This window comes from Felis catus, chromosome D1, assembly GCF_018350175.1.
Source record: "Felis catus isolate Fca126 chromosome D1, F.catus_Fca126_mat1.0, whole genome shotgun sequence".
Classification (NCBI taxonomy): Eukaryota; Metazoa; Chordata; class Mammalia; order Carnivora; family Felidae; genus Felis; species Felis catus.
The window spans coordinates 20928633-21045128 of record NC_058377.1 but is presented as its reverse complement, the minus strand read 5'-3'; the positions used below and the strand labels follow the sequence as shown (position 1 = coordinate 21045128).

Genomic DNA, 116496 nt, shown 5'->3' with positions numbered 1-116496 from the left:
AATTTTAAAAAGGGTAAAGATAGCAAATTTTATCCAGTGTGTAGTTTACCACAATTGAAAACTACATTTGCTTATCCTTTTTTCACATTTCCTGTGGTTTTTGAGTTTGCTAGTTCTCTCCCTTGTCTTGGAACTACATACACTTCTGAACCCTCTCAAATCACAGTCTGATTGTTTAACATCTCAGTTTGGTGTGGGCAGAGAAGACATGTAGCCTAAGTTGTCCTTCAGGGGATGTGCCTGTAGTCACTATTCCCTGAGTCCTTAACCCTTACCTAGCACTATGCAATTGCTTTATATACATTCTCTACCTTATCTACGTTAAGAATGCGGAGACCATTTCACAGAAGATGAAACAAGGTTTAGGGATGTCAGGTAAGTTTCCCTAAGTCACACAGTTTGCTTGTGGATAAAACTAGGATTCTAGCTCACATCCTCACACAGCTGTACACAATCTAGCAATTTTGCAGAAACTGGGAAAATAAATGTTTGACCTTGTACACACACACACACATCCCCCCAAAAATCTTACTCTTGCTTTTTTCCTTTTAATATTTCTGATGTATGAGAGCTACCCCACATCATTTCTTATTCCTGTCTTCAAGCCCCCCGAAAATCCACCTGTGACTTCAAGCCACCTGTGACTCTTTCTTTTATTTTCCATAAGTCACGCTGTGCCTTTTCTTTCATGAATCTTTCTTTCCTAGCTTCTCTAGCCCTCCCCTTACCCAATACACTGGTTTTATAAAACAAAGGCTCAGGGAATATGACAAAGGCTTCCATATAGCAGATGGAAGCAACAAACAGATTGTGAATACTTACACCTTATTTTTTTATCTTCATATAAATTATCTGTGTGTAAATGGATGACAGAGTGTTCACCCAAGTATTAAAAATGGGTAATCCAATTTTGAGTTATTTCCACTTTCTTCTTTATGCTTCTGCATCACTCTCATGATTTTTCAATGAGATTGTGACATTTATTTTTTAAAAGAGCTATTTTCAAGAGAAAACAGTTAAAAAAAAAAGACCTCATTATGGGATCAAGGGAGGTTAATTATTCAAGCCAGAAATTTTAAGGGAAAAAAAAAGAACAATTACTTTTGAGGAAAAACTAGACATTCATTTCTAAAACCAATGGTGTAATGTGTATTATGTTGTTTATAAATTGTGCCCCAACTAATTTGTAATAAAATGTTCTAATCCCATAGAGTGTGGTTCTATTTTTCTCATCCTCATTAGTTACTATCCTCTGTTGATTCTAATCTTCTGAGTGTTCCCAGAAGATACCTATGGCTGGGGCGGGGGGGGGGGGGGTGCTTTACCTGATGATGATCAGAATCAAAGTCTGGTTCTCAGGGTACATTCAGGTACAGGCAAAAAATGAAGTTCTGTTCTAACATCATCAGATTAGGCTAAAGCAGGGCATTAATCCACATACGTTCTCAGTAGCATCTCTCTGACTTTGTGACTGGCTTTTCTCCTTTTTTCCTGACCAAGTATCTCAAATTCTGTAGTGCAAGGATCTTCCTTATTTATCTTCCTCGGTGTATTCTAGCTCCCTCTGACAGCTAGAACTATCTCTTCTTATTCCCTCTCTCCCATAATATACTCAAATGTAATGCTGCTGAAGACCCTCTTTGGGTTTTTGTTTTTAATGTTTTATTTATTTTTTGAGATAGAGAGAATGTGAGGTGGGGGAGGCAGAGAAAGAGGAGGGCAGAGGATCTGAAGCAGGCTCCATGCTGACAGGTTGACAGCAGCAAGCCCCACTGGGGGCTCGAACTCATGAACCGTGAGATCACTACCTCAGCTGAAGTCTGATCTTAGCATTTCTTAAAGCTCCTCATAGAGAGACCATTATCTTTACAGTGACCGGCTGGGCCCTGAGTAATTGCTGTTTGGCTTCTCAAGCTTTACTTCACAATTATTTTCCTCTTTCCTTGAGTTCTTCAAATGGGCTGTGTCCCCCTTCCAAAGCTTTTGCACATGCTCTATCCTGGCCTCCACCATGCTGTGCCTTCCCCTTCCTGCACTCTTACTCGCTCTTCAGGTGGAAGATCAGATAACATTTTCCCAGGGACATCCATCTGGACCTTCAGGGAACAGTACCTAGCTACAAATCATGATGTGCACACCCATTTACTGATAGGAAGGAGGGACATGGGTGAACACAAACACTCTCCTTTAGAATTTTTCAACCCAATTGAACTTTTCTTCCTAGAATTTGCCACCTTAAATATTTATAACTTATATGTATGATTGTTTGATTAATGCCTTTCTTCTTTTACTAGACCGTAAGCTCTTTGAGGGCAGAGACCAAGGCCAATTCCTGTTCACCAGAACATAGCGATTTTAGCACATCATGGCAGCTGCTTCTTAATTTTTCAGGAGTGAATAAATGACTTCATTGAAACTTCTAATTTTTTTACATGGCTTTCTTTCCTCTGTCAACCCTTTCTTGTCTCTGCTTCTTATTTAGTTTAGATTTTTTTTACTATTATTTTTGCTTGCTTTTTTTTTCATTGTAGAGAAAGAGCACACAAGCGGTGGAGAGGGGCAAAGGGAGAGAGAGAGAGTCTTTCTTATTTTAATGTTTGTTTGTTTGTTTGTTTGTTTTGAGAGAGAGAGCATACAAGTGGAGGAGAGGCAGAGAGAGAGAGAGAAAGAGAATCCCAAGTAGACTCCACACTGCCGGGGCAGAGGCGGACACTGGGCTTGAGAACCATGAGATCAAGACCTGAGCCAAAATCAAGAGTTGGATGCTTACTGGACTGAGCCACCAAGGTGCCCCAATGAGATGAAGAAGTTCTAGAAATGTATTGTACAGCATAATGACTATAATTAACAATCCTGTATTGAATACTTGAAATTTGCTAAGATGTAGGTTTTAAATGTTCTTGCCACAAACAGAAAGCAAGAAAGAGAAAAGAAAGAAAGAAAGAAAGAAGAAAGAAAGAAAGAAAGAAAGAAAGAAAGAAAGAAAGAAAGAAAAGAGAGAGAGAAAAGAGGAAAGGAAGAAAGAGGTGATGGATATGTTGATTAGCTTTGTGGTGATCATTTTACAATGTATATGTACATCAAAACATCCAATCATACAACTTAAATATATACAGTTTTTATTTGTCAATTGCAGCTCAGTGAAGATTTTTTTTAAAAAAAAGAATGACTGACCCTTGTGTTCATAGCAGCTTTATTTACATTAACCAAGATATGGAAGCAACCCAAGTGTCCATTAATAAATAAATGGGTAAAGAAGATGTGAGATACACACACACACACGTGCGCGCACACACACAAATGGAATATTACTCAGCCATAAAAAAGAGTGAAATCTTGCTATTTGCAATGACATGGATGGAGCTAGAGAATATAATGCTAAGTGAAATAAGCCAGTCAGAGAAATACAAGTACCATATGATCTCACTCATATGTGGAATTTAAGAAAAAAATAAACAAGAAAAGGGAAAAAATAAGAGAGAGAGACAAATCAAGGAACAGACTCTTAACTGTAGAGAACACACTGATGTTTACCAGAGGGGAGGTGGGTGGAGAGATGGGTTAAATTGGTAATGGAGATTAAAGAGGACACTTGCGATGAACACAGGGTGATGTACAGAAGTGCTGAATTACTATACTGTACACCTGAAACTAACTGGATTCAAATAAAAATTTAAAAAACAAAAAACAAAACAAACAAAGACTGAATGAAAGCTGCCTTTACAGGTTCAGTCTCAATGCCAAAAATTAATGTTTCCGTTATTTATTGCTACCCAAAATACAACCACTAAACTTAGTGACTTAAATGACAATTTATTATTATAAAAACCAAACCATTTGCTTAACAATGCAGATAAAAATAACTTGCAATTGTACCTTTGTTGCTTATGATAATTCTGGAACATCTTTGCAGTTTCTGGAGGAAAGTGTAAACAAAAATAAGAAAATTTTCAGAGTTATTTTATTAAAGTCTACCCTACTGAGATCTCATCACTGTCCTGTAATAAGTATCATAGCTGAAAACGGCTGACCTTTTGGGAACATAGACCATTTGTATTTTCACTGTGACCATGATATTAATGTAGCACATGTCACCTTAATTCTAAATCAGGTTGGATAATTCTAAATCATGGACTAAAGATGGTCCATGACACATATCTTCCCTGAATAAATTGTTACCAGACCAAGGTAAATGTAACGGTATTTCACTTTCTACTCAAAAGTGTATTTATCATCTTTTTTATTTGTACAGACTATTTTGTCTTCAAAACATTAAAGACAAGAACAAATAAAATGGTAGAATTATGAACTTTTACATCCTTTTATCATGTGGAACAAAAACATTAAGTTTACTTTTTATATCAAAATTCCAGAGGTGTAGTAGATCTACCTAAACACTCCTTAAACACTGAAATTTCTATGGCCAAAAGTCCTAGAGAATAGGCCAAATCCCAGTTCCTTTCAAAATTTGTGTATTTATTTTGAGAGACAGAAAGAGAGAGCAGAGGAGAGGCAGAGAGAGAGAGAGAGAGAGAGAGAGAGAGAGAGAGAGAGAGAGAATTCCAAGCAGGCTCTGCACTATCAGTGCAGACAGAGCCTGACGTGGGGCTTAATCTCATGAACCATGAAGGGCTAGTATCCAAAATCTATAAAGAGCTCACCAAACTCCACACCAAAAAAACAAATAATCCAGTGAAGAAATGGGCAGAAAACATGAACAGACACTTCACTGTGGCACATGAACAGACTCTTGCCCTGTTGGTGGGAATGCAAATTGGTACAGCCACTCTGGAAAACAGTGTGGAGGTTCCTCAGAAAATTAAAAATAGACCTATCCCATGACCCAGCAATAGCACTGCTAGGAATTTACCCAAGGGATACAGGAGTGATGACGCATAGGGGCACTTGTACCCCAATGTTTATAGCAACACTCTCAACAATAGCCAAATTATGGAAAGAGCCTAAATGTCCATCAACTGATGAATGGATAAAGAAATTGTGGTTTATATACACAATGGAGTACTACGTGGCAATGAGAAAGAATGAAATATGGCCTTTTGTAGCAACATGGATGGAAGTGGAGAGTGTTATGCTAAGTGAAGTAAGCCATACAGAGAAAGACAGATACCATATGTTTTCACTCTTAGGTGCATCCTGAGAAACTTAACATAAACCCATGGGGGAGGGGAAGGGAAAAAAAAAAAAAGAGGTCAGAGTGGGAGAGAGCCAAAGCATAAGAGACTCTTAAAAACTGAGAACAAACTGAGGGTTGATGGGGGGAGGCGGGGGGAGGGAGGGGAGGGTGGGTGATGGGTATTGAGGAGGGCAGCTTTTGGGATAAGCACTGGGTGTTTTATGGAAACCAATTTGACAATAAATTTCAATTAATTAATTAATTAATTAATTAAAAAATCTCATGAACCATGAGGTTGTGACTTGAGCCGAAACCAAGAGTCGGACACTTAACTGACTGAGCCACCCCGGTGCCCCCCAGTTCCTTTCAGAGTAAGCTCCATGAGTTGTTCTTGGATCTTCATTTTCTTCATCTATAGAAGACTTCATCAGAGTTTTATGAGGTTAAAATAAGACTCTTTGCCTCTCAGACTCTTAAGTATTTTGAGCAGAGGGGCTATGTGTAGCCACCCCTTCCCTGACCTTTCTGGCTCTCCTGGCAAATAATGGATGCCCTTCCTGTCATAATTGGTAATTGTTGGAACAAATGAATCCATGTATGCACAAATAAGCAAATGAATGAGTGCATTTAACAAAGAATTTGATAAGCCATCCCCCGTCCCCCCCCCAAAAAAATATTCTTAAGTACACAAGGAATTTAACTTGGAAGCTTAAACAGATGCCAAGTGATATAAGACAGATGCTTCCAGTAATAGCTGAACTTTCTCTTGGCCTCTTACATTCTTCTTCCCCCTTTTTCCTGGCAATAAGCTTTTCCGCTACCCTTTGGAGAACTGCCCAATTCCACTGTACCCTGTACCGTGACCACAGAGCTAGGCGTGTGACCCAACCAAGAAAATCAGACTTGAATCTGGAGCTGAGGCACGTGGAAGCAAAAGGCAGCTGAGGCTGAGTCATCTGGTGGCGGTGCCCCGTGACTGCTCCAAAATTCTTACTGCTGTGGGCCCCGGAGCTGCCCTAGTTCCCAACCTTCCGTGAGCTACATTTTTTACTCATTTGTTTAATGAGTAAAACAGGAACAGGAATGCTACCCCAGTTCCTGTTGCATTCAATAAGTCAATCCTATCAAGCAGTGCAGTAAAATAACAGAATTTGTGTATTAAAATAACACATACATATAAAAGAGTAGTAAATACATAAATATGCATACAAAATATGTGATATTGGCACCAAATGAATTTAATTATTATTCCACTGAAGTATATTTTACAACAGAAATCATAAAAGATTTCCTCTTTAATCACTTTTCTTCCCTCCCCACCCCCTCTCTCTCATTTCTAAGGTCCAATTAGACCAAGTAATTAACTGCTCTCTTACTCAATAGGATCCCTGACTTGGGGGGTTAATACCCAAAGGAAGACAAAGGTATTTAAAATCTCCTGTGTTTGGGAATGATCACAGTTTCTGGAGTCAGAGAGGAAATTTCTGTGAGGGAGTTAAAGTGCATTTAGATTTGTGACATTCTATTAAAAAGTGACTGAAAAGAGAAGAATTCAGGATAGCCACCTGCAGACTACAGAAAGATGGGAATTTAGCAGGAGAGGGCTCTTTCCTTCTGCTGGAGAAGGAAAGGAAAACAGCATTCAATAGAACCAGCCAGTTTTGTTCCCTGTTTGCCATGTAAGTGCCCAAAGTTTGCCCTTCACTTCTCTTATTTTAGATCTCACTGTCTCCTTCCCTTCACAATCATCAAAAAAAAATTTTTTTTAAAGTGATTGATAGATAGATAAAGATCTTAGGGAATAGCATTCATGAGTTGATCTATAATTTAAGGATATCACTGTATTGGAAAAGTTAAAACAAGTTGAAAAGATATAAGTTGTTTTTTTTTTAACATGGAAGTTGGAGAGGAACCTCTACTACCCCTGTGTCTTCTACTGCCATGAAACCAGGCTATTGCTTAGCTTGGGTCTGGTTAGATGAGATAGACTTTGGAGACTGAAATGGAGGCTACCAGTTACTCGATTGCTCTAAAATCCAGAGGATGTGAACCCCGTTAAACATAATCTTTTGTTCATTAAGAGCTATCTCAGACCCTTCTTTTGGGGAGTTTCCCATTGTTGACCTTATACCTAGGGAGACCATGTAAGAAAGACTCTGTATCTTTTGCATGTATGGCTTATAAATGATTTTGGGGAGAGTTAATGTAACCAGATTGTCTTAGATCAATGTAAGAACCTTGAATTGGACCTTGTTTGTCATAAAAACATTGAGCCTTCATATTTGTCCTTTTAGAATCGCAAAGTAGCACCGGTATCAATGCAATTTAGTAGTGTGCATAAAGAATGGAAGATAGGAGACCGGTCATGTCAGGCTCCTTGGTGATATTGTAATAAGGGGCACCTTTTTTTTTTTTTTAACGTTTTATTTATTTTTGAGACAGAGAGAGACAGAGCATGAATGGGCAGGGGCAGAGAGAGAGGGAGACACAGAATCAGAAGCAGGCTCCAGGCTCTGAGCCATCAGCCCAGAGCCCGACGCCGGGCTCGAACTCACAGACCGCGAGATCGTGACCTGAGCTGAAGTCAGACGCTTAAGGGACTGAGCCACCCCGGCGCCCCAAGGGGCACCTTTAAATAGAAACTGCACTGCAGAGAGATGCCCAGTTTGGAGAGAAGCGAGCAGATGAAGACAATTCTAGCACTACTCTTCTAGACCATTGGGCTCCTTTTCCAGTTCACTGACTTACACACAGCTCATTTATATACATATTAAATTTAACCACAGATTTCTTTCCACAGACACCCAAGAGTTAATTCTTCCATAAAAATGAGAAATCACACAACGGTAACTGAATTCATCCTGCTTGGAATCCCGGAGACAGAGGGCCTAGAGACTGTCCTTTTTTTCCTGTTCTTGTCATTATATTTGTGTACTCTCTTGGGAAATGTGCTCATCCTCACAGCTATCATCTCCTCCTCTCGGCTTCACACTCCTATGTATTTTTTCTTGGGAAATCTCTCCATGTTTGACCTGGGCTTCTCTTCAACCACTGTTCCCAAGATGCTGTTATACCTTTCAGGGCAGAGTCGGGGTATCTCTTTTCAGGGCTGTGTGTCCCAGGTCTTCTTCTACCACTTCCTGGGCTGCACTGAGTGTTTCCTGTACACAGTGATGGCCTATGACCGCTTTGTTGCCATATGTTATCCTTTGAGATACATGGTCATCATGAACCGCAGGGTCTGCTCCATCTTGGCCACAGGGACCTGGACGGGTGGCTGTGTTCACGCCATTATTCTAACCTCCCTCACTTTCCAGTTGCCCTACTGTGACTCTAACCAGGTGGGCTACTACTTCTGTGACATACCTGCCGTCTTACCTCTGGCCTGTGGTGATAGAGCTCTAGCCCAGAGGGTTGGTTTTACAAATGTTGGTCTTTTGTCTCTCGTTTGCTTTTTTCTCATCCTTGTTTCCTACACTCGCATTGGGATCTCCATATCAAAAATTCGCTCGGCAGAGGGCAGGCAAAGAGCCTTCTCCACCTGCAGTGCCCACCTCACTGCAATTCTTTGTGCTTATGGACCGGTAATCATCATCTACCTACAGCCCAATCCCAGCGCCTTGCTTGGCGCAATAATTCAGATAGTGAACAATCTTGTTACCCCCACGCTGAACCCACTAATCTACAGCCTGAGGAATAAGGATGTAAAATCAGCCCTTTGGAATATATTTCACAAGAGAGGCTTCTCTGTGAAGAATAAATGAGAAAATCTAACGCTTTGCTGGGCAAAGTTTGATTCTCCATTTCTTAGAACAAATTCTCATTTTCAGCTTCCAAGATATTGAAATTAAATGTACTCTGAATTGACCTACCACTTAACCTCACTAGATTTTTAAATACATTGTATGTCTGTTTTCATGTTTCCTCTGTTTTATAATGAAAGATAATAAATAGAGCCACTTAGCAGACATTGAACTGATTCTTATGCTGCATGAATTCTCTCCCAACCACCATCCTTCCTAAAGCATTTCTTAGTTGTTTAAATCTCCGAAAGTTTCTTTCTCATAGTATCAGTTAAAATCATGTTCATAAAAATCTAGGGGCACCTGGGTGGCTCAGTCAGTTGAGCTTCGGACTTCAGCTCAGGTTATGATCTCACGGTTTGTGGGTTCGAGCCCCGCGTCAGGCTCTGTACTGACAGCTCGGAGCCTGGGAGCCTGCTTCTGATTCTGTGACCCCTTCGTCCCTGCCCCTCCCCCACTCACGCTCTCTCTCTCTCTCTCTCTCTCTCTCTCTCTCAAAAATAAACATTAAAAAAATTTTTAATTGTGTTCATAAAAATCTAGAGAGAAGGGAGAATGGAAAAAATTCAAGAAAGTCCAGATTAATGTAGAATATCAGAACTCAATACCCTTTCTTTTTGTAGAGTATAGCCTCCAATTTTCTGCCAATCAACGCCAAAACTCACGCTAAATTGGGTAACGTTTAAAGTAATATCTTTCTCATGTGTAGTCAAGTGTAGTTACAAGGTTTTTCTAGTGTACACATTCCTTCAGGATCTGGCCACTCTTCTTGCATTATTAGCTGTCCGGAAGACTATGAACTTGAATCATTTATTAGCTCCTGAAAGAATCAGCTTTAGTTTTGTAACAGATAGTATAAAACAAGCAACCCAATCAAGTTTAAATATGTTACTTCGTGTTTTCTCCAAAACAAGGAATACTGATTTATCTTTGTCTCTTATAGAAAGCCCATGTTAGAATTTTCACTCAGATTCAGGTGGCAGTAATAAGTTTTCCTCTCTGTTGAAAAGAACATATTTCTTCTTTTCTCATAATAAGATCAATGTAACTTGTTTTGACACCTTTAATCTCTATGTTTTCTCACGTTAAGGAAAAAGCAGGTAAATTTTGTTTATAGAAACAGTGTTCAATTTTGTAACTAACGTATTCTTGTCTTGATTTTGTTTTTTCTTTGTGTATTTTACATACCAATTGTTTATGGCTTTTCTTGTACGTCACCTTAAATCCTTTTTGGAAGGAAGCAGAGAATAAATAATGCACTGAAACAGAAAGAGAGAAAGAGAGGAAGAAAGAAAAGAAAAGAAAAGAAAAGAAAGAAAGAAAGAAAGAAAGAAAGAAAGAAAGAAAGAAGCAGGGAGGGAAGGAGGGAGAGAGGAAGGGAGGTAAGGGAGGGAGGGAGGGAGGGAGGAGGGAAGGGACAGAGGGAGGAAAGGGATGGAAGAAGAAAAAGAAAGCAAGCAGTATTTTAGGAGTAAAACAATATTTTTCATAATGCAATGATTCTTTTCTTCCTTTCCTTACCTACAGTTCCTGTCTATCAGCAGGTAATTGAAAACAAGTTCCCCAGATAGAAACTATAACCATCACACTGGGTGTGGAATGAGCTATTAGAAAATATTAAACGGGCTCCAGTGACAGATGCCAATCACCAATGCTTTATGGTTTGCTGTATAGAAACCTCTAATGTGAGGTTGTAATTATACCTTACAAGCAGTGAAGTAGTCACTCTGGCTAAAAATCCAAAGGACACTAATCCAGTTTCAAGCAAGCTTTGTTACACTGAAGGCATTTCCAGATGAGCAACAATTGATCTGAAATAATAAGCATGTCAAATGTTAAAGGATAAAAGGTAAACAACGGCTCGATTTTCCCTTATCTTTTTAATATAAACGTCTCCAAAGTTAATAACTTCTATTATAGCAAGGTTGCTATCATCTTAAATATTCTGTTAACTGGGAAACACGAGAGCTACCCCCAACTCTTTAAGCCCTGACCATGATGTCGTCAGCCTTCTTCATACCCATTCGCCTCTTTCTTTCTCCAGGCTTCAAGGATTCATACTCATTGCTTCCCATCTTCCCAAATGTAAACACCCTCACTTTCTTGCGTGAAATTCCCCTTTGGCAGGCAAGGGCTCAAATAGGTATATGTTTTACAATTTCCACCCTTATGCTCTTATTTTATTTTATTTTTTAAACGTTTATATATTTTTGAGAGAGAGAGAGAGAGTGCGAGCGGGAAAGGGTCAGAGAGAGAGGGAGACACAAAATCCGAAGCAGGCTCCAGGTTCTGAGCTGTCAGCACAGAGCCCCATGCAGGGCTCGAACTCATGAACCATGAGATCATGACTTGAGCCCAACTTGGACGCTTAACCGACTGAGCCACTCAGGAGCCCCAATCCACTCTTATGCTCTTTAAACTCACACACACAGACACACACACACACACACACACACACACACACACTCTCTCACACACATTGTTTTAAGCACTTTATCACTTTTACTGGGAAGAAACACGTGACAATACTAAAAGATAATAAACACTTGTTTATTTATAATGGCTGAGTTTTTCCATAATGTGCATTAACATTTAATTCCAGCCAGTCCTGAATCTCTTCTCTCTTCCAATTTGTTCACCTTGAAGGGCCAGGTTTATAGGCTAAAGGCCTGGTTTCAGAAGTTTCTTTGGCAGGACCAAAAGTAGACTCCAGCCCTTCTGATTTGCAGGTCAGCTTCTTTCTGTGTCACAAATTTATAAATGCTAACCGAGAAATCTATAGGTGACCTTGATGCTTCAGAACCTTGGTTCATTTCCAGACAAGAAGTCGTCACCACAATAAAAATACTAAATAAAAATAATCTGTCATTTTGTTGCAAGAGGACATCTCTATTGAATCTGAAATTTTATTTCTCCTAACACAAAGCGTAGAAAAGCTTTGGAACATGAAACAAATTATACTACAGGGGTGTCTGGGTGGCTTAGTTGGTTAAGCGTCTGAGTTGGGCTCTGGTCGCAATCTCACAGTTCATGGGTTTGAGCCCCGCATCGGCCTCTGGGCAGCTCAGAGCCTTGGAGCCTGCTTCAGATTCTGTGTCCCCCTCTCTCTGCCCCTCCTACTTGTACTCTCTCTCTCTCAAAAATAAGTATTTTTTTCTATTAAAAAAATAGAAGGATCTATCGGTGAATCCTTCCTCAGGATATGGCAACCTAATATTATAATAAACCTTCCAGTAAGATATTTCTCACAATTGAATATTAAGTCCACGTTCACAGTGTGTGGGCTCCGGGCAACCCCCACAGGCTGACTGGCATTCTGACAGAGCTAACATGAAGATTTACTCCCTTTGCTTGTATTTCTCTGTCTACCCTCCTACTCCCTAGAACCACTAGCTTTTGTTTCGAGTAGCAACTGGGTTGAAGTTATATCATGTACTAGGTCCTGGGAATATTATTTTGCTTGGCATATTACTATATGGCTAGGAATGTGCTTTTGTTTTTAATATTTCAAATGCTGGGCTGGTCTTGTGAAAATGACAGATTTCCATGTGGGAAAACAGAAATTAATTGAGAGCCTCAGGGTAGGCCGATTCAAATTGGGAAGTATCAAGGGAGCCTCACCCCATTCCATCAAAACAGAACCCGGAAATAAGCCACAGGAGGAGGAACCACGACCCCAAACCTTCAAATAAGATGGATATGAAACTGTGGAGGGAAGAATTTTGTACGCTTAATTCTTTGCATTTTAACACACAACAAAAGCGTGTTTCATATTTATATTTTAATTTCTTTCTGAAATTTTAATAAGAAGATTCATATTCAGAACCGATACTCGTATGCAGGTTAATTTTGCTGGCATTATATTATTTGGCACAGCGTGAACACTGTTATCAGTGCTCCCTTTACAGCTTCTTCTGCTAAGCTATATTGAAAAACGTGGCTACACATAATTTATGACAAGAGATAAATTAGAGAATGCATTGTTGGCCGACGGTGTAGCGTGTCCTTGATGTTAAATAAATTTATGTTCTGTTCTGAAGAGGCCAGCAGGAGAGTCCGCAGGAGGATCCAGGCAGATCCCTATAGGTTGCCGGGCAACGTAGGTGTCCTGCCTGCCCTCAGCAGAAGAGGGAGGGCAAACCAAGATGCCGTTTTTGCTAAGGTTTTAGAGGGAGAAAGACAGACTATTCTCTTGCATTCACAATCTAGCTTTACTATTAATAAGACCAACATTTTGTTTTGACCCTCAAACGTATCCTTAGATTTACTCATCAATTGTAGCACTCAGACATGAGGAAGTAGACAGATGCTTGATTAGGCTCCCTCAATATATATATTATTAGATCATTCTCTCCTCAGGTTGTTGCAATACTTCATACAGCCCAAGCTGCTTAGAGATGAATTCATGAATTTATGAAATATGGTTCAACAACTATCTACAATTCTAGCCTCAGCCTCATATGTATAAAGAAGCATCATGCTTTCCAAGCGCCTGCCAAGCTAAGCTTTATACTGAGCGCAAGACAAAGAAAGTAATTCTTTATCAGTCATAGAGTCTTTTTTTAATATAATTTTTCTTAAGCTTGTTTCTTTTGAGAAAGAGAGAGAGACAGAGTGTGAGCAGGGGAGGGGCAGAGAGATGGGGGACAGAGAATCTGAAGCAGGCTCAGCAGAGATCCTGATGTGGGGCTTGAACTCACAAACCGTGAGATCATGACCTGCACTTAAGTTGGATGCTTCACCGACTGAGCCACCCGGGCGCCCTGATCATCAGAACCTCTTTAAGTGATTAAATAGTACACAAGAGAAATTAGCAGCTCCCCTGCCTCCCTCCCATCTTTTGAGTGATGACCTTACCACATACACCCAAATCCCCAAGTCACAGAGAGCACACCTTTACTTTTTCATACTCTCACTAGGAATCGCCCACAAAGTTCCACTACTCAATTTCTTAACTATTTTCCCCCTAGTTATCATCCTCTCTCCTTCCTAATTACCACCACCTCTTTTCACACCCCCATCGCACCCTGATGACCTCCCACATGGAATCCTGAACACCACGCTAACCTGAGTCCAGCCTCCTGTCCATGCTGATCCATATTCCCCTTTTAGAACTCTATCAGATCACATCATTCATGGACAGCGCTCCAGAGCCTGCCATGTGAAGTATAGACTTTATAGCACATCATGTGAGGCCCGTCCCAGCCTGATTCTCCCACAGAACTTTCTATTTGCATGGCCATGTGTGGAACGGAGTCGTGGTTTTCTCGAACACATCATACTGCGGGTCCAGGAATGTTTGACGAACCACCACTAACCTCTTCAACCTAGACTTCTCTCAGATGGTTATCTCTTCCATGACGCCAACTTGGAGATTCCTCCTCTGTTCGTGTAGATTGTATGCACTTTCACTGACAGGCTTCCTTCAGCAGCGTGCTTTAGCGATGGTGAGAAATACAGGCTTGGGTTGAATTCCCACACTTCCTGTGGGACACTAGGCTTATTACGTTTTCTGGGCTTTAGTTTCTTCCCGTTCGGCTGTGAGTAATGACACCCCCCTCATGTGGACATTGGCAAGATTAGATAACATTCTAAGCACCTATTCATAATCCTGGCTCGTAGAACTAACACAGTAGTTTTTAATTAGTTTTTCACCTTCCTTCTCCTTCTCACCTAAGTTGTAAGGTTCCTTGATGCAACTGTAAATCTAAGGCACCTAGCACAATGCTTTCACATATGGATACTCAGTAAATGTTCAGTAATGAAATATGTCATTAATAAATACACTTACAAACCAGAGTCAATTAACAAACATTTATTGATTAACTATGATATTCAAAGAATTAATTTGTGTGCTTCCAAAGATCCAAAGCAACTTAAAATAAGCCTCAGACAAACAAGAAAGAATACAAAAAATGATCCATCCGTGTCATATTATGCCACACACAAACTATATGGCTCTGACAGCCGCGGTCATCTTTAATTAAAACTGGTTTTACAAGCAATTTGTTATCGGTTTTCACCCCAGAATTAAGTGTTTTATTATTACCAAAGTCTATAATAAAGAACTACTTAGTCAATCTTTTCATAGTAAGACTAAGAAAAACATCTCAAAGGAAGATCAAAACCAAGTATATTTAAATTTTCATAGATTAGGAGAGATTGGTTTCTTTCCCATCAAAATAAGTAGAAACCGGGATATCTATCAAAATCGGGATCAGATGTTTTGTGAGAGACCTTCTGCTTTGTGGACCTTACAAGTGACACTTCCCACCACCCCACGTTTTATTGGAGACAGTGTTCTTGTCTCTTCCATCAGCTTTGATACTCCTATGTAATAAATGAGATGACTTTAGAGGTAGGATTTAAGAAAAGCATCTTGTCCTTATGTGACGATTTTTTAATTATTCTTAGAGAAGGGCCCGTAGTTTTAATGAAACCAGATAAGCACAGAGATGAGATCAGTGCTGGAGAGGAGGCAGGAGCTAATAGACTGGGCTGACCTGGGGCGGCAAAAGGAGGGAGAATGGGGAAGAATGCTATTTGTCGGTTTTATGAAGATTTAGAAGATGAAAATGGATGGAAAAATGAATCCAAGACTATTCAGAGCTTCCCTTTTAGAAAAGTGCTACTAAAGATTTCCTGAAATTATATTATATTATATTATATTATATTATATTATATTATATTATATTATATATTTATATTAAGCAAAACTTTTTTCATTGATATTCTTCTGTTGACTCTTCTCTAAAATGCAAACTCACTGGGTGCCTGGGTGGCTTAGTCAGTTCAGTGTCCCATTCTTGGTTTCAGCTCAGGTCTTGATTTCACGGGTTCATGGGTTTGAGCCCCATATGGAGCTCCATGCTAACAGCAGAGAGCCTGTTTGGAATTCCCTCTCTCTCTGTCTCTCTCTCACTCTCTGTCTCTCTGCTCACTCTCTCTCTCTCAAAAGAAAATAAACTTAGAATATATATATATATTAAAATATATAAATAAATGAATAAATGAATAAATAAATAAATAAATAAATAAATAAATAAATAAAATGCAAACTCTCACAGTGAAGTTTGAGTTTATCCTAGTGGGCATCGCTAAGGGCTGGCAAGTGCATTTTATTATCCTGCTTCTATCATTTTAATTATGTATCCCCTCGGAAAATGTTATATTCTGAGTTATTGTTCGCTCCTTTTGACTTCACACCGCCCTCTTTCCTTGGCCTTGAAAAATGTCTCTAGTGTTTGACATAAGTTTGTTTTCTTTTTTTTTTTTTTAACGTTTATTCATTTTTGAGAGACAGAACATGAGCAGGGAAGGGATAGAGAGGGGGAGACACAGAATCCCAAGCAGGCTCCAGGTTCCGAGCTGTCGGCACAGAGCCTGGCCCGGGCCTTGAACTCACGAACTGCGAGATCCTGACCTGAACCGAAGTCGGACACTCAACCGACTGAGCCACCCAGGCACCCCGACATGAGTTTGTTTTCAAACGATTGCCTTGCCTTTCGAGCAGAGACAGGTCATCCGTTTCAGAGGTTCTGTGGCCTAATCTTTCTCTTCTTGGGTACTGACACTTTCCTGTCCCCAGTGATGCAGTGCCACCAGTTTGCTGCCACTGGTCATCAACTACAATGTATAATCACCATGCGGCACAAGCTGTATATACTACCTGTCACAGGGACCTGGGTGGAAGGCTGGTTACGTGTAAATCTCCTCACTCTTCACCCTACAGTTAACCTAATCCAGTGCCAAACAGGTGGGCTACCATTGCCGGAACATTCCGAAAGTTAACCTGGGACCCGTGCAAACAAGCCTAGAGGGTAGGCTTTATTAATGTTGGTCTTTTTCCTCTCTCTCTCTCTCTCTCTCTCCTGTTTCCATTATTCTTATATTTGCAGTGGAATTGTAATACCAAAAATTATCTCCGCAGAGAAGCCTTCTCAGCCCGCATTGCCCACCAAACCGCAATTCTTTGTGGCCGTGGACAAAAGCCCAGAACCAGAGCCTTCCTCTATTCCGTGATTTGGCCACTGAATTTGTGTGACCATCCTGTTGAGCTCCCTGATCTCTAGCCTGAGAAACAAAAGTGTGAAACAAGTTCCGAATAAAACAGTTAAAAGACAAACTTTATTCATAAAAAAAAGAACAATGATTTCAGGAGTAGATTCCTTAATGCCCCTTACCCATTTAGCCCATGCCCCCCCACACACAACCACTACAGCAACCCTCTGTTTGTTCCCTATATTTAAGAAAGAGTCTTTATGTTTTGTCCCCCTCCCTGTTTTTATATTATTTTTGCTTCCCTTACCTTAGGTTCATCTGTTTTGTATCTTAAATTTCTCATATGAGTGAAGTCATATGATATTTGTCTTTCTGATTATTTTCGCGTAGCATAATACCCTCTCGTTCTATCCACATAGTTGCAAATGGAAAAAAAGAACTTCTAGAGGAATCTTTATTCTTTTCTTAGCCACTTTAAAGGACCTGTGGTTTAACTAGTGCTATGTCTTTCTAAATCCTATTCTTCTAAAACCTTCCTAAATCCTATTATGCAGTGTGGATAGTTACTGGAACTTGTGCTTTAAAAGTAATGCAGCTCATTATGAGAATCTCACATATTCAGTTGCTATCCATTATTTGATGTCCCCAAACTAAACAATTTTCTATTCTTTTCTCATTTCTGTGGAGAAAGCAGGAAAGGAGACAATGTCACTGCAAACCATTCACTAAATTGCGTATCTCCCTTATTTCAGAACATTGGTTTTTAAACTTTTTTTAGAAGACATCACTAAAAATTAAATATTTTCCAATTCCTATATACGAAACAAAAATAGATGATTCTTTTTTCTATATAAAGCCACACTTATCTAGAAAATAGCTTACCTCAATTGGCACAAAAGGGTAGTATCTCAATATGTTCAGGTGGGTGAGAATTATACTATCTCCTATCCAGTTCTTTATCTATTAAAAAGAGCAAAATTCAAGGACTCTTGATTGTTGAAAGTAAATTATATTTTCACACACACTAACTCTATTACTGAAATAATTTAGCCACTGATGCCTGCGAATTTAATCATGTACTTTCCAAGCAGGCAGTATGAGGCAATTGAAAATTGTATGACTCATTCTTAAGCCTGTTGCTGATTTTTATGAAAACAGGGAGGCAGAACTAAAATGGGAAATGTAGGGAAAAAATTGCTGGTGTTCCACCTAATAAAGCAAAATGTTAAGATCATTCTGAAAGAGACAATCTTGCAAGTTGTCACAGTTTAAAAATATATATTCCTTCTCTCTCATCACAATAGAATACATTGAGCCCGAAAATTAATGTTTTCACACGGGAGGTTTGTCAGGCTTGAATTCAACAGTTCGTTTATAGACATCGAGATAAGCAAAGAGAAATATTTGAAACAGGTGCGAGACAGTAATGCTGGAGGTGGGGTGATGGCGGTTAGGTAAGAATTAGGCTTGTAGACATTTGGTTACTAGTTAGATGACAGAGCAGAAAAATTTTCAGAAGGATGGGGATCTGAAGGGACTGAAGCAAGATTGCAAAGTGGGAGCATCCAAAAAGAGGTGACCCCTCTGCAAAGGGTTTTCTTCGGTGAATGTCCCTTGTCCTATGAAAACACTAATCTTGAAGTGTAGGTTTCTACGCTGTAAATCTTTTAAATGTCTGCCATAGCTTCACAACTCGGTGGTGGGGGGGGGGGGGGGGGAGGAATACCATAAAGAATAAGGAGAAGAAACGAGAAGTGTGGCCTGCCCCACTGGAAGGAGGGTGCTTCCCGGCTGGACTCTCCAACTCGCCTCCAGACCCAGAGGTGAAAATGGGTCACACTCACGAAAAGAACAACATTGACTGATCATACATGAGGCACGTTTCTAAAGCTGCCTGCTTCTTTGCAGTGCGTCTCACAGAGACCAGAAGCTGGCTATTGAGATTCTCCATTGCAGAATATAATTCATGTGATCCAGCTGCAGGGAAACTGAGGGCAGGAGTCCACGTGACTAACAAGAGATGCTACGTAAGGAATGCTCATACATGTTGCCTCACCTCTTACATACACGCACAGCCCACACAGTGGTGGGGCCCGGAAGCCGTGCCTGGGGTATTTTGTGAATTCTCACTAGGAATGCTGTGCTTCCTCTCCTGCATCAGTGTCGAAAGCCAGATGAGCTCGGTCCTGTTAGTTTATCAGATTATAAAGTCCTTGAAGCTCTACGGGTGGCAGCTCATTCGCATTCTCTCCTCCGTGGATACCCAAGTTGGAAGAGAAACAGTCTCTCTAGGGACTCTGTCCAAGAGTGGCAGGTGTTGAAATGATCAGACGCCACCACAGAGCTCAGAAGCTGCAGGAAGGACACATAGTCCAGGGGGACGACTGAGACGAGATACTAGGAAGAGTCTCCCCTTGCTGGTACGTCCTGATGATCCAACAAGAGAGAGGGGAAGTTGATGCACAGGCTGAGCTGTGGGCTAAAGAACTCAGAGCTACAACACAGTGAAAGAACTTCAAGATTACACTTTCGGTGCCCTTACCCCTCCCTTTTTTCTCTTCTTAGCCCCCCAGTCAAAAGACTCAGTGGAGTTCCTCAGTGGAAACAAGGTCGCTTCCACTGAAGGAAGAGTAAAGGACCAGATGCCATCAAGGACAGCTATTGTGTCGACAGTAGCAATTCACCAAAGAACTCTTAACTATTATAGCAAAGTCTATATAGGAACAAGATAACCAGAGAGATGGTCAGAAGTGAATATTTACCTAATCATAAGTGACAAAAGTCCTCAGAGATAAATGATAATCTGATGGGAAGTGAGATAATCATGTCAAATGGTGCAGGCTGATTTGACATGCAGGTCCATTTCCTCTTATCTCTTGGGGACACACACCAGATTATCTCACAGTGGTGTGATGGAGCACAGTTGTGACGTTTTCCAGCACATGCCCTCGGAGGCCCACACTGGCCTCCCACTCATTAGTACTGTCTTGTACCCACTTCTTTATACTGATATTACTTACTATACATCTCCTTTAAATCAGTTAAAAGCCCTATAGAATCAACCTGCTGTCCACTTTTATTCCCAACTTTCACTCTTCACTTTTTCCCATCTGGGTTTTATTCCCGTTAGGCAGAGAATGTGAAAAGACACAAATTCCCCCAGTGTAGTTATGTTCCAGTGAGTCATGGGCACTACTTTCTTTTAATTCCAGGGTCATTACAGGGCGTTGAAAAAGCAGAAGTATCAAAAGCTTCTTAAGTTATAATGTAAAAAAAGAAAAAAAAGAAAATTAAATCTTGGGCATCTGACTCTAGAAAAGTTAGTATATACTGAAACTTTGATCTCTTTCTCTAAACACAAAAAAATTATGGAAAAATACAATAAAGAATTGCAGATGAAGGGCACCTGGGTGGCTCAGTCAGTTAAGCATCTGACTTCAGCTCAGGTCATGACCTCATTGTTCTTGAGTTGGAATCCCACATCAAGCTCTTTGCTCTCAACACAGAGCATGCTTTGGATCTTCTCTCTCCCTCTCTCTCTCTCTCTGCCTCTGCCCACTCATGCTACACTCCCCCAAAAATTAAAAAAAAAAAAAAAACTGCAGGTGAAAACAAGTAAGAAGAATTCTCTAGGAACGAAAAATTGAAAATGTTCAGCCAGGACACCCATAGCACCCATCTGAGGCTGGGGGCCAGAGCTCCTCTGCCCAAATTAGGCTCAGACCAGAGCTGTACAACCCAAGCCAGCTCTAGGCCAGAGCCACACCCACAAAATAATCACCACCCAGTGGGGACTCACAGCCATGAACTGTTTTATAAGAGTTTACATCAACTACTCAAGGAAACCAGTACGCTGAAAAACATATAAAAAAACTTAAAACTCAGAATAAGTTATAGGTTAGGAAATTTTAAAATGAGACATTTAAAATAATTTAAAATATAAGTATAAAAGAGACAATTAAAGTGATACTATTTATTATAGGGGCGCCTGGGTGGCTTAGTCGGTTGAGCGTCCGACTTCGGCTCGGTCATGATCTCCCAGTTCTTGGGTTCGAGCCCCACGTCCGGCTCTGTGCTGACAGCTCAGAGCCTGGAGGCTGCTTCAGATTCTATGTCTCCCTCTCTCTCTGCCCCTCCCCGGCTCACGCTCCATCTCTCTGTCTCTCAAAAATAAATAAATGTTAAAATAAATAAATAAATAGATAAGGAAATAAATAAAGTGATAGTATTATAATGACATAAGAACAAGAAATTGAGATAAGGCCAAGAAAAGTTATGAAAAGAAACCAGTAGAAATCTTATGTAAATAATATTATTGAATTAAAAAATTCAATACGATCTATGTCTGAATAGCAGACAAAAGAGAATAAATTGCTGAACCAAAAGATTTAACTCTGAAAATCACCCAGAACGCAGCACACACACAAAAATTCTTTTAACAGAAGACACAAAATTGATAATTTTTAGGATTTTTCTCTCAGAGGTTATTTTCTGGCTTTTTCTGAAAGTCTATAATTAGTTATATTATTGTTCACCATCCTTTGATTCCTACTTTACATCCTTCCCTGGAAGTCTTTTTTTTGGTTTTAATCATTTTTTCACTTTTGAGTATATATTTAGAGTTCATTGAACTTCCTTCCCTTTAATCTAGCTTTATCTAGTGGGCTCAGTAGATTCCAGCCACATTAGGTGAGAACAATTACTAGAAGATTCATTCAAGAGGACTTGCTTTTTAAAAAAAAAAAAAACTACATAATTTTTAATGGTAATATGCTAATGATGCGTTAGTAAAGAAACCCCCCCCAATATTTTTTATCCATTAAAAATCTCATTACCCGTTAAGAACCACTGATAATAATTTGGTGGACACCTTTCCACCAAACACACATATATAAGCCCACATAGATACAAATTTACACAAGTGACATAATATTGTAGTTATTACTTTGTACTCTAATTTTCCTATTCCCTGAACATTTTCCACATCAATAAATATAGATAACCATCTCAATTAAAGTAGCGACCAAAAAAATCCATGTTACAGCCTCAGAATGCACTTCACCTACAGGTGGAAATATTGTTTCTTAAGTGTTCACTATCATAACTATCATGTTTTATTTATTTATTTATTTATTTTGGGGGAGGGGGAAGGACAGAGAAAGAGGAGGAGGAGGAGGAGAGAGAGAGAGAGAGAGAGAGAGAGAGAATCCCAAGCAGGCTCCACACTGTCAGTGCAGAGCCTGATGCAAGGCTCAAAGCCACAAACCACGTGGTCATGACCCAAGACGAAATCAAGGGTTGGACACTTAACTGACTGAGCCACCCAGATGCCCCTAAACTGTCATGTTTAATCCTTTCACTTACTTCATAAGGCCATTTCACCCATACCCATATAATCACATGGGTGGTACCAGTCACCGAACCCAGTTAAGGCCTCTGTACAAACATTTCAGATGTAGGGAGCAGGCATGGAGATGTACTGGCTTTGCTATCACCTGGGACAAGCCTTGTATGTTAAGTTCCCTTACAATCTGGAGTGGGCAGGCTCTTCCTTCTCTCTCCCAGTTTCAGATTACACCAGGAAGTTTCTGAGGTTTTGAACTAAGAAGAGGAAAACAATTCTGCCCAAAAATACAATTTTCAAATAGTGATACTTTCAAAAAAATACAAATTTATGTTTAAGTACTATAACTCATGCCAGCAATTCTCAACCAAAGTAACCAAGTAGGAAACCATTTTAGGCAGCAAAGGTTACATTTCAGAGGACATAGAACAATTTCCCCAGTACAAGTGGGTGTCCTAAAATTTCCCATTATTAAAGGAACATTTACCGGGGTAAATTTATTTTTAAAAAAATCAAAGACAGAGAAATATGACACTACACATTCTCTCAAGACTCAGAATTTTGTGAATGTTTTCATTTATCGTTTTATCAGAAGGGACTTTGCAATACCCAACAGTATCTATTGCTATACGTTGATCAAAGAATGGTGATAATATCCTGTAGCTAAGAAATTCCCTGGATTGTTTCCTTTTGCTGAAACTAAAACTTGGTAACATGTTACCACCACACAATTTCTAGGCTAAAATTAGTCCCTGGGGCTTCTTGATAAAGGAGATGCAGCCTCTTTCTATGATAAAGGAAATGTCCAATTCCCTTCCTCCTTTGGTGGCTAATGGGGGGAATAACGAAGTTATGGGCTAAGGCAGGTGTGAGCATTAGCATCACAGTATTTCTTTTGCATTCTGTAAATGCAGTGTGGGGTCTTGTAAGCTTTGCCAGCCATAATCCCGTTAAGGGTTTCTCTCTTCTTACCTAAATTACTTCTGTGGCACACAGAACAATGCACATAGTGGCACCAACATGTAAAAATGATAGTGATTTGAAGCTGCTTCTCTAGAAAGAGATTTATACATGGTGGTATTATCTGAAAACCATTTTGCTTCCCAGGCCTCTCTCACATGGTACTAATCATCATTTCAACCATTCTTCATCCTCTCAGCTCAGTTCCAGGATCTTTATTGCTGCTCAGTGCAAAATGAACCTAGCTTATCGATGTCCCAATGGTGCCATCTGCCGACCGATCAGGGCATTTCACCTGGATTCAGAGGTCAATCTCCAAGGCAGGATTCAAAAAATCAAATTCCTTCATTTAATTTTTCTGCATGATGCACCATCTACTCTGAATAGAACTTAAATCAGTTTATTAAGTGGAAATGCAGAACATGAGGAATGAGTATTATGTAGGAATCTACAATCAGTAGAAAGAAATGGTACTAGAATTATTTTATACCCTGAAATATTTGATAACATTTTTACAAGCTTTTTGTTAGTATAATAATCAGTTCCTCCTTTCTTCTTATGCAAAATCATGAAGATATATCATCTTGGCACACTGTGGAAGTATTCCATCCTTTTTACCTCTTCTCTAGACTTATCACATGTAACTATGTCTGATAGGTGATTCTTCTTTTTTTTTTTTAATGTTTATCTTTATTTTTGAGACAGAGACAGAGCATGAGCGGGGAAGAGGCAGAGAGAGAGGGAGACACAGAATCCGAAGCAGGCTCCAGGCTCTCAGCTGTCAGCACAGAGCCCAATGTGGGGCTCAAACTTGTCAACTGTGAGATCATGACCTGAGCTGAAGTCGGATGCTCAACTCCAGGCGCCCCTGATAGGTGATTCTTCTTTGTGTTGATTGTCAAGACAGCTCCGTGATTTTAAATAATATCCAGATAGCAGTCTCTGAATTAGCCTTTACTAATTTCCTATAAGGTATTTATGAAAAATCAGAAATCAAAAAAATTCCTAAGAAGACCGAAAAGGTTTTGCAGAACAGGAGTAATGAACTAAAGAAGTTCAAACCTGACTTTGTGGGTAGGTTTTTGATAATAAATTTATTGGGCTTTTTTTTTCTATCACATTAGCTGCAACATTTAAAAATTGGTAAGCTTCACATACATACCTGCATTTCTGGGTTACTTGAGCAATCAGAGGCAATTAACAATTAACTTAATTACCAACATGTCAACAAACTTAATTACCAACATGTCAACTAACACAGCTGGTTTTTGGTTTCCTGTGGAATTTTAAGATGAAACAAATACAAATTCCCCTGAAAGAAAGAATCTTCTTTCCGTTAGTACAGGAAATGTAAGTAACATTCTAAAGAAGGTTTTTGCAGAAGACAATAGGAAGAGTTAAGGAAGAGGTCAGTAGTGCATGGAGAATCACTGCGGAGGAAGCATAGCACAGTTTGACTACACGAACAAGGTACGGAACTTATGGGTGGAGCTAGGGGAGAGCTTGCCTGTATGATGATTCGGAATAACTCGGATGAGAGTCATGGTAGGATTGAAGGGACCCAAGGCTTTATGCAGATGCAAACTAGTGGTAGTGGAGGCTTGGTACAACTAGGAGAAAATAGCCCATCTGTGAAGGACTGAAGTTAAGAGAAGCTAATACTATGTATTATACTATATACTAAATAGTAAGTAGTATACTATTTAGTATACTAAATACTATGAGTTTTCAAATACCATTGCCTTAAGAAAACACATTTGCTTTTATATACAGTATCTGGTTTTGTTTATGATTATTTTTTAAAGGAAGCAAATAAGACATTTTTATGGAGTTGCTAAAGAGTGAGAAATGGTTGAGATTCCAATTTATCTCATAAGTGAAATTTACAAATTGAGAGAGGGTAGCTAACTCAACTTACAACATGTGACTCCTCCAATGTCATTTCAATCAAAATGGATCAACCATTTATAGCGAGTTTAATTTGTTTATTGTGTTTAATTCATTGGTAAGTAGATGCAATCAAAACACAAATAATGCAAAAATATTATTTTATTAAAGAAACAGATTAAGGAGGGGTTTTTTTTTCATTTTATTCGAGTGAACACACATATCTGTATATATACATCTATAAAATCTAGTAATGTGCTCAGGAAGGCTTTCTAAATATTAATAAGAAGCTTTCTATACTCTGCCATAGAAATTCACAAGTTCCCCCACCAAAACCAATATGGAATAAGTCCAAAATTGTTAAGACAGGCAGTATAAGTAACAACTGTAAGTCCAAAACCAGTATGGAAGGGGTGCCTGGGTGGCTCAGTGAGTTGAGTGTCGGACTTCAGCTCAGGTCATGATCTCACAGTTCACAAGTTCAAGCCCCAGGCTCTGTACTTACAGCTTCAGATTCTGTGTCTCCCTCTCTACCTGCCCCTCCCCGACTCGTGCTCTGTGTCTCTCTGTCTCAAAAATAAATAAATGTTAAATATGTATATATATGTGTATATATAGAATAAGTCCAGGAAGATGAAGTACATTTTATAATAACATGTTTCCATTTGGGGCGGTTATGAGTTGACCTGGTGCCACACTACCCACATCTTATACATTATCTCCTAATTAAAATCCACAGAAGGATATTCAAAACTTGAAATCATGCCAGAAATCAATAATATAAAATAATTTTAGGAAAAAAAATCTCAGAATCTGGGGAAATTGCCCAATAGTAGGAATACAGATAGGTATTATTTGGAACAGCAAAAAAAGAAAATTAGAGAGAGATTGGAAATCATGACCTATCCATGAACTGACCTCTAATAAAAACAAAAAAAAAATTAGGTTCAAGAATAAGAAAGAATGAGGAAGAGTAAGCCTGGAGTCTGGTCCCAAATCCATCACTTTCTGACTCTGACTATGCCATCTTCCCATATATGCTCTCCTCCATCAATTCTCCTTTCTACAGCCCTTGGCAAATAGCAATTTCTCCACGCAACATAGCCGGAGAACTGCAATTAGAGGGAGAAAGGAGGCAGTTCCTTGGGCATGTGGACAAATAAGGAGAAAACTCTGTAATGCGCTGTAGGTGACAAAAGTGAGAGACACAAGGTCTCTAGTAAGAGGAGTCAAGGGAGTGCCAAGTTTAGATGAAGAGAAACTTGATTAAGATTTTTTGTAAAAGTAAGAAAAATTCCCACTCACAAATCCAATGGTAAAATTTAAAGGCTTTTCCCCTCTTCAATTACAATCTGAGTATTAATAATTTCTATGCCCCAAGTTACATATTATCATAACTTTGTGTGCTATAGCCCTTAAAGAGTACAGTATCCGAAAATATTAAAACAAAAACAAATTGTGAAGTTTAAAAAAATCTAATGCTTAAATTGGTTTTAAAATTTCAGTACAGTGCAAGCCTGTTTTTGATGCTGGTATATATGGACAATGACCAACTTGATCATGTTAGAATATAAAAATATCTTTTTTTTTTTTTAATTTTTTTTTTCAACGTTTATTTATTTTTGGGACAGAGAGAGACAGAGCATGAACGGGGGAGGGGCAGAGAGAGAGGGAGACACAGAATCAGAAACAGGCTCCAGGCTCTGAGCCATCAGCCCAGAGCCTGACGCGGGGCTCGAACTCCCGGAACGCGAGATCGTGACCTGGCTGAAGTCGGACGCTTAACCGACTGCGCCACCCAGGTGCCCAAAAATATCTTTAATCAAGTCCAAAATGTAAAAAAGTATCACTCATTTTTTTTCTAACAACTAAGGTATAAAACAATAATTTAAAAAGCAAAGTTTTAAAAATTCTACAGCTCTTGGAGCATCTGGGTGGCTCAGCTGGTTAAGTGTCTGACTTTTGGTTTTGGCTCAGGTCATGATCTCACAGTTCATGAGTTCACGAGCCCTGCATCAGACTCAGTGTTGAGAACGTGGGGCCTGCTTAGGATTCTCTCTCTCCCTCTCTTTGCCCCTCCCTGGCTCACGTGTGTGCTCTCTCTCTCTCTCTCTCTTTTCTCTCTCAAAACAAATAAACTTAAAAAAAAATCTACAGCTCTTTATAGTTAACCATGTGGGTGAAAACATCATACATATACTTACAATTTTATACAAAACAAGAGAAAAGACCCAAATTTTTAAAAAAAGACAGGTATTAATGATATTGGAATCAACGAGTAACCAAGATACAACATAGCATCTTCCACCTCAAAACCAAATGTCAAGATAGCTAATAAATGGATTTAAAAGTTTTTCTTTCAGGAAGTAACTGAATAAAAGGCAAACTTTTGGCAAATCTATTAATGTAGACAGTGAGAAAGTGCAAAATAAATAACAGTAGATTGAGCATGGGAATATAATAACAGATACAAAGAAAAAAGTCGAGGTAGTTATTCTGATGAATTAATCCCAAATTAATCCCTGGAGTGTGCTTGTTAAAAATAGGGATTTCTGGTCCTCTCTTCAGACTTTATGAATCACAATCTCTAGAGGATGAAACAGAGGAACTGTATTTTAAAATTGCAATCTCTAATCCCAGACTCAAGGTGATTTAAACTAGCTAAAGTGTGAAAGTCACTGACTTAAATAAAACAAAAATTTTCAGTAGGAAAGTATTCATCAAAAGAACAACTCAAGGGAAAAATCGAAAATCAGAATAAATTGATGGTTATGAAAAAAAGAAAAGCATTTTTTAAGAATTGCTTATAAAAATCACATTACAGCTAGAAGACATTATAGACTATTTGAAGAAACAGATAATCCTCCTGTGTTCTCTTTTCCAGAGCACAAAAATTTAATCAGTATGTTTATCTGATTTATTTTATAAAGGTAACAGATGGAACTAAAAACTGATTTTAAAAACATGCCACCAAATCCATAATTCAAATAGATGTGAATCTCTGAATAAAGTTCAAATGAGTGAATTTTAAGCAAATACTAAAACACACAATATCAATGACTAGTTTATTCTAAAAGTCCACAGATTAATATTGGGAATGCATTAAATATTAAATAACAAGACAACAGGTTAGGTATCATAAAGTTAAACAGAAATTAAATTCCCAATTTTTAATCAAGTAAGTTCCAGGTAGAATAATGAGTTTATTGTTTAAAGTGGATGAAAGACCTAAATGGAAGACAAAAAAAAAAAAAAATCAAAATCTGAAAGGAGAAACAGGCTGCAACCTCTTTTGCCACAGCAACTTCTTTTTTTTTTTTTTAAGATTTTTTAATGTTTTTTTTTTAATTTATTTTTGACAGAGAGAGAGAGAGACAGAGACAGAGCATGAGCAGGGGAGGGGCAGAGAGAGACAGAAACACGGAATTCGAAGCAGGCTCCAGGCTCTGAGCTGTCGGCACAGAGCCTGCTTGGGATGCTCTCTCTCTCTCTGTCTCTCTCTCTCTCTCTCCCTCCCCCCCCACCCCACTCATGCTTCTCTCTCAAAATAAATAAATAAACATTTTAAAATAATGTGTTTATTACAGTGAAGGTCCTTGTCAATGGAGAGCCTTCTTTTTCCTAAAAAATAGGAATACCAAGTTACTGGTCACCATGGTGTGTAAAGCATTTTTAAAGTATTTTGAACAATATTCACCAAAATCCGTTTTTTAAAGTGCTGTTCCATTCATTTCAAGGGTGCCATTTCAATTTATTTCACAGTGCCAGCTAGGAGGAGTGATAGTGTTCAAGTGAGCCAAGTTCAGGAACAGAAATTGAATAATATATAATAATATATTTGATGCGTCTTGTCTCCAGGTAAGTGCTATGGGTTTCCATTTTTGCAGATTTTTCTCTTTTTCTTTCTTCCCTGGTCTTGATACTTTTGTCTAGAACTAGTTTTCACAATCTGTTCTATTTTCATTCAAAGTCTTTGTCCCAATCATGTATTGGGTATTTGTTCCATGTCTGTCTTCTCCAATATGTTTTGTACTCCATAAAGACAGAGACAGTATCTATCTTCCTCACTACTCCATCCCCTTTGGATAGCACTATATAAATACATAAATAGTAAACTGCAAATACATATTTGATGTTACCCTAAAAGCTGTCCTTCTGACTTAATTGTATTCTAGGTTAGTCACTGATTAAAATGTTAAATAGTAACCTACAAATCATGTAACTATCTGAAATGATGATGTAAGAACACTTATAATTTGTATTTCTTAATGACAAGTGAATAATTTAAGCAAGAAGAGCTATCTGCTGGTAGAAGAAAGGGATCACTGTGGAATGGGGTGTTTGGAGAAAGTATTATGGAAATGGTTGAGGATGAACAAAAACCCAAAAGACACACGGTTCTCATAAAGGTAGAAAGGATTATAGCGGATGCTCTAAATCAAGAAGACCATGCAAAGAAGTATGTAGTGCGGGATATGTCTTTAGCATATGAAGTAATTCTAAATGAAGAATTACAACAGGAAAAAAAAATTAAATATGGTGGACATATACCTGCGATGGAGTAGTTAGAAATACATTGATAAATTTTTTGACATTCTCTTCAAAAGGTGGAGCCTAATTACTGTCCCTCTGAGTGTGGGCTAAATGTAGTGACTCACTTCTAGCAGAAAGAAAATAAAAGTAGGAATGATGGTACATGACTTTGGAGACTTGGTCATAAAAGGCATTGCCTCTTCCTGTTTAGACTCTCTCTTGGATCACTCACTTTGGTAGAAGCCAGTTGCCATTTTGTGAAGACATGTAGGGACTATATGTAGCAGAAGCCCAGGTAGTGATTGAGGACTGAGGCCTCCTGCCAACAGCAATGTAATGAGCCATCTTGGAAGCATATCCCCCAGCCCCAATCATGCCTTCAAGTGACTGCTGCCCTGGCCAACATTGTGACTTACAAACTCATGATAGATCCCAAGCCAAGACTGGGCACCTAAGCTACTCCAGGACTCTTGCCCCTCAGAAACTGTGTGAGACAATAAATGTTTTAAACTGCTAAATTTCAGAGTGATCTGTGGTACCATAATACAAACAAACGCAATAGCACAGGTTGTGCCGGAGATTCAAGAACATTCAAATGAGGTAAATAAGGTGACCCTTGAATGATAAACTAGTGATATTAGCAACCATTATACTAAATCAACTAGTTGTACGTAAATGCTTGATTTATATCATAGGCAGGTAGATGTTCCCACAAACAGTTTTTCCTTTTACTCTTTTTATAGGTAATTTAGTGGATACTCTGTTCTGATCCCATCTGACACCAGTCAGGTATACAGTTTTAAGTTAATCAGTCAGTGACTGACTGACTGAATGGATATTACTATAGAGTGAAAAGAGTTGAGGTATTTATCTTCCCATCATTTCTTATTTCTACTTATGTCACCCAGAGTGCTTCCCTTATTATGGCCAATGTCTCACTATTTTACTATTCTGCAGTTAATACCTTCGTGCCTCAGTTTTCTCATATATAATTTAGGAGAGTAATTATATCTGCCAAATAGAGATGCTGTTCATATTATATTCGTTAATATGTGCAAAATATTATACGTTAATGTGCAAAATATTAGAACAGTAAGTGGTATATAAAAAACAAGATATAAGGATAACTATGACTGTACAGAAATTTATGGTTTTTCACTTCTTCTTATAAGGCAGTAAAAGTCTAGTTCTAGATCCAAATTCCCTTGTGTGAATACTTTTCTGACCATAGTTTCTTTGTCTATAAAAGAAGGATATCACAGTATCCACCCATTAGGATTTTGTGAATTAACTTAGCCAACACATGGAAAGTACTTATAACACCATCATACACATAGTAAGATTTTAAATGTTAGCTATTGTTTTAGGTGTTTGAGTGGATGACTCTGAACCGAATTGATAATTGCCCTGAAATTCATTTGATTAAATGTTGAAATTTAAATGTTGAAAGATAAATAATAAATATTGTTACTGGTTCAATTTTAATTAATTGCAGATATATTCTATTGTTTTAGATACACTATATTTTTAAGAAACAGAAAACATAAAAAAAAAGAAACAGAAAACATATACAGTGTATAGAGAATTCTGGCTCAAAACTGCTCTCCTCTACAAATTTAAAGGACTCCATTCTCTTATCTTGTAAGAATAGATTCATGACCAGCTTCTCGCTTGAGATATAATGAGTCAAGTCCAATGCCAGCCTTCTCTGAGGGCCAAAGGAATAAAGCTCCAGATGGAATTATTTTCCAATGGGAAGATACGATAAAAGCCCATGTTATAAACTAAGTTTACACTTAAATTTAGCAAACTGTGCAATCTTATGTTTTAATTTATAATGTGTCGACCATAAAACCTAGTTTTGTTGAATGGCCAGAGAGAGACTGTGATAGAATAGAGTGAGGCATACATTTTGGAAGGAAGGGAGGGAGCAGAGAAGGAAAGGAGGAAGCAAGAAAGGGAGGAAGGGGTGAGGACGCAGGGATGGAAGACAGTCCATAGCCTCTAAAAACTTGAAGCTTTATGGTAACTGGTCAAACTAGAGTTCCAACAAGGACAGATTGTTCCCGGTGGAAAAGATACATTGTTTTGGCAAACTAAAAAAAGAAAAGGCAGGGGCACCTGGGTGGCTCAGTTGGTTAAGCTGCAACCCTTAATTTTGGATCAGGTCATGATCCTTCGGTTTGTGAGTTCAAGCCCCACGTCGGGCTTGCACTGACAGTGCAGAGCCTGCTTGGGATTCTCTCTCTCTGTCCCTCCCCCATTCTCTTTATTTCTCTGTCTCAAAATAAATAAATAAACTTTTTTTTTAAGTTTTTTTTTTTTTTTTAAGAGAAAAGCCTGGGTTAATCTGGAAAGTTTCCATGTGGGACTGAAGTAGAGGCTCAGCTGACCCCTACATGTTGGCCGTCAGGACTCCTGAGAAACGACTGGTAGTAACTTTGCCCAGCTCGCTATTTGGCAAGAGTCTGGTTCTCCGAGTAGTGGATCTGAAGCAACTCCCCAAAGAATTTCAGAGAGGAATTTCCCCTCTACCTTCTTTCTATCCCAGAAATGTGGACCACTTGAGTGAATACTTGCCTCAAGGCCAATTTCACATCCTTGTTTCTCAAGGTGTAAATCAAAGGGTTAAGAGAAGGAGTGACAATGTTATTTAACACCTGAATAACAGAATCTAGCCAGGGGCTGGAAGCGGGCCTGAGATAGATGAGCATCACTGGACCGTAAAACAAGAAGATTGATATCAGGTGGGCACTGCAGGTGGAAAAAGCTCGGCGCCTGCCTGCAGAGGTGCCGATTTTCAGTATGGAAATGACGATGTGGCCGTAGGAAGTAAGGATAAGGAAAAAGCATGTCAGAGTCACAACATCCACGTTAGTAAAACTCACGGTCTGGGCTAGAGAGGTGTCTGCACAGGCCAGCGGCAGCAGCCCTGGGATATCACAGAAGAAATTATCCACCTCATTGGGGCCACAGAAGGGTAACTTAAAGACCAGAAACGTGAGGATACTTCCATGTAGACAGCCGCCCAGCCAAGTGCCCAACATCAAGCCGGTACGCACCCTGTGGCTCATGATGACTGTGTATCGCAAAGGGTGACAAATAGCCACGAAGCGGTCATAGGCCATCACCGTGTACAGGAAGCACTCAGTGCCACCCAGGAAGTGGTAGAAGAAGAGCTGGCAGGCACAGCCCTGGTAAGAGATGGTCCGGCTTGGCCCCGTTAGGTAGAGCATCATTTTGGGGGAACTCACTGAAGGGAAAAATATGTCAAACACAGACAGGTTTCCCAGGAAGAAATACATGGGGGTGTGCAGGTTAGAGGAAACCAGAATGGTGAGGAAGATGAGCAGGTTCCCCAGCAAGGTGAAGAGGTAGAAGGCCAGAAAGAGGACAAACAGCATATTCTCCAGCCCTTCAGTATTTGGAATTCCCAACAGGGTGAACTCCGTCACAGAAGTGTAGTTCTGCATGTTTGTGCCTCGGGGGGTCCTGGAAAAGTACAGTGGTAATCGTGATGTGAGACCACAAATAACTGTGAAAATCTCTTCCTAATAGAACTCTTTCTGAGGTGGTGGCTACAAGCAAAGGGAGGTCAAAAAGGGAAAGGAGACCCACGCTAAATCTGGCCTTGGAGCTAAGTCATATGTCACATTTGGCCTCAGTTTTTTCATATATTAGATTAAGTAGCAGAATAATTTATCTTTATAAACCGCTCGCAGGAATCAACTCTTTCTAAATTTATTTATTTATACAGAGAGAGAGAGAGAGAGAGAGAGAGAGAGAGAGAGAATCCCAACCAGGCTCTTTGCTGTAAGCCTGGAGTCTGACATGGGGCTCACACCCATGAACCATGAGATCATGACCTGAGCCAAAATCAAGAGTCAGACACTCAATGGACTGAGCCACCCAGGAATCAGCTCTTACTCCCATTTTTATATAGTTTCTCCCAATCTGATTTGTTGTCATACAAACTGGCATGTTTCAGAATCCTCTTCTCCATGGAAAATTTGTCATCAGATGACAATCTCATTTTAATATCAGGATGTCATAATTAGTTGGTGGTAAATAGGCCAAACTGTGCATAATTGTGGTAAATAGGCCAAATATATGCACATAAAAATGTGAATCTACATAGAAATGATACACACTTGCCTATTATTACTTTCCACAACACTCTTTCCATTCTCCACTGTTTATATTCAAGGAAAAGGTATACAATTCATATTTATTACTTACCCACACACATACAAAAATTGGACTGAATCTAGAAGAAGGCATTAGGTAACAGAAGATAATAGAAATAACTACTTCATCTCACTAGAAATGTATCTCTCTACAGCTAGACTTTATTTCTATACTACAGATCTCACAAATTTAAATTTCAATGACATTAATATCATTTAGCTTTATTAATTAATGTCAGTAGACAAACCTTTAAAAAAAAACCCCTCAGTTATATTTTCAAAAGGACAGTATCTCCTGTTCACTCTGTCCCATTTTATGTTAGGCTTCCATATCTGTCATTGGATATAACTGATTTCCCTCTGTGATCAATACTTGTTCATAGAAGATAATCTGATAAGTTTATACCAGTTTATAAATTGCTGATCTGTTACTGTTTCCTACATTATTTCCATTTCACAAGGATCAAGTCTTATGTTATGGATAAAAATCTCAGTAAGTAGAATTTCTGGAAAGATTAGAGAAGTAGAGGAAACAGGACCTCTTCAGACCATTCTTGAAATCAATCTTTGTAGCCAGGACCCTGTAGAAAGCTTGTCCTGCTCCAAATGCTTGAATGGGTTTTTATTCCAGCAAAAATAAAGAGACAAAAAGACTCTTTTGCAGCCCAGAGTGCAATTTAAACATTGAGCTTGGGCCATGGCAATCAATCTAATCTCACAAACATTCATTTTTTATCAACATGCTAGACATATACAGATAAATAAAATAAAGTATTCTCCCTGTGAAAGTTCATCTAGAGTTATATAAAATTGGTTTATAACCCTCACTCTACCTCTACCACTTGCTAATGCTGGGGTCATAAGCAATTTACTTAACATCTCTGGGCCTCATCTCCTGCAAAAGAGTAATGAATCATAATATTGTCTGCCTTATAAGGTCTTTGTGAGGATTGAATGACATAATGAGCATGAAATGTTTAGCTCAGTGCTTGGCACTTAGTGGTAAATGTTCAATATTAGTTTCATCCATGTAAGACTGTGATAGTGTAGGTGATACTATGGTAATAACAAAAGCAGATGTGATGAATATATAAAGTGGGCTTAAAAAAGGATCTGTGAGAGGGGCGCCTGGGTGGCTCAGTCGTTGAGTGTCTGACTTCAGCTCAGGTCATGATCTCGTGGTTTGTGAGTTCGAGCCCCGCGTCGGGCTCTGTGCTGACAGCTCAGAGTCTGCAGCCTGCTTCGGATTCTGTGTCTTGCTCTCTCTCTGCCCCTCCCCTGCTCATGCTCTGTCTCTCTCTGTCTCAAAAGTAAATAAAACGTTAAAAAAAAATTAAAAAAAAAAGGATCTGTGAGATTTCAAAAAGCAGAGAAAACATAAATATAGTCAACTGATCTTTGAAAAAGGAGCAAAGGCAATACAATGGAGAAAAGGTGGTCTTTTAAACGAATGTATCTGGAACAAGAGGGCATCCATATGCAAAACAAATAAATCTAGACACAGACTTTATATCCTTGACAAAAATTAACTCAAAATGAACCACGGACATGAATGTGAAACGCAGAACTATTAAATTCTTAGAAGATAACATAGGAGAAAATCTGGATGACCTTGGGTGTGTACCTTTTAGATACAAAACCAAAGGTACCACCCATGAAAGAAAATGAGGATAAGCTGAACTTTCATTATCATTTTTTAAAAGTCTGTTTTGCAAAAGGGCACTGTCAAGATAATGAGAAGAGTAGCCACAGACTGGGAGAAAATATTTTACAAAAGACACATCTGATAAAGGGTCAACATCCGAATTGTATAAAGGACCGTTAAAAATCAAAAATAAGAAAACCAACAACCCAATTATTAATTGGGGCAAAGACCTTAATAGATGCCTCATCAAAGAAGAGGTACAGATGTCAAATGAGCATATGAAAAGGTGTTTTGCATCATATGCCATCAGGGGAATGCAGATTAAAACAACAATGAGATATTACTACAAACCTATTAGAATGTCCAGAATCCAAAATAGTGGCAACACCCAATACTGGTAAGAATGTGAAGCAACAGGAACTTTCCCTCATTTCTGGCAGACATGTAAACTGGTGCAGCCACTTTAGAAGACGGTTTGGCAGTTTTTTACAAAACGAAATGTACTCAGGGCTCCTGGGTAGCTCAGTCAGTTGAGCATCCAACTTCGGCTCAGGTCATGATCTCATGGCTCGTGGGTTCAAGTCCCATGTTGGGCTCTGTGCTGACTGCTCGGAGCCTGGAGGCTGCTTTGGTTTCTGTGTCTCCTTCTCTCTCTCTGTTCCTCCCCCACTTGCATTCTGTCTCTCTTTCTCTCTCAAATATTAATAAAAGATCTTTAAAAATTAAAAAAAAAAACCCTAAATTTACTCTTACCATATGATCCAGTAGTCATTCTCATTGGTATTTATTCAAAGGAGTTGAAAATGTATGTCTACACAAAACCCTGCACATGGTTGTTTCTAGAAGCTTTAGTCATAATTGCCAAAACTTGGAAACAGCTAAGATGTCCTTCAGTAGGTGAATGAGTAAATAAATAATGCTATATCCAGAATTGGAATATTATTCACCACTAAAAAGAAATGAGCTATCAAGCCATGTAAAGATACGGAGGAATCTGGGGCGCCTGGTTGGCTCAGTGAGTTAAGCACCCCACTCTTGATTTAGGCTCAGGGCATGGTCTCGCAGTTCATGAGATGGATCCCCGCATCGGGCTCCATGCTGACAGTGCAGAGCCTGCTGGAGATCCTCTCTCTCCCTCTCTCTCTTCCCTTCCCTTGCTCATTTGCATGCAAGCTCTCTCTCTCTCTCTCCCTCTCTCAAAATAAATAAGATAAGCTTCAAAAGAAGATATGGAGGAATCTTAAATGCATATTACTAAGTGGAAGAATCCAATCTGAAAAGGCTACATACTGTATAATTCCAATTATGTGACATTCTGGAGACAGTAAAAAAAAGTCTGTGGTCACCAGGGTTTGAGGACAGGGAAGGGATGAACAGGTAGAGCACAGATTTTTAGGGCAGTGAAAATACTCTGTGTGATACTATAATGGTGGATAGATGTCATTATATATTTTCAAAACCCATGGAATGTACAGAACTGAGTGTGGACCCCAGTGTAAACTAGGGGCTTTGAGTAATCAAGATGTGTCACTATAAAGGTTTATCACTTCACAAATGTACCACCTGGTGGGGAATGTTTGATAATCGAGCAGGCTGTACATGTGCAGGGGACTGTGGTAGATGGAAAATCTCTGTATTTTCTATGCAGCTGTGCTGTGAACCTAAATTTCCTCTAAAAAAATAAAGTCTTTCTAGGGGCGCCTAGGTGGCTCAGTCGGTTGAGCATCCGACTTGAGCTCAGGTCATGATCTCATAGCTCGTGAGTTCGAGCCCCATGTCGGGCTCTGCGCTGACAGCTCGGAGCCTGGAGCCTGCTTCAGATTCTGTGTCTCCCTCTCTGTCTGCCCCTAACCCACTCGCATTCTGTCTCTGTCTCTCTCAAAAAAAAAAAAAAAATTAAAAAAAAATTTTTAAATAGTGTCTTTCTTTAAAAAAGAAAAGAGAGAGACACCCAGATCAGGAAAATGCTATTTTCATTAGATCCACAACAGAGTATTATGTAAATATACTGGCAAAATTAAAAGATCTCTCTATAGGCTGGAAGTGCATAAATTCTCCCTTTAATCTGAACCTTTCTGTTTCTAGATCAGCAACCAAATTCACAAAGATATCTGGTCCAAGCTTTGCCCTAGGCAAAAGTGTAAATTTCACAAATTACCTTATATCCACTTTCAAAATGCTTCTCAGTCCTCCCCTGCAATCCGCACTCAATGCCTCCTCTCCATCCAAACCTATTCTCAAGAAAGAATGTGACATCAGTCCAAAAAAAAATTTCTAAGGATAGATGTTGCATAATCATAAAGTCATTTGGAAAAGTACTGAATTCCCATCACAGAAGATTTTTAAGCAGAATCTATAGGCTCATCTCTTAGGGAAATTAACAGAGGAATTATTCTCCTGCTGCAAAGAAGGCAGACAACATGTTTTCTTCCAACTTGAAATTCTACAATTTTATATTATTAGCTTTTGATAAATTTTGTGTTGCACTATCACCACATTTGCATTTTAAGCCTTCGTCTTAAATGAAGGAATGAAAATATGCCTGTTGAAGGAAGTTCTCTTATCGATAAAAGAGTGGGCTGATATTGATAAGCTGTTGCAAGTGGAGATAATTTCTGATTTTTATACTCTCTGTAAAGCAGAATTCACAAAGATTCTATCCCCTTCAATATCCCACCGTCCCTCCACACACCATTCTCTGCCTTCTCCCCTTCATTTCTTTCAGTGCAGACTTACTAATGGGTCATTGAACTCAGCCACATATAAGAATTTTCTTAAGTTCCGCGATTCTCCTTCTTCAGTTGAGCAGGGGAAATGACCGGGACAAATACAGAGTAGAAATAAGACACAGAATGGAAAGAGTCATAAAAGAAGAACATCTGTTAAATAGAAGCAGGTAAAGTTTTAGACACATGCCAGCTGATGGAAAACCCATCTAACATGATAGAGACGTTTTTCTGGCCTCTAGGCAAGAAGAATGTGTTCCTAAAGCTAAAATTCTATTTTAGCATAAGATGCCTTGAACCCAAGACACATAGATTCCACGCTCAGCCCTGCTATGCAGTCTGGTCCTGAAATTTCTGGATTTATATTTGCAAACGGGAGAGTTCCTTTTGAGACAGTATCTCCAGTGGCCCACTACTCAGACGTACTGAGCATGAATGAGCAAAGGGAATAATTAGGGCCTTCGTCTCTTTCCTCATGCCTCTCTCCCATCACAAATCTCATTATTTCATAATAACATATATTCATTGTAAAAGTAGCATTGCAACCTTATACGCCACTTGGTCAATATTCAAAAAAGCAAGACAATACACCGTACTTCCTCTACCTTAACATTAGCAATGTTAACAGTTTAGTGTTTTCTTTCCAATCACTGAACCACGTGGTTAGGGTATAGTTTTCTTAAGTTTATTCATTGATTATTTCTGAGAGAGAGAGAGAGTGAGTGTGTACACAAGCGGGGGAAGGTCAGAGAGAAAGAAAGAGACACAGAATCTGAAGCGGGCTCCAGGCTCTGAGCTGCCAGCACAGAGCCCGACACGGGGCTCAAGCCTGTGAACCCCGAGATCATGACCTGAGCTGAAGTTGGACGCTTAACTGCCTGAGCCACCCAGGCACCCTGGTTATGGTATATTTTTAACTGCTTCCAATCATACCACATATGCAGTGTTGCAAGTCTACCTTTTAATTTCTATTTTTAAATTAACAGTTTTCCTTATACTTCCTAAAACAAGTAAAGCAGGTAGGCAGGTAGATAGGTATACATACAAGGTACACTGTGATGAAACTCTGAGTTCATATGGTTATCTATACTTGAGACCTTATTAAAACTAAGCTTACCTAGGGCACCTGGGTGGCTCAGTCAGTTCAATGTCTGAGTCTTGACTTCAGCTCAGGTCATAATCTCAGGGTTCGTGAGCTCATGTCGGGTTCTGGGCTGACAACAGGAAGCCTGCTTGGGATTCTCTCTCTCTCTCGTCTCTCTCTCTGCCTCTCCCCCGCTCATGCTCTGTCTCTCAAAATGAATAAATAAACTTTTTACCAAAATAAGCTTACCTAAATAGAAATGCTGTAAAAATTATGAATATTACGTTTTTTTAAGATTATTGTCAAATTATGTACTTTGTTGGCAGTAGTGTTTAGGAGAGCCAGGTTTACCAGCACTACATAATAACGTTTTCAAAAGTTGTAAAGATTATTTCGTAAGCAACTGACAACCAACTATTTTTTAATATTCATTTCCAGTAACTCTTAAGGCTTAACATGTTTACAAGCTGTCTATTTATGATTTTTCCTTAAAGCAACTGAAACAATGTGTTGATGTAAGGTTAGACAAATAGACAAATGGAATAAAAGAGAAAACACGAAAACATACTTCCTGGATATATGGATAACTGACGTTAAGTCAAAGGTGATACAGAAGATCATGCAGAAATTTTTTTTCAATAAATTATGCAACTCGATCAATAAGGAAAAGATAAATTTAATCTCTTACCACATACCGTATACAAAATCAATTCCAGGGTTTCATAAATTCAAATTTGTAAGGCAAACAGTGCAACTTGTCAAGTTAAATTGGGGAAAGTATTTCTGACCCAGATATAGAAACCAGTAACAACAAAGTAAACATTGATAATTTTTGTTACTTTCAAATTGAAAATAACATTAAAAGACTAACAAAGAAAACCAAAAAGAAAAAGTGAAAGTCAGAGATGTTATTTACAGCACATATTACTAATAAGGACTCAGATTCAAAAATATGTAAAGAACTCCTAGAATACGTATTTTATTATTTTATTTTACTTTATTTCACTTTATTTCTAGTAAGTATATTGTAAAAGTAAGCAATCCAATATTAAAGCAGGCAAATGACTTGACCAGTTTTCACCAAAGAAGAAATGCAAATAGCCAATAAACAACAGCAAAAAATCTGCTCCATCCCTTGAAGAAATAAGGAAATGAAATTTTAAGTTGCAATGAAATTTGCTTAAAGTAAGTGTCAAAATCATCAATTACTGGAACTTTCACATTACATGAAGGGAGTATAAATTTATAGAACCAAAAAAATTTATAGAACCACTTTAGAAAATAGTTTATCATTTTCATGTAAGGTGAGAGATATTTTCCTCATAAGACAGAGAGTTCTCTATAGAAATCCATACACATGTAGATCAAAATAATGTATGAGTATTCAAGGCAGAATTTTTTCAATAGCTAAAATGCGAACACACAAATGCCTACCAAAAGTATGCTTTACAATGGAATAATACACATCAATATAAGGAATGAATTTACAGTGATGTATATCTATATGTACATGTCACTGGAACACAATTTTAAATAATAGAAAATGGGCATTAAATAGTAGTACATGGTTCCACAAATATAAATTTTAAAAAGGCAAAGTTATTGTCTAGTTAACATCAAAATTAATAAGAAATCAGAATTACTATAGATGTCATAATAGTTGAGTGGGAGAGGGCTGGCTTCAAGGAAAGGTCTGTGAAGGCTTCAAGGTTGCTGGCAACATTTAACTTCTTAACTTGGACGGTGGTAACGTACGTGTTTGCTTGACAATAAACTTTAACTGTACATTTATGCTTATGCACTTTTATCTATATAAGTTATATTTCACAGCACAAGCAAATGAGTAAATTAGAAATTAAATACAATTTTAAAATTTTATGCGATTTTAAGTAAATTAAAAATAAAAACAGTTTAATTAGAGGTTTTTCATTCTGGCCTGTGATATGATAACAGGAACAGGGTTTATTCTCCCACCATAAATATAGAACTTGACCAAAAAATATACACATGGATATTTTCATCTATTGGACAACAGGCAGCACAAGACTGTAATCTCTGACAGAGGAAACATAAATGTGAGCACTTATGCTGGGAGGCACGTTCTGGACCATGATATGAAAAGAGATACTCTTGCTGAATACCAATTTGTCTTTCAGAAAATTGAAGAACTAAGATGTCCTATACATTCTAGCATTAACCTTGATACAAAAACTAGTCAAAGACATTGCAAGAACAGAGCTACTGATTAATATCCTTTAGAAACACAGATGCAAAACTTCTTAACAAAATTTTACCAAATCAGGTCCTTTATATATGAAAAATAACTATACCTCATGATCAGGTGGGGTTGATTCCAGGAATGTAGGTTTGGTTTAACATTAAAATTCAAGCAATATATTTCACCATATTAACAAACTGAAAAAGGAAAGCTATAGTATCATCACAATAGATGCAGAAAATGCATTTGACAAATCCCCAAATGCATCCCAGATAAAAACTGCAGCAAATTAGGAATGGAAGGGTCAACCTATTAAAGAGAAAAACAAAAACAAAAAATTACAAAAAACCTTACACCTACCATCATACTTAATTTTTAAAAAGCAACATCTTCTGCCTAAAATCAGGACCAAGACAAGGAAGTCCACACTCACCATTTCTCTTCAACATTATATTAGTTTCTAGAGGTAAGAAAAAGAAATAAAAGTCATCCAGATTATAAAGAAGAAGTAAACTATCTATATGTGTAGACAACATGATCATCTATCTATATAAAAAATCTGATGGAATATCTAAAAAAGCTATAAGAGCAAATGAATGAGTTTAGGCAAGTTGTAGGATATAACTATTATAAAAAATCAATTGTATTCCTACTTAGTCACAATGAATAATTACCATTTAAATTAACATCAAGAAGGAGCGCCTGGGTGACTTTCGACTTTGACTCAGGTCAAGATCTCACAGTTCATGAATTCGAGCCCCGCATCAGGCTCTGTGCTGACAGCTCAGAGCCTGGAGCCTGCTTTGGATTCTGTGTCTCCCTCTCTCTCTGCCTCTCTCCCACTCGTGCTCTATCTCTCTCTGTCTCTCAAAAATGAATAAACTTTTTTTTAAATGTTAAATAGTGTCAAAATAAAAAATAGTGGTAAATCTGACAAAAGATGTGCTAGAACCTGAACATGGAAATTATACAACATTATTGAGAAAAAAGAGATACCCAGTATTCGTGGTCAGATATTGCTAAGATGCCAATTCCCCCAAACTGATGTATAGATTCAATGCAATTCTAATGACACTGTCAGTGGGCCTTTTTGGTATGATTCTAAAATTTACACAGGCATATAAAAGACCTTGAATAACAAAAACAATTTTTTAGGAACAATGACTTTGGAGAAGTGGTCCATTGGTAGCACAAGTTCAGGCCCAATGATGAACTTGTGTTTGTCACAAGGGCATGGGGCTCCGCCCTTCTCTAGTCTTTGTTAAAATATTACCAGAAGTCCCAAGAATGTGGGACCAAGAATGGGTGGCCTTAGCTTGCCTTTACCCGTGTGCAAACAACCACCAGCGCAGAATTCTTGATGGTTTCAAGTTCTGGCTCATTCATCACCTAGAACGCCACTGGGTTTTAGTGAAATAAAAGGCTAAAAAACTAAATCACTCCTTTCTTGTTCCTGAAGAGGATGAAAGTTAGCAAATGTCGTTATCTCCTGAAGGAAAAAGGGACAGAGGAAGTTGTGCAGTATTCTTAACACACTTCGCGAAGTAATCCCTGAACACTAGCTGGGCGACAATAGGGGTTTGGGCCAAAGTGCTAATATAGGAGAGAAACTTAATGGGTGTCTACTTTTGGAAAGGAAAAGAAAATTCCTATGTTATGAAGATGACATGAGTGTGTATCTATATAATCAAAGAGAACAAAATGGAAGTTAATAGCTTTCGTAAGAGTATATAAAAGAAATTGGGTAGGAGTTTAAATTACCAAAATTGTTATCATGTATTTTATAGCAGCATTTTGAAATATATGAACTGGAGTTAAATTGCAAATAATTCTTGAAGTAGCCATTCAAGACAGCGTTATGATTTTACCTTGATTATACATATACGCCTCGTTCTAAATGGATAGCCCACGTGAGAAAATTGTGTACTATGAGAGGCTAATTGATAGAAATATTAACGTGGGGAGCTTCAATTCCTCAAAATCCATCCTATAGAGTCATGCAGGTGAACATTTCTCTCAGAGAAAGGCTAGTAAGGCTACAATTTTCTTTCCCCCAAACCAACAGTGCTGTGGGCTTCTGCTGTGTTAGATCAGGTTTTGTTGGTTTCACAAAGCCCTTTTCCTGATAACTAAGACACACATGAATTCTAGAAGAAAAGTGTATTTTCCCTCTCTTGAGTTATATTAATTCAAGATTAAAAAAAAACCACTTTCACAGAAAATGTGAATATATTCTAAGAAGGTACAAAGGCAGGAGTCCCTGAAAAGAGAGAAAATCTCTGAATCAGACAAGGTGAGGTAGCATCATCCATTCTGGACTAGAAACCTGCACAGCCTGCCAAGCCATGGAGGGAGAAAGTTTAAATAGTAAGATGTTTATCTAGTGTGAGTAGTACTCAGATCATCCCTGGAGCAAACTCCGGAGCTCCTGTTCATACTGGTCATAATGACTAGAAAGTAAAAAATTCATCAAGGAGACTACGAGCCTCACCAAAGAATTGTCTCTTTGGGGACTAAAGCCCATATTTTCTACCTTTGACTTTAAGGAAGAAATCAGAGAAAAGAACAAAACAGAACATTCCCAGGGCAAAGAATTCTCACACCCAGAGTGTCATTGTTATTTACTTTGGAAATTAATTTTGAGCAAAATAAAATGCTTTCTGGAATGGTGGCCCGTCATATATAAAACCAACTTCCAGGAATTTGGAAAAGAATTCTGAGTGTTTAGCATAATGGGGAAGCATTATCTTCATCCATGAGGACTCAAGGGTGAAGGCAGTATCTCCTGAGATATCAAATCAATTTTAAGCTCTGTTGTTTAAAATGTTTGTTTCTCTGGCTTGTTTTTTGTGGTTTCACATATGCAAGAAGAAGAAGTATCCTACTCATCAAAGACTGAGAGTTTTAATGTTGAATTTTGCCTCATGATCCAAACCTTAGCTGTAAATTGGTAAGCAGCAAAAACTGGCAAAACTTAGCGCTTTCCATCATTGGGAATTGTGGGGTGATTATGACGTATTTATGTTTATCATTTTGTTTTTCTTCTTCAGCTTTGGCTTATATTGACTAGTCATGGCTGCCAGGCCAACTTTGCACAGTTTTATAAAACACTCAAAATTTTATAAAATCACAGTCAATAAAGGGCTTTCTCTGTAAACCTTAGCATTACAACTCTGAGTTGAAACAATAGAAAATTCTGTTTTTATCATATACACCAAAATAGAAACACATTGCTGACATGACTCTATATACCAGAAGCACCTTAGAAATCAGTAAAGATTTCTACCTTTTCTACCAGAGAGTCTCAGGTGTCCAACCAGATTTCTCTTCATTTCTTCATGACTACTTGTTTTCTCTTTGAATATATAATTTGGAAGACCTTCAGACCATGAAAGAAAGAAAGAAAGAAAGAAAGAAAGAAAGAAAGAAGAAGGAAGGGAGGGAGGAATAAAGGGGAAGGAAGGAAGGAAGGAAGGAAGGAAGGAAGGAAGGAAGTTACAGTCTGAGCCCTGGAATAATAGAAATCCTAGAAATAATAAAAATGATTTCAGACTACATATTTTCCTTTATTTTTCAAAGAGCATTGGTGTCTGTTTTATAGTGAGTATCAACATTCAGTTCTGGAACTCAAACCTCAAACATGCCATTTGGTCCTCCTAAGTAAGCAGATCTAATTCTTCATGGGAAGCTCAAAATATATTCTGAGATGACTTGATTACAATTCAGAAGGAGGATGATTGCCTAGAGAGAGATATAATAAAAATTTATAAATAGAAATAAATATAGGATAAGAGGAGGTGAGGAAAGTGATAGTACTCTGACCATTACTGACTGCATTAGTTTGGTGTCAGATTTCACATATGATGAGGGGAGTATGATCATGGTTTACTGTAGGACAGATGAACCTGGTTCACTGAGATGCTAAATCCTAGGAGTTCTTCCCTAACACATCAGCTGGCTGCTGACCAGGGAGTTTTAGGAAAGCATCTTTCTCAGCCATTATGGATGAAGCTTTCTTTATAAATGTATATTTATAGTGGAAATTCTCTGATCAAAGAGACTGAATCTGTATATATGGCAGTGTGTGGTTGTGTGTGTGTGTGTCTTTTGTGGGGGTGTGGGGTAGGGGGATGGTTAGAGAGAAAAAAAGAAAGAGAGATGCTTGGATAAAGGCTCATCCATGGGAGAGCGTGCCAAAGTTGCTGGTTTGGGTATAACTTTTCTAATTCTACAGAAAACAATACCCAATTTACCCCTCTTTTCTATTTGGTTGATTTGGGTAAAGTAATAAGGAAGTGGATAACCCCCCTCAAAGCCCCACCTAAAGCAAAAATGTCATGTAACATTTACATGACAATTTACATCTTGTGTTTCCATTCAGTGAAAACAAAGTTGCCACAATGTGATCTCAGTAAATGTTGAACTTGCTTTGCTTTTGGTAGGGACAGAGCTCCATATAGGAGAAGAAATGAGAAACATGAGCGTAGTGACAACGTTCATCCTCACGGGTCTTCCCCATGCACCAGCACTGGACATCCCCCTCTTGGGAATCTTCTTGGTGATTTATGTACTCACTGTGGTGGGGAACCTCCTCATCCTGCTGGTGATCACGGTGGATTCCCACCTCCACACTCCCATGTACTATTTCCTGGCCAACTTGTCCTTCATCGACATGTGGTTCTCCACCGTCACTGTGCCCAAAATGCTGATGACCTTGGTCTCCCCGGGAGGCGGGGCCATCTCCTTTCACAGCTGTGTGGCCCAGCTCTACTCCTTTCACTTCCTGGGGAGCACCGAGTGTTTCCTCTACACAGTCATGTCCTACGACCGCTACCTGGCCATCAGTCAGCCGCTCAGGTATGCCAGCCTGATGGGTGGGAGAGCGTGTGCCCTCCTGGCCGCCACCACGTGGCTCAGCGGCTCTCTGCACTCTGCTGTCCAGACCACACTGACCTTCCGCTTGCCCTACTGTGGGCCCAGCCAGATCCAGCATTATTTCTGTGACGCTCCTCCTATCCTCAGACTGGCCTGTGCAGACACGTCCATGAACGAGAGGGTGATCTTCGTCAACATCGGAGTAGTGGCCTTGAGCTGCTTTCTCCTGATAGTGCTGTCCTATGTGTCCATCGTCTGTTCCATCCTGAAGATCCGCACCTCCGAGGGGAGATGCAGAGCCTTTCAGACCTGTACCTCCCACTGCATTGTGGTCCTTTGTTTCTTTGTTCCCTGTGTTTTTGTTTACCTGAGGCCAGGCTCCAAGGATGCTGTGGACAGGATTGTGGCAGTTTTCTACACTGTGCTGACTCCCCTTCTAAACCCTGTGGTGTACACCCTGAGGAACAAGGAAGTGAAGAAAGCTCTGTTCAAGGTGAGAAGTAAGTCAGTATTCACCGAATAATGAAGAAAGGCCAGATATGACTGGCTCCTTTTTTATTTATTTTTTTAATATTTATGTATTTATTTTGAAAGAGAGAGAGAGAGCATGCACGCAAGAGAGGAGCAGAGAGGGAGGGAGAGAATCCGAAGCAAGCTTCATACTGTCAGTGCAGAGCCCGAAGTGGGGCTCAATCTCACAAACAGTGAGATCATGACCTGAGCCCAATGAAGAGTCCGTCACTTAACTGGTGCCCCCAGATGCCCTCTTTTTTATTTATTTAGAATTAAATTAAACCACCAACATGAACATTACACTTGTAAAGACTGTTTCAATTATTCGATCTTAATTTTTTAATTAAAATTTAATGCAGTTTAATATTTCTTTCTACATTATTTGCCAGAATCCCAGTATAAACAGCCATTTAATGATGATAATCTGGCAGGAATGATGATTGCTTATTCTTCTCTTTCATGTTCTACAAAGTAGATTATCAGAAAAGTAGTTTACTTCCATCCCCTGTACAAATATTTTCCAGAATTGGTCTCCAGGATAATTCACTTACATTTTATTTTGTGCAATTTAAATCAAAGCTTACTAAAGATCCCTTTTTTCCATTTTTAAACCTTTATATTGAGAAATAATCACATATAATATTTCCAATTCATTAATATAGTATATATATGATGAAATTTTTACATTACAAAAGATCACACCAAAAATACTTAATCCTTAATAATGGCTTTATTTATATTTATGAGTTAACTAAAACTGTATAACTCTTTAATTTCTTCACTTTGAGTGATTTTTTAAAGTAAACATTTGTCTACTTATGCAATCCATGCACTATTTGTACTGAATCGGTCATGGATACAACTACCTAGATTTTTGTTCTGTATTTACAGAGTTACTGTCTTTTCTCTTAAATGCAAAGCTTCTATTTTTAGCAATCTTAAAATTATTTCTGAGAGTAAACAGGGGACAGATAACAAATATGTGAAAAATAAGAAAATAATCTTAGAGACACAAGGATACTACCAAAGAATATTGAGAGTACCTCCCAGTTTTAAAAGCAGACCCTAGGTGGTACTTCCCATGTAGTTATGTTGTCTTTAGTTCACATTTGTTTGGCTTAAAGTGTACAATGGACTTTGGACACCATCTGGGAGCTAAGACTTGAGCCATGAAGCTTGAAAGCAGTCATTCAAACATACACCTCAATTGATAGCATGAATCAATTTTTCAGAAAATAAATCCTTCATTCAAATGTCACATGAATCCTGTTAATGCCAACACTGCCTGGCATACCAAGAAGGGAAGAAGAGAAAACTGATAGGCAGCTGTTAGAACTAGGGATCACTTCTGAGACTCCTCAGACTTGGGGCACCTGTCTTCCAGAGACGCTTTAGCAAGACAGCCCATCTGTGCTCGTTTGTATATCTGGTTCCAAATAAGCTACACGTCCATGCTGAGAAGAAAACCATACTATCTATAAAGGCATGACCTATATAAACCAATGCAAGAGGTTGATTACTAGTGTTCATTCCAATAAACCAGACCGATATGGCCTATTCTACAGCCCTACTAAATTTGCAAAGGAGAAAACTGACGACGAGTTAGATCAAAATTCCTCAGCCACTGGGTTCACTTGGATGCTTTCCAGTTTCTTATAATTCCTACTATTTCACTTAACTCACAATAGCACAAATGTTATAAGACATTTACTGAGCGCTATGTGTGTCTGTATTGATGAAGGCCATCATCCAGTGAGAGAGAAATTCTAACAAGTGTAGCATCATCCAGGGAACAGTGTCCTAAATATAATGGGTGTTTAAGAAAAGACCCATTAATAGTTTTCACTTGGAAATATGATGAAAGATTTAAAATTCTATAATATGTAGTAAACACAAGCATGTTGAAAGTGATTTAAATGTTTAATGATTTATAAGATAAATATCAGCATCATTTTTTAGCTGAAATTGTTATTGAAATAATTGTAGAATCACGTAAGTTGTATGAAATAATATGAAGAGATCGGTTGTATAACTTTGCTCAGTTTCCCCCAATGGCAACAATTTGTACAACTATAGCATAGTATCACAACCAGGATACTGACATTGATTTAATCCACAGATCTCATTCGCATTTTCCCAGTTTCATTTGTACGTGTGTCTGTGTGTGTGAGTACATGTGTGCTAATAGCATACAGTTATAACACCTGAGTAGTTTTGAGTGTCTACGACCACAGTAAAGATACCAAACAGTTCCAAGACTGTAAGGATGTCTCATGTGAGGAATTTTAGCTAATATAAAAATTGACCACTGAATAAAGTTACCAAGTGTTAGTAGTCTAATGGTTAGAGGGTTGGATAAAACAAATTTAAAACAAACTTTTTTATGTTCTTTTTTTCTCTTTCCTGCTTGAATCTACCTACTTATCCATTCAACATGTAAATATGTGTTAAGTGGCAATTGTGTGCTATGTTCCATGAGCACCAAGATTAGACAGACACATACCTCCTTTTCAAGGAGCGTATAGTCCCAACATAAGAGAATCATGGGTCCGGGGGGGGGGGGCGGGAGGTGTCTGGGTGGGTCAGTTGGTTAAGCGTCCAACTCTTGGTTTCGACTGAGGTAATGATCTCACAGTGTGTGAGTTCAAGCCTCCCTTTGGGCCCTGTGCTGATGGTGTGGAGCCTGCTTAGGATTCTCTCTCTCTCCCTCTCTCTCTATGCCCCTCCCTTGCTCTCTCTCAAAATAAATAAATAAATCAACTTTAAAAAATAATAAACTAAAAGAAGCATAGGGGCATAAGAAGAGGAGTCAGAAAATTTAGACAAAGTCATTTAGAGGAACTCATACACAACCTAGGAAAAAGGAATTTTCATTTTGCAAATTTTGGAAAGGTATTGAAATACAACAGATGCAACAGTAATGTGATAGCATTTACACTTAGAGATTATAATTAGTAGCAACATGGAAGATAGTTTGCAGGAAGGCAGGCTTTAGGGGAGAAGGATCAACTAAAGAGGCTTTTCAACTGTATCTCAGAAAAGAAAGAAAAACATATTCCTGACAATCCAGGTCAGGCAGAAGCAGCAGTAATCGAGAGTGGTGCAGTGGATGGCAAATGGTAACTAATTGTGTGAGGAGGTCAAGTCGATGGAGAAGTTAGGATGCTTTGGAAGTTGTGACATAACACAGTAGAGGAAGTAATAAAAGTGCGTTCTGAGGGTAGAATGAAAAAGTCTAATTTTGGAAGTATTTGGGTTAAGTACCTGACAAAGTTTCAGGTAAAACTATCTGGTTGACAGTGTAGTTGAAGGTAAAGCCTACAAGATTAAGTAAGTAGAAGGGTTGTTCACTACATTCTGTGGTTTGTTCTGGCCTTAAACATCCATTCCCTAAATGTGGAGAAGGAACCGCCTCCCATTCAATGGGCAACATAAGGAGGGGCCAGATCAGGAAAGGGTAACCGCCACCTTTCTTACTTTTCCAAAGCAAACCCAAGAAAGATAGCCTGGGAGACCTGTACAAATCTGTTGTTGAAGCTTACAGAGTTATCTCACACAATAATACCCAAAGACCTTTGTAGAGATTGTAAATTTAAAGAGAACTGGAGATAGTACTTACAAGAACAGCTGCTTCTTGATGGCATGGTCCTGGGAGATACCAGAGGATAAAGGGCCAAACTGTGTTCTTCCAGTTCCCAAATGCTATTGAACTATTCTGCTATGGAAATTACATTTACATCGCATCAAGAGCATATTTGAAGGAGATTAGAAAGAAATGAAGTCAAAAGCTGTAATTTGAATCAGGAAGGGGGAGCTGGAAGGTTTGCGGGATGAAGGTGTACATAGTAGGCACATAGTGCACATAGTAGCCACAGAAACATACAACCTGTGTGTTTAAAGGTATAGTGATAAGCATTGTAAATCATAGTAATCTAGAGCATGCACAATTGGCATAAGTATTGACATACAGATCAACGGAGAAGAAAAGGACTCCAGACCCATACATATCACTCAGTTGATTTTTTTAAACACTTTTTAATTTAAATTCTAGGTAGTTAATATACAATGCAATATTGATTTCAGGAGTAGAATTCAGTGATTCATCACTTACGTACAACACCCAGCGCTCATCACATCAAGTGCCCTCCTTAATACCCATCATTCCTCTAGCCCATCTCCCACCCACCTCCCTCCATCAACCCCCCAGTTTGTTCTCTATCATTAAGAGTCTCTTGTGGTTTATTTCCCTCTTTTCTTTTCCCCCCACCTTTCCCACACGTTCATCTGTTTTGTTTCTTAAATTTCACATATGAGCAAAATCATATAGTATCTATCTTTCTCTGATTGATTTATTTTGCTTGTTATGATACATTCCAGATCCATCCACATTGTTGCAAATGGCAAGATTCCATTCATTCTTTTTGATGGCTGAGTAATAGTCCAGTAATATTCCATTGTGTGTGTGTGTGTGTATATACACACACACATACATATATATATATATATATATATATATATATATATATACACACACACACATACATACATATATATGTATATACACCACATCTCCTTTTCCATTCATCAGTTGATGGACATTTGGGCTCTTTCCATAGTTTGGCTATTGTTGATAATGCTGCTATAAACATTGGGGTGCATGTGCCCCTTCAAATCTGTATTTTTGTATCCTTCAGATAAATTCCTAGTAGTGCAATTGCTGGGTCATAGGGTAGTTCTAATTTTAGTTTTTTTTGAGGACGCTCCATACTGTTCTTCAGAGTGGCTGCACCAGTGTGCATTCCCACCCGCAGTGCAAGACATTCTCCTTTCTCTGCATCCTCACCAACACCTGTAGTTTCTTGTGATACTCAACATCCCTCACCATAAGGGAAATACAAATCAAAATCATGATGAGATACAACCTTACATCTGTCAGAATGGCTAAATTAACATCACTCAGTTGACCTTAAATCAAATCTGCCAAAACACTTAAAAAGGGATAAAGTAGTGCTTTCAACAAATGATGCTATCTACCCATCAACAAATACTGACCTTTGAATACTACTTTCCTGTATATACAACAGTTATCTTAAATTGGATTATTAGCTTTAATGTAAATGCTACAACTATTACATTTGTAGGGCAAAAATCATGAGAAAACCTTTGTAAATATGAAGCACTTACAAATTTCTTAGAAAAGACATAAGAGCATGCACCATAAAAGTAAATAAAAATTAGATTTATTAAAATTAAATAAAAACTGTGTTCTCCAGATGATATTAAAAGGGCATGAGTAGGCAAGATACACACTGATATGCATATTAGTAATGCATATGTCAAAGAAAAAATTTATATCCAAAATGTGTAAAGATATCTCACAAATCAATTAGCAAAAACAAATAACCCAATGAGAAACAGGCATAAGATTCAGCCACACACTTTGCAGATGAAATACGTGAGTGGCCAATAGAAAGATGAAAAAGTACTCAACATTATTAATCAGCAGTGATATCTAAATTAAACCATAATAAGATACTACCACACTTAATCAAATGGATCAATTTTTTAAAAACCTGACAATGTCAAATATCAGTAATGCTAGTGGATATATAAAATGATATAATCAGTTTGCAGAACAATCAGTTTCTTAAGGTATTAAACATCCACTTGTAATTTGACTTGCCTTTTTACTTAGCAATTCCACAATCTGATGGGTTTTTTTGTTTTTTTTTTACTCTTTTTTTTTATTGGTTTATTTTTTTTTAATTTTTTTTCAACGTTTTTTTATTTATTTTTGGGACAGAGAGAGACAGAGCATGAACGGGGGAGGGGCAGAGAGAGAGAGAGGGAGACACAGAATCGGAAACAGGCTCCAAGCCATCAGCCCAGAGCCTGACGCGGGGCTCGAACTCACGGACCGCGAGATCGTGACCTGGCTGAAGTCGGACGCTTAATCGACTGTGCCACCCAGGCGCCCCCACAATCTGATGTTTGCTCAAGAGAATTGAAAACTTATGTCCACACAAATACTTGAAAATGAATCTATATAGCATTTTTATAAATAATATGCCCAAACTGGAAGCAAAACAAATGTTAAACAATAGGTGATAAATTGTGACATATTTACACAATAGACTACCATTCAGCAAGGAATGAATTATTAATAGGCACAAACACACCAATGAGTGAGGAAAAGAAGGATGAGCGGAAGAAGCCAGTCACAAAAGTGTATGTACCATACGATTACATTGTAGGAAACTCAAAAAAACAGATCTAACCTGTAGTGAGAGAAAGCAAGTCAATTGGTCTCAGGTTGGAATAACAGAAAGGACACAGGTATTCAACTGTGGTGATGGGAAGGTTTTTACCTTGATTGTGGAAGTAACCAACGTTTGTTAAAACATCAAACTGGGGGCCTAAAATGGATACATTTGACATATGCAAATTATACCTTTATATCATTTTTTTTTCCAAAGCAGTCAAGGAGAAAAGTTAAATTACAAATTAAAAACAAAAAAGAGGAACCATTATTTCTACGCAGCCACGACAAAGTAGCTGTCAGACTTAAGCTCCCTCTGTAAGGAGTATGAACTGCATAAAATATAACCGTGCACTATAAAAATTACTGAAGGAAATTCCAAAATTGAATAAAATGATACCAGATCAAAGTATAAGAAGGAATAAAAAACACTGGAAAGGGAAAATATAAGTAAATATAAAACACTGTTGACTATTTAAAGCACCATAATAATACAAATCAATTAATTAATAAACCACCAATAATAATGTCCTGTAAGGCCTATAATATATTTAGAAATAAAATATAGGACAAAATATAAAATAAATAAAATAAATAAAAATTTATATTTTATAAAAAATATAAAAGATGCTACATGGAATCAAATGACTGTAAGGGACTTGGGTTATATAGGATGTGGTAAAAGTGCTAATTCAAGTAAATTAAAAAATTAAATATTATATTAAATATCATAAAAAGATAATAGAAAAAGAAAATACTTAAATAACAAAAAAGCAAATAAAATAATGAAAAAACTTGATTAATACATTAAATACTTTGATTAATACAAAGGAAGACAGAAAAAGTATAGGAATAAAGAAAAAAGAATTTAAGGTATGAACTGAAAACAAGTAGCAAAATGTTCGACTAAAACCTAAGTATATCAGTAATTACAGAAACAGTAACCCCGGCAAATAAAATAAAAATATCACAGACAGCTTTAAAATTCTTAATCATATCTAGTTCATAAGAAACTGCAATGGAAATTTAAACAATGGAAATTAAAAAATGGAAAGCAACAGAGTAGGAAAAAAAGGATATTTTTTAAAATTTTTATTAAATGTAGTCGACATACAATATTAGTTTTAAGTGATTGGACAATGATCTGCATTAGGAAATGCTCACCAGGGTAAGTTGAGTCACCATCTGTCACTATACAAAATTATGCATATGCTCTACTTCTAATCCCCATGACTTACTATTTTATAACTGGAAGTTTTTACTTCTTTATCCCCTTCACCTACTTTGCTCATCCCCGCACTCCCCAGCTGCCCGCCCCCCACTCTGACACCACCAGCTTGTTCTCTATTTGAGCCTGTTTGCTATTGGTAGAGCCTGTTTCTGTTTTACTGTTTGGTTTGTGCTGTTTGTTTTGTTTTTTAGATTTCACACATAAGTGAAATCGCCTGTTATTTGTCTTTCTCTGTCTGACTTGTATCACTTAGCATAATACCCTTTAGGTCCATCCATGTTGTCACGAATACAAGATTTCATTCATTTTGTGGCTGAGTATGAAGGGAATTTTATAAAGATAAAAGAGTCAATTTAACAGGAAAATATTAAAAATCCCAAATTCTTATGAACTTGGCAAAAGAGCTTCAAAATATAGGTCTTGTGAAAATTGCTATTAGTAAGTTATTCTTCAATGAAATAATATTTTAACAGCTGACTGAGCCTCAGCAATGATACAAATCAACAAATATTGAAATAAACTGCCAAGACTGCAAAGAAGTGGCTGGGAAGAGGTGAGGAGGTAACAATCAAGAATTATATGCTAATAAATACAGAGAACAAACTGATAGTTGCCAGAGGGGCTGGGGGGGTGGGTGAAGTTGATGAAGGGGAATGGGAGGTGAGGGCTTCCAGGGATGGAATGAGGAAGTCAGGGGATGAAATGTGCAACATAGGAAATATAGTGAGTGTGATATTGTAATAGCCTGTGTGATGACAGATGGTAGCTACACTTATGGTGAGCAGAGCATAATGTGTAAACCTACAGAATCACTAGGTTGTACACCTGAAACCAATACAACATTGTGTATCAACTGTATTTCAATAAAAAATAAACATAATTGAATGCTAAGCAATTATCAAGAATGAGTGTGAAATACCAAACTCCACACCCGAAAACCAAATAACCCAGTGAAGAAATGGGCAGGAAACATGAACAGACACTTCTCTAAAGAAGACATCTGGATGGCCAACAGGCACATGAAAAGATGCTCAACGTCGCTCCTCATCAGGGAAATACAAATCAAAACCACACTCAGATATCACCTCACGCTAGTCAGAGTGGCCAAAATGAATAAATCAGGAGACTACAGATGCTGGAGAGGATGTGGAGAAACGGGAACCCTCTTGCACTGTTGGTGGGAATGCAAATTGGTGCAGCCACTCTGGAAAACAGTGTGGAGGTTCCTCAAAAAATTAAAAATAGACCTACCCTATGACCCAGCAATAGCACTACTAGGAATTTACCCAAGGGATACAGGAGTGCTGACACATAGGGGCACTTGTACCGCAATGTTTATAGCAGCACTCTCAACAATAGCCAAATTATGGAAAGAGCCTAAATGTCAATCAACTGATGAATGGATAAAGAAATCGTGGTTTATATACACAATGGAATACTACGTGGCAATGAGAAAGAATGAAATATGGCCCTTTGTAGCAACGTGGATGGAACTGGAGAGCGTGATGCTAAGTGAAATAAGCCATACAGAGAAAGACAGATACCATATGGTTTCACTCTTATGTGGATCCTGAGAAACTTAACAGAAACCCATGGGGGAGGGGAAGGGAAAAAAAGAGGTTAGAGTGGGAGAGAGCCAAAGCCTAAGAGACTGTTAAAAACTGAGAACAAACTGAGGGTTGATGGGGGGTGGGAGGGAGGGAAGGGTGGGTGATGGGTATTGAGGAGGGCACCTTTTGGGATGAGCACTGGGTGTTTAATGGAAACCAATTTGACAATAAATTTCGTATATTGAAAAAAAAAGAATGAGTGTGAAATAATGATACTTGGAGACATTAAGAAATGGAAAGTTTTTACCACTACTAGAACCATAAGTAACTTAAAAATATACAACACAATAATAACTTACCCTGAAAGGACTATTTGAGATATAGGAAGGAATAGAAAGCTTGTATTATTCATACACTGTATGTAGTAATTATTATGAGTTGTGTGGTTGAAGCAAGCTTTTGTTACCTGTACACGTAATTTTCTTTATTTTCACCTGGTAATTCAATCTACTACCTAATCTGTGTTAGATGCCATGTAGTTTACTGTAGCACCTCATATATACTTTAGGACACTGTAAGATTCATTTGTTTACTTATGTGTTGCCCATTGGACTCTGGAGTTCTGGAGCACAGATTCTGTCTTAACACTGTATTCCCTGCGCCTTAAATATAGAAGTCACTTAAATTGTCGAAGGACTTATGGCATTGATTAATTATTTGAAAAAGCATGACTGAATGAACAAGTATCAGCATAGGAATAATTTTAAAAAGTCACCTGGGGCACCCGGCTGGCTCAGTTGGTTAAGCATCTGACTTCTGCTCAGGTCAAAATCTTGTGTTTCATGAGTTCGAGCCCCACATCGGGTTCCACACTGACAGTGTGGAGCCTCTCTCTCTCTGCCCCTCCCCTACTCGTGCTTTTCTCTCTCTCTCTCTCTCAAAATTAATTAATTGATTTATTGATTAAAAAGTCACTCTCTCTCTCTCTCAAAATTAATTAATTGATTTATTGATTAAAAAGTCACCCTGTTTATTCCAGATTTGAGCAAGATTCTTTCTATATTAGTTATTTACTTCTTCCAACTGAGCTGCTACTTCTATAATAGAGACCATGTTCAACTACCAGTAAACTCAGAAAATATAGCTTCAAGGAATCAATCAGACAAATCATGCTATTACCAAACAATATTTTAAAAATTCAGGTTAGCAGTGCAATGGCATCACTAAGAATGAGCCTCAATACACAAGTTCAATACTGCAGAGCTGCTATTTTGAGGAAAAACCTAAGAGGATACATCAGAATGTGGGTCAATGTGATGAGAAATTTGCTCAGATTTCATTATTCGTTATGTGGAATGCAAACACCAATTTTCCAGTATTTTATTCTTTTTTTCATTTCCCCCCTTTTAAAAACAGTCCTAATAGCTCTTGGGGCATAATCACAAAACAATGAAATATTTACAAAATAAGGTTGTCCCAGTTATTATTTGATAATGTAAATGATTCATTATTGAATATTAAAATTATCCAACATTTTTTCTTTATTTTTCAGAGCTTTCTCATGCCATCTTTCCTCCATCATCTTTCTCCATTTCTTCTCTTACCCCTTTTTCAATTTCATGAATAAATATATGAGCAGAGGCTATAGGAAAACCTTCGAGTTTCGGGGTAGCTTTTATGTTGCCAATCATACCACAGAGAGACAAATGTTGAAGAAGAGGCAAAAAAAAGTTTTGGTTTGGATATGCGAAGTTTGATGTAATAGCTTTAACTCCAAATGGAAAGATCAAATGAACTAAAGTTATCAGGGACTTGAACAAAGAAGGTAGAACTGCATGGAGGGAAAGAAGGCATCTGTCTAAGAATGATGTCTAATATTATGAGTGCGGATCAGAAGCTGGGTCCCTCAAAAAGTAAATATTTGGAAATAGAACAGGTCTGTAGCAGGGAGAACATGCTAAAGAAAACAGACCAAGATTTATGTCAGCAGATTACTACAGAGCTATGACAGTATTTTTCCTAGAGGAATCCACAGCTTAATGTGGAATACGTAAATAAACAGATGGAATGATATCAAGCGATGAAGCACTTACAACCTCAGTTAGGTGGAGGTAGGGTAGATAATGCACTTTTCATAGTCAATGAGGGAAAATGTAGCTTCCTAAAAAATCCTACATTGGATATAGAAAATGTACATAACTATTCAAAAATCTGTTTTGTGATTCTAGTAATTATTGATGTTCATTGACATTGCTCTGTTCCTCACAAAATGGAAAGTTCCTGAAATTAGCGATCATAATGTATAGTAGAATTTAACACCAATGGGCTTTAGTGCCAGATAGTCTGAAATTAAACCATATTCCTTCACCATATTCCTTGCTAGTGTGTGAATTTTACCAAGTAATTTAACCTTCTTTATTTTCTCAATGTATATAATAACAGAACCTATCTCACAGATGCTGAGAATATTTTGGGGTGACAGTGGGGTTCGTGGGGTCCAGAGCCAATTGCCAAGAAGGAATTCTTGAAGATGTCTTTGGTGCCAAAAGGTGATTTTATTAAAGCACAGGGACAGGACCCGTGGTCAGAAAGAGCTGCCCAGAGACCATCAGGAGACACTGGTTATATACTATGGAGTTGGGGGAAGTAAAGTCCAGGGGAAGTTTCCAGTAAGATTTGCATATGCTAAAGAAGACTCATAGGATCCTGGAGGCCCAGATATTGTCAAGCTAAGGCTGTTTGTCCCTCTAGCAAAGAATTAGCATCAAGACAGTAGGGAGTTCTGGAGAAGTGTTTTACTCTGTCTGCCTCAAGTATTTGTCAATGGGCTGCAGGTTATACAGAAATTTAATTTTATCTGCAATTTCTGCCTTTGTTTCCCACATCAATAGAGTTCATTTAATAAATTAAATGATTAATTTATGAAGTATCTAGTATATCCCAAGGTCAATATTGTTTACTGTTTCTGCCTCTGAATTATTCCAGAATAATTTCATTTATTATATATATTTTTTCATTTATTATAATTTTAACCCTTTAAGTATTTTCCTACAGTTAAATTCCTTGAAAATAGTAAACATAGGAGTACCACATTTATGAAAATAGTTAATTAATCAGAATGATTAAATTGTCCACAATTAGCTACAGTAATTTATTATGTATAATTTAAGGTGATTTAAAGAAAGCAACATTCATGCATCTTCAAAAATACTATTTCAGTGGCTGGGAATCATGAAAACAATTTGTGTAGAGAATAATTCTGAGAATCACGCTATCTGGCTGGTGGCCCCAGCCAGGTGAATTTGAGGACTTTAGTTAAGATTTTGTAATGAATCAGGAGTACCTGGGTGGCTCGGTTGGTTAAGTGTCCCACTCTTGATTTTGGCTCAGGTCATGATTTCACGGTTCGTGAGATTGAGCCCACATCAGCCTCTGCGCTGACAGCATGGAGCCTGCTTGGGATTCCCTCTCTCTCTCTCTCTCTCTCTCTCTCTCTTTCTCTCTCTCAATTCCCTTCCCCCGCCCTTTCTCTTTCAAAATAAATAAACACTTAAAAAAAGAATTTATTATGAATCAGTGTCACTCAAGCCACTTCTATTTAATCTCATTTAATCCTCATAACAGTATTTTGAAGTCTTTATTATTATTATGTTAATTTTATTTGAGAGAGAGAGAGAGCACCCATGGGAAGGCTCAGAGAGAGAGAGGGAGAGAGAATCCCAAACAGGCTACACGCTATCAGCACAGAGCTCAACTCTGTGCTCGATGATCCCATGAGCCATGAGATTATGACCTGAGCTGAAATCAAGAGTCAGATGCTTAACCAACTGAACCACCCAGGTTCCCCGAGAGAGAGTCTTTTTTTTTTTTGAGATAGAAAATTGAGGTACAGAGCATAAAATTATTTCCAAACTCATGTGAGCCAATATTTGTTTTTGTTTGGATGCAAATACAGCATTTCATCCGTTATATGTGGAAGCCCACAAGTATGAACTATGTAGCTCGACATTAAGTATTTTTACAGTGTTTTGTCCTCCCTAGACTTTTTTCCTGATTTGGAAAAGAAATATGTTGAAACCCCATGATGACACGTTCCTTAAATATATTTTCACTTTTCTACCTTTTACACCGGAAACATCACTGGCCCCAGCCTGCAATGTGGGGTGCTCCTGTCCTAAAGCAGTTTGTAGTTTGGTGCAGCTAAATTTCCAAGACCCTAGGATGGTAGGAGAGGCAGCTACCTGGGCAGATGACCAGCAGCCACGAGCTGTAGTAAAAGAATCCAGCATCAAATGGTTTGATCTATCTGCTATCCAATACTCTCTGGTCAGCTAGCACAGGAATTCAAGGTCAGAGTATGTGACGGAGATGAGTGGTTTCTGCCCTTAACTTCATCCTCATCTGCCTCACCCAACCAGGGAAACTGCAGGGCTCTCACAAGGTGAAGACTGTTCGCAGTCACTGAGAAGAGCACGTCAGCACCACAGCCTGTCCTGGCAGACCCGCCTAGGGAGATAATGAGGTGCTCTGAGCTTAGAACTCTTGTAGTATGGGCATGGTTAGCACGGTTGTGATGTACCAGGAAGAGGGGTGGTCACACTGGGACACCCTCATACCACACACACACATACACACACACACACACACACACACACACACACAGCCACTAACAAGACTGAGAAAGCAGTTAGTTGCACCCTTGCAACCATGAGTAAGTGATGCTGATATTTGTTGCTGTCCTTGAATGGTATGCCCAGGATTGTAAATCGTTGTGTACAGAAGACTTCAGCAAAAAAAAAAAAAAAAGCATATTATAGACTTATGTGACCTAATGCAACCCTGTGTGTCCAACATCCAGCCAGAATACGTAACTTTTTTTAAGAAGGCAAAAACAATGGTATATGGATTGTATCTCAATGAAATGGAAAAAAAGATAAACCTTTTACAGAGACATGCATTGATAGATCAAAATTTAAGCAAGTTCATCACAAACAAAAATTCAGTTGTGATTTTTGAAAATTCCATAGACAAATCCATGAAACAAATATTGCTGAGTAGATGGTTTTGGACAATATTTAACACCGAGATACACATGTAATAAATTTCATGGTGATGACTAAATTATACTACTACTTTTTTCAACAGGCACATCTACTTTCCAGTGTTTATTTTCTCTGAGACTATGTTACTTTGTCTTGAAGCTTCAATAGAGCTTTCTTCACTTCCTTATTCCTCAGGGTGTACACCACAGGGTTTAGAAGGGGAGTCAGCACAGTGTAGAAAACTGCCACAATCCTGTCCACAGCATCCTTGGAGCCTGGCCTCAGGTAAACAAAAACACAGGGAACAAAGAAACAAAGGACCACAATGCAGTGGGAGGTACAGGTCTGAAAGGCTCTGCATCTCCCCTCGGAGGTGCGGATCTTCAGGATGGAACAGACGATGGACACATAGGACCCCACTATCAGGAGAAAGCAGCCCGAAGCCACTACCCCGATGTTGACGAAGATCACCCTCTCGTTCATGGACGTGTCTGCACAGGCCAGTCTGAGGATGGGTGGTCCGTCACAGAAATAATGCTGGATCTGGCTGGGCCCACAGTAGGGCAAGCGGAAGGTCAGTGTGGTCTGGACAGCAGAGTGCAGAGAGCCGCTGAGCCACGTGGTGGCGGCCAGGAGGGCACACGCTCTCCCACCCATCAGGCTGGCATACCTGAGCGGCTGACTGATGGCCAGGTAGCGGTCGTAGGACATGACTGTGTAGAGGAAACACTCGGTGCTCCCCAGGAAGTGAAAGGAGTAGAGCTGGGCCACACAGCTGTGAAAGGAGATGGCCCCGCCTCCCGGGGAGACCAAGGTCATCAGCATTTTGGGCACAGTGACGGTGGAGAACCACATGTCGATGAAGGACAAGTTGGCCAGGAAATAGTACATGGGAGTGTGGAGGTGGGAATCCACCGTGATCACCAGCAGGATGAGGAGGTTCCCCACCACAGTGAGTACATAAATCACCAAGAAGATTCCCAAGAGGGGGATGTCCAGTGCTGGTGCATGGGGAAGACCCGTGAGGATGAACGTTGTCACTACGCTCATGTTTCTCATTTTCCACACCTTTGGCACCTCTCCCTATAGAATATAGAGAGAATATAGAATATAGAGAGAGCACCCAGCATTTCATTGAAAACTGAAAACCCATTTTCATGTGGCAACTGCATCATCAATAGTGGATCATCCTAAAGTTAACCTCAACTTTGCCTGTTATAAAACTTATTTGGTAAAAATGATAGAATGATCCATCATCATCCTCTCTCCCCCCCCACACGCACACAAAGGAAGGTGCACACAGATGTATGCAGTAGAAAGTCAGAGAAACCCATTGTATCAATCTCTATTTATGTTTCATAAATGACCACCCATTTAGTAGCACAAAACAATGCAAATGTCCATTCTTACAGTGTTTCAGTCCGGTGAATGGGGTGTTCTGCTCAAGGTTGAAATCGAGATGTCAGCTGAGTCTGGAATCTCATGAGAGGCTTGGGATCCGCTTCCAAGCTTATGGAAGTTGTTGGCAGAATTCTGTTCCTTGCACATTTAGGACTGAGGTCTCTGTCTTTCCTGCTGCCCATTAGCAGGGATCATTACTCTCAGCCTTAGAGTCCAACCTCAAGTCCTAACCACCTGGCCATCTGATAACCCCCTGGCAGCTTACTTCTTCAAAGCCAGTAGAAGTTCTCTTGAGTTTGCTGTGACAAAAGTGTGAAGTAACAGAATGCATCAAGAGTGATATGCCATCACAGCCTTGGGTCTCACCCACACTCAAAGGGAGGCAATTTAGCAGGGAATGTACACAGGGGACAGCAATCTGGGGAGCCTTTCGGAATTCTGTTTTCTCCCCAGAGTCCATGGGGAAACTTAAAGAACCAAGAATTTAACATTGATAGCAGCGCACGCTTCAAAATCTATGTTCGGTACGGCCAAACAAATCTCTGGGATCCTTATAGGTAATCTGGCAATAGTAATCCCGGCTGAGAAATTACAAGTATTAAATAAGACAATAGATGCAAAGTCATTAATAAAGTGTCTGACACTTGATACCTGCTCAAAAAATGATAATGAATCATACAAAATTGTTGCCTTGTAATGCAGAATTACCTATATCTATCTATCTATCTATCTATCTATCTACCTATCTATCTATCATCTATCTATCTATCAAGAGGGAGGAATAGGAGGGAGAATAAATTCTCTTGCTACTGTAGAGATTTCTCAATGTCAAAACTAGATCTTTAAGGAACATTTCATCGCTGGTATTGGGACTGGTGTCTCACTACCACCATCACCTGCTTGTAAAGGGACTTTCCTCAGAGGAGACTGAGAAACTCAACTCCATGACATGGACATCCCTACAATCTTCCATATGATCCAGAAGGCACCAAGCCTTGTACACTGCTGGCTCACCACTTCTCTCACACTAGACGATCCTTTATGAGGCTCTAAGAAGATAAAATTCATATGTGTTCTCCCAAACAGAATCCACTGGCAATTTTCTTTTTCTTTTTCTTTTTCTTTTTCTTTTTCTTTTTCTTTTTTTTAAATTTAAATCCAAGTTAGTTAACATGTAGTGCAATAATGGTTTCAGGAGTAGAATTCAGTGATTCATCACTTACATATAACTCCCAGTGCTCATCCCAACAAGGGTCCTCCTTAACACTCATCACCCATTTAGTCCATCCGCTACCCCACTTCTCTCTATCAACCCTCAGTTTGTTCTCTGTATTTAAACGTTTCTTATGGTTTGCCTCCCTCTCTATTTTTATCTTATTTTTCCTTCCTTTCCCCTATGTTCATCTGTTTTGTTTCTTAAATTTCACATATGAGTGAAATCATAGGATATTTGTCTTTCTCTGACCAACCTATTTCTCTTAGCCTAATACACTCTAGTTCCATCCACGTTGTTGCAAATGGCCAGATTTCATTCTTTTTCATCACTGAGTAATATTCCACTGTATGTATATACCACATCTTCTTAATTCATTCATCAGTCCATGGACATTTGGGCTTTTCCCATAATTTGGTTATTGTTGATGGTACTGCTTTAAACTTTGGGATACACAATCGCTTCTCGGCCTTTTGGCTAAGATCAAGTGTAAACTTTGGGATACACATCCTCCTTCAAATCAGCATTTTTCTATCTTTTGGATAAATACCTGGTAGTGCAATTGTTGGGTCATAGGGTAGCTCTATTTTCAATTTTTTGAGGAACCTCGACTGTCCTCCAGAGTGGCTGTACTAGTTTGCATTCCCACAAACAGTTCAAAAATATTCCCCTTTCCGCATCCTCGCCAACATCTGTTGTTTCCTGAGTTTTCATTTTAGCCATTCTGACAAGTGTGAGGTGGTATCTCACTGTGGTTTTGATTTGTATTTCCCTGATGATGAGTGATGTTGAGCATTTTTTCATGTGTCTCTTAGCCATCTGGATGTCTTCTTTGGAAAAGTGTCTGTTCATGTCTTTTGCCACTGGCAGTTTTCTAACATATATTCTTTCATCCTAAATATCCAGATATTTTCTAATTTGGTTTTGTTAGAGATAATATCCCTCCCTCCATCTTCCACTCCTCATACCCATAAATTCAGGCAACACCCTTATAAGAGAAGACATCTCCATCAAGTATATGATTCTTACTTAAGAACTACTACCTGAAAGAGGAAGAACAGAACCAACACCAGAGGAAATGATATGTCAGCTTGATGTCAAGAAAAGTTGGGATTCTGTACAATGAAAAGTAAGGCATGAATGATGTTTTTTATTTAGCCCAAATTAGTGTTGCGTTCAGGATTATTTTCAATCATTCTTCAGAAAAGACTAGGAGGGACACCTGGGTGGCTCAGTCAGCTACGCGTCTGACTTCAGCTCAGGACATGATCTCATGGTTGGTGAGTTTGAGCCTCACATTAGGCTCTGTGCTGATGGCCTGGAACCTGATTCAGATTCTCTGTCTCCTTCTCTCTCTCTCTGCCCATCCCCTGCTCACTCGCTCACTCTCTTGCTTTCTCTCCCTCTCCCAAAAATAAATAACTAAGGGCACCTGGGTGGCTCAGTTGGTTAAGCGTCCAACTTTGGCTGAGATCATGATCTCACAGTTGTGGGTTCAAGCCCCATGTTGGGCTCTGTGCTGATAGCTCAAAGTCTGGAGCCTGCTTCGAATTCTGTGTCTCCCTCTCTCCCTGCCCCTCTCCCACTCGCACTCTGCTTCTCTCTCTTTCTCTCTCTCTCTCTCTCTCTCGAAAATAAATAAACATTTAAAAATAAAAATAAATAAATAAACATTTTTTAAAAGACTATGAAACTGGCTCTACCATATGAAAGAAGCCAGGATCTCTGTTCTCAGCAAAGCTTAGACAAAACGTATCCTGTGTCTAGACAACGTGGCTTAAGCTACATCAAAGCTACAATTTTCGTGGATGAACGGGAGTGGGAGTGGGAGGGAGGTTCAAGCTTCCAGGTATGGAATGAATAAGTCATGGGAATAAAATAAAATACGGTCGATGGTATTGTAATAGTGTTGTATGACGACAGGTGGTAGCCGCACTTGTGAACATAGCACAAAGTATAGAGAAGCCGAATCCTGATGTTGTCCACCTGAAAACACTGTGACACTGTGTGTCAACCATAGACACAAAACAAACTTGGAAACATATTTTTCAAATAAAAGAATAAATAACAGGGCACCTGAGTGGCTCAGTCGGTGAAGCGTCCGACTTCGGCTCAGGTCATGATCTCGCAGTTCGTGAGTTGGAGCCCCGCATCAGGCTCTGGGCTGACAGCTCGGAGCCTGGAGCCTGCTTCAGATTCTGTGTCTCCCTCTGTCTGCCCCTCCTCTGCTTGCACTCTGTCTCTCACATTGCCTCAAAAATAAATAAACATTTAAAAAAAAGAATAAATAACAGTGACAGAATTATCATAATCATCTATATGGATATCAGAATTCAAAAAATGGTACTAATAGATCTGACACTTCTACTTTACCAGTGGGATCCCATAACCTGGGTAACTCCACATTCAGATTAGATGAAATATGAACCTTTTCATCAGGTGAATTGCAGAGTAGCCTGAGATTTAAGGCATGACTATCGATTAGAGGTGTCAATATTGACTTCTTCGTCCATGCTGCAGCAATTTGGTTCCTATTTGTAGGCCTTTAATTAGTAATTGTTTGTGTGTGTAGAGAGAGACAGACAGGGAAAGGGGAAACAGAGAGACAGAGAGACATAGAGAGAGATTGTGACAAAGTGAGACTTGATAACCCAATGTAGAGGGTTGTTTAACCATCCCCAAGCATCTTATCTCTCAGCAGAAGTTCACAAGGGAAGGCAGGGAGACTAAGAGAAATCTGCTTTTTTAAGAACTCACCTTACAGTATGTGATTCATTTCAGTACAAAACTCACCTGTGTTTTTTCTTCAAGTTTTTCACTATCTGTGTCAAGGAAGTAGTTTGCAAGCCATTACTCAAAGAACAGAGGTACCTGTGATTCCTTGGTGAGAAAGAGTGGCTCGTTTCTATTCAAGGACCCAACTGGTTCAAGCACAGGAAATGGAAACTAACAAGGCTAGATGGGTAGGGACTTAACTGGATTCAAGATCTCCGGGGCGGGGACTCCTCTTGGGTCTTCAGGTTCCCTTGATGAGCAGAAAAACAAGAAACTAATCAAAGGTTTTTAACAATTGTTTTTAATATATTTCCCACTGTGTTTGCTTTTTGAACCCTCCTGAGATGAGTTCATGTCTCTCTGAAACTAGTATTTATACTTAAGAGGAAGGGAAGAGGACCCAGTTACCTTTTTCCCTCAATAGTGATGCAGATAAACACACAATTGCTGACTCTCAAAATTGTCCAGAATCCATAAATGGTCACCACCTGTCCCTAAACTCTCCATCTGAATGCAACTCTCTCTTCCACTATCTTTTTGAGGTGTGTTTAAAACATATAAATTTCTAAACTTTTTTTATTGTTTCAAGTTTTAGAGTGACTTTGCCAAGGAAATACCTAAGGATATGTAACTATTTCCCACTTGTGTAACTAATAGATTGCATTGCTATCATGACTTTTATTGCCTCTATAAGCAAGTGTAAACACACGGTATATTGAAGTGTATCTTCTTTTGTAAATTAGCTTTTCTTGAACTTTATTGATTTCTTTCTTTTAAGGTAATAGTCTTTCTCTTATTGGTTTGTCTGAACTTTTACAAATTAAGATAGCGAATTCAAGTTACCAGTTATCAACATCTACTGCTGGCTCAGACAAAAGAAAAAGCTTCATTACACATAGAATTGGCACAAATCTGTATAATTATAGTACCTTCTTTAGGAAAGCAATACGACAGTAGTTATTGAATTTAAGATTATATATACTCTTAATTCTAGTAATTCCACTCCAGGAGTCTATTCGTAATTATAAAAGCACCAGTATATAAGGGTCTTTATTCAAACATGTGTGTTGATACATGGTTTGTAGTGGTGACACAATTGAAAACCAAAATATCCCTAAAGAGAATAAATCATGATAATGCTGCATCATGAAACATTAAGCAGCTACTAAAAGACTGAATTTCAACCACACCAGTTAACTCTGAGGAACTTGCAAGGGACATTTTCAATGGGGAGGGGGAATATGAGGCACAGAGTACGGTTAGCATCATGCCGCTTTGGTAAAGCAAATAATCACATTGTATAATACAGGGACATGCAGAAGGGAGTGGAAGGATATAAGTGAGGTTATTAATCTGGAGTTGAGAAGTTGAGAGTTTGTTGAAAAACACACAAAAAAATTAAAAATAAGAATAATAATATGGCATATCTGATGTAATCTAATTACTTTAAAGTTATATTCATTATTATCTTCATAAAAAACAGAAAACAGGGGCACCTGGGCAGCTCAGTCAGTTGAGTGTCCGACTGTTGCTCCAGTCATGATGTCCCAGTTCAAAGGTTCAAGCCCCACATTGGGCTCTCTGCTGTCAGCACAGAGACTGATTTGGATCCTCTGTCTCCCTCTCTCTCTGCCCCTCCCCCACGTGTGTGTGTGTGTGTGTGTGTGTGTGTGTGTGTGTGCGCTCTCTCTCTCTCTCTCTCTCTCTCAAAAATAAATAAACATTAAAAAAAAACAGAAAATAAAAGAATTGGATCTTAATCTACTGACCTGTAGGGATGTCAACATTATATATTTTAAGTAAAAAAGGCAAGCTAAACAAAAATTTATATTTATATAAATTTATGAATTTATAATAATATTTTACATTAAAACACATTCTCTTCCCCACCCACACTCATGTAACAAATGCCTAGAAAGCCAAAGAATCAAACTTGAAAGTGGAACAAGGGACAGGAAGGCCAGGCAGAATTATTTCAAATTCATACCTAATAAATATGTGATGACAGTCCACTGACATTTCCATGGGGGGTTCGTCCACAGGACCTTACCATCACCATAGACGTAAACCCCTTGACACACCGTGGGATGCTGTCACCCTGCCTTCCAAAATTCTACGTTGCTAATCCTGTCACGCCCATCATCTGAATCATCCTCTCTTGTATGTGCCTTTTGTGGCCCTTGCTTCTGACCCAACTCTAGGTTGATATATCTCATTGGTCAAGTCTACATCCCATGTCCATGTTCCATATCTGCCAGAAGGAATGGGAAAGCCTCTGGTACTTCTGTTTCTATAGCAAAATGCAGGCCCACTTCCAGGAAGAGAGTTTAAATGACACACAGCCAAAATATATGAACAAGTAAGTATTCCAGAAAAGATCCATGACTGTCCACCACACTGACCGCACGCCATTTGTGTACTCCTTCCCTTCCTATTTTACACGCACACAATGACAGCACTTAATACAGTGCAACTGTATTCCTAAGGTCACTCCCTTCACAGAGGGAGCCATTTTGATATATCACCATTTATTTCCTCCAGATCCAAATCTGAAATCTCTGAGTGATGTCAGTTCCAACTCTGGTCTGAGGCAATCCTAACTCAACGTGGTGTGCCCTATGGGCAAAATGGTAAAATCGCCACGAATACGTCTTAAATATAATAATGGAGTAATAATATAATATAAAAATAGAGGGGAGGAAAGTAAAACATGGAAATAAACACACACAAAAGCATTGTAGAGATACATGTAGAAGGTACCAGACTTATTTTGCAACTGTGAGGTAGTGGCTAACATTAGGACTTCTGTCTTCTTCAACACATTTTCTTATCAGGCAACTCAGCATGTCAATGCCGCCAATGGGGTGAATCACACCGTCATTTCTGCAAGACACAAACAGGTATTGATCTTGCCAATTAATGCTGCAGTCGTTTATGATTAATTTTTACCTCTGACTGTTGCTATATGCAGAGGCATTCCTTAGAATTATCGAGATTCACTGTCTGAGTGAGGAAGAAGGCAAAGTAGAAACTTACTGCCCTATGCATTAGTGCAAATATTTTTTCAGCGGGGGGGAAAAGCCAGTAATTCCACAATTTTGTATTGTATGACACGCCAAATATTATTCATCATGCAATGTGTCAAGAAAATGAAACCCTCCAGGTGGAAATAAGAACACCAGGGAACTCATATCCTTCATCCTATGTCAGTACATCATACAGAGGCTTTGAACTACCTATTCGGTACTTCCGGAGTAACATGAAATAAAAAACGTGAGCACAGTACAAGCCGACATTCCTGAACGTTGTCAAAACAGGAACAGATTTTTTTTTTAAGTTTTTTTTCAACACTTATTTATTTTTGGGACAGAGAGAGACAGAGCATGAACGGGGGAGGGGCAGAGAGAGAGGGAGACACAGATAGGGAAACAGGCTCCAGGCTCTGAGCCATCAGCCCAGAGCCTGACGCGGGGCTCGAACTCCCGGACCGCGAGATCGCGACCTTCCCGGACCGCGAGATCGTGACCTGGCTGAAGTCGGACGCTCAACCGACTGCGCCACCCAGGCGCCCCAACAGGAACAGATTTTGTAGACTAGCCTAACTCACCCCAAGGCAACTAGATGGCCAGAAATGTCACTGACGTGGCAGTTTGTTTCCATAGGTTTTCCTCTCACGGTGTGGTACACATATAAATTTGCAGGGCATCCGGATTTTATCTTCTATTTCCCACTCACCAGCTCCTATTGGCACGATGTTACCGACATAGTAGCCTCTGAGTCTGTGAGTGCACAGCCACTAAAGTTAAATTGTTACCCAATAACCGGGATCCAAAACAGTACCTGTCCCCTGATAAAAGTTAACTTGGAATAAATAAATTCATGGTGTAGAAAAAAATCTTTTTAAAAGACACAAAAATATCATTCTTTTTTATGGCTGAATATATTTATTTATTTATGTATTTATAAATTTATTTATAAATTTATATAAATATACATTTTGTATATATTTATTCCACCTCTTCTTTTCTCCACTCACCAGTCGATGGACATTAGGGCTCTTTCCATAAGTTAGCTATTATAGATAATGCTACCATAAACATCAACGTGCATGTTTCCCCTCAGATTAGCATTTTTTGGTATTCTTTGGGTAAATACCTAGTAATGAAACTGCTGGATAGTAAGGTGATGGGGAATAAGAAGGGCACTTGTGATAAGTGCCGTGTGTTGTACCTAAGTGATGCATCACTAAATTGTACATCTGAAACCAACATTACACTGTTTATTAACTAACTGGAATTTAGATAAACACTTAAAAAAAGACACAAGAACTAAGTAAAAATTCTTAATTTTGTTATGGTTGAATTATCGAAAACATCCTAAAGACAGAGAAGCGGTAAATTACATCTTAAGAGAAAATACTACACATAAACTAAAGAGAATATAAAAAGTATTAGTAGTTGTAATACAGAAAAATATATACAGGGGCGCCTGGGTGGCGCAGTCGGTTAAGCGTCCGACTTCAGCCAGGTCACGATCTCGCGGTCCGTGAGTTCGAGCCCCACGTCAGGCTCTGTGCTGACGGCTCAGAGCCTGGAGCCTGTTTCTGATTCTGTGTCTCCCTCTCTCTCTGCCCCTCCCCCCTTCATGCTCTGTCTCTCTCTGTCCCAAAAATAAATAAACGTTGAAAAAAAAAATTAAAAAAATATATATATACAGCAAGAAGTAAAAATAAATACAAATAAATATAATAGACAAAAGGCACATAGGCTTTCCAGAAAAATGGAAAATTAGAAAGGTTGAAAAAAAAACCAAGGAAAGCATACTCAACCTCCTTAGTAATCAGGGAAATGCATGTTAAAGCTACGATAACATATAATTTCATACTTCCAAGATTAGATTTTAAAATGTGTCAACGGTGGGCACCTGGGTGGATCATTCAGTTAAGCCTCTGGCTTCTGCTCAGGTCACGATCTCACAGTTCATGAGTTCGAGTCCCACATCGGGCTCACCGCTGTCAGCACAAAGCCTGCTTCAGACCCCCTGTCCCCCGCCAACCCTTCCCCCCCCCTCAAAATTAAATAAGGATTTTTTTTTTAATGTGACAACTGTGTCTATACCAAGTACCAGCAAGAATGTGGGCCGTAAGAGCCCTCTTACTCTCCTAGTTAACGTGAATATTGGTATGAATGCTAGATTTTCAATACAGTTACAAATCTGTATACTGTGTGGCCCAGCAGTGCCTCTCCAGGGCCCTACATAGATTTGTACATATGTGTTTCCTATCACATATCCAGCTCTGCTTATGTGTAGAAAAAAAAATATTCACAACTCAAGTGCTGTTTGGAAAGAGAAGAGTGTGAATGGAGAGGGAGAAGAAAAATGTGCTTTGTTCATTAAAAGAAGTACCACAGATGTAAGAAAAAAAAAGGCAAATAAAGCAAGTCATGAAAATCAGTGAGTCTCAAAAGCATCATTTTTAGGTAAGAATACTGCTGGATGATTCCACTGATACAAAGTTCAAAATAGGAATGAACACATATGTGGTAAGCTTACAAAAGAAAATCAAGGAAAGGAATCACAGAAGTTTCAGGAGAGAGGTGCCTGGGTGGCTCAGTGGGTTAAGCGTCCAACTCTTAATTTTGGCTCGGGTCATGACCTCATGGTTCCTGAGTTCAAGCCCCACATCAGGACGTGCGCTGATGGTGTGGAGCCTACTTGGGATTCTGTCTCCCTCTCTCTCTGCCCCTCCCCTGCTCGCTTTCTATCTCTTTCTCCAAATAAATAAAAATAAACTTTAAACCAATTATTAAAACAAAGAAAATATGCAGATTCCAACTTCTTAGACCCTCCCCATAAGTTGTTACTTATATTAGAATTTGCTACTACCCCCCCCCCCGCAGAGATCTTCTATGACCCCATTCATAAAGAAAATCAGTTGTGAAGAAAAGGAGTTGTGGAGTGTGAAAACCACCACGTAGGCTCCCTAATATACATAAAATATCTTTCCTGATGTTCCAAGGCCAAGGATCCACACCAGAATTTAGAACCAAAGCCCCAATTTGTGATCAAGTATTCTTTTGCCTCGTATTATTCTATGTAACTATTTATTCCTATCAGGAATATCACAGAACTTAAAAAGTCCCCTTTGACAGGGGGACGAAGAAGTGTTTGGAGTCCTAAATTCCTTCCACCTTCTTTCTATATGTAGAATTCTCTCTTAGCAGAACCCCAAATCTGACTTAAAATCTGTATCATGAAGAAGTATAGGAAAAGTAGGAAATCGTATCCTTATAATAGGAAAAGGTACTAATAAGTACAAGCTGAAATACCTGATACGGATTTTATGTAATTTTAAAATTTTTTTTAATGTTTATTTATTTTTTAAGAGAGAGACAAAGCATGAGTGGGGGAGGAACAGAGAGAGAGGGAGACACAGAATCCGAAGCAGGCTTCAGGCTCTGAGCTGTCAGCACAGAGCCCAAGGCGGGTCTCGAACCCATGAACCGTGAGATCATGACCTGAGCTGAAGTCAGACGCCCAACCGACTGAGCCACCCAGGCGCCCACGAGTTTATGTAATTTTTAAAATGGAGAATGGCTCGTGCAAAAAATAGACCAAGTGCAAAGTGGTGTCTCACAACACATTACTTAAATTTGCACACCAACAGTGGTTCAAAGTAAATAATTAAAACATACTAAAAAAACAAAAACTTTTACAACAGATGTTTATTGATCTATAGTTTGCCCAGCACTATTCCAGAACTAAAGCTCCTCTATTCTCATACATGGGGGATTCTTTATCATAGATCTACCTAGACTTGTAGAGGATTTTTATCTACTACCTACACAGTACAATCTCACCTTGGAAAGAGTCCTTATTCTCTTTAGAATTCAGTTTGTTTTTTTTTAAGTGTATACGGGGGTGTGCTCTAGATCATTTCTCTAAAAGTCCTTCCTGGTCTAATCTAAGTGTGTTTGACTTTTAAGGGATTGCCAAAATTTTATACTCCATCTAGCTTATTTGCATATTGGGTGATCAAGACATTTCTGCCTGAAACAGTGTTGCCTCTCCTAGAGATGTACTTTTTCAATCTGAGTGAAATTCAAAGGGCACTTGTAAGTAATTAACATATGGCATTCATGTAACATCTTTGGCTTTAAAGTTCTTTCAGATTCCATCCCCACATCTTTATGGGATAAACAGATAAGGCAACATTATCTCCAATTTACAGGTGAGAAATAGAAGGAGTGATCCTTCCTGACTCCTAATCAAGTGTGTGCGTGTAGCAGAATCCCAAGCTACAGACACTACTAGCAACTAGGTCAACTTCCTGGAATAGACTTAGCAAACATTTTGCTCTTAACAAAGCCCACTGCAACTTGTTTTCATGCAAGTTAATTGCCCCTGAAGGGTGAAGCAGAAGTGATGTCAGCCCAACCCCTGCCCCATGGGGACTACAGGAAGGAAGGAAGAAGCTCCTTGACAGAAAGTTGAGACTCCAGAGATCAAAGCCCAGGGACATCGCTGCCAACACTTTCAAAAAGGCTACACAGAGGAGGGATGAGCCCAGAGAACTGCACAGAAAAAAACACAGTGACAAAACCAAGTAGGGGCATGTCAGAGGAGCCCAGGGAATCTGTCCAGCTCAAAAAGGTGCTTCCACAGGAAACAGCAAAGAGCAAGAAGAAGCTGAAGCAAGCGACAGACCATGACCTCATAGCAGATTCACAGCCAGGTGGTGGCCTTCAGAAGAGAAGACTCCAGAAGGGAGGCAGAGGTGTAGTAATGGAAATTCTTCTGACATACATATTTATTAAAAGTATGTGAGAGGTTTTGGGAAAACAGAAGACAGCCAAGATCTCCTAACGGCATGTGCTTTACACATACATGGTGGGGAGGGAAGGACCATTATACTCTACTCACCAAAGAAGTTCACCTCTCAGAGTTTTCTGACCCAGATGAGCTTCAGGGTCTACCTTAAGCCTAGTTCAGCTCATACAGGGTTTGAAATGGCCAGAGAAAGCTAGTATATGGGTTCTAATGTCCTTTTCCCCAAGACTGCTTATGGAGACTACTTTTTTTCCCCATCACATAGATGAATATATCATATATTGATAATATCATGTGATCCTGACTAAATAGTCTACACCACGTAACTGCGGCAGTTTTCGTTTCTAATAGGTAAAGGCGGGCATTTTTTTGTTTTCCCAGGGGAGAAATTATTTCTGTGTAGAGAGAACAAGAAACTATAAAAATGAAAGAGGATAGAGATGGCAGGGAAGCAGGGAGACAATAAAAAAAAGTAGAGTACAAAAGAGAATTGAAGCTAGCAGGAAAGTTCATCTTCTCCGTGTAAGAACCAAATTTAAAAACTAAATTTAAAAGGTGAGTTGATATGGATGCAGGAGAGATTGTAATTCCTCGTTTGGGATGGGAATCTAAGCCAGCTCTCAATCTCTCTCTTTCTCTCTCCCTCTCTCTCTCTCTCTGTCTCTCTCTCTCTCTGTCTCTCTCTCTCTCTCTCTCTCTCTCCCTCTCTCCCCAAAGGAGAAACTGAAACTAAGAATATTAAAAGACTTGTTCAAAACACTGTAACTCATAAGTAGTGACAGTCTCAGTAATGGAATTCTTATGATTTCAGGAGCTAGATTTAACACCTAACTGATATTATCCTGGATTCAGTGCCGAGCTAACAGGAACATCCAGACAGAAGGCAATGCATTTATTCAATAAGATTTAAGCATTGAGGAGGGCACCTGTTGGGAGGAGCACTGGGTGTTGTATGGAAAGCAATTTGACAATAAATTTCATTAAAAAAAAAAAAGATTTAAGAGTCTTCCAGTGCTAGATATGCCACAAACATGGGATGAAAAACAAATGAGACTAAGTCCATTAGGAGCTCGCAGTCTAATGGCGGAAATCAGGTACTCAGAAGGGTAAATTGCAGCATGCTTTGTGAGCCTATAGACACATGAAGGACTGTGGAGGCTACAAAGAAGGTGTGACCACTTGGGAGAAATTGAGAAAAGGCTTTACTCAGTGGATCACAAATGAATGAGATCTTGAAAGATTAGTGGAAATTTTTCAGGCCTCAGAAGAATGAGGTCATTCTAGAGTAAAGGGACTGATGTATAAAGAAATAGGAAAGAATATCTGGGGGCAGCACACATTTGTGGGATGGAGCACAGAGAGAGGAGGCTAAGGAAGGAGATGAGTAAACACGTATTATAAAATTCCGTGTTCTAGGGGCGCCTGGGTGGCTCAGGCGGTTGAGCATCCGACTTCGGCTCAGATCATGATACCACGGTTGGTGGGTTCGAGCCCTGCGTCGGGCTCTGTGCTGACAGCTTGGAGCCTGGAGCCTGCTTCAATTCTGTGTCTCCCTCTCTCTCTGCTCCTCCCCCACTCATGCTCCGTTTCTGTCTCAAAAATGAATAAATGTTAAAAAAAATAATTTAATAAAAAAATAAAATTCCTTGTTCTAGAGGCCATGCCAGTAATTTTGCACTTTCCCCTTGGCTACTGTGGTGCTAATAAAGGTTGGTAATCAAGAAAGCATCTAGGAAATTTCTCTGAATTTTCTCCAAAATTCTTTCAGAATAGATTCTGTACTTCTATGGTGAGTGATTATCCAGTTTCTATGTGGTTTAGACCCTTCCTTGGAGTGACCACCTGTCTCACCCTGAGCTCTCCTAGGTTTAACAAGGAAAGTCTCATGACCAGAAAATTGTTTAGTCCCCAGAAAGCTTGTTTTCACTGATAAGAGTAGTCTCTGTGGCACTGAAGAATATTGGAAGGGATAAGTTTACAGATTCATGGTGTAGAAGGAGAAAGGAAGAGCCAGATGGCAGTGTTTCGTCCTTTGCCCTGCAGAAGGTCCAACTAGAAATCAAATTTCATGCCACATCCCTGAAGCCTTCTGAGTGATTCTGGGAGGACCCTGCGTCCTCAGGAAGATGACACGCCATTTTGGATAATTGACTCCACTTGGTAAACAGACCGTAAAAGCAAAACTGGGTGGCAGGAAGGTGACATTAGGAAAGATCTCCTCACATGGGCCCTCAGTGTCTGGAAGAGCTCTGGCCATGTCCCTGATTTCTCCCTTTCACGTGGCTGATGCCACTCACCTGTAGTCCTGGGACAAAAGGCTCTTTATGTTGTTGCTTCAAATTTGGGGACTTAGATGTGCTGTGGGACAACTCACAGGAAACTACATAGATTCACTTCAGACCTGAGGCACAAATGCAATGACTGAATTTGCCTCATAAGGTGAACCACACCACATAGTGGATGGAAAATAATAGCTAATGTTGACTGAGTGCTGCTGTGGATTATGGGAATTTATTTAATCCTTACAATCATTCCATGAAGTGGACACTATGATTGTCCCCACTTATACAATTAGGCAAGGAAAGGGGAAATGGTTTTCCAAGTTTGCCAATGAGTATAAATGGAAGAGCTAGGATTTTTAATTCTGGTCTGACCTCTGAGGCCATGCTCTTAGGATATAATGCATGCTTCCTTAGTGAATGAACAGATAGACGGATGGATGGATGGGTGGATTGACAGATGGGCTGCACTTATCCAGAAGCAGAGAGAAGAGATGACAACAGGTCCCCTTTGGTTGAGATTTTGTATTTCTTCACTATCCTGAAAGATTTTTAAATGGCATGTGTATTTTTGAGGTACAGTTTATGAACATAGTTATTTATAGCTCCCATGCCATTCGATGTGTAGCCCATACAATGCATGTTTAAAAATCTATGCTGATTTTTATTGCACACGCCTACATTAGGAGCTGTTGTTAAAAAATAAATAAGCTGTGGGGCACCTGGGTGGCTCAGCCAGTTGAGCGTCCAGCTTCGGCTCAGGTCATGATCTCAAGGTTTGTGAGTTCTAGCCCCGCGTCGGGCTTTGTGCTGACAGCTCAGAGCCTGGAGTCTGAAGCCTGTTTGGGATTCTGTGTCTCCCTCTCTCTCTGTTCCTCCCCCACTCGTGCTCACTCTCTCTCTCTCTCTCTCTCTCAAAAATAAATAAACATTAAAAAATAAAATTAAATACATAAATAAATAAATAAGCTGTTACTTACCTCTCCGGTATACAGAGCAGAGATCAAAGTTAAGGAACACCATGGAATAGCCATTTCTTCATGAATTGATTTAGGGTTTATGTGACTGTACTACTTCCTTGCACGAAAGTGTCTGTGTATGGTCTTTCCTTCCTTCACTCTCCCGAATTACATACAGATAATCTGTTACATAGGTTTTAAACTTGGACAAAACAGTTACTCCATGGAACCCAGCAGAATCCCAAAATCAAAGGTTGGGCAGGTAGGTGGGCGTGAGGGGTGGTTGGGGGTGGGATTACAGAATGATAGAGAACAAGAGCTAGGGCATAATCTCTCTTTCTGAGATGCCTTTCTGAGACCCTTCTCTGTCCGTGTTTGGGAACAGCACAGGATATGTGTTCCATGCCTAGAGAATCTAAAGGGCCTTGAGCTCTCCTTTCTGCTACTTCTTCTAGCAGATGTGAACAGCAAGGAAATGCACAGTGGAAACCAGACTTCTGTGTCTCACTTCATTTTGGTGGGCCTGCACCACCCACCGCAGCTGGGGGTGCCGCTCTTCCTGGCTTTCCTGGTCATCTATGCCCTCACTGTCTCTGGCAACGGGCTCATCATCTTCACCGTCTTGGTGGACACCCGGCTTCACCGCCCCATGTACTGGTTCCTGTGTCATCTCTCCTTCTTGGACATGACCGTTTCCTCTGCCATTGTCCCCAAGATGCTAGCTGGCTTTGTCTTGGATAGCAGGGTCATCTCCTTTGGAGGCTGTGTAATCCAACTCTTTTCTTTCCATTTCCTGGGCTGTACTGAATGCTTCCTTTACACGCTCATGGCTTATGATCGCTTCTTGGCCATCTGTAAGCCTTTACATTATGCCACCATCATGACCCGGAACGTCTGTAATTACCTGGCCTTGGGCACCTGGCTGGGAGGTACCCTCCACTCACTTTTCCAAACAAGCTTCATATTCCGGCTGCCCTTCTGTGGCCCAAACCAGGTAGACTACTTCTTCTGTGACATTCCCGCCATGCTGCGTCTAGCCTGTGCTGATATCACCGTCAATGAGCTGGTCACCTTTGTGGACATTGGGTTCTTGGCCCTCACCTGCTTCATGCTCATCCTCACTTCCTATGGGTATATAGTGGCTGCCATCCTGCGAATCCAGTCCGCTGATGGGCGCCGCAACGCCTTCTCCACCTGTGCTGCCCACCTCACTGTTGTCATTGTTTACTATGTGCCCTGCACCTTCATTTACCTTCGCCCTGGCTCTCAGGAAACCCTGGATGGAGTGGTCGCCGTCTTCTACACTGTCATCACCCCCTTGCTTAACCCCATCGTCTACACGCTCCGCAACAAAGAGATGAAGGCAGCATTGTGGAGGCTGGGAGGTCGCAAGGATGTGCTGCCTCACTGACTCAGGCATTGCAGACGTGCAGAAGACACTAGAATTTAGGGCACCAGATGGGACATCCGTAACCGGGGAGTTTTTAAGACAGAGAGGAAAGAAGGATCCATGCAGAGAGTAGAAACTCCTAGGTGCAGAGGTGGAAACTCAAGAAAGTTTCCTGCTTTCAGACATGATTTTTCCATATTTGTTCTTTCAATTCCAATGGAGATCAGGAAAACAACTCAGCAAGGATGGCAGCTTGTGGAAAAAATCCAAGATAAGTAAAATATCCACATAAAAAGCCTGTTTCTCTGTGGCATCAACCTACATGTTTATTATTGTTTCTAAGCCTTGAGCTGATACCCATATTGCTTTTTACATGTTACAAATAACTTTCATGCAAAACTTGAATTCAAGTTTCTCCAATGTTAAAAATAGAAACTAAGGGGGCACCTGGGTGGTTTAGTCAGTTAAGCTTCCACCTTTGGCCCAGGTCATGATCTCACAGTTCATGGGTTCAATCCCCACGTCGGGCTCTGGGCGGACAGCTTAGATCCTGGAGCCTGCTTCGGATTCTGTGTCTCCCTCTCTCTCTGTGTCCCCTTCCTGCTTGTGCTCTCTCTCTGTCTCTCAAAAATAAATAAACATTAAAAAAATTTTTTTTAAATAGTAACTAAAGACACACTACTGTTTAGAGTTTGAATATTGAATATGCTTTGGCTTCCTTCTAAACTTGGCTTCATATTTTAAAAATTGAAACAGCTCTCTGGCTTCATGTTTTTTAAGTAGGTTCCATGCCCAGTGTGGGGCTCAAGCTCATGACCCTGAGATCAAGAGTCACATGCTCTACCAACTGAGCCAGCCGGACACTCCATTGGCTTCATATTTTAAAACTTAAACAATTGATACAACTAGAATTTTATATTAGAAAATGAAGCAAATTGTAAAATTTTGTTAACGTTCATTTCCCAAATGACTAACTGTCACATTACCCTTATTAAATATTTGTCACACAGGCTTGCTTAATATGCTACACTTTAGGGGCACCTGGGTAACTCAGTTGGTTAAGTAACTGACTTCAGCTCAGGTCATGATCTCATGGTTACTGGGTTCGAGCCCCTCATCAGGCTCTGTGCTGTCATAACAGCCAGGAGCCTGGAGCCTGCTTCGGATTCTGTGTCTCCCTCTCTCTCTGCCCCTTGCCTGGTTGTGTGTTCTCTTTCTCTCAAAAATGAATAAATGTTTAAAAAAATCTCTAAAAAATATGCTACTTCAAAAACATTTTTTTAATGTTTATTTATTTTTTGACAGAAAGAGCCAGAGTGCCAGTGGGGGAGGGGCAGAGAAAGAGGGAGACATAGAATCTGAAGCAGGCTCCAGGCTCTGGGCTGTTATGACAGCACAGAGCCCAACACGGGGCTCGAACACCTGAGCCGAAGTCAGACACGTAACCAACTGAGCCACCCAGGCACCCTCTACCTTTTAAATATATTAAATTCTTACATGTACTTGATCTTATTTCAGAATATCGTATATATATGTATATGATATACATATATCTATATACACACTATATATGTGTATATATGTATATATATACACATATATAAACACATATACACATATATATGTATATACACATATATAACATATAGGTTCCATTAATATATGTCTGTTAGCACAAATTTTTTGAATAGCTGCATTAAAAAAATACTTTTAAATACCCAGTAGGGCTACTCTCCCATCTTTTCTATTCATATTTAGATTATTTCCAGCTATTATATTTATTTAGGTGCATACAAATACTCTGTATTATTATATTTTATAGGTTATTTCTATGCTGTATATCATAGTGTATCATATATTATGTTATTATAAATGTTTTGATTTATATATTTTGCTGTCATGACCTAATAGTCATTCTAAGTTAATGTTTTTATATATCTGCTCAGATTACTTATGTGTTATTTTTTTAATTTTATTATTCAGCAAAAAATCTGATTATCCTTATTTCTAAATTCTTAGAGAACATTTCAGTTTACCTCTCCTTCACTTAACCTCTCTAGGACTCATTTTCTTTACCTGTAAAATAAAGTTAAGCAAGATGATCTCTAAGCTACCTTTTATTTTAATATTCGAAAGCTCTATAATTGTTCTATTCCCACTGCTTCCATGAAATTTTCTTAAAATTGGTGTGTGCAGGCAAAGTTCTTAAGAGAGAAATAGGAAAAGAGGAGTCACAGAAAAATAACAAAGATCGATAGCCAGTAGCCAGATTTTTTCATCCATCACTTACGTGCCAGAAGTGATAAAATATAGTATGGACAATTTTATCAAAAATTTGTTTTCTATTTGCACTTGTTGCCTAGTTTGACAATTCCATTATATTCCAAGGGCCAGGATAGAACTAAGTGATAGAAGTTAGATATCATTATTTAAACTGCATGTAAAGAATATTCTAATATAGATGAACTGTCCAATAGTGTAATAGTCTTTTCTGCAAAATAGTAGTATTGTCACACTGAAAGAGTCATGGGGAAATTGGTGGGTTGGGTAACTGGTTGAGAAAAAGTGAGGATGTTGTACTCTGTCCCATGCCCCAGGGTTAATGGCCACTGTTAACAGATCACTCATCATGTATCGTTATTTCCATTTTAAAAATGTGGAGTTGCAGGGCACCTGGGTGGCTCAGTCGATTAAGCTTCTGACTCTTGATGTCAACTCAGGTCTTGATCTCAGGGTCATGAGTTCAAGCCCCGCATTGGGCTCCCCACCAGGTGTGAAGCCTACTTTAAAAAAAAAAAACATTTTTTAATGTGGAGTTGACATACTGAGCATGAGATGAGGAGTTGAGCCTTCCTGCCAATAAGTGATGATGATAAGATATCTGCCCACGTCCATCTGACTCCAAAGTTCATGCCCTTTTCTCTGTGCTCTTTCAAAGATGCTTCTGGAAAGCACAAAAATAGGTAGCACAGTCCTTCTTCCTGGGGGCTATGATACATACACGGAGAAGAATGACGTAGTACATTTGACAGTTTGGGAATGGGACACCTAACAGAATACACTGTAAATACCACTGGATTTCCAGAGGAGCTAAAACACTCTTAGAGTAGAAAGACCTCCTAGAGGAGAAAAGCTTGATCTTAATTTCAAATAGTGGCTTAGATTCTTGCGTCTCAAAGTGCAACCTATGAAATAGCAGCATGGGCATCACAGGGAGCTGTTCAGAAAGGCAGAACCCCAGACCCTCCTCCAGACCTGCCGACTTAAGACTTGTATCCGAAGATTCTCATACGCACAACAGCGTCTAAGAAGATTTATGAAGCTAATGAAGACATTAGTAGATAAAAAATGAAGATTGAGAGGCGCCTACATGGCTCAGTCAGTGAAGCGTCTGACTCTTGATCTCCACCCAGATCTTGATCTCAGCGTTGTGAGTTCAAGCCCCATGTTGGGCTCCATGCTGGGTGTTGAGCCTACTTTAAAAAAAAAAAATGAGGGTTGATTTCTTCAAGGCAAAATAGAGCAAAGTGAGAAGAATGGGAGGAAGTTATGGTAAATTTAAGAGAGGGTGAGAAAATCTACATGAATAGAGAAACGTACTGAATAGAGGAAGGGTGTAGGAAAGAATAAATAGATAACAAGTAGTCAGGTTTTAGATAGTCTTGAATTATAAAGTGAAAATGTTATGCAGCATAGTAAGGAAGCATGTGAGGTTGGGTGGTTAGCATTTCTGGGAGAGGGGCCGTTTGAGATAACCCAGTGGGGATTGAATCAGGCAGTGATGTGCAGGATGGAGTGAATCATTAAAGGAGAGAGATGAGAACTGAAGAAACCTTATAGGAGGCTATTTTTCTAATCATCCAACTGTGATGAAATAAGAGAATAATGGTAACGGTTATAAAAATCAAGATGCAGATACGAGGGGTGGGGGGGCGCCTGGGTGACTCAGTGGGTGAAGCATCCAACTTCAGTTCAAGTCATGATCTCATGGTTTGTGGATTCGAGTCCCACATGGGACTCTGTGCTGACAGCTCAGAGCCTGGAGCCTGCTTCAGATTCGGTCTCCCTCTCTCTCTCTCTCTCTCTCTCTGCCCTTCCCCTGCTCACACTCTGTCTCTCTCTCTTTCTCAAAAATAAACATTTGAAAAAAATTCTTTTAATTTAAAAAAAGAAGCAGATACAAATGGAGCTGCATTTCAGAACTGAAGTCTAGTTGGATCGAAATGGAAAAGAAAAATTCAAACAGAACTTTGGTGTTGAACTTGATCCATCGAAAAGATTGGAAAGGGTGTGTGCTGAAGACATTTCCTAAAAATTCAAGGAGACAAAATCTGTGGAAGATCATGCCGTAAACCACAGGAATTCCCTTTCTGACTATTCAGTGAATACACAATCCGAAGCTTTGGAGAATCTATAAAGCTCGGACTACAAAAAGCTCGCTCTGGATGTGTGGAGGATGGGACTACTGTGTTCCTACCAATGTAATGAAATAGGGACTCCAAGCAATAGTTTATACAGGTTTGATAAACTTTTCCACACCCCCTAGAAATAAGGCCTTGTCCATCAACATCTGCAGCTCTAGAAACCCTTTAAAAAGCAGGATAGGATGGGGCGCCTGGGTGGCGCAGTCGGTTAAGCGTCCGATTTCAGCCAGGTCACGATCTCGCGGTCCGTGAGTTCGAGCCCCGCTTCGGGCTCTGGGCTGATGGCTCAGAGCCTGGAGCCTGTTTCCGATTCTGTGTCTCCCTCTCTCTCTGCCCCTCCCCCGTTCATGCTCTGTCTCTCTCTGTCCCAAAAATAAATAAACGTTGAAAAAAAAATAAAATAAAAAGCAGGATAGGAAAAGTCTGGGAGAAATCAAGCTTTGCAAGACCTTCAGTGGGATTTTCCAGGCTCTCTTGGAGATAATGTATTTACTCAGATAGGACATTACGTATACCCCATGCGCCTAATGCAGTGAGCAATCTCTCTACTGAGAGATTCATTGAGAAAGGAAGTAGGCAATGATAAAAGTCAGCGACTTTTGAGGATCTGCAGAGTAATCTTATATGTCTTTAAATGTTCCATGAGGCAAATCGCACTTGGAGGTGACCACGTAGAAAAAGAAACCATTAAAATGTAAAGATTGGACTCAGGTAAGTAAAAAAAAAAAAAAAAGGGCACTATTCAGCTACTCTAAGTGAAAAGATGGTCATGGGGACAAATGGTCCAACTACAAGCAGGTAAATCACTTCCTCCTGAGTAGCACATCCAGTATCCCTTTGAGAATCTCTCATCCTAACGATGAGAACTCACCAGAACTCACCTCTCCCCTCTGAATCTCTTCTTGTATCACTGCTATAGGGACAACATCTGTTAGTCTTTGCCCACCTATTTTTATTGAGTGTCTAAAATATAAAAGACATATCTAGGCCCTTCAGGAGATACGCATATAACCCAATGAAGCATCAAGCACTACTAAGAGGAATTGGCTATTTACACGGAAGGAGAGTGTTCAGGTAACAGAGAGGAAACCAACCTGCCTTGAAAAGTTTTGATTGTGCCTCAGATGGTGGAATCTCTATTTGCTAAGTGGAGAATGAAGAACGGTCAATGCGAAAGCATCATATGGAAAAATTGAGAGACGTGTGACAGACATTAGCGTGACCAATTAACAGCAATCAAAATGTATCAACTGTGAATGTCTAGGTTATTAACCATAGTGATTGCAGAGAAAATACAAAGGTGTATGGTAGAGCTACTTCAAAGATGGGCACAAAGTCATAGAATATTAGACGTGGAATTATAAAAAGTGACCAGTTAGCGAGCAGATGACTCAGCAGTTTCTATAGCACACCTGGAATCCTCGCAAAACCTTATGGCTTAAGTATTTTTTTATCCACTTACATATGTGAGGAAAGTAAGGCTCAGAAATTTCAAGGGACTCCACTTTCATGGAGCCTGGATTGGAATAGAAGTCTACCTCTTTCCAGAGCCCATACTGGGGCGCCTGGGTGGCTCAGTCAGTTAAGCGTCTGACTTTGGCTCAGGTCATGATCTCACAGTTTGTGGGTTTGAGCCCCGTGTCGGGCTCTGTGCTGACAGCTCAGAACCTGCTTGAGATTCTCTCTCTCTCTTCTTTCTCTGACCCTCCCCTGCTTGTTCTCTCTCTCTCTCTCAAAAAATAAAAAAGAACCCATATTCATTTACTTCTTTCACTGTATCTTAGTCACTTGAGACCATCACCCACAATCCCTTGGTTACACGGGATACCACCTCATACAGAATATTCCAAGTTGTGTTTGGCTTTTTTAAAACCAGATTTATTGAAGGAAAATTTACTCATTTAAAGCATACAGTTCCATTTTTTTAAGTTTACACAAGGTGTGCATATTCTAATTTTATAGCATTTCTATCACTTTATGCCTATTTGCAGCGAGTCCCTGTCCCCACCCCGAGCCTCGGGTATGCACTAATCTACTTTCTGCCTCTGTCCATTTCACACGCATGTAGGTAATCATATATGTGATCTTTTGTGTTTGACTTCTTTCATTTAGCATGCTTTTGAGGTTTATTTACAGTCACATGATATTCACAGTCATGCTCTTTTTTGAAGTTCATTATTTTAATCATACTCACTATTCACATGTGTAGCATATCAGTACTTAATTCTTTTCTATAGCTGGAAAGTATTGCGTAATATGCATATATCATGTTTTCTTTATCCATGCACCAGTTGGACATTTGAATTGTGTCTATATTTCAGCTATTATGAATAGTATATTTGTATATACGTTCTCATGAGAACATGTCTTCAATTCTCTCATGTGTATAAATAGGAATTATTGTGTCATATGATAACCCAGGTACAACTTTTTGAAGAAATTCCAAACTGTTTTCCATAATGGCTGTACCACTTTGCATTCCCACCAGCATGTTCCAATTTGTCTACCATTTTTGCCAATATTTGTTCTTTCTTTCTTTCTTTCTTTCTTTCTTTCTTTCTTTCTTTCTCTCTTTCTTAATACAAGAGGAGCTTGGAACATCTTGTTGTGCCAGGAAATGAGGAAGTATATGAAATAGATGGAACCTATCAATAAGACAAGGTGACACATTGAAGGAGCTCCAAATGGCCAAAGCTAGCATAATTTGAATAACAAAATAAATAGTTATCATATTGGATTATATTTAATCTCACAATAAAAAAAATATATCCACGAGTCCCTACTGATGTACATAATTGAATAAATAAATAATGGGGAAGAAGAAACAGCTCTTCCTTACAGAAATTCCAATTAATAATGTAGAAGATCGAGGGAAATTTTTTTAAAAATCACCATTAGGCAGGGTGCCTGGGTGGCTCAGCAGTTAAGCTTCTGACTTTGGCTCAGGTCATGATCTCACAGCTCATGAGTTGAGCCCCGCGTCGGAATCTGTGCTGACAGCTCAGAGCCTGGAGCCTGCTTCGGATTCTGCGTCTTCCTCTCTCTCTCTGCCCCTACCCCACTCGTGCTCTGTCTCTCTGTCTCTCAAAAATATATAAATACTAAAAAAAATCACCATAGGCAAACAATAGAGTAATAATATTTTCAGGCAAAATACACAAATGTATGCTAAAATCAGTGACAGTTTGACGAGATACAGAATTTAAGCATGGTGTAAAAGTATCTCCTCCACAAGACAGTTAACATAACCAATAACAAGATATAGTGGCACCATGTATAACTCTGAAAGGATGCCCTGAAAAGGATATAACATCGTTTCTGTGGTATTATTGTCAAAAACGCATAAGCTCTATCTACTCAGGAGAAAGCATCATCCCTGTCCAAATTGAGAGACATTGTATGAAATAATTGACCATTACTCACCCAAAGAGTAAAGGTCATTAACCACAATGAAAGAATAAGGACTGGGGCATGTTGATGGCAGTTAAACATCCAATTCTTGATTTCAGCTCAGGTCATGATCTCAGGGTTCATGGAATCGAGCCCCATGTGGGCCTCTGCACTTACCTGCATGGAACCTGCTTGGGATTCTCTTTCTCCCTCTCTCTCTGAAAATAAATAACTAAACTTAAAAAAAAAAAAAAAGAAGAAGGACTAACACAGGTTGGAGAAGACTAAGATCCTGTGCTGGATCCTGAGTAGGAAAAGGAAATTGATGAAACACCGGTGGCATTTTAATATAGTCTGTAGTTGAGTTTATAGTATGATACTGTCGATTTCCTGACTTTTATAATTTTACTACAGCTTATAAATTGTTAACATTAGGAGAAGGTGGCTCAAAGCATATGTTAACTTTATTCTACTTTTTATTTGAGTATAGTTTATACATAACATCACATTAGTTTCAGGTGTACAACATAGTGATTCAATAAGTTTATCCATTATGCTGTGCTCCCAAGTATGGCTACCATCTGTCACCATACAACACCGTTACGGCACCGTTGACTATATTCTCTATGCTCTGCCTTTTATTTCTGTGCCTTATTCATTTTTTAACTTTCCTGTAAATGTAATATTTCAAAATAACCTGTTTTAAATTTTAGAAGGAATTTAAATATTTTTTATACTCATATTGAGCAAACAGTATCTTTCTTTCCATTTAAGTCATGTTTTGTGTCAATCAGCACATTTTCCTTCTTTAGGTTTCTTTCTTTTTAACAGCTCATTAAAATGTACATTGCAACCATTAAATTAACCTGGTTAAATATACGATTCAATGGTGATTATTAAATTTACAAAGTGGTACAACTATTATCACAATCCAATTTTAGAACATTTCCATCACTTCAGAAAAATCTGTCCGACCATTTGTGGTCATTCCCTGTCTCAGCCCGGTCCTAGACAACCACTAATCTTCTTTCTCTCTTTATAGAGTTGTCTTTATGGGACATTTCATCAGAATGGAAGCATACAATATGTGACCTTTGTGTCTGGCTTCTCTCACTTAGCACACTGTTTTTGATTTCTATCCATTTTTGTGCATTAGTACTTTGTTCCTTTTTGTTGCTAAGTGATAGTTCATTGCATGACTATACTCTTTTTTCTTAAATCCATTCAACAATGAACAATAAACATGATTGTTTCCAGGCTTTGGCTATTACAAGTAATTCTATAAACATTCAAGGTTATTTGGACATAAGTCTTCTCTCTTCTGTAGATTCCTAAAAATGGAAATGCTAGATCATTAGGTAAATTCATGTTTAACTTTTTTTTTAATTTTTTTAAAATTTACATCCAAATTAGTTAGCATATACTGCAACAGTGATTTCAGGAGTAGATTCCTTAATGTCCCTTACCCATTTAGTCCATCCCCCCTTCCCACAACCCCTCCAGTAACCCCTCTGTTTGTTCTCCATATTTAAGAGTCTCATGTTTTGTCCCCCTCCCTGTTTTTATATTATTTTTGTTTCCCTTCCCTTATGTTCACCTGTTTTGTCTCTTAAAGTCCTCATATGAGTGAAGTCATATGATATTTGTTTTTCTCTGACTGGCTAATTTTGCTTAGTGTAATACCCTCCAGTTCCATCCACATAGTTGCAAATGGCAAGATTTCATCCTTTTTGATTGCCGAGTAGTACTCCATTGTATATATATATCACATCTTCTTTATCTATTCATCCATCGATGGACATTTGGGCTCTTTCCACACTTGTCGATAGTGCTGCTATAAACATTGAGGTGCGTATGTCCCTCCAAAACAGCACACCTGTATCCCTTAGATAAATAATTAGTAGTGCAATTGCTGGGTCCTAGGGTGATGTTTCACTTTTTAAGAAACTGCCAAGCTGTTTTCCAAAGTGGCTATACCATTTTGCATTTTCACTAGCAATATATAGAAGTTTTAGTTTCCCTACATTCAGTAACACTTGTTACCTCTTATTCTTTTTTTTAAATCATATCCATTTCAATGAATATGGAGAGAGAAAATCTAAACTAAATTGGTTGAAATATCAGGGATCCCTATCTACCACTGATATAAAGGACATTATATATTGATCTACCCAACATTGGAATGGACTTTCTTGCAAAATAATGATTGCTTCATCACTGAATTCATTCAGACAGAAACTATATAATTGCGGGGGGGGGGGGGGTTGGTTAGGAGCATAATGGGAAATATTACTACATTGAATAAACTAGTGAGTATAAAGAAACATAGGTCATATGTTATGTGTCCTACTGCATTCTAAGTAAAATAATAATTATCTAAGTAAATAATAATGATATCGCCATTGTTAAATAATAATTTGTTTAAGTAAAATAATAATGATATCCCCATTGTTAATTTGACAACTGGAAGAACAGAGAAATTAAGTACCATGATCCCTCTCTCTCAGCTAATAACTGCCTGACCAGGGAGTTAAACTTAAGTTTATAAAAATCAAACTAAAGTTGGCTCCTTAACATTTCCACTGCTTAATCCCCAAAATGCTCATGGGAAACTGGAGAAGGCGTGTTTCTCTTAGGAAGACATGACATATGCTCGTGGAACATCCAAGTAGTCCAAGGCACCACATGCTTGGGTGTTTATGCATAATTACCATGAACACTAGAGATTTCAGGTATGAATAAATCAGTGTGAGATAAAATATTCATAAAGGGCTTGTAGAGGAATCAATGTCCCAACTTCACTACAGAGAGTAAATTTGTGAGAGATTAAAGGAATCTCATTCATGTTCAAAAATGGAAGGCAGTGAGGAGATCAGGGAGAGATTAGAGCAAATTACAGAGAAGATGAGGCAAACAGCATCCCTAGATGAGAGAGCTTTCTTCAGGGGATTGCAGGAGATAAAGATTTTCTGATACTAGTGGAAGCAATGTATAGATAATTTTGAATATCAGACAGATATATTTTATGCCTGAGGCAGCGGGGAGGAGAGAGAAATTAAACAATGTTGCTGTAAGAAGACTGACAAAGAAGCTGAATACAGACCATTTGCTACATTCCAGACCTGAGAGAGATGGGGCAAAAAATCATTGGGAACATCTAGGTGTAAAATAGGCATACGCAGGGTTAGGTCCATGGGAATTGAAGATACAATAGAAATCAGGAGTTCAGAAAAAAATCATCAGGGGGCCTGAGTGGCTCAGTTGGTTGAGCGTCTGACTTCAGCTCAGGTCATGATCTCACAGTTCGCGAGTTCAAGCCCCTCATCGGGGCTCACTGCTGTCAGTGCAGAGCTCACATTGGATCTTATGTCCCCTCTCTCTCTGCCCCTCCCCCACTTGCACATGCATGCTCTCTCTCACTCTGAAAAATAAATATAAAACATTTCTTTTTAAATAAAGAAAATCTTCATAGAAAGTAACACTTAATTAGGTTTAGGAGGTTAAAGGATGGAAAGAATCGAAGAAAACTCTTAGATTTCAATCCAGACTCAACAATAAAGTCACAGGAAAACATTTCCCAAAAGGCTGAAACGACTTACAGGAATAACAAGAAATATACTTAACAATTTGTCCTTATTCTCTAAGGCTTCGTTGCCACACACTTGAGAATTGGTCGTGGGTACCTATAATTCAAAGAGCTCTCCTTGGGTGAGGAACGGATTGAACCACTAGGCCCGCATCTGACATAACAGCACCTAAACTCTGAGCAAGTATCCCCAGAAAATGGGACACAACTCCCTGATGGCAACAGCAGTAAGATCCTGCTTATCTACTTCCACAATATGGCAGAGAAAATGAGGAGAGTGAGGGCATCTCAGTTCCGGAATATTCGCGAAAAAGATATGGTCCACAAGAGTAAGATTTGCGAATCCATATTTATATTGGTGTTATTTAGGGAATGCACTTCGCCAAATAATTGTTACAGTCCTTTATGTGCCTCAAAAAGATTGGGGGTCCCCTACTGAAATAGGCAGCAGCCAGAAAACACTAGAACAGGTCCAAAGGACAAAATGAGCCTGTCTGTCTCTCATTTATGGGGCAAGACCAAGCTGACATAGCCCAGGGGCTAATGACATTTCAGGAAGGAGGAATGGCTGTTGATTATGTCTGTTGGTGACAGTTGTGTCGCAAAGGGGATAAGTAGCCACTCCGTGTGTGAGGAGAATGCCATGGAGACAGAGGCCCCCAACCAGGCTGTGCTGAGCCACTTCTTCCTGGAGGGTCTCATGTATACAGCTGAACATCCTGGCCTCTTCTTCCTTCTCTTCCTCCTCATCTACAGCATCGCCTTGACTGGGAATCTCCTCATTCTCATAACTGTGGGCTCTGAGCCTCACCTCTGCTCCCCTATGTACCACTTCCTGGGGCATCTCTCCTCCCTGGATGCCTGTCTGTCCACAGTGACAGTGCCCAAGGTCATGGCAGGCCTCCTCCTGACGGTGCATGGGAAGGTGATCTCCTCTGAGGGCTGTGCGGTTCAGCTTTACTGCTTCCGTTTCCTGGCCAGCACCGAGTACTTTCTATACGCCGTCACGGCCTACGACCGCTACCTAGCTATCTGCCAACCCCTACACTACCCAGGGGGACATGAACAGACGGATGTGTGCAGGGCTGGCTGGGATCACTTGGGCCATAGGTGCTGGGCACTCTGCCGTCCACACCGCCCTCACCTTTCGCCTGCTCTACTGTGGTCCTCACCACATCGCCCGCTTCTTCTGTGACATGCCCCCCGTGCTGAAGCTGGCCTGCGCAGACACCACCATCAGTGAGCCCGTCACGCTTGCCAACATCGGCCTTGTGGCGGCAGGTGTCTTCCCTTCATCATCATACCGGACGTCTTTAGTGTGGCGGCCGTGCTGCGGGTCCGCCCTGCCCAGGGCTGGCAGCGTGCCTTCTCCACCTGCACCTCCCACCTCACCGTGGTGCTGCTGAACTGCATGCCACCTGTATGCATCTACCTGCAGCCTTGCTCCGCGGGGGCAGGGGCTGGGGCCCCTGCTGTCTTCTACACAATCATCACCCCCACGCTCACCCCTTTCATTTACACTCCGCGGAACAAGGAGGTCAAGCGGGCTCTGCAAAGACTTCTGCGCGGAGGCTGCCGAGAGTCTCCAGCCCACCCCCTGACCTGCGTCGTGACTCTTAATGTGCCTGCCAAGGAAACGACTAGCCCCGGAGCAAAATGGGGAGGGGAAATCATTCAAGTGAAAATCAGCACCACTAAGGGGCGCCTGGGTGGCGCAGTCGGTTAAGCGTCCGACTTCAGCCAGGTCACGATCTCGCGGTCCGTGAGTTGGAGCCCCGCTTCAGGCTCTGGGCTGATGGCTCGGAGCCTGGAGCCTGCTTCCGATTCTGTGTCTCCTTCTCTCTCTGCCCCTCCCCCGTTCATGCTCTGGCTCTCTCTGTCCCAAAAATAAATAAACGTTAAAAAAAAAAAAATTAAAAAAAAAAAAATCAGCACCACTGAGTTTCAGCTCAGTCTTGAACTTTCCCCCCTCCCTTTGGCCAAGCGACATTTATCAATGTCTCAGTCACAAACTCTTCATCTATAGATGGAAAGATTGCTTAGGTGATGTCTAACCTCCAAGATCTAGGTTCCATGGCTCAGAGGTATGTGGAATGCTCATTTGTTTTAGTAAGTGATTCTTTTTTATTTCATATGCAATAATTTGATTAAATTAGTAGCACATATTAAAGCATGCTGATAATGGGGCACCTGGGTGGCTCAATCTGTTAAGCATCTGACTTCGGCTCAGGTTATGATCTCACTGCTCACGGGTTCGAGTCCCGCGTCGGGCTCTGTGCTGACAGCTCAGAGCCTGGAGCCTGCTTCGGATTCTGTGTCTCCCTCTCTCTCTGCCCCTCCCCTGCTCATGCTCTGCCGCTGTCTCTCAAAAATAAATAAACGTTGAAAAAAAATGTGTTTAAAGAATATTGATAATGAACATGTAATCAACAAATAATAAATGAAAATTTACCTGTATATCACCTAGCTTAAGAGAACAAACCACATTTTTAAGATAATAAAATACAATTATAAAGAGAAAAGTGACTTCTCAAGGTCACCTAGAAAGTGTCATCATCTTTATTTTCCCACTCAGGATGTATAATGAAATAGTAGAAATAACGTGGATTTTGAAGTCAGTTAGACCTACCAGTATTCTAATCCTGATCCCACCAGTAGTAGATGTAGAATCTTGTGCAAACTTTTTAATAATATGCAATGTCTTCTATTAATAGTAATGTTGGGGTGCATGGGTGGCTCAGTCGGTTAAGCCTCCCACTTCGGCTCAGGTCATGATCTCACAGCTGGTGAGTTTGAGCCCCATGTTGGGCTCTGTGCTGACAGCTCAGAGCCTGGAGCCTGCTTTGGATTCTGTGTCTCCCTGTCTCTCTGCCCTTACCTCACCAGTGTTCTGTCTCTCTCTGTCTCTCAAAAATGAATTTTGAAAATGTTTAAAAAAATAGTAATGTTAAAAATAACTACTTTGTAGGCTTTTATAATGAGTAAATGATATAATTATGTTAAGTGCCTGTGCAAAATAAATGTTCCCATTTCTTACCAAGCAGGCTAAAGATGTCAAAGAGAACTTATTATACTAGCTAAGGTTCAAAGTATCTCTGAAGAACTGGCAGGGTTTTGATATCTTTGTCGAACATGGAGGAAGCAACTACAAAAATATATGTACTTCTAGACTTTGAGGTGACAAATAATAACTCAAGGCTCTAGTTAGAGCAGCTTGCCATATGAATGGGTGGAGCCGTGCTGTATTCAAAAAAGGGTGTGAATGACCCTGAACTAGTCTATGGACTGAAAAAGGGCTTTGAATGTCAGGCTAAAGAGTTTGGATTATGCACCAGGCAATCTGCCTCTTTATTGCTCTTGTCCTTTAGGAAGAAGAAGAAGTCACATTCATAAATGCTAAAACATGGGATGCGTGGAAGAGAGAGGAAAAGACAAATGGTGGAATGACCAGTTAATAGACTATTATAACATCCTAGACATGAGAGAAAACATTGTCTAACTTGCGTGATAACATTGGAGATGGAGAGGCATTTTACAGAATTGTGTTACAGGTGTTTTAAAGGGAACAGACTGAAAGAGTGTCGGAACTGGAACAGTAATCATAATCATTTTGGGCACACACATGTGCAAGAGACTGTACCTATTACTTTATATTATTTCTCCTTAGAACTATATTTGAGACAATGTTATTGATCACATTATACAGACAAGGAAATTGAGACTGAGGGAGGTGATGTAATTTTTCCAAGGTCATGCAGCCAGTAATAATTGGAGCCAGGATTTCAACTCACATCTCTGTGGCTTCAGAGCCCTCACATTCCGATTATACCATAATATCTTAGACAGTTGAATCTAGCCTTTGCTGTTAATAAACCCCCAATTACCTTAGAGGTCTCAATGTCATGCTAGACCTTTAACTAAGGGAAGTCTTCTTTGAGATAATTATTCCTTGACCTTTAAATAGCTCCTTAAACTCTTGGGCAAATAAATCAATGGCAGATGGTGGGAGACAAGTATCCTACTGTGAGAATGGCAGCTTACAAACAAGCAAGGAGAGAAAGAAGGTGATAAGGGATTAGATTTGGAGTCATCAGTATGAACTAATGTTTAATGTAACATAGCTACAGATGATTGCATATGGACATATTTCTAGAAATGTACACACACACACACACACACACACAGATAGGGTTTTGTCAGAGACGTGAGAACCAATTGAAAGGGTTCTCAGTGGCCGAAATTTGAATAATGTGAGGAACAGAATAAATAAAGCAGTAATGGATTATAATTTAAATGTGAAATAGGGGCTCCTGGGTGGCTCAGTTGGTTAAGCCTCTGACTCTTGATTTGCCTCAGGTCATGGTCTCGGGGTTCCTGAGTTTGAGCCCTGCAATGAGGTTTTCACTGACAACCTGCTCGGGATTCTCTCTCTCCCTCTCTCTCTGCCCCTCCCCCACTTGTATTCACAGTCTCTGAAAATAAATAAATAAACTTAAAAAATAATAAAAATTTAAATATAAAATAAAAAATAAATGTCTCAGTCCTCTGTGATATAAATGACTGACTGACTGACTGAATGAATGAATAAGTAAATAAATAAATAAGGAGCACAGACAAATCCCCACTGCAGAAGCCCAAAGAACACAGAAGAAAAGAAATAAAAATGATAAGAGCAAAATTATATAAGCCAGAGACAATATCTATAATCCACATGCCCAACAAATGACTTCCTGGAACTAATCTAGAATGTATTTAAGAAGAAAAAAAGAGGGGCGCCTGGGTAGCTCAGTCGGTTGAGCGTCCAACTTTGGCTCAGGTCATGATCTCACTGCTCGTGAGTTCAAGCCCCACATCAGGCTCTGTGCTGACAGCTCAGAGCCTGGAGCCTGCTTCGGATTCTGTGTCTCCCTCTCTCCCTGCGCCCCGCCCCCCCCCCCCCCTTGTGCATGCTCTGCCTTTCTCTCTCAAAAATAAATAAACATTTTAAAAAAAGGAAAAAAGAAAAAGAAAAACTCTCAAAACTCAATAGTAAAAACAACAACAGCAATGCCAAAACAGAAAATGGGCAAAAGATATGAAGAGACCAGTCACTGGAGAGGACATATGCCTACCAAATAAGCACATGAAAATATGTTCAATATCATCGGGGATTTAGGGTAATAAAAATTAAAACCACAATGACATATCAGTTCACACCCATCAGAATGACCAAAATGAAACATAGTCGCAATACCAAATGATGGCATAGATGTGGAAGAACTGGATCCTTCGTATATTGCTGGAAGGAATGGAAAGTTGCACCATAGCAACTCTGGGAAGATTTTGGCAGTTTCTTTTTCTCTCTGTCTCTCTCTTTTTTTCCTCAATCTAAATTCACTTTCTTTTTCTTTTTTTTTACTGAGACATAGTTGACATGTAATACTGTGAAAATTTATGGTGTATAATGTGTTCATTTGATATATTTATATACTGCAATATGATTACCACCATAGCATTAGCTAATACCTCTATCACGTCATGTAGTTCTTTTTTTGCGGTGAGAACAATTAAAAGCTAATCTCTTAGCAAACTTGAAGTGTATAATCGTGTTGCTGACTATAATCACTATGCTGTGCGTTAGACCTCAAAGATTTATCTACTAGTTGCAAGTTCGTACCCCTAAACAATGTCTCCCCAGCCCCTGGTAACCACCATTTTACTGTTTTTCCAAGCTTGTTTTTTTTTTAGATTCTACATGTAAATCATGTCATATGGTATTTGTCTTTCTTCTTCTGATTTATTTCCCTTAACATAATGCCCTCAGGGTCCATCCATATTGTCAAAATAGCAGAATTTTCTTCTTTCTCAAAACACTTAAACTTGCAACTACCACTCAACCCAGCAATTGCACTCCAGGGCATTGATCCTAGAAATATTTACACAAAAAACATACGCATAAATGTTTTAGCAGCTTTATCCATAACAGCCAAAACCTGGAAAGAACTGGGATTTCCTTCCAAGTGTGAGTGGTTAGATTATCATACTTCCATATCATAAAATACAACCCAGTAATAAAAAGACAACTATTAATACATGCAACAATTTTAATAAATATTCAGAGAATTAAACGGAGTGAAAAAAATGTCAAAATGTACTGTATGATTCCATGTGTGGAACATTCTGGAAATGGAAAAATTGTAGAAATAATGAGCAAATTAGTGACTGCTAGGTGTCAAGGAGGGGGTGGGATTGAGAGAGAAGTGAGTTTGGCTATAAAAGGGTAATGTCAAGATCCTGGTTGTTTGATACTATTGTTTTGCAAGATGTCACATGGGGAGGAAATTGGGTAGATGATACATAGGACCTCTCTTTATTACTTCTTACAGTTGCATATGTATCTACAGTTATATCAAAATAAAAACCTTAATCAAAAAAGACTAAGCAAAAAAAAAAAAAGGAAGAAAAAAAGAAAACAGAAAACAGGACAACGTAACTCCAATAATGTACCAATATCATATTTAAAACAATTGATTAAATATGTTAACATAATAAACTTTAGCTAGTGTCACTAACGTTTTGAACTTGACATGAAAATTTTTTCTTTAAAAACAAATTAGGCGCTCCTGGGGTGCTCAGTCAGTTACGTGTCCGACTCTTGACTTCAGCTCAGGTCATGGTCTCATGGTTTGTGAGTTCGAGCCCTGCATCCGGCTCTGCACTGACAGTGTGGAACTTCTTGGGTTGGGATTCTCTCTCTCTCTCTCTCTCTCTGTCTCTCAATAAATAAATAAATAAATAAACTTAATAAAAAATTAAAAACAAATTATATTTTAATTTTTTTAAAAAAGTACCAAAGAGAAATTTTACAGCTAAAATTTACAATAAATGATATAAACTCACAGAATGGGCTTCAGAGTAGATTAAAGACAACAGAGGAAAGAAACAGTGGACTCAGAAGTAAATCAAGAGAAAGTATATAATGTGAATAACAGAAAAAAAAATAGACTAGATAAAAGTAAACAGGGCCTCAGAGACCTATGGAACAGTAACAAAACCCCTAATATTTATATCTTCGGAGTCACAGAAAGCAAAGGGAAGGTGAGTAATGCTAAAAACAACATGCAAAGACATAGCAGCTAAAATGTTCTCAAAATCAGTGGAAGACAGATTCAAGAGCTGTGCAAACCTCAGACAGAATAAATCCAAAGAAAGCCATGTCATGGCTCATCATAATCAAACCTTTGGAAACCAAAGCCAAACAAAATCTTCCATGAAGGTAGAGAGAAGTGACAAATTACCCACAGAGATACAATGACTAAGAGGACAGTGGATTCCCCATATAAAATAATGAAGGAAAGGGGCTTCCAGTGAAAGGAAAGAACTGCCAATTTTGACTTCTATATTCACTGGCAATATCCTTCAGGAATGAAGGGGAAATAAATACATTTTCAGAGGAAGGAAACCTAAGATTATTTGTCCTCAATATACTGATCCTTACAGAATGTCTTTAAAAAGTATACCAAACAGAAAGGAAATGATCACAGGAGGAAGCTTAGAACTCCAGGAAGGAAGACCTTGTGACTGTGTAAAAATAGAGGTAAATATAACAGACTATCTTGAAGATTTTTTAAAACTATTTTTTGACATTTGAAGCAAAAGTACACCATCTGATATGACACTCAATGCTTGTAGAGGAAATACTAAAGACAGTTCTTTTTAATGGAATGGCATAAAAGGAAGTAAGTAGAAGCAAGTGTTCTCCACTTTACGGCAAGTCATAAAATGTCAATGCCAACAATGTAAGTTACACATGTATGTTGTGATACCTACAGTATACAGACAGATATACTTCAAATTACCAAGTATAAATCAAAGCTGAATTCTAAGAAAGATCAAGTAATCAATAAGAAGGCAAGAAAAGGGGAAACAGAGGAATAAGAAACAGTGGAAACAAATAGAAAACTAATAACACAATGGTAGGGTAAGCCCCTCAGACATCAAAAGATCAATAATGGTCTAAATAACGTAAATGGAGAGGCCAATTAAAAAGCAAAGATTTTAAAGGTCCATTTAAAAATGACCCAACCACAGGCTACCTGCAAGAAGCTTGCTTCAAATATAACAACATAGGTAGGTTGAAAGTAAAAGAATGGAAAATAATAAACCATACAAACATAATAAGTTGTAAAGGTTGTTTATATTTTCTTAACACAAGTCCACTATCAGATATATATTTTCTTGGTATATGATTTGACTTTTCATTTCCTTAATTGCATTTTACAATTTAATATTGAGTAGAGAAATAACCAAATCCGAAAAAGTCATGGACATGAAAAGTACAGCATAGGGAATATAGTCAATAATATTGTAACAACATTGTATGCTTGCAGATGGTAATTACATTTATCATGATGATCATCGCATCATGCATAAAATTGTCAATTCACTATGATGTACACCTAAAACTAATATAACAATGTATGTCCCCTATACTTCAATTAGAAAAAAGAAAGTAGGTACACTTTTCAAACAGGTATTTCAAGGAAGATATACAATTGGCTAATAGACATATGAAAAAAATGTTCAGTATCAGTATGCATTAAGAATGTGCAAATTAAGGGGCACCTGGGTGGCGCAGTACGTTAAGCGTCCGACTTCAGCCAGGTCACGATCTCGCGGTCCATGAGTTCGAGCCCCGCGTCAGGCTCTGGGCTGATGGCTCGGAGCCTGGAGCCTGTTTCCGATTCTGTGTCTCCCTCTCTCTCTGCCCCTCTCCCGTTCATGCTCTGTTTCTCTCTGTCAAAAAAAAAAAAAAAAAAAAAAAAAAAAAAGTTGAAAAAAAAATTAAAAAAAAAAAGAATGTGCAAATTAAAACCAAAATGAGATACCACTGCACACCCACCAGAATGGCTATGATTAAAAAGAAAGACATTACTAAGTGTTGGCAAAAACATGCGGGAAAAATTGTCATGTATCGCCGGTGGGAATATAATAATAGTAAGGCCTCTTTGTTTTTGTTTTGTTTTGAATTTTTTTAACGTTTATTTATTTTTGAGACAGAGAGAGACAGTATGAGCAGGGGAGGGGCAGAGAGAGAGAGGGAGACACAGAATCTGAAGCAGGCTCCAGACTCTGAACTGTCAGCACAGAGCCCGACATGTGACTCGAACCTGTGAACTGCGAGATCATGACCTGAGCTGAAGTCGGAGGCTTAACTGACTGATCCACCCAGTAGAGCCTCTTTTGAAAGCAGTAGGGCAGGTTCATAAAAAGTTAAACATAGACTTTCAATTTCCCCAGCAATTCTCCTCCCCACACTGTCATATAACCCCCTGAGAAGCACAGGGGCATTCATCAGTGACCAGCACTGCCAGATCCACACATCTCCCCTCCTCCTCAACCGCTACCTCTGGGTCCAGATATCTTTGCTGACCTATCTTGAGTCTGAACTACTTTTCAACAAAGGGTTGCGGAATAATTAGATATCCATATGCAAAAACAGTTACTCAGATCAACAGCCCACACCATATAGAAAAAGTAATTCAAAATGATCATGGGTTTAAACATCATGATACATAGAGAAGAAAACATAAGCAAAAAGTCCTTGGGACTTTGGGATAAGCAAATATGACACCAAAAGTTCAATCCATTATTAAAAAATTGAGACATTAGAATTCATTAAAATTAATATTTTCTGCTCTTTGAGAGACACTATCAAGAGAATGAAAAGAGAAGGTGGATTAGTGGAAAATATTTATGAATCATATGTCTGATACAATTTGCATTCAGAAGACATAAAAAATCCCAAGTCTCAAAACTATGAAAACAACCCTACGTGCCCTATGAGAGCACAGACACTGTGTGTCTTTTACTTCTGTGTCTGTGATGTTTAAAAACAGAGCCTGGTATAGGATAGGTACTCAGTATCTGTTTACTCATTAAATAACTACATCGTTTGTGCCAGTAAACCTCTGAGACAAAAGGCGGAGTGAAAATAATAAAGGGAAAATGCTGATTGCTATGGGATTAGAGATTATTAGGTCTATTTGAGAAAAGGACAAACATTCTCCTACCAATAATTGGTAAATCTTTCTAGTAAAATTAATATAGCTTCTCCTAGTACCTATATTTCCTGCCCTGAAGTCCCAAGAGGTAAAACCCAGTATAGGTTCCCTTTATTCCTGACGGCTCTATAAAGTTACCTCGGTTTCTTGTCCTTAGGATCCAGCATCAGGAGGAAATCTCCATTTACCACAGTCCTTTGAGACCAGAGACCAGACGCAGAAGAACATCTTCCTATTTTTATCTTCATTTGGGAAATGAAGGAGTCTCCCCGAACAAAATGCCCTACAGCACTCAAATAGACCACTCTCATGGCCACCATAATCTTTCCATACAGGTTTATTGAACAAATGAATACAAGGCCAAATCTAAAGTCCACCAAAGTCCACATATCCAAGACAAAGCTTCACAGGAATTCCAGACATGCCTCACTCAAAAATCCCAAATGTTACCATTTTTGGATTTACCATCATTCAACCTTTTATACTTAAAACTTTATAACTTCTAAAAGTAAGCTGGAGAATGGCAAATGAACTGTTTTTTTACTTCCTATGAAAAGATAAAGGACGGATCCTCCTCCTCCTTATATTGTCTTTGTGAAATAACTTGTAAATAATTAGCTTAATTTACCCTATATTTGAATCATTTGCCTTTCTACTTTGATTTCTTACTGTTCTCTCCATAGCTTCATACACTGCCTTTACTAGGAGTTGGCATCTGTAACTAACACCGTTTCTACTCAAGAGAACACCCTTTTCTTAAAAGTCTTAGTGCAATTTTGACATCTTTGTTCCTCAGACTATAGATAAAAGGATTCAACATTGGCCCCACAATGGTATAAAAAACTGTGGATACCTTATCTTGATCCAAATACCCAGTAGAAAAAGGTCTTAGATACATGAATGCCGATGCTCCAAAGAAGAGAGAAACAGTAACTATGTGGGAGCTGCAGGTACTGAAGGCTTTGGACCTGCCCTCTGTAGAACGGATACGGAGGATGTTGGAGACAATCAAGGTGTAAGAAATGGTGATGGTGAGACTGGGCATTATTACATTGATTCCCACCACAATGAAAACCACCAGCTCGTTGACGTAGGTGCTTGTGCAGGAGAGCTGAAGGAGAGGAGGTATGTCACACATGTAATGATTAATGATGTTGCCATCACAGAACGTGAGCCTCAGCATGCACCCGGTGTGCGCCATGGCACCCACAAACCCCATTGCATATGTTCCTGCCATCAGCATGAGGCAGACCTGGTGGGACATGATGGCCTTGTAAAGCAGGGGCTTACAGATGGCCACATACCGGTCATAGGCCATCGATGTCAAAATATAGCACTCATCAATGACAAAGAAGGAGAAGAAACAGAGCTGAGCCACGCACTCTGCGTAAGAGATGGTGTTTTGCTTTACAAAACCTATCAGCATTCTAGGCATTATGACAGACGAGTAGCAGAGATCAATGAAGGAAAGGTTGAAGAGAAAGTAGTACATGGGAGTGTGCAGGTGAGGTTTCAGACCAATCAGAATAATCAAGCCCATGTTCCCCATCACGGTGACCACATAGATTCCTAAGAAAATGAAGAAGAGAGGCAGCTGGAGTTCTGGCTGTTGTGTTAAACCCAGCAGGATAAACTGGGTCACTGAAGAGTCATTTCCTACTGCCATGTTCCCTAGGGCGTATCTGTGAGAACAGGACAGAGGGTGACATTAAAATGAGCACCCAGCCCTCTTCCCCCAATCCCTCCGTAATGAGACAGAGTCCCAGAATGAGAATGAACTCACTCCCACCCTCCTGTGTGCCTTTGCTGTCTCCATCGGATAAAGGCTGAGATTGTTTAAAGATGTCTATCAAAAACACCAGCAGGCAAGTGCTGTAGGGGTAAGACTGAGTACCCCTGTGAGGGATCAGGACTCCATCATCTCTGCTCTACTTCAGCTTTCACAGTCCCTCAGCCCCCCCTAATGCTCAATGGCTGTCTTAGCAGACAGGAGATCATGGCATTTCAGATCTTCAGCCTCATAGCTGAGGTTTGGAAAAATAAGGGGATACATAAAATTCATCACTCACCCTTCTGCATCGGGATTTCACTGTTGGGCTGTGCTAACCCTTCTCCCTTATTTTCAAGGGGGCACAAGAGGCTCTGATGAATTTTCCAGGCAAGTAGCCCAAAACGGAGATTCTTCTTTGTTACTGGGTTTGTTCTGAGCGAATTTTGTGTGAAAGGAACCAGAGCACAGACTTCTGAGAAGCCGTGAGTTATAGATCATGATATCTAATGGTGGCTTTGCCCAGAGTATTTTTCTCCAGGCTAGCGGGTAGTAAATAGTATCTACTCATGCCCAGAGAGCCCCCTGCTAATATGACCTCAAGGGTTTTCATTAGTTAGGAAATCCTAGAGACCTGATTAAATATTGGAAGACATTTCTCCCAGTGTTTTCCCCAGAGATCAGACTTTGTAGCAAAATTACCTACTCTGCATTTGTAGCCTAGGTCATTATAATAACACTGCATTATTGGAATTTACCCTTTTACATACATTTTGGTCTGTTGCCAAATAGGGCGTATCCCCAAGCAGAAAAGCAGATGATCTTTCCTGCATCCACAGCACCTCTTGCTACATAAAATCCTATACATTATTTGTTGGTTTGTTGTGTCTTTTCACAATCGATACACACATACCTTCATACACTCACATCCATGTTAATTTAAGTTTCAAAGAGGGCAGGCTTTTGTCTGTTTTCTTCAGTACTCTTTCCGTAGCAACTTAAAGTATTACCAAGCATATATAGTAGGTACTGAATAAATATTTGTTTAATTAAATGAATGAATGAGAATCCCTTTTTTCCATCCTTCCTGGACACTAACCACAACAGAATTCTTGCCCCACAGGCAAAGGCTTACGTGGTGTCAACCCTTTTCTTTGCACACCTGAGTGCAGAACAGGAAAAACACTAGTATGGTAAGTGAAGGCCACTGCGGAACTCTTAGTGGTCACGTAGGAGCACTTCAGATCAAAAGTACTGAACTCAAAGAAAGAATATAATCTTCCTCCTCTCTGAATGTCACACAGAGGACTTCCACAGGCTCTCAGAGAGGTCCCGATGTCTCTCCCCAGGGACTACAGCATACACTCAGATCAAAAGACAGATTTGGATTAGTATACGAAGCTCTAAAATGCCAAAATCCAGGTCAGCTCATGATGGGAGGGCATTAGGATTTTTATTTCTTTTTTGGCACAGGATTGAAATAATCAAAATGCATACTCGAGAAGATTAACACAGTGTGCACCAGCAAGATGGACTGGTATAAGGAAGACAAGAGGCAGGGTCAGCTTTGGGGGGCAATCACAATAACCAGTGATTGATTTTTAAGTGCCCTGAATTAATAGTGCTACTGTGAGTAATTCCAAGAAACAAACATACTCTTAGAGATGTTGCAAAGGAAGATCCATTAGGACTTCTTACAAAGAAAGTAGAAATAGACAAAAAAAAAAAAAAAATTCCAAAAGATACTAGCCTAGGTGTTTGGATAAACTATGCTATTATCCTGCAAACAAAAATAACTCAAAAATATTGGAGATATTTATAACAATCATACATTCAGTGTTGAACATGATGAGTGCCAGCTGCTAACAGGACCTCCAAGCATAAGCGCATGTTAGGAAAATGCCCAACTAAGGTCAAATAAATGTAAGAAGGAAAAGGAGGAAGGTTGGTACATGAGAAGATGATTTGGGGATGGTTTCCCTGGAGGCTAAAGCCATGGGATCAGGTAAAACCCAGTGAGAGAAAATAAAGAGAAAAAGATTAGAAGGGCAAGAAGAAAATTTGAGAAATCCTCCAATTGTGGGTTTTATGCTTAGGGTAATTTAAAACCAAACAGTGACTGAAATGAGTCCCAATTATCATTCTCAGACGCCTCAAAATTACTAGAGGACTAAATATTCCTCAGACCAAACTTGAACAGTGTCCCACTGGACAGATATGCCTTGGACTGCAGCAGTGATGAAGAAAAACTTCTTTTTTTTTTTTAGGTTGTTTTTTAAAGTTTATTTTTTTTTTATCTTGAGAGAGAGAGTGCGCAAGCAGGGGAGGGGCAGAGAGAAGGGGAGAGAGAGAGAAAATGTCGAGCAGGCTCCGCGCTGCCAGGACTCGAACTCATGAACCATGAGATTATGACCTGACCGGAAATCAAGAATCAGACGCTTAATTGACTGAGCCACCCAGGCACCTGGTAAAAATGCATTTTCTATGGAAAGTTACAAACTCTTTTTTAACTGATACAATAACCAGAAATGCTCCCTCCAAACTCTATCAAATCACATTAAGAAAAATCTAGGGCTAAGGTTCTAAGCTAGAGCTGAAAGTATTTTTTCATGTTTAATACACACCATGTAAATATGGGCAAGTGTGGAGTGATTATAGGAGATTCTGGGCAAGTGTGGAGTGATTATAGAAGATTCTGGGCTTAGCCTTATGTCACAAAACTCTCATTTCCTCCCTTCCTTTCTCCCACCTGCATAATGGTCACCTTAGCCTAATTCAGTTAGAACAATGCTAAATGGTCATCTTTTCCCTGAAATGTATCATAGCACCTCTTGCCCACGCCTGACTCCTTTTTAAGTAACTCAAGCCCGATATGTTCTAACCTGTCAAAGTCAGGGGTAATTAAACCTTTATGTGATGCTATATTTTCTAAGGATGCAGAAAATGAAACCATGTATCTTAACATTGAGCATGATGTTTTGGTATATGTATACATTATAAAATGATAATCACAACCAAGCCATGTAACATATTCATTACCTCATGTAATTACGAATTTTTTGTAGTGAGAACACTTAAGGTCAACTCTCTTAGCAAATTTCAAGTATATAATACAGTATTGTTAACTATAGTTGCAAGGTTGTATATGATCTCCATTAACTTATACATCTTGCAAACTGAAACTTTGTCCCCTTTGAAGAGAAGCGCCCCCTTTTGGCCACTCCCCAGCCCCTGACAACCATCATTCTACTCTCTGCTTTCATGAGTTTGACATGTTTAGACTACATATATACATGAAATCATGCAATATTTGTCTTTTCATAGCTGCCTTACTTCACGGAGCATAATGTCCTCCAGGTCCATCTATATTGTTTCAAAAGCAGCCAGTCTGGAAAAACAGTATGGAGGTTTTTCAAAGAGTTAAAATTACAACTACCTTATGACCCAGCAATTGCACTACTAGGTATTTATACAAAGGAGGCAAAAACGCTGATTCGAAGGGGCACATGCACCCCAATGTTTATAGCAGTGCTATCAACAATGGCCAAATTATGGAAAGAGCCCTAATGTTCATCAACTGATGAATGGATACAGAATTTCTTTCTTTTTTTTTAAGGCTGAATAAATCATAAGCATTTTTTTAAGTTAGCTCATCCTAAGATTAATTCTTCTCTAAAATCTAATCAGTAAAGAAATACACGAAGGCCTGTAGTCAAATAAGATAAGTGAATCAGCTGAAGCAATGGGCAGGTGGACCATTATCTGTAGAAAGCAGAACTCTCTAGTAAATATTAGACCGGAAAAGTACACCTTCATCTTAAAGCCAAATGAAGCTGCTTGCCTATTCCCTCTTGTCTGATCCACTGTAAACAAAAGGAAATTGTGGACATTCCCTACAGACATAAAAGGGATTCCATGTACCAATTACGTTGCAGGAGTAAGGGTGGTGAGATAGTGCCAAAAAGTGTCATTTTTCTGTTTATAAATGAACTGGTCCAAAGAGGAGGAGGGAGCGGTCTTCTTGCTTTTGAAGCACAATAGCTCCACCTAGTGGTAAAGGTATGGCTCAAAGAATTTTAGACCCTTCATATTAGCTATTTCTCTTCTCTTATGAAATCGGGTAAAAGGTAGAAAAAGCCCAAATTTCCAGTATGTGGAGAAGAAAGGAAGTCCTTTCCTCCATGGAAATGTGAGAGGAAAGAATAAATATTTCTGAAATGCTAGGAAACAGGATCTGACACAGACCAGGTGCTCAATAAATGTTTGTCATTTGATGGCAAATAATGTCAATGATGGCGAGGGGCAAAGAATAGATGCTGCCATCAGATTATATTTGTGAAATAATCACACATATGAGGAAAACAGTGTAATAAAGTGGGAAGTGGGTAAGAGCCTAGCTCCTAAGGCAAATGACCATATTTTTTTTCAAATTTTTATTTAAATTCTAGTTAGTTATCATACCATGCAATATTGGTTTCAGGAGTAGAATTCAGTGGTTCATTCATCACTTACACACAACACCCAGTGCTCATCATAACAAGCGCCCTCCTTAATGCCCATCACCCATCTAGCCCATCCCCCCCCCCCACCTCCCTCCATCAACCCTCAGTTAGTTCTCTATTGTCAGGAGTCTCTTATGGTTTGTTTCCCTCTCTCTTTTTCCCTTCCCATATATTCATCTCTTTTGTTTCCTAAATTCCCCATGAGTGAAATCATATGGTATTTGTCTTTTTTCTGACTGCTTTCTTTTGCTTAGCATAATACACTCTAGCTGCATCCATATCATTGCAAATGGCAAGATTTCATTCTTTTTGATGGCTGAGTAATATTCCATTGTATATATATATATACGTGTGTGTGTGTGTGTGCGCGCCACACATTCTTTAAAATGGCTCTTTTTAAGCTTTACATCATCTTCTTGTTAGCTGCCTGATCTTAGGCAAGCTGCTTTCTCTAAAACTCAATTTCCTAATCTTTAGAATAGGGACAAAATGGTTCCTGCTTCATAGCATTGTTGAAGATTAAATAAGATTCTGCTTGCAAAGTACTTGGTATACAAAGAAAGCACTCATTGTCAAGTGTGATTATCACCATATTAAGCTGTTGTGAGATCTGAGTATGCTAATGAATGTAAAGAATGTAGCATATTAACTGAAACAGCCAAATAAATATGCACTGGTGTAATAATAGTGTTATTACTATTATATTAATAATACCAATGTTCCCAGTATTATCCTTGTTACTAAATTACTATTCTATGCATCACCTTCATGTTTTCCTCAAAATATAAAAGCACAATTCAATAATTCATCTCTAGATGACATGTTCTACCATAATTCAAATTCAGTCTCTCTCAGTTTCTACTTGGAATCAAACTGAAGTTTTGTTATAACTTCAGATAAAATACATATTACCTGAGTTGTTGGTTTTGAGGGAGAACCCCTACCATCACACAGATGTCCCCACACTGAAAGATATTTTTTCATTCATTTTTGGAACTGCCTGCCTGAAATTTTACCAGTCTGGTACTCTTTTATGCTAAACTTTGAATTTTTTTATGCTAGTGCCTTTGGGAATGTTATGGCACAGTCAGTAATCCACCCCTTTCTTGTATATACCCAGCTTGGATGACTAGTGAGGGTAAATTTTGACGGCGAGGGACAAAGAATAAGAAGTACTTGCCATTAGTATTTAAATAGCCAATAAATGATCTTGTTTAGGAAGAAGATGATCTGATTCCAGAAAAGGATCTAGAAGGCACCGAGGACAACCTTCACATACTTCAACACATATTCTCAGCCTGGACAGTATCCCATATGATAATTTAATGTTATTATAGAGTACTTTCTGAGCTAACTCAGCCAGTAGAGAGTTCAATTTTCCCTAACATTTTCATTGATTATCCAAAGCAAACAGGCATAAAGAAAAAAGAAGAAAAGGGAAGGGGGGAAATGTCTTGGAAAAGATAACAATAATACCAATCTCCCCTCAGACTGACATTCCTTCTTTAGTCTAAGGTGAAATTTTCTCAGAATTGTCTATGGCCATACCACCCTGAATGCACCCCATCTCATCTGATCTTGGAAGCTAACTAGGGTCAGGCCTGCTTAGTACTTGGATGGGAGAATGAATGTAGATATCACAAGGTGCGTATTGAACAACCCATTTGGACTCATTTCTTGTTTCTTGGCCTGTTCCTATGAGAGAAAGCTTTGGGGTCAAGTATAGCACCAAAACATCCTCAGGGTAAGGTGATTATCTGGCACACTTTATAGAAGTCTCACTCTAATTGGAATTTATATCAGTTAGATTTCAGTGAAGGAAACAAACTATTCTAGGAATTTTAAGCAAAGAGGATTACAGGGAATTAAGTGCTTAGAAAATCACCAGCTGCACTTAGGAAATGGATTCTAGACTGGAACTCCAGGATTGACTCCTCGTCCTCTGCAAATCTGACCCACTGGAGAGGTGAGAATCAAAGTGGGCAGAACTCACCCTCAGTAGCTTTTCACTAGACCAATAATTCTAATCAGTTCAAAATTATCGTTTAACTATTGTGTATTTCAAACCATAATTTATTTAGCCTATGAACCCCTAAGAGTATCATAGACTATCTTCTCATTTTCGAGAGAGGGGGAAAAGACATAATTAGCTACAAATAAAAATCGCCAATACACGGTCTGACATGACTGTATTTCCTAATTCTAACTAAGTTTGGACAACCATCAATGGAACTTTTAAAATTGTTCTTTTGATTTTATTATATCTCTGCTAAGCCAATAGCATTCACAATCCACTTCATGCTCCAGAGTGTGCAGAATTTTTTAGTAGAGTGGCGTCTAACAAAGTTCAGGCTCCTAACAGTTCACAGTGTTGCCTTAAAGGACTGTAAGTTCAATATTTATTCAGGGGATGGGAAGTGGAGGAAACAGAGAAAAAAAATGGACACTCCGAGCTTGTGGAATTCATGTAAGTGAGAAGAGAATTTTTATTCTGCTTGACAATGAACAACATTTAAATAATTTTTCTTTTTTTTTTTTAAGTCTGTTTACTTATTTTGAGACAGAGAGAGTGTGCGGGGGGAGGGGCAGAAGAGAGGGCAAGAGAGAATCCCAAGCAGGATTCTCCCCACCATGGGTGGGGCTCCATCCCACAAACCAGGAGCTCATGACCTGAGCCAAAATCAAGAGTCGGATGCTTAATTGATGCCACTCAGGCACCCCTTAAATGATTTTTCTAATCTTTATTGATTATCTTAGTGCAAACTATACACAACCCATTCTCTTAAAAACCCTATGAAACACATTTTGCCGATGTAAGTATATTCTCTGAAGCTCAAAGAATTTAAGTAATATATTCAAGTTCATGCAGCTAGTTGTGTCATAACTAGTATGTAATTCAATATCCAGTATTTTTAAAATAGGATTTATTTTCTTATTAGTGTTATGAATATATAGATTTAATTTTTATAATTTTATTACACTATCAAGATCCCCAAAGTCTCACTGAGTCACTACCAAGTTTAGAAGAATTTCCCAAAGGTTGGATATAGTAGCAAATTTTCTTCTACCCTCTACTCAAGAAATAGCTCTATTTTTTTTTTTATTAAAAGAGTATGGCTGCCAGTCTATGACAAATCTCAAATACTGTACTTCCTATAACCTCAAAGGACTAATTACATTGTTTATTTTCAATAAAGTTGGGCTAAAGTTGTTCCCTTTTGGGATTTCAAAGCAAGTTCAAAGTAAGTTAAAGTAAATTTTAATTGATTGGGTATAGGAAGAAATAATCATGCAAGTTATAAGAACTTTTCTTTCAACACCACAGAGGGGTTTTTCTTGGTATCACTTGAAGCACACAGGTATTGATAACAAGAAGCCTTCTGTGTGCTTCATTGACCATAAACAGGAGTCATAAGTCCTCTGACTGCACATTCTTCAAATTGGCCAGGGGAAGAAGCCTCAGGAATGCAGTATTAGAACAGGTACAAGCCAATTTCTATCAGCTTCCAATCTCAGACAACTTTGTATGCTCAAAGTTTATTCTTACTCCTGAATTAGAAAGGAACTTGGTGGAATTAAGTCTTGTTAAGGCTTCTAGTTTTAGAGTACTAAAAATACGGTATATTTCATTGCATATTGTAATACAATTTCTGTTTTTCTAAAGGAAGATAGGAATGAGAACTCTTCATTCCTACTTTTGGCCGTTGAGTTCTACACACATAGATCGATACTTGAGCCAATATCGTGCTCACTACAGGAAGCTCTGATTTTTATGTTCTGAATACCCAGATAATAAGACTAACAAATTTCTCTTTCATTAAGGGCTCAAGCACCACATCTCCAGCTTTTGGAAAACTTTGTCCTTATTCTTCTCACTAACGTTTCATGTGAGAATCATGTGCTGCATGTATAGAAGTAACTGGTAACCTACTGTATTTGAAAAAGCCCAAAGTACGCTGCCCCAAATAATACAATTTCGGGGAAATTTTTTATTCTACAGTTACTGTGTGAATCATCCCAACTTCAAGCCTTTAAGAACTAAATTATTTTTATTAAGAAGTAAATAAGTCAAAATAGTCGCATCTCTTTTTAAATTAACACATTAATGATTATTCGACAATTCGAATGATTATTCGACAAACCTAAAAGCAAAAATCCATGTAATAGGTATACAAGACACTGCTAGCAGAAATGGGAAGGATCCAAAGGTAAAAATTAAGTTCCATCTGTCTGTCTCAAGAGCCAATCCAGTTTTTGTTCCTACGAGCCTTTAAGCCCCATCAGGTTTGAATCATTCTTCATCCAACAAATAGTATGTGCTTGTCTTGGCTATCTTTAAAGAGGAATATACTTACATAATAATTATAAGAGTATTTTATGCAGTAGTTTGATAATAAAAAACAAGTAATCTTTATCATCTCATTTTCCTATTGAAAAGCTCAAAAGTTTTGATACTTTGGGTTACTTAAAACCTGAAAGTCTCCTATCCCTTCTTGATCTGCAAATATTCATCCTTAATGGCTCAGTTAAATGCTATCAACCTTACGAAGTATTCCATGCTGCCCCCAAACAAACGTACCTTTCTCTTCTCTGCCCCCACACGACTTTGATTTTGCATTTACCAGAGCCTTCAATGAATTCTAATGGAACTTATCACTTGCAATCAATAGATCTAACCCTTACAACACTATGGCTCCTTAGCAATTTACACAACTTTGTGTCTCCAGTATCGGGGAGAACTCCTGGCACGAAGTGTTCAAGATTGTATCTGATCTTGTATGTATGGGGAGTACTTAGCTGGCTCATTCCCTATTCATGGGCACACTGGGGCATGAGCCAGCCATCTGGAATGTTGTGAGAATTACAAGTGTGGATTTATTGCTTCTCTGGTCGTCTGTAAAGTTAGCTGTACTACCACATTACAAAGTTGGTGATGGTTTTAGTTTAGAAAACTAGGCTTCCCATTTGTGGACTCTTCTGTATCCAACCTTCCACTTAGCCTTCTCTTATACCTCAGTCCCTATTTCCTAATCACGTTCAAACTGCCCGACTCTGTCTTCTTTCTCTCTAAACCCAGTATTTCTCAAACTTTAAGGTAAGTAAGATTAACCCAGAGAAATTGTGAAAAACCTGTATTCTTGGGCCCTAACCCCAGAGAATTATTGCATTTTTATAGGTAGAGCCTGGAAGTCAGCATTTTTAATAGACAAACTAAATGTCTTTTTAATAGACAAACTAAACTTCTGATGCAGGTTCTCCATGCTCTTAGGAAATATTCAATAAACCTAGATTCACCCTTGGTTAATAAGGCATAAAATTTGTTCAAGGGGTGCCTGGGTGGCTCAGTCAATTAAGCACCTGACTCTTGATTTTGGCTCAGGTCATGATCTCACGGTTGTGCGATCAAGCCCCACATTGGGCTCTGCACTGGGTGTGGAGCCTGCTTGAAATCCTCTCCTCCCTCTGCTCCTCTCCTGCTTGTGTGCTCTCTCTTAATAATAATAATAATAATAAATAAAAATTTAAAAATTACTCAAACTTCAAGATGCCAAGATCATACCTAAAGAGGAGAAAAGAGAAAATGGAGAAGGGAAGCATGAGGAGCACTGGGTGGAAGATAAGGAGCTTGGAGGACTAAACGGACACGTGGACATACGTCATGGAAACTGGAAATTTACAAGACCAAATGGTCCATGTGGGTGAAGACACTGAGAGAGAGGTCTCATAAGCATAGGTTTACGGTAAGTCCTGGCAGGAAGGTCCTATCTTTCAAAAAGGAGATGGGAGGGCTTTGATGATTCCAACCAGATTTAGGATAAGAAGCCCAATGTGTAATGCCATGAGGGAGTACCTATTGGGAATGATAAAGTAGGTAGGTACCTGTGTGTGATTCTAGATCTATAAGCTCCAAGCAGAATGCTCCACTTTCTACATGAGAGAGATCCAGAATATCCTGTGATAGAACTTGAAAGACAAGGAGCACAAATTTCTGCAATGTACTCAGGTAAGGGAGGCCATCTTCTTTAGGAGTGATTGGGGTCCAAACACCTACCTGTTATTGCTCTGTAAGGGGAGCTGAAATCCTCTGAGATAAAGCTCAGTCTAGCACGCATTCTGAGGAGTATTTTCATTTTTTCAAGATCAAAGCTTTAAACTACATTAACTAATTTCTATACGTAGAATTCTTATCATTAGCCCACAAAGGAAGCAGGATAACAATTGGAAGCTGACATCAAATCAAATTCATAGTCACAAACTCTCTCTCACCTAAGATTCGATGGCTGAGCAGTTACAAGTGAAGCCTCCAAAGTCAGACTTTCTAAAATTCCAATCCCTAACTCAGTAGATATGAGTCCTTAATTTCTAACTAATTCCCTTGCCTGTAGGGTGGAAGTAATGCTTAAGCAATGCTTATCTTGCAGTTTCTGAGAGATTTAAAAATGAAATGAATGAAAAGTTCCTTTCCTGACGCATAATAGCTACTGAGTAAATGCTATCTGTTGTTATATTATAAGGCATTATTATATTGTGCTATTCCAAATCAATGCCCTTTTTCCCTCTGGCAGGTTCAAGTTTCAAGTAAAAATAGCCATACTTACTAGTGCCACCGTCTGACATCAGGGTTGGATAACCTTAAATGTTCATCTTAGCTCTACCTCTGAGGTTTTATAAACCTGCTCTGTTCCAGTTTGCTCAGTTGTAAAGTGGACAGCAAGAGTAGCTATGTAATTGTGTGGGTTAAGTCATGGTGCAGAGCAAATGGGAAATGTGTGTATGTAGTGTATGTGTTTTATAATAGTAGATAAAAGATAATATTAAACATTTGACAGCTAGGCTTTATAAGCTATTTTTAATCATAATATTTACCTGATCCTTTGGAAAAAGCCACAGTTAGCACATTTTCCTTATCTGAAATGACTATGTCATCCTGAAATAGTGCTCTAGTCTCCTACACTGGGTTGTATTGAGGTATCTCATTGATTTGGGAGATATAATCTCCAGGCTAGCAGAATAAAGCTTTATTATTAGCTAGCTACTCAATCCCAGGACTATTCCTTATTGACACAACCAGAACTTGCCCTGAGTGCTTTCTCTTTCGGCCTTGTAACCAAGATTCCCTGCCTTGGCTGATCATTTTTCTTAAGGCTGCTTCAGACAGAATCCAGAAAATACTTATCCTCCCCATCTTTAATGCTGGAAGTCTAGACTAATGGATGATCTGGGATTAAACTATGCCAAAACTCTCAACGCTTCATTCCTTGTCAATTAACTAAAGTAATTTGGCGGTAACTTGTATTCTTTCTGTCTTAGAATGTTTTCAACATTTTCCTGAACTGACAGGCAGGAGCTGTGAAGTTCAGAGTATTTGATGCTGGACGTGAGAAAAGGAGCCTAGAACCAAGATTTCTAGTGAAACCCAACCCTTCAAAATCTATGGATAAATTTCACGTGGCACCCAAAGCTCTGAGGACAAGATGAGGTTGTCTCCAAAGTAAAGCAAAAGTTGAAGAGGCAAGTTGATACATACTATGTCCTTTGGTAAGTTTCCCTCTCCTTTCTCACCTTATGCCATGAACATGTTGGGAAAGCTGAGGAGGGAAGATTGGTCAATGTTAGCCCAGGAAGAGGGATTTCCTGTAACCTACAGAAGGAAGTCTTGGTAAAACACACACACACACACACACACACACACACACACACAAAATCAGAACTGGGGGTCTGCATGTTTTCATGCCCTGTGGCTCTCTGGCTGATTAAGGAAACTAAGATCTCTAAAGTCACTGAAAGCCCTGACTTTTATTGTTGTTTTATGCTAAGCCAGGAAACAGAAGGACCACAAACATTCAGAGTTTTTGATCCCAGTAAGATTTTTTCATAGTACATTTGTTCTCTGACCCCTTCCTTCTTCTGGATTCTTCTAAGTTCACACTACTCAAGTAGTACCCAGCCTAAGTGAAACAGGGAAAGCAGTATGTGCCTGAGAGCCACAGAAAGTTGGCAGGAAATTCTGCCTCTACTGCTCTCTATTTGATCATAGAAAATTTCCCTAAACTTCTTCAGTCTGCCTTCCCTTATCTATGAGAACAGTTATATCTATCTCTGAGAGCTGCCATGAGAGGAGATACTGCGTCCAAAATTTCCCAATACATACTTAGTGTTCAATATCATCTGTGTTATTATTAGTATGTTGCTTGCTATCATAATTTTGTGTAAGTCACCAGTAAGCAGACAGATTAATATATTCTCAGAATGTAATCAAACGCTAGGTGCCTATTATTTTATTGATTAATTGATGACTTGTGGCTATAGATCCAGTTATAAAGTTCTGTTTCGTTCCTCCTGCCGATGACCAGAGATGAGTCCTGAAAACTGGACTCACGTGACAGGGTTTGTCCTTCTGGGTTTCCCTAGAAGCCACATCCTGCAGTTCTTGCTGTTCCTGGCTTTGATGGCAGCCTACGCTGTAACGGCCACAGGCAACCTGCTCATCATTGGGCTCAGTTGGACGAATCGACACCTGCACACACAGATGTACTTCTTCCTGAGGCACCTGTCCTTCCTGGAGCTGTTGCTCGTGTCTGTTGTGGTTCCCAAGATGCTTGTTGTCATTCTTACGGGGGACCACTCCATCTCATTCGCCACCTGCATCATCCAGTCTTACTTCTACTTCCTCCTAGGCACCACCGACTTCTTCCTCTTAGCTGTCATGTCTCTAGATCGTTACTTGGCAATCTGCCGACCTCTCCACTATGAGACTCTAATGAATGGCCGTGTCTGTTCCCAACTGGTTCTGGCCTCCTGGTTAGCTGGATTCCTCTGGGTCCTGTGCCCCACCATCCTCATGGCCAACTTGCCTTTCTGTGGCCCCAATGGTATTGACCACTTTTTCTGTGACAGTTGGCCCTTGCTGAGGCTCTCTTGCGGAGACACCCGCTTACTGGAGCTGGTGGCTTTCGTGCTCTCCACGTCAGTGTTACTGGGCTCGCTGGCACTGACCTCGGTTTCCTACGCCTGCATTCTTGCCACTGTTTTCAGGGCCCCCACACCTGCGGAGCGAAAAAAAGCATTCTCCACTTGTGCCTCACACCTTACAGTGGTCATCATTGTCTATGGCAGCTCCATTTTTCTCTACATCCGTATGTCAGAGGCTCAGTCCACACTGCTCCACAAAGGGGCCTCCGTCCTGAGCTGTATCATCACACCCCTCCTGAACCCATTCATCTTCAGTCTCCGCAATGATAAGGTGAAGCAGGCCCTAAGAGTTGCCCTGATGTGGCACAGAACCATGGCTGCGAGGGACTATGAGGGTCACAAGTAAATATTGGAAATATTTATTTATTTATCCAATATGGGAAATATTGGATTAAGAGGTTAAAAAGGTATGCAATTTGTAAAACTGTATTTGAAGTTCAAATCAGTCCCACAACACCCTGCACTTTTCTCAGACAATTAACAACTAGCCTCCAGAATGACACATCATGAAAGAGAGAGAGAGAGAGCCTTCGTTTTCCTCTCTCCTCTCTTCCTGATGCCCTCCCCTCCCCATAGAGAAGGCTGATCCAGTTGGCCACACTTCAGAATTCTGGTTAGGACACATTTCCCTTGGGGCAGGTAAGCGTGTGGACTTCCTTCAGGGAGGCCGTTCCTCTTCTTCCGTATGTGTATGCTCAAGCATACTTACTACTGCTTCAGGGTCCTGTAATGCAAAGCCAATCAGAGAATGCTAAAAATACGGAGACTCAGATCTGGAGCTTAGAGGGGAGTAAGAAGAAGGGTTCTGATGGCTTCCATCTAGACTATTACAAGCAAGATTAACCAGAGCCCAAACATTGGGAAATTCCATTTTGGCTGCGGTAATAACTGTTACTTTGATCTTCACTTGCCATTTCTGTTTAGGTGACTAGCAGCTCCTATAGGAATCTCCCAAAGGAAAAACACTGCGA

At 39.2% G+C, this 116496-nt stretch overlaps 8 protein-coding genes and 1 pseudogene across 8 annotated transcripts; 6 read left to right on the top strand and 3 right to left on the bottom strand.

Annotated features, from left to right (window-relative positions):
- The first annotated feature begins 7959 nt into the window (after positions 1-7959).
- LOC101095517 (putative olfactory receptor 10D4) lies at positions 7960-8898 on the top strand. Its single transcript, XM_003992506.5, has one exon. The coding sequence runs from the start codon at positions 7963-7965 to the stop codon at positions 8896-8898; it is 936 nt and encodes a 311-aa protein (XP_003992555.2). The 5' UTR covers positions 7960-7962.
- A 23295-nt stretch (positions 8899-32193) lies between these two features.
- On the bottom strand, positions 32194-33135 carry LOC101095281 (putative olfactory receptor 10D3). The gene has a single exon (XM_003992505.1). The coding sequence runs from the start codon at positions 33133-33135 to the stop codon at positions 32194-32196; it is 942 nt and encodes a 313-aa protein (XP_003992554.1).
- A 12855-nt stretch (positions 33136-45990) lies between these two features.
- On the top strand, positions 45991-46920 carry LOC101095042 (olfactory receptor 10G9-like). The gene has a single exon (XM_003992504.1). It carries the CDS (start codon positions 45991-45993, stop codon positions 46918-46920), a length of 930 nt encoding a protein of 309 aa, XP_003992553.1.
- Positions 46921-61017: 14097 nt separating this feature from the next.
- On the bottom strand, positions 61018-62061 carry LOC101094786 (olfactory receptor 10G9). The gene has a single exon (XM_011286416.2). It carries the CDS (start codon positions 62049-62051, stop codon positions 61131-61133), a length of 921 nt encoding a protein of 306 aa, XP_011284718.2. The 5' UTR covers positions 62052-62061; the 3' UTR covers positions 61018-61130.
- A 2002-nt stretch (positions 62062-64063) lies between these two features.
- LOC111556881 lies at positions 64064-64223 on the top strand (annotated as a pseudogene).
- Positions 64224-77909: 13686 nt separating this feature from the next.
- LOC101094536 (olfactory receptor 10G6) lies at positions 77910-79338 on the top strand. Its single transcript, XM_011286415.4, has one exon. It carries the CDS (start codon positions 77925-77927, stop codon positions 78858-78860), a length of 936 nt encoding a protein of 311 aa, XP_011284717.1. The 5' UTR covers positions 77910-77924; the 3' UTR covers positions 78861-79338.
- Positions 79339-90816: 11478 nt separating this feature from the next.
- LOC101094291 (olfactory receptor 10S1) lies at positions 90817-100541 on the top strand. The gene is given in 4 exon segments (XM_011286455.2): positions 90817-91293; positions 91295-91517; positions 91520-91917; positions 100440-100541. Coding segments are annotated over 4 exon segments (1200 nt in total).
- Positions 100542-101019: 478 nt separating this feature from the next.
- LOC101094045 (olfactory receptor 147-like) lies at positions 101020-101951 on the bottom strand. The gene is given in 2 exon segments (XM_006936748.4): positions 101020-101051; positions 101054-101951. Coding segments are annotated over 2 exon segments (927 nt in total). The 5' UTR covers positions 101949-101951.
- A 12957-nt stretch (positions 101952-114908) lies between these two features.
- On the top strand, positions 114909-115871 carry LOC101093798 (olfactory receptor 6T1). Its single transcript, XM_003992500.3, has one exon. It carries the CDS (start codon positions 114909-114911, stop codon positions 115869-115871), a length of 963 nt encoding a protein of 320 aa, XP_003992549.1.
- Positions 115872-116496: the final 625 nt, after the last annotated feature.

Bases quoted from the DNA above. Each gene is read 5' to 3' on its own strand.
- LOC101095517 (XM_003992506.5), top strand. From the start codon at position 7,963: ATGAGAAATCACACAACGGTAACTGAATTCATCCTGCTTGGAATCCCG.
- LOC101093798 (XM_003992500.3), top strand. From the start codon at position 114,909: ATGAGTCCTGAAAACTGGACTCACGTGACAGGGTTTGTCCTTCTGGGT.
- LOC101095042 (XM_003992504.1), top strand. From the start codon at position 45,991: ATGAGAAACATGAGCGTAGTGACAACGTTCATCCTCACGGGTCTTCCC.
- LOC101095281 (XM_003992505.1), bottom strand. From the start codon at position 33,135: ATGCAGAACTACACTTCTGTGACGGAGTTCACCCTGTTGGGAATTCCA.
- LOC101094786 (XM_011286416.2), bottom strand. From the start codon at position 62,051: ATGAGAAACATGAGCGTAGTGACAACGTTCATCCTCACGGGTCTTCCC.
- LOC101094536 (XM_011286415.4), top strand. From the start codon at position 77,925: ATGCACAGTGGAAACCAGACTTCTGTGTCTCACTTCATTTTGGTGGGC.